Consider the following 113,486-nt stretch of genomic DNA (forward strand, 5'->3'; position numbering starts at 1 on the left):
GTTTAAAGGTCTTTTCTTTATAACTTCCGGTCTGATCACGTCATCCATTTTTTTTTCGCGCACAGGTCTTTTCTGCATTAAGTTCATCATGTATGTTAGGTTTAAAGCGATTACCGCAAATTTCGCCACATACATCAAGTGATAATGCGTTTTCAACGTTTTTTAAACTGCCGCTAGAGGGCGCTCTAACAGTTGATGACGTCACCTGTAATATGTTTGTACAGTACTGCCTAGGCAGTCACTCACATCGTTGAAAGCAAGTTCGCATCTTCTGCCAATTTCAAACAATAAGGCACTTCCGGTTTCGACCGGAAGGAAGGGTCACGTGATTTTGCACTTAATACCAAAACTGAAGACCCTGCAATATTGTATCGATTGCCATACAAAACAAAATCAAATCTGTAGCAGTTGATTTTATATTGATTTTCAAAGATTAAATCTAGAAATCTTTGATTGCTTGTAATACGATACTTGATGACGTCATTATGACGTCATTACCAGAAAGTTCAAGAGCTATTTTAACTGTGCTATATACAGCCAAATCTTGATTATATCTATCACGGTATATTTTCTAGCAATTTTTGAAGGTTTAAAAGTCTTTTTATTGTAACTTCCGGTGTGATGACGTAATCATTTTTTTTTCGCGCACAGGTGTTGTCTGCATTATGGTCATCATGTACATTAACTTTGAAGCGATTACCGCAAACTTCGCCACAGACATCAAGTGAAAATGCGTTTTTGATGTTTTTTAACCTGCCGCTAGAGGGCGCTCCAACACTTCATGGCGTCACCCATTTTTTTTTTGAAAGGTCAATCCAGGCAGACACTTCAGTCGTTAAAAGCAAGTTCATGTCTTTTTCCACTTTAAAATTATTAGGCACTTCCGGTTTCGACCGGAAGGAAGGGTCACGTGATTTTACGCGCTCAAAATAAAATGAAGATCATGTATTACCATGTCGATTCCCGCAAATTTCAGGTTCCGGTCTCTCACGGTTGATTTTATATGGAATTTCAAAGATTAAATTTATTAAACTTTGAAGTGACGTCACATGACCCATGATGACGTCATGATTACGTAATTGCAAAAAAGCACATCTGCGGTAGGTTGTGCATTCATGTATTGACAATTGAAGTTCATATATGTTTTCATTTTGACACACAGTTCTGGAGAAGGAATGTGTATAGAAGAAGAAAAAAAACTAAAAACCCTAGCAAAAACAATAGGTTTTGGGCTAAAGCCCAACACCTAACAATAGGTATTGGGCTCAAGGCCCAACACCTAACTAGAGGTTGTAGGAACAACCACACGGTGTTGGGCCATGGACTACCGCAAACTTTGCCACACACATCAACTCAAAATATGCATGTTTAAATCCATGTTTGACTTTTTCAACATGCCGCCAGAGGGCGCTCTAACATTTGATGACGTCACCTGTAAATTGTTGTACAGTACTGCCTAGGCAGACACTCACATCGTTGAAAGCAAGTTCGCATCTTCTGCCAATTTCAAATAATAAGGCATTTCCGTGAAAGACATCAAGTGAAAATGCGTTTTTTTGCGTTTTTTTAACCTGCCACTAGAGGGCGCTCCAACTCTTCATGGCGTCACCCATTATTTTTTTTGAAAGGTCAATCCAGGCAGACACCAACACCGTTGAAAGCAAGTTCACATCTTTTTCCAATTTCAAATTATTAGGCACTTCCGGTTTCGACCGGAAGAAAGGGTCACGTGATTTTACGCGCACAGGATAAAAGGAAGAGCATGTATTATCATGTCGATTCCCGCAAAATTCAAGTTCCGGTCTCTCACGGTTGATTTTATATCGAATTCCAAAGATTAAATTTATTATATTTTGAAGTGACGTCACGTGACCCATGATGACGTCATGATGACGTAATTACAAAAAAACACATCTTCAGTGGGTTGTGCATTCGTGTATTGACAATTGAAGTTCATATATGTTTTTATTTTGACAAACAGTTCCGGAAACGAATTTGCTGAGGAGAACTAAAAATAAATAAAATAGTAAATTCTTACAATAACAATAGGTTTTGGGCTCAAGGCCCAACACCTAATAATGCAAACCCACCCCCACCCCAATGCATGCTCTAACCCCCCCCCCCCCCCCTCCCCAAAAAAAAAAATTAGACTGGTAATAACGTCCGCTTGTGCACAAAATACGTACAGAGCCAGCTTGGGTCGAGGGTATTTGTACACTACACTGTGATATAGTGTTAATCCGATCATCGTCAGACTTGAACAGCGCCCCATTTAAAGTACGGCACGAGCTTCCACCCCTCTTGATTTTACGGAGGCCAAGTGTCTGGACAAAAAAAAGCTGTCTATATTTCAGCAATGATAAACTGATGACCCCCCCCCCCCCCGCCCCCGCCAAAAATCCTTGATCTTCACCTGGAGTTGTACGACATTTCCCTCTTATGACTCTGTTTTATTTTGAAGAGAACGTTTTTAATTAGGCCTGCGGACCCATGTTGCTCAGAAACGCACAGCGAGCCTTATCAATGCCGGGGGCTTTGTCATTCTTCAAGCAGGAGATGACATCACATCTCCGGCTAATATAAATAAAGAGAACATATTGCTGTTAAAAATGTACAACCTATCCAGTTGAATTGCTTGAAAGTTGCATTCATGGAAAACATTTCGTGAGTTTTGTGACCCATATAAAAAGTCCCCCCCCCCCCCCCCACTGATTATTTGGCATCCGGAGAAAAGCACAGCCATATGAGTTACCATGATTAGCTGGAAGAATATAAAGTCCCTTTTTCCGCGATTTTGTTACACAAACCTTTTTTTCGCGAGTGGGTGATGGTTGTAACGTCCCTTGGTAAGCGAAGCGGTAGTTATTGTCTAATATAGCCATGATATATCGCCCAATGGGAAAACAAGGGGAGGGCCCTTGTTTTCACGTAGGGCGGATGTCCGATGAAAAATCCTGTCTACCCTTCAGCACATTTGAAATTTTTGGGCACCCTCCATTGAAACATCAAGCCCCCCCCCCCCCCCCCCCCCACGGTTGAGTCGAGTCGAGCCGAGCCGAGTTGAGTCGAGTCACAGTGTGTAGTCGAGTCACAGTGTGTAGTCAAATCGAGTCGAGTCAAATATTTAGCTCGGGTCAATTCGAGTCACAAATATTTGAACACTATATAATAAAGAAAAGAGAGAAAGTTATTTGTATCACTAACAGTTAACAGGAAGTGAAACTTCGGTCTTATATATCTGGTTTGACTTCGGGTCTAGAATGTTTTTTTTTCTCTGATCACTGCCAACATCAAACAAAAATGTTTTGTTTAAACGGATGGATATTAAAATGGATTTGTAGACATCAATATCTTAAAATGATCGAATTTATTCATTATACTTCTTACATTGAAGTTGGCAAATGAAAAATCACCTGCACTTTGGTTGTGGATGATGCCATATATTAATTCTAAATACAAAACTGTTTCTGATTATTTAAAAGTGGGCATGTATCTATTTAACTTTTAAAGGAGAGCAAAAATGTAGCCGGCGTTCGAATCCAAGAGCTTAATAAGAAATCGCCCAAAGCCAATGATGAAACCACAAATTGAAAAATGTGTTTAAAGTCAGGTTCCTTGATATAATTTGTGCGTGCCAGAACCACAAGGTGAGGGTCTGTGACACGCATGTTTGTGTACACGACAAGCAGCCGCTGTACTGTACTATATTCGCAAGGTGCCATGTTTATAAACATACACTTTGCACGGTAAGTCATTACAAATATTTCTCGTAAAGTTTTGCTTTTATTTTTAGGACTCAAGTCCTATTAGCCTTCGCTCGAGTCGAGTAGAGTCTTCTGATGAGGGACTCAAGTCGAGTTGAGTCATGTGCTCGCAGTGACTCGAGTTAAGTCGAGTCATTTACCCATAGGGACTCGAGTCCAGTCAACAAAAATTGTGATTCGAGTCGAGTCATGGACTCGAGTCGTTACAACTCTGATGCATTCTTGCATCCTTCCTAGCTCTCTCACTCGTTCTGTTACCGTTGACGGGGTACTTGAGTACACCGTCCATGTACACAATGCTCTGTTCAAGAGGCCAATCAGCAGCTTTGGGCCCTGTCTCAAATGTTTAGGGTAATTCTGATCTCTTCAAGCTGTACAATCGTTCAGTGGCAACTTTTTCTCACTGATGAGATACTGCAAATGTCTATCATCACAAAAGTGAACACAATTGATATCACATTTAAATTTTCAGTTTTAAAGCTGCTAATTGCCCTTTCGTCAAATTCATGACTCATCAGTTGAACTTGCATTGAACTTAATTTCTTTCTTACATCATACATTTAAATTAAGTAATAAAAGTTAGAAGTATGAATGAATGAAGATTATGCTTTTTTAAAAAGTCTTTAAAAAGGCTTTTCATATGCGTAAATGGGGAAAAAGGTTTTAAAATCAGTTTCTCATTCATGCTATAAGAATGGTGAAGACGTAGTAATGGAAGATAACTGTACATCTTCTGGCTCTGTATCATGTTTACCCCGGGTCATAGTGTTGCCAGTGGCGGCGCCAGACTCTAAATGTGGAGGGGGGGGGAGAATTGGGGAGCAAGGAAATATTTTTAGGGGGCAATCAAAATCACATCCTACACTTGCAAACGCACTCGTGCCCATTGTCAATAGTTTTGAAATAAGCCACTAGAGCATCTTAGAAGTGAAGTCTGTTTATGAACAAGAAATGTGTCAAACCGCAGAATGGTGTATAACAAATGTATTTGTAACAAATGTACAATGACGTTGGATGCACACGAGGCATACGTAATACGTCATTACTAGGTTGTAATAATGCCCCAAAAGGAGAGGTTATAGCGAAAGCGGGATGAGGAGTTGAAACAGCAAGCCGCCAAGTGCCAGAATATCGCGACATTTTTTAAGTAAGTAATTTAAAGAATAAAAAAAAATGATGTATATCCTCTATAGCTTTAATAATATAATGTCATTCATGCTGGTGGCCTTAGTGTGCCCTCACTGGAAATTGTAGTGCCCCCTGTGCCCCAATTGAAAAATATAAGTGCCCCCTGTGCCCTACTGAACTATGTTTGTGCCCCCTGTGCCCTAATGTTAGTGCCTCCAATGCCTTCACTGAAAAATATTAGTGCCCTCACTGGAAATATTAGTGCCCCCTGTGCCCCCACTGAAAAATATTGGTGCCCCCTGAAAACTTGTAGTGCCCCCTGTGCCCCCATTGAAAAATATTAGTGCCCCCGTGCCCTCACTGAAAAATGTTGGTGCCCCCTGGAAACTTGTAGTGCCCCCTGTGCCCCCAATTGAAAAATATGTGTGCCCCCTGTGCCCTCACTGAAAAATGTTGGACTATGTTTGTGCCCCCTGTGCCCTAATGTTAGTGCCCCCAGTTCCCTAACTGAAAAATATTGGTGCCCCTGTGCCCCAACTGAAACAAAATGTTAGTGCCTCCTGTGCCTTCACAAAACAGTCTGTGCCCTCACTTGTCCCTTTTAAAAATGTCGGTGCCCCTTGGCCCCAGACAGCTGTGAATGCTGGTGCCCCGGGTCTTTACTCAAACACCAATAGTCGGAGTTCCACAGAACTGCTGTTGCTATGTTCGAGACAGTAAAATCAACAAGCGATGTAGGTGAACAGCTGTCGGCGCTACATCTAGATGAAAAGGAGCAAAGAAGGAACGCTCTCCTGATGATTCTATCAACCGTTCGATTTCTTGCACGGTAGGACTTAACGCTACGTGGACATGACAATGATGCACAGTCTAATTTCATTCAGCTCCTCAAATTGAGGTCAAGCGATGTTGTAGAGATTGTAGATTGGCTGGATGGAAAGAATGAGAAATACACATCTCCTCAAATACAAAACGAAATGATTGATCTACTAGCGAAGCAAGTTCTCAGAGAAGTTGCTTAAAAAGTACAACAGGCGAACTTTTATGCGATTATGGCAGATGAGACAACAGATTCATCTAGTCGTGAGCAATTGGTAATTTGCCTGCGTTGCGTGGATGACAATTTGATTACCCATGAGAAGTTTATTGGATTGTATCAGATTGACAGAACAGACGCCAAGATCATCACAACTATGATCAAGGATGTCTTAACCCGGTTGAATTTATCACTAGCTAGGTGCAGAGGCCAGTGCTATGATGGGTACGATGACTGGAGCTAGAACTGGTGTTGCAACATCGATTAAGTCAATCAAATCCAGAGCTCTCTTTACGCACTGCCACGGACATGCCCTCAATCTAGCATGCGCTGACACGATCAAACAATCAAAGCCGATAAGGGAGGCCCTGGAAACCACTCACGAAATCACAAAACTTGTAAAGTTGTCGCCAAAGCGTGATGTCCAGCTTGAAAAGATTCGGAATGCTATGGGCGGGGACACAAGCAAAATACGCCTTCTCTGTCCAACGAGATGGACCGTGCGTTCCTCGGCAATTCAAAGTATTCTACAGAACTATCAGGAGCTACTTAAATTGTGGATATGGTGCCTTGAGGAGTATAAGGACACAGAAACCAACGCGAGAGTTCAGGGCGTCGCCTCCCAGATGCCGAAATTTGAATTCTTCTTTGGGCTGTCATTGGGAGCTGTCGTACTAGCAAATGCAGACAGTCTTAGCACGACACTTCAGAAGAGAGAGCTATCAGCCTGTGAATCACAACGAATCGCTTCAATGATCGTAAATGCTCTCGGAAGCATTCGATCCGATGACTCCTTTAAAATGTTCTGGGCAAAGGTGATTCGAGAGTCCAAACAAAATGATGTTGGGGCGCCTGTACTTCCACGGCGTCGTAGTGCCCCAAAGAAACTTGAAGAGTGCTACGGTGGTGTAGCAGCCCCAGAGTATTCATCGACGCCACATGCATACTTCAGGCAGATTTACTACAATGTACCAATCTCTTGACCTAGCAGTCACATCGATAACAGACAGATTTGAGCAACCGGATTTCAAGATATACTCGCAGTGTGAGCAGCTCTTGCTTTTGGCAATGTCAGGAGCAGATTACCAGACCGAGTTAACCACTGTCGTCCAGTTTTTCAAGGAAGACTTCACAGAAGAGATGCTCAAAGCCCATCTTCAGCTCCTAAAGGGTAGTGTCAGCTCCTGCCAAACGATAAGCGAACTTGTCAAGGAATGCCAGCAACCTCACCCTGGCCAAAGGGACTTGATGAGTGTAATAAAACTCATCAAATTGCTACTGACAGCACCTGCGACTAACGCTACCAGTGAAAGGTCCTTCAGCACTCTCAGACGGATAAAAAGTACCTGCGATCAACGATGAAGCAAGCACGTCTAACCCATTTGATGATCGCAGACGTGTACAAGAAGAAAATGGATGCTATCGACCTCCAAAAGGTGGCCAATGAATTCGTACAAGGACATCACAACCGAATGGCCCTCTTTGCTTTGTTCAAATAAATTCACGTAAGTGAAAAAAACAAAACAGTGTAAAACCAACATAAATAATCATGTTATGACAATGTTCTGCCATGAAGAGCTTCACCTATTATTTCATGATAGTGAACATGGTTATTTATGTGCGCCCAATTTGAAGAGTACGAAAATTATATCCCCGCTCCCTTTTGATCTGTAAAAAAAAATAACTCTGTCTTCCTCTCAGCACAGATATAGCGAGTGCCCTTTTTCACGTCTACCCCCCAATAAAAATGACCTTGCTACGCCTATGAAAGATATGTCTTTGTTGTTTTTTCACACAGACTCTACATGTATGACCCAGCCCCAACCTGGTAGCTGAGACTGCATGATGTCATTTTTAAACAACAGGATGACTACTCACAAGCCGCAAACCCATCTACATCTAGAAACTCGTCTCCTATCATGGACAATTCTACTTTCTTTAATGCTGCTGGATGTCACTACAACATGCTGCCCAGTGACCTGTTACCTACTGCCAATCAACATTGGATCTGATGAGCTACATGCACCTAGTTTCAGTCACAGTAAATGTGAGAAATGTGACATTACAGCAACTGATTCCTGAAACCAAACAAGGAAGCAGTCTGGGATGCATTGGACATCCCTCATGTCCAAATGTTGCAGGATGCCGTTCAACCACAATGATATCACTTCAAAGGTGCTCCCTGGCATTGACTGGATGGAATGTGTGAGCTACAGGTAGACCAGCACCAGCAAGAGTCATTCAGGAATTGCTCCAGAATGACTTCCTCCTCAACAAATCTCTCCCGCTGGACACAAAACTGATTCTAAGGATACATGTGGCTCACATCCAGCCATATATGAATGGACCTCGCAAATCACACAAACTGTTTGAAGAACTGTTGAAATATGATGGGAGAGATATATGCATGCTGATTTATGTTTACCGCTGGAAGCCTGATGTAAATAATAATGGCTTATATTGGCCAGTGATTTCTTACCCCAGCTAGGCCATTCAACCGCTAAGGTCCATGGTGTAATGTTATATGCTGTGGAACAACAGACTGTACAGTAAAAGGACTGACCATGGAGTGTGGTATTGGAAGGGTATCATGGTTCAGCTATTATGCCTTCTAACACTTATTCATTCTGAACTGATAATGAATTACTTTGTCAACATACATGTACTCTGCAACATAATTTATTCGCCAATTTATGTTTTTTATTAATAAATAAGGACAAATGTGTGAGTGGGACAAATCATCTCAAAACAAAACAAGTGCACTGAAGCAAATGTAAAGAGTTTGGTTAAGGGCCATGGCATACTAGCTGTCCCCTAGTTTTCAACGTGCCATTAAGTAGAAGCACTTCAAATGCTCGCTTCTTTCCTCAACCTCGCAGATTCAATCCTTGGGCAAATTGGTTCTACAGGAGGTTGGGTGCTGTTCTCCGTATACATTCGTCAATGCTGTTTCCTCCATTGGTACCCAAGAACGACACCTGCTAATACATGAAAGATGGATATAAGTATTACCAGCAACATAATTGCGTACACATCCTTGGAGATTGCACTTTCCCTACATCGACATCAGTCAACTGTGTGAACACTCTTTTAGATTTGAGCAACTACTTGCAAGGGATGTAGTTCCTTCTTTGCAATTCGCATGGATTTTAATACTCACCAGTTGCTCATTGAAGGTGTCTAAGTCTGTTCAGAGTCCGTTTTCGATCTCGTTGCCTTCCTCGATCGACTGCAGTGGCAGACTGCCTATTGCACTACTGCAAAAAAGTTATCATTATCACTGTCTGTTAAACCTTCAACGACGGCCACGATGCCCTCGTAACCTATCACAGCCATCATCAATTATATCAATTACAGGTACGCTGGCAGGTGTCTGCTCTATGTTATCACACCCCTATGTGTGTTCTAAAGACGACAAATGTGCGTCGCGTCGTGCTGTCGCTTCGCCTGTGCCCTCGTCCGTCGCATCGTGCCGTCGCCCTCCGTCGCCCGTCGTGTCGTCCGTCACCTGCCTCGTCTTGCCGTCACCTGTCGCGTCGCCCCTCGAGTCACCTGACGCGTCGCCGCCCGCATCATCGCCCGTCACGTCAGCCCTCGCAATGCCACTTGCATCGTCTAGGTGGCGCTTTAGTGCCTCTGGATGGCGCTGTTCAGTTGTGCCTCTTCTGAAGATGGAAGATATTTTAGCTTCTCTTGAATAGCATCATTTAGTTGACACTTTTCTGTTGGCAATCAGGGGAGGAGGAGTTCATAAACTCGACCTACCCCGGGACGCATCTTTTTGAGATTGTCAAAGATAGCTCCTGTGAAGCATTTTTCCCGAAATGCGTGGTGGCGGCCAAACTCCATTCTATTTAACTTAACATGTAGTGGCGACATGTTTATGTATGATTACGCCCTTTCCTATTAAACACATTGATTTCCCTCCCCCGACCACCCGGTCAGCAGTCGAAGGGGCACGCATTTGTATCTTTGGAATCGAACCTAGACTCCAAATATTCCATGTCAGCCTACAAACACACTACGTCATTAAGTCACATGTGGAGTAGGAGGTCAATCAAATTATCATACGGCTGTGCATCCCATGCAAGATTATCAACAAACCGGGCTTAATCTCCTGCCTATTGCAGTTTGTATACTAAACCTCAAAATAAGTCAGGGGTTGAGACATACAACAAGAACGGTATAAAAGCGATAGTTTGAGAATTTTAGCCTCATATCTCAAGACAAGCTCCAAATGTAAGATGGACAATCTACTAGAACTCGTCTGCCCTCCCACCCCCGGCTCAAGAAACGATGAGGCCAATCAAGATTTGCTGATGTTCATCGACACCGACGACGATGAAATACTGTGTGGACAACGCCAGCCGCCCCCTCCGCCTCCGCCTCCACCTCTTCACCCCAAGATCCAGACCGTACGGAGTGGTGGAGAGCACACCAAGTCTTCCACATCATCGCAGAGTCCGCGGGGCAGAAGGAGGGCCTGTTTCCAGCTTCACAGGGTGGGCGACGCAGATAGTCCATCTATCAAACTTACAAACCAAACGGCTCTCTTCAGAGCCACCTAAACTTCACAGAAGAGATTAGAGCTTTCTTGTCTGAACCAGAAAACCCCTCTGTTTTATATAACCCTCTTACTTTCTTTCCACTGCTCCAAATTTCTTACTATTACTTTTCCTCTCCTATGCATTCTACAAACATATTGAATAGCCTATTCTAATCTGTTTGAAGAGTCTAAAAAGTGCGATAGAACAATCCACTTTCTGAAGACGATCAGAGCATACTGACCAAAACGTCAAGTTTATAACTCTGGTTCTTTTCAGAACCATTCTCTTAGTTGAGAAATTATTCGCACATGGTGTTTCCGCAAACCTTTCATTATTTAGTATATCCACCATGCAAAGCCTAAAATCTTACTTAACAATTCACTTATCTACTTGCGAGCATTCTTTGAATCATTCATTTTGTTAAATTCCTTTCATGTAATAAATAATGCGAGTCTGGACTAGCCCTTTTCCACATACAAAAATAAATAAAGATAAGGTAGAAATTACAGAAGGTGGATTTGTTGATGATATGGATACCACTGAAAGTTCAGAAGCTGGCCTTGAAGATGCAGATGAATTTGAAGAAATTGCCGGTTCGGAAGATAGCATCACTGACGGGAAGTCCGAGTTGACTGGAGAGACTGGTCCTGAAGATGCAGAAGAATTTGAAGAAATTGCCGGTTCTTAAGATAGCATCACTGACGGGAAGTCCGAGTTGACTGCAGAGACTGGTCCTGAAGCTGTCTCAATGCATATACAACGTATATGAATTTGAAGAAATTGCCGGTTCGGAAGATAGCATCACTGACGGGAAGTCCGAGTTGACTGGAGAGACTGGTCCTGAAGATGCAGAAGAATTTGAAGAAATTGCCGGTTCTTAAGATAGCATCACTGACGGGAAGTCGGAGTTGACTGCAGAGACTGGTCCTGAAGCTGTCTCAATGCATATACAACGTATATGAATTTGAAGAAATTGCCGGTTCGGAAGATAGCATCACTGACGGGAAGTCCAAGTTGACTGGAGCGACTGGTTCTGATGCTACATAGATGACCGAGCTGCAATCGCCTTGTCGAGAATACGTTGTATATGCAAGACAGCTGATGACACCCTCAATTAAGTCATCGAAAGATCCGGCCATAGTGGATCTCACCATCGATGGGCCAGAGGAATTTCAGTCGGCTCCTGCTCATTGGATGAAAGTTAGAGACACCTATTGGTGGATAGGTAGATGGTGTCACAAGTATGCAAAATCTGAAATGACGTCACCATGACGTCATCGGTTGATTTTTTTAATGATTTTTTAAATATAGGTTTTCCCGGCCAATTTCACCAAGTTTTTATTCAATTTAACGCTTGGCTCATTCGATTTAGATTGAAATTGAAAGATCACGCAGATCGGCATTCGACAATCAAAAAGAATCATTCAATTTCACTATCCGGGCATGCTATCGCCTTTTAGCTTCACTCGTCCCTATCAAAGATGCATTCATATTAAAAGTATTGCGTTGGTCATTCAATTTCGTCTAAACCATTAGTAAGGGGTTGATCGGGCATTCGTTTTCATTAATGGGCAAACATGTTTCACATTTTGTCAAACATCTTTTAAGACTTCATACGTGTCCGTATTCCTTAGCGTAAATCATATATTTGATGACTTCAAACCGTAGATTGACTTTCTTTCTTAAAGGGTATGTGCAATGAATTTTTCTCAGGAATTCTTTTTGCGCAACTCTGTGAAATGTAAGAAAACTACACATTTGACAACACTTGTTGGGTTAATCTTATTGCAAATGTGCACTTCTTTAAGCATTTAAAAGTTTCCATGTTTTTCCGGACTAACGCTGTTACTGTGATGTCATTTCAGGAAGACACTGTTCAGTTTAGGGTTTTTTCTTTCAAATTATTCATCCAAAATTTGCTAATTGAAAACATTTGTGGGAAAGGGTTGATCATTGGCTTACTGCCATGTACTGACACATCAAATAATCACGAAATAAAAGACATTTATGACAGCAAAATATCCAAAATTCTAGCAACTTTTTTTGCTGAATTAGCCGTGTATATAGGTTTTCTCGGTCAATTTCGGCAAATGAGCAGCCAATTTAATTTTCGTGCGTTCGAATTGAAGCTATTTTGCCTCTCCAGTTGTTACTGCGTTTCAAATTCAGAATTCGGCCATTCAATTTCGTTTTGAGGCATTCAAATTCCTTTAGCACTGTGTTCAATTTAGCATATCGTCATTCTTTTTCGTGACACACAATCATCATTCAATTTAGCAAAGCTGGTTCGACTGGAGATTTTACTGATTTAATTTTTTTCAATTTCGTAAAGAGGCAATCAATTTCGCTTAAAGAGAATTCAAATAAGTACGACTAAAGAAATACGAATAAACAGATAAACTGTACTAGGCAACTGTTTCGTATCTTCACTTTATTTCAGGTAAACCTTGTTTTCTTTATTTATGCTTCCAGTAGACTTTACATGGGGCCAATGAGGTTTTTTCTTCTTCTTTGTTTTCTTCTTCATTCTTTTTTTTTTGGGGGGGGGTGGATCTTTATTGGTTAACTGACCAAGACCTAATTTTTTATTGTGTTGAATGGGGTGTTTCTTTATGTTTTTCCTGGTGTTTTATTGTTTATGTTGTTTCTTCCTCAACCATCAATCTGTTGGCGTGCCAGACATCTTGGCATATATGTTTGGGTATGGTTGTACCACTGCATGCACTTCACTTGGGTGATGACATCAACGCTCTGGATGGCTGCTTGTTGAAGGAGATCGCACCTCCACTGCTGCATGTTCATTCCTGCTTGCTGGGCAGCCTGTCTGTCTCCGACACGTTGTTGCCACTCAGGTAACCCAAGGATGCGTTTAACTGCAGCCTTGAATGCAGAGTGTGCCATCTCCGTGCTGTTCAGGAATGGGGAGTAGGGAGGGAGGCGCTTCAGCTGGATCATTGGGTTGGCACCTTCAGGGAGTTGGGCTCGCACGTGAGGCCTCGCATTGTCGTATATGAGGTAAATGGGTTCGTCGTCTGGGAAAACTGCATCACACTCTTGAATTGTGTCCGCAAGAAACTCCTCGAATCTCTCTCGCGTCACAGTTTCGAATGCGATTCGGTGGGGCACCAAGCCTACTTCACTAGAAACAGCGAAGGTGACATTGCAATTTCTCCCTCGTTGTCTGTCGACGACTCGTCTTGCAGCGATCCCTCGTAGAGCTCTACCCTGGGAGCGTCGAGTTCAGACGTTATAACCTGTCTCGTCAATGAAGACTAGATGCGCCAGAACACCATGCTGCAGGAACCACTCACCATACTGGACGCGTTGATCAAGAACTTCAGGGGGATTTCTTGCATCAGGGACGTCCTCCACTAGTTTCAGTGTAATCATCATCCCATCCAAGGCCCTGGCTATGGTGGCAGTAGAAACATGGGGCTTCTCTGGCAGATGCTCACTCAAACTAGCCTTCATTTGTTGAAGTGTCAAGACGGGATTAGCGTCTCTCGCCTTCCAGTCCTCAAATATGTTGCAACAATTGGTCTGGCTGTGGACTTGTTGATGTTCAAATTGACCGCAAGCTCAAGGTAGTCTTGCTCGTTTCCCTCGAAGGCCTCAATCAACCTTTCTCGATCTACCTGGGCCACTCTAGCGTAGCGACCACGATCTGCCATTTCTAGAAATATGCGTGTAAAACTGTAGCGAAAGCTCGTCTTCGAAGTACATCGGCAAAGTGACTCAAGTGCCAAAAAGTGAACCGTATTTATGCCTTCAACATTCTTAAGGAAACAAAAATTTACCAAAGCGTTTTTTAGATTGCACAAATTCCAGAAATGACTGCCCAAAAATGAATTTGAATGACTAAACACACGCCTCAAAAAGCTCCTGCGAATTTGAATGCTGCTTTGTTGAATTGTTAAATTGCATGATTATTTTGTTAAATCGAATGACGCAACAGTACATTTGACTGGTCATAAAACGAAATCGAATGACCCTTTTCAGTAGCATTTGATTTCGCGCGAAATAGAATAGCGTAGTGGTTAAATTGGCTGCTCATTTGCCGAAATTGACCGAGAAAACCTATATTAACATAAATTATGCTCGGAATGCCATCACAGGTTTTCTAATGAATATGAAACTTTGCATTAGCATAAAAACGGAGAAGGCACCAAAAACGCCCCTCAAAATGGAAAATAAAACTTGCAAAAAAGGTTAAATGTGACACAAAGATGTATTGCATTGAAAACTTTGCATGGGCCCTATGAATATGGTAAGTGTTCGGTCAGACATACGCAAGAAAACATTCAACGTAACAAAACCCCTTGATCAAACGTTTCAACAAGTAGACAAGATCAACAGTGAAAAAGAAATTATATTAGTCCCTTTCAATTAATTATTTCGTTGCATCTTGTTTCCCTCATATCAGTTGATTTGTAACATTGTAAAATATACAGTCATCAAGATTGTTTTTTTTGGGGGGGGGGGGAATGAACCTCGGAGAAAAATAGAAAAAAAAATCGATTAAAAATTCTTATTAATTTAAATGACCAAACGATGAAAGCGATTGCCAATAAACGAATAAGAAACGAAAAGCATGGTTATACGTTATAAGCGCGCAGATGTTCGCTTATTTGAATGCGTCAACCGTCAAAAGGTTGCAAAGACTTAATTTAAGACTGCTACAAGCTAAGTCTTGAATGCACCAAAGCGAAATAGGCTGCCCCAAAACGAAAACGAACATTCACAGCAAAATCTTGGCTGCCTAAAAATGAAATTGAATGAACCCCAAATAAAAAAGAAACCCCAATTGGACCACGTGTGCAAAACTCGCGCGAAATTGAATGGCTGATAATGAAACTGATTAGAAAAATTCGGAAATTCGCTGGGAAAACCTATATTTAAAATGTTATTGCATTTACAAAATTTTACACTTTGTTTCATTGAATTAACGTCAAACTTGGTGCACATCAAGGGCGGATCCAGAACACAATTTAGGGGGGGGGGCCCAAAAAAATTGGTCCCCCCAAAAAATGGGTCAAAAAATTACGGCGTGGGGCTCGGGGCCCGCTTAAGGGTCCCGAAAATTTTTTGGATTCTAGATGCTCTGTTGGGCGATCTGAGGCAATTTCTGACCACTTTAACCAATGTTTTTTTGAGGAAAAGATGGTGGTGTACTCATTGCCTGCCTTTATTGGGGGGGGGGCATGGCCCCCTTTGGCCCCCCCCCCTGGATCCGCCCTTGGTGCACATCAAGACTACAATAAAAAAATACGTGCACTGACAGGTATTGTTATGATGACGTCATCATGGGACACATGGCGTCATCACAAACGTGCATATTTGGAAGGCCTATATCTACAGAACTGTAAGTCCGATTGGGTTGAAACTCGGTGTGTCGGTAGACTGCGTTATGTTATAGATAAAAATGAGGTGACGTCATGATGACGTAATCGTGCGATTTTATATGAATTTTTGGACTTTAAGCCGTATCTTACGAACGCAACATGCAAAATTCGAAATTCTTTTTTTTATTTGGTTCGTTAGGCAATAGGTATTGCACAAACTTCAAAAAAAGTGTGACGTCATCATGATGTCATCAAACATCCGATTTTTTAAAACACATATAAGGAAAGGTCCGATTTATATATTTATAATTTTATTCTGCTTCCAAAATCGCCCACTTCCCTTCTATCGGATTGACTTTAAACTTGGTTCAAACCAAGACCACGATGACAAAATGTGCATTGACAAATGTTGTCAAGATGACGTCATTGCAGGGCATTTGGCGTCATGTGATGAAATTATATTTTAGGAATTATTCTAAGCATTTTGAACAACCTTTAACTGCATGAAGCACTCTAAAGAGTACATGCAAAGTGACCAACACAACATAAACATTTGTTAACTGCGAAAAAGCCCTGTGTTCTGTTTTCAAACAGACATACAGCTCTAGTTTTTCTTTGTTTTTGTTTGTAAAGCGCATTGATCATTAATTTGGAACTGCGCTATATAAGCACCGGTACTATTATTTATTTTATTATTATTTAAAAAAAATAAGTAATATCCTGAGTTGGAAAGAAATAGAGTCGGCCTTTTCCATGGACCAGCCCCAGGTCCCCGCCAATGGCCAACAACGCCACTTTGAAGTGCGCTCGGTCGAGTGGTGGCGCTATAAAAGTTATATGTAAACAAAATTAGTTGTAAATAGGCCTAACTCGGCAAAATTCTGTTCTGTTAGTGTTACTGTTACAGTTTTATTTCTCCATGGTTGAGCATAGTGACCCCGAAACCTTTCTCGAATTGAGCTGGAAAACATGCAATCGTAAGTTTTTCTTTTAAAATATATTCTTATAGATATTTCTGTCCAAATAATTGGTAGTGTCACTTTCGCAAAGTTTGACAAAACAAGGTTTACATAAATTACACACGGACATTCTCACTTGGTGTTGACACATCACACACTTGTACGTAGGCTAGCCCAGGTTGGACGAAGTCTTCATTGCAATACGACTAACGTCAAGGGCAAGAATTCTCTACATGAAACCACCCAACATTTTTACCAGAGTTTTGTTATGTTTTACCTAGTTATAGAAGCTTATTTCACGCCTACATACTCTATGTATCCTTATCTAGTATTAGGCCGCTGGGTTCAGGAATTCCATATGCGATGCTGACTGACGTCAATCAGGAAAATAAACTCCAAAGCAGCGTTAAACTTGTACGTGTTTGTAGTCTCTTTTCATCAGTTTATTCCCCGAGTCGTGCACGCACGCTAGCGCTCTCATTTGTTTAGTTTTGGTTGGAACCGTGACGTCACTCCAGCCAACCGATGTCACGAAAACGCTCAACCAATGACCAAAGCTGAAACGTGTTTCTGGTAACTGGCGCGAAAACACGCTCGGTCATTGGATTAGCGACAGCGCCTTCAAGTAAGTGCGCGTGCGTATGAGGGTGGTTACTAAGCAAATCGCGCGTGCGACTGCATATTCATGCTGCATAGTCTGGCCCCCGGACCAGACGTGATATGAGCGTCGAGAATAATTGTCCGGTCTAGGGAACCAGACTACACGCTGCACAGACGTATATCATGTACGACTAGAATAGACTCGGCGGTGAGAAACTAATGAAAAGAGACTACAAACACGTACAAGTTTAACGTTGCTTTGGAGTTTATTTTCCTGATTGACGTCAGTCAGCATCGCATATGGAATTCCTGAACCCATAAGCCCAACAGATAAGGACACATAGAATACTACGACGTAAAAATTAGCTTCTCCAACAAGGTAAAAATATTGAAATTATTGGTCAGAAATGTTTTCGTTCGGTTTTGAGCACTTTTTACCCAGGACTCCCTCCGTTACGTAGGGAGGAAAGCTAAAGGGAGTCCACCTGGGCTAGTACGTAGGCCTATGTACATGTACATGTACATATCATGTACATGTACTATAGCCCAGGTTGGACGAAGTCTTCATTGCATTACGACTAACGTCCAGGATGAGAATTCTCTACATAAGACCACCCAAAATTTTGACCAGATTTTTGTTACGTACGTTTTACCATGTAGGGTATTTTTGGTTATACTCAGTACGAAAGCTGTTGTCAACTCACCAAGAGATTTGTCCGAGAATTGGGCACGAGTCCACACGCTCGGTCTTCTCGCCGCGGGACGAATATTGACTCTGTCGATCGCGATATTTCTCCTGGCGCGGATGCACGAACCACTGTTCGTATAGAGTTTTTATCCACGAGGATTGTTCAGGACACAAACAGACGATTACTGACTTGACGAAAAACACACGAAGACGATGATAAACGCTGATAAAATACTGCTGAAGATTGGTGCTCAAAAATGTCAAAACGCGATAACTCGTAACTTTTCACCAAAGACAGAACACATGGAAAAACCCACACAGAGCACATGTGGACGCACCAGCGAATATATACATGTATGTACAATACAGGGTACCAGTCAAAGATGTTCGCTGGCGTTGATTGGCGAGTTCTTTACATGTGACGCCAATGTTGTTATTTACATTAAGCCGCGTAATGGTTAAAGGGGCAGTCACTACAGTAGCTCCCCCCTAGATCGGAGCAGATAAGAAACGATCGATACAAACGACCAAATCAAAATGTTTCAAGTGCCTGAAGTGCAAAACTGGACATAACGAGCAGGCCAATGTACATGGCGTCCAGATCTAGTGGTCTTGACCTCTGGAACTGGAGGAGGCGGCGTGGGTCGAGGAGGGGGCATGGCAGGAGGAAGTTTCTGTGGGATCGCAGGTGCCCTGAGGCCGACGGGTATGGCATCCTCAAGGTATGCGACTTTGAGACGGTCAATGCTGACGGTGTCGTGCTTACCCTTCCTGTCCAAAACGAAAAACTTGTTCGTCCGTTTGAGTACCAGAAACGGGCCATCATAGGGGGGTTGAAGTGGTGTTCTCACTGCGTCGTGTCGAACGTATACATGCGTGCACGTGAGGAGATCAGGGTGCACCTGAGAGTTGCTCTGCTGGGACCGAGGTGGCGGAGGGTGAATGGTTTGCATGTGTCGTCTAAGACGATGGATGTAGTCACTGGGGTCCAGATCCCCATCTGTGGGACTAGGTGCAACAAATTCACCGGGCAATCGGAGTGTAGTACCGAGAACCATCTCTGCAGAGGAGCAACCGAGAGTTGATTTAACAGCGGTCCTGACACCAAGCAACACAAACGGAAGGGATTCGGTCCACTTCGGATTAGTGTGAGCTTTGAGGGATGCCTTCAACTGTCTATGTAGGCGTTCTACGAGTCCATTCGCGGAAGGGTGATAGGATGTCGTGCGGATTCGCGTGCAGCCGAGCATGTCTGTGAGAGCTCGGAAAAGTGAGGACTCAAATTGTCGTCCCCTGTCGGTAGTGATGGTGGAAGGTGCACCGAAACGGGCCACCCAATGGGTGATGAAAGCTCGAGCAACCGTCTCTGCCGTGATGTCAGGGATGGGTATGGCCTCCGGCCATCGGGTGAAGCGGTCAACGCAAGTTAGCAAGTATGACTGTCCATTGGAAGGCGGAAGCGGGCCAACGAGGTCAATGTGGACATGGGCAAACCTAGCGTCGGGCGTGGAAAATGTTCCCAAAGGTGATTTGGTGTGTCTATGAATCTTGCAACGTTGACACTGGTGACACCTTTTAGCCCAGGTCCTGACGTCTTTGTTGATACCGGGCCACACAAAACGTGCAGAGACTAAGTGCTGCGTCGCTCTGATACCAGGGTGAGACAAGCCATGTAATGCATTGAAAATGGGCCATCGGAACTTGTGAGGAACATAAGGCCTAGGATTGTCCGTAGTCGTGTCACAGATGATGGTGCCAGGCGATGTGGGGAGAGGCACTGTGATGAGTCGTAACGAAGTGTTGGTCAGGTTGAGTAATTCCGCATCGGTCTGTTGGGCAGCGGCTATGGCCTCAAAATCGATGACATCGGAAACCTCCAAAGCATTGATTAGTGCCATGCGTGAAAGTGCATCTGCTGCCGTGTTAGATTTCCCACTGATGTGACGGATGTCAGACGTAAACTGTGAGATGTAATCAAGATGACGAACTTCACGTGGTGAATGGCGATCTGGCTTGGAATGCATAGCGTAGGTGAGTGGTTTGTGATCTGTGTAAATGCAGAACGAGCGACCTTCGAGCATATGACGGAAGTATTTCACGCTGAGGTAAATTGCGAGGAGTTCTCTGCCAAATGTACTATAGCGTGTTTCGGCCGGTTGGAGACGCTTCGAGAAGAAGGAGAGAGGTTGCCATGTTCCATCTACACATTGTTGTAGAACACCCCCGACTCCCACATCTGATGCATCGGTGAGAAGGCACAATGGTGCCTCAGCCTTTGGGTGGACCAACAGCGTTGCATCTGCTAATTTTGCCTTGACGCGCTCGAATGCTGACCGGGCACGCTCGTCCAACTCGATGGGCTGGTTTTTCTTCTTACAGTTCTTGAGCATGTCAGTGAGAGGTTGAACGGTGTCTGCACAATTGGGGATAAACCGTCTGTAGAAGTTGATCAACCCAAGAAATTCTCGTAACTTGCTAAGTGACTCCGGCACTGGGAATTCCTGGATGCTCTTCACCTTGTCTGCCAACGGGCGGATACCAAACTGATCAACGTGATGGCCGAGAAAAGTGAGGTTGGGAACTCCAAACTGACATTTGCCTGGATTAATGACCACGCCATACTCAGCTAGACGATCAAACAGCCGTCGGAGATGATCCAAGTGCTCCGCCTCGGAAGTGCTTGCCACCAATAGGTCATCGAGATAGACGTAGACAAAAGGCAAGCCTCGGGTTACTTCGTCGATGAACCGCTGGAAAGTTTGCGCTGCATTCCGCAGCCCAAAGGGCATGCGCACAAACTCGTAAAGTCCAAAGGGCGTAGTTATGGCGGTCTTATGGACATCAGCAGGCTCGACTGGTAGTTGGTGATATGCCCGGATCAAGTCTATTTTGGAGAAAACCGTGCAACCGTGCAGGGATGATGAGAAATCCTGTAGGTGTGGGATCGGGTAGCAGTCGGGTACGGTGCATTTGTTGAGTGCCCTATAGTCTCCGCAAGGGCGCCAGTCACCAGGCGTCTTTTTTGGCACCATGTGCAGAGGCGAGGACCAATTGCTGCAGGATGGCTGTATGATGCCCAACTCCAGCATGTGATCGAACTCGGCTTTCGCAACGTGCAGACGATCAGGTGCGAGTCGTCGGGGACGAGCACCGACCGGGGGTCCCGTAGTCTCAATATGATGGGTGATGTTGTGTCTCACTTCTGTATGCGTATACACCGGACGAGAAATCCTGGGGTATTCTTGAAGTAGAGTGTCATAGCATGAAGCTGATGCAACCACAAACATAGGACTGACGGAAGCTGTATGCGATGAAATCCCTTGTACAGAAAGATTCGTGTTGGTATCGATGAGTCGATTGTGTCGTACATCAACCAATAAATCAAAGTGGCGGAGAAAATCTGCACCAATGATTGGTGTTGGTAAGTCAGCAATGATGAATACCCAACGAAATACACGCCTCAACCCAAAATCTAATGTTACAGATTTTTCTCCGTAGGTCTTGATAGGCGAAGCATTGACTGCCTGTAAGTTAACGGAAGTAGATTGCATCTTAAGTTTAGGGTTATGTGGAAGGACACTTACTTCTGCCCCGGTGTCGACCAGGAAACGTGTTCCCATCTGCTTATCCGTGATGTAAAAGAGGCGACTGGGTATGGTGTTGCCAGGCTGACTTGTCGCCGCTAGCCGCTGGCTTGGGGGTTTTCCGAGACTGGTGGAGTACGGCGGGAACACGGGCTGGTGCACTTGGTTGCCTTGCTACCAAACTTCCAGTGATACCAGCACTGTCGGTCTCCAGACCGACCGGCGGGGGCGCTGGGACTGCGGTCAGCAGGGTAGGTGCGGGATTTTGGACGACCACGGCTACGGCTTCGGGCCTGTCCACGCTGTAATTGTGTCGTCAAGGCTTGGACTTGACGCGTGAGTGAGGCCATTTGGTCTTGCAGTACCAGGATATCCGGATGAGCTTGCGGCAGTTGGGTCTGTGGTGGAGAATAGGGAGCGGGGGCTGCAATTCCAACAGCTGACGCGGTTGAAGGGGGAGAAACTTCCACGATCTTGTCAGCTAAATCAGCCAACTGTTCAATACCTACGGAATCAGCCATGGAGGCAAGAATAGACTGCGTACTGGTCGACAAACGTTGCAGGAAGAGCTGTTTCAAGATCTTATCCTCCAGTGAACTGTCTCCGAGGAGCTGCCGCATCCGGCGTAGTAGCTGGGACGGTTTGCGATCTCCGAGCTCTTCTGAGATGAGTAGTTGGTGGAGGCGTTTCTGCTCCGACAGGGAGGTCCGGCGAATCAGCTCTGATTTAAGACGGTCATACTGGTCAGTAGTGGGTGGTGTGATCAGAAGATCCCTGACCTCCTGAGCTATCTCTGGCTGCAGAGAGGCAATGACATATGCGAAACGGGTGGCCTGTGTTGTGATGTTGCGAGTGAGGAACTGGGCCTCAACTTGCGCGAACCACAGAGTAGGGTCATTTGGCCAGAATGGTGGCAGTTTGAGACTGACCGCGGCGACTGGGTGCAGAACTGGCTTAGGTGGTAGGGCGCCCTCAGGGGCGGCAACGTCGGCGGGGGCTGGGTCCGGCATGGCCGAGTTGAAATATAAAACAACGTGTGATGTGTACCCACGGGCGAGACACGAATGATGATGAGGGAGACCAGAGAATTTGCGAACCTTTTCCAGGTGTGCAGGGTCACCAATGTAGGGTATTTTTGGTTATACTCAGTACGAAAGCTGTTGTCAACTCACCAAGAGATTTGTCCGAGAATTGGGCACGAGTCCACACGCTCGGTCTTCTCGCCGCGGGACGAATATTGACTCTGTCGATCGCGATATTTCTCCTGGCGCGGATGCACGAACCACTGTTCGTATAGAGTTTTTATCCACGAGGATTGTTCAGGACACAAACAGACGATTACTGACTTGACGAAAAACACACGAAGACGATGATAAACGCTGATAAAATACTGCTGAAGATTGGTGCTCAAAAATGTCAAAACGCGATAACTCGTAACTTTTCACCAAAGACAGAACACATGGAAAAACCCACACAGAGCACATGTGGACGCACCAGCGAATATATACATGTATGTACAATACAGGGTACCAGTCAAAGATGTTCGCTGGCGTTGATTGGCGAGTTCTTTACATGTGACGCCAATGTTGTTATTTACATTAAGCCGCGTAATGGTTAAAGGGGCAGTCACTACAACCTCGTTACAGAAGCTTATTTCACGCCTACATTTTCTCTGTGTCCTTCTCTATTGATCCAGGGGTTCAGGAATTCCATATATGATGCTGACCGACATTAATCAGGAAAATAAACTCTAAAGCAACGTCAAACTTGTACGTGTTTGTCAGCCTTAGTTGTCACCCACACTGAATGCCCCCGCTGCGCTCATCTCCCATATTAAAGTTTGATGGACGAGTGGGTGTGCATTTCCCTGCGTGTTTGTGATCCCCCGTTCCATCAATGTCACATTTTTTGCACAGATTGTTCTCCTGGTGGTACATGACAACATACTTGCTGGCTGAAACATTTTCAACAACAACATCTCTTGCCTGGGTGGCTGCGATGATGTTTTTTTTTCTTGCGACAATTTCAAAGGGATTGCTATATTGTCTGTCAGTTTCCACTTCAGTTGCATAGTGTCTCTCGTAACCCTGCAGTTCATGAATGTCTTTCACGATTTTTCTTTTGTTGCACATGTCCATTTCATTTTCTGTGGTGATAATTTCTCCACATTTGTTTGATGTATTTTGCAGGGAACTTGTTGAGGGAACAGATGTGTCCATTGCAGAACAGTTTTGTCTTGTCAATGCAGAACCCACACTTTTGGCAGGACATTACCTTGGACACAGCCAAACCTCGGCCCTCCTCAGCATCTGGCATCAATGTGGGCCGGCCGCTGCAATCAGGATGTGTGCGTTGGTGATCTAGGATAGCCTGCGCACCCAAGTCGACTGCAGATTTGATGTCGACGAACCGGTAGGCTGCTCGCATCCCTCCAAAGGACTGATCAGCTGGGCTCTGGTGCTGGAGTTCTCTTCTACATTGGGGCTGTGGTACTGCTTCCTTTTGTCAAGGGGAGTAGTCTGAGCAACTTTTGGTCGAAGCAGCATGACTTTCCTTGTTGGCACTGCAATTGGGGGTGGTACAGATGAACCCATGCTCATCTCTTTCAACAGTAAGTTCCATCTGCTGTTGTGTGGGATTGTGTTGACTGCTGGTGAGTTCATCTGAAAATGACAGATTGGGGATTTACACTTTGCAGTGAATAGTTTATGGCCATTCTGGAACCAGCAATTTCTTCCTTTTGTACACTGCTCGTCCCGATCGACCCATGCTGCTGCAGAAATAGCTGGCTCTTCAAATTTGAGATTTGTTTTTCCCCTGTGTGAGCATGTGACAGAATGCATGTGGTCACACTCACAGTCAACGCCAGAGTGATGACTACAGCACAAGTTTGGTAAAAAAAATTCCAGAAGCCAGTACATAAAGATTATTTCTTTTGTTATTTCATGGGAGGGGGATGGGGTTGGAAGATTTACAGTGGAATCTTTGGAGACAGTTATTAACCCAGCTGGTGCTAAAGTGGCCGGACTGTGATGAGGACATGCCGGGGAGCCATTAAAAGGGTCATATTTTAAAAACATGCACACTGTGTGTCAGTGATATAAAAAATTATAAAGGTGTCGTCAAAGTATGCCTATTAAGCTGACATGCTCATCAGGAAATGTGAATTCCTGATGAGCATGTCAGCTGGAGTTACTCAAGCTAGGCTAAAGCAAACTTCTCAATATAAATATGACACTTTTTCTGTATTTTTTGGAAAATTAATTAGAAAAAAATGTTGCACCCTGACGCCACTTTAGCGGTTGTGTGAAAAGTCTATGGAGAGTCAAGAAAATTTCCAAGTATTTCCTTGCAAAATTAGAAATGTTTCTGAGTCCTAGATTCATGTCTTATCAGTTTTGCAATGACTGACCTTCATTGAGATGATATATGAAGAAAACAGCCAGGTTGCAACATTTTTTACAATTAACTTTAACAAAGAGACAAATTTCATTAATTTTGGGCAAAATTGAGCAGTTAGGGTAAGTGAAACCTATCTGTCTGAATGATTTCCATGAATTGTTATATATTTTTTCAAATTACCAACCCAAAATCTACAATTCAGCACTGATAAAAATTAAAAAGAAAAACCACCACCACCCCCCCCCTTGCAAAGATTCATGGATCCACCACTGGAATGAATTGAAGCCCAAAGTCCAAGTCAAAGGTGCATTGCCGTACATCCCTTCAATTCCCAAACTTAACCATGTGTACGGTACTTTGAAGCATATAGCACGAATGGAACCGGAAGTTAACGCAACTTGAGTGTTTAGCCAATGGGCGCTAGTAATCAGTGGTGTACGTGCGTGTATGACGTATTTACTAACAAACTGGATTCCATGGTTCTAAGAACTCTCTAATAATTGAGTGTATACTTTTATTCATGAGTTCGGCGGAGGGAATAGTTTACCTTTTTACTTGGTTGTACCCTTTAGACTGATAAAGGTAGCTATTGGCGAGCCGGGCGCGGACATCCAGGAGTTTTTACATTGGCGTGTCTAGCTCCCAGACCTACCGGTATGTTCTTGAAACTCGATGGTTCTTGAGTCAGGAGTACAAGCTAAATGGTAACACATACATGTAGCAACCGGTGAAGGTGTGCAAATGAATTCAATGAACACAACTGTTTTCATCGAATGGCTTCACTCTGCCCCAACCAATATACCGGTAGATTTCCTTTAGCCATGCTCTGTTTATATCTCGCGAGCTTTGAAAAAAATTCTACAGTAGTCGTTCATAGGGCTCCAATTTCCCTCTAATTTCTTTGGAATGGCAGATGCTGATTCCTATGCCACTGGAAATGCTGGAAGTTCTTGGATTACATGTACAAAATGTATCTCTTATGTTAAGAATGCAGATTGTGCAAGTTAGATGAACCAATCTTCCTGCCCGTGAAACATCAAATGCCAGGAATTGTGACGTTGCTTAAATGTGCGCATGCATGTTAAATGTATACATGTTTTTATTATTTGATAATTACTGTTATTGTATTAATTTCTGTTGTGTTGCAGACCGTGTTGGAAGTACATGTACAGTGTATATTGCTGCATACACAAGTGCCTGTGTCCGTCCAGTTCCTGTTCTGATGTAGCAGCCGTCCCAGCCCATGACTCTGTTCAGGTTTGGTGCATGACTCAGCCCTATCCCCTGTTTCCTTTCCTTGCTTGCTTCAAGGCAGGTAAGTCTTGTTTTGAATTTTTATGGAAAGGGTTATTGTTCAGGTTTTGGACATGTACAAGCTTTCCACTTCAAAGACAAGCATCGTACGTGTGCCCCATCATTATGTAGTTAAAAGGCAGAAAATAGTGTAACATCTCTCTTGGGTGGAGTCGTTATAAAATAAGAGTCAAAGATACGGCATCTTACACACTAGGCCTGTACATTCACGGGTTATTGTGGATCCAGGTACCCAAACTCCGCAATGACAGGTTTGGCTCTCTGGTACCCGAAAGTGGACCGTTCAGAAAAAAAACACAAACAAAACACCTTGTATGCTGTCAAGATGTAGTAACATTAATATCCTGTCAAAATGGGTTTTTAAAAAACAAACAGGTAAATATAGTTGTGCGGCCGCTAAAGAAAGAAATTTTTACTTTTTATACGTACGTGTAGCAAGTTGGATGTAGATCTGACTTGATTTCACTGTTTCCACGTGAATTGACTTCCGAGAAAATTGGAATTAAAATGCAGTATTAAAGTGGCCGTCGTTTACGGAAAAAAATCCTTAACTTGACAATTGTAAAGTTGCAATTGTAATGCTTGTTTTTAATTCACGAGGTAATGACCCTGCAGTGTTTAGACGACGAGGCCTACAAGTTTAAGAGTTACGGATGTGAGATTGCGCAACAGCAATGGTATTTCAAAGGACCCCTGATATTAATTAAGCCCCACATGTGCACTGCACAGAGTGTGTTATACTGTGCTGATTGGACGGCATGTGTGCGAGGTGGAATCACTGTCTTTGTTGCGTGATTGGTCTACTACGACTTAATTCTTGGCCACTTTTATGTGTTCTTTTTGGTTGTTCAGGAATCGGGGCGGGCCCACTGCTCTCTATGCACTGGATCATCAGTGCAGCAGGGATTGTCAATATGCGTGATTTGAATTCACCGCGCAGTCATCTTGGTAGAGGCCCATTCACAAACTGCATTCATGTAATGCAGAGGCTTCAATCGCAGTCATTCATTGGCGGAGCCGCGCCAGTGTATAGATATCAGTGGGCGAGCCGCATGCATGTCACAACGTCTGTAACAGCCTGTGATTGGTCAACTGCATGGAATGGGCCACAATCAATTTGTAAAGTCAAGCCTCGTCCAAAGCTATGTATTGCGGCAGTTCTTAAAAAAATCTCTAGTCTATGTCAAAAATATCTAGCACAATGGATAAAAGGGGTCATATAGTGTAACAGGCCATCTTAGACAAGGTTACGATCTTGGCTTTGTGCTTGTTACTGATTCCAATTATTTCAGGGACGCTAGGATCTTTGATGTCTGTTTCTGCTCTAAAGCACTTTTGTTGCTGTGGTGCTTCGTCTGAAGTGGCCCACAAGTTGACTTGCCCCCTATATTGCAGTCTGAATTTGGCGTGACACATCAAGTCCCTTGTTGATGGAGAGTTGTAACTTATGCATAGCACGGCCAACATCAAGGGTGTTGTTCTGTTGCCCCATGTCCTTGACATTGCAGCATTATCGTGCACATCGGCCGACACTTTCCCTGTCAGCTCCCAGTGCGTAATAACTGTGCAAGACGGGCCAATAGGTCTCTAGTGTCTTCAGTTGGACTTGAAGTGGGTATAAGGACGGGTGATGTAAGTTACTCTGTACATTTTCTGATTCTAGTATCAAATTTGGCAATGCGCTCTGCGCTGTCATTTTAATCTTCTTGGTGGTTGCTTGAGCATCTGATTGCTCTATTTCCTGGGTGCATATGTGTTTACAGAGATCCTCTTTAGCGTGATACCTGTAACAGTTTTGAATGGGAAAATAATCGTAAGGATTTACATCATATGGCCAGTAAACAACAGTCCTGATTCCTTTACCTTCTTGTAGAACAGAACATACATGTTGTATATGTTGTGTTATGGTACTGAACCTGAATAAGTTGATGCCATGTTAATGGATCTAATTTTGAAGACAAGCGGTACTCTTTAAAAAAGAAGGAAATTTTAAGTCATTGCCGGCCCATGGCCGGACCAACACGATCCATATCATGCGATAACATCTGTCGTGCGTGGACTGCCATGTTCAGGCCTTGAATTAGGGAATTTTTAGGGCAAGGCCACTTTGGCCTTGAATGAAGCAAAATTATAGAGGGCACCAAGGCCAGTAGGAAGGGCACCAAGGCCAAACTAATGTGCAAAAGGGGGCACAGAGGCCAGCTAAAAAATTGCGAATTTATATCAGCAATCATGTAGTTTAGGGCCCCTCTTAGTTTCGATCAACTTTGAGTCAAAGGTGTTTTTATTATTCAAAAAATTACCTTTTTAACCTAAAGCAGACTTCTCTCAGCTTAAATGACACCTATTTTGTTATTTTGAACACTTTTTGGGGATAGAAATTACGTATTTTGTAAGCGGTTTGGTTAGTGACGTGCGATCGCCATCTCTATTTTCGTGTTGCATTTTTTCATGTCGTTGTCATCGTCATTTTACACCCGAATTCCCCTCAAAAATTCCAAACCCTTCCCTCTATCTATGACCTACCTGCATGTTCTTAATGTGGATTATAAATTGATTTTGTTATCTTAGGGAATTGGGCCCATAATTAATACCCGATCGCCATATGCATCCGCTTTTGACAATCGGAACGCCATGTGCTAGCGTGTTTTGACTACTGCCCCGAGCTGGTTTGCCTCGTACAGGACATGCACGAACATCTATGCGTTCTGTACCGCGCATGCAGGCACTGAGAAAATACAGGAACTGGAGGTTCATTTGTCAGTGTACGTACGTACGTATGTGTGCATGTGTACAATGGGGAATCGCCGGTGTTTGGCCGCGGCCGGCTGGTCGTACTGCGCATGTGATTGATTCAGCGAGATTTTACGACAACTGATTGGGCTGGCATGGCATCGAAATAAATTGTCAATGTGTGAAAAAACAACTGAAATCAAGGATTGTAGTGGTTTTAATAGGCTGACCGATGTTTTTGCAAAAAGGGCACGACGGCCAGGTAAATATGGGGCAAGGCAAAAGTGGCCGTGAAGACGGGCATTTTTTGTGGGCCACCTCGGCCAGTAAGAAGGCAATGACGGCACTGGCACGTGGTGACGTTCACACAGAAAATTGTGCTTCATAAAATCACCACAAACAAAAGCATTGCTTTAATAAAAGCAGAAAATGCACTAGTGCTAATGTGCTTCCCGAAGCACGGATATCAGCCTAAATAGCCGCTTTAACGGTTCGTCTGCACATCTGTTCCTTACTCTATGGTCTGAACTGACTCGCGTGCACTGTCAAAATTGCTTGGTCTAAACCATTAACTGACAACATTTGACATTACACCCACCGAGAAAATACATGAAACATTGGTAATCTCTGTAGATGAATCCTCCTTAAACATCAAAAATTGATCACAGCGATAGTGTTGTTTATTGGCCTTCGTACTTTTGAATATACAGTGTAGTCATGCCGATCACAAAACCTGCCATATCTGTGTTTCACACATTGCATGCAGTGTATGCTAACCCTGCAAGTTTATAAAACAAAACTTGCCGTAACTCGGTTTCTGCGAATACACTGCCCCCCCCCCCCCCAAGCTGATAACAAAACTTGTCATATGTGTGTTTCCCGCAATGCACGAAGTGTATGCTAACTAAGCAAGTTTATACAAAACTTGTCATAACTCAGGTTCCTCGAATACACATAATGCATGCGAACTGGCCCGGTACCGAGCTGATAACAAAACTTGCCATATCTGTGTTTCCCGCAATGCACGTCGTGTATGCTAACCAAGTTTGTACAAAACTTGCCATAACTCCATTTCCTCGAATACACAGAGATTCCAACATTGAATTTCTAAAAAGAGTAGCAAGTAAATTTTTTTTATTTGCGAGTGCGAAGCCTAAGTGTTTTCTAAGTAAATGCTTCGTTTTTGTCAATGCTAAATTTGACTTTTTAGGACTTGTTATTGCATTTCATGGCTGCCATTGAAAATAGAAAAACACTGTACAAAGTCTTGAAAAGATTTTAGTTTCCTCTTTTTTTGTGACTTCCCAGTTGCATGCCTGAAACCATAATCGTTACTCTATGTTATGCTACCTAGCTCATTTTCAGGCAATGTTGTGATGAACAAACAGACAGTTTTTGTATTAGCATCAACAGAACTAGACTGTTTTAATGTAAAGTCTCATCCACCCTCCTTTCCACAAATTACAATCACCAGTTAGTACATGTACACTGTAGTTGTGTTGGCACTGTTACTTGCAATCTTGTAATGTGATGTTATCTAGCTAATTTTCAGGCACTGTTGTGATGAATAAACAGATAATGCATCAACAGAACAACTAGACTTGTTTATGTAGAAAGTCTTATTCAGCTTCCTTTCCAAAAATTACAAAACAGTACTCACATGAATTCTGTTAGACAGTTGAAAGAATCAAAATGGACATGTTTACTTGGATCCAGACAGCTGGGCATATGTTGCCGACTTAGCCTTCTGCAGAGTGGCTAGGCTGTAGGTTTGGCGGTGGCACACTGTACCCTTTGCAACTATAAATTGTTTGTGGGTGATCAGACTACTCAGGGTCTCCGTCTTCATATTGGGGCGAAACTCCGTCCTGTTTTTCGTGACCAGACTAAAGATTCTCTCACAGTCTGCGTTGGAATGAAATATACAAAGAATGGCTAGCATCACCTTGGACAAGAGGCTGTATATCAGTTGACCATTGCCATCTTTTTGCCGGCTCATTAGATGCCACTGAGTGTCAGCTCTGTCGCAACTTGTGATGCTTTCCGGCAAGTCCCTTGTTTGATAAACCATGAACTCCCTTTCAAGCTTGTCATTGTCGTTAGAATTAAGTTGGATGCAGAGAAAATGTTGGACGAAGAATTCAACAGAGGCAAATTCCATGTCTTCTCCAACAGTCACGTCAACAACTGCAGCATGAGAAAGTACGGGATCATCATATGGGAATTTCTTCAGCATGTACTCCACAGCCTTGGAGAAGAAGCGACGTACAGAAGCATAAAATTTGGGGAGATCCAGCTCCTTGCTATTGGTGTTTGCTGCAATGAAGTCATTTGTTTTCTTTCCCACAAACAGGCTTTGATCACTCTTCTGATTCTGGATGTTTTGGTGCTGCACTTGAGTGATTTTCTTAGATGCATTGACAACACTTGGCTTGACAAAGCAGTTTAGCAGATCCTTCAGTTGTTGGAGTAGAGTTCTGAGTAGAATGTGGATGCATGGCTTGTCCAGTTGCAGCAAGGTATTTGCCTGATCAAAGATTAGCAGTACAGCATCTAAGAAGTAGCAGAAGAGTTGGAAGTTCAAGTCCTGCATATTCTTGCGTACTCTCTCCACTCTCTGTTGTGGCAATGATCTGGAACTTGGCTGTGGTCTTTGCTGGCCATCTGTCTTCTGCCGTGTTGACGTAGATTTCGAGCTCTTGTCCAGATCGGCAGTTTTTTTCTGAGCCTGCTTTGACCCAGCCAGACTCCCCTGCTGGAAGAGACATCCTGACAGGTCAAACTCTCCATCAACCCTCTGTTGAGAGTTTTCACTGCCACTGTTGCTGCTGGTGGCCTGTGTGCTTTTGCTGCTGGGTTGGGTGCCCTTGCTGGTGGCCTGGGTGCTTTTGCTGCTGGGTTGGGTGCTCTTGCTGGTGGCCTGGGTAATCTTGCTGCTGTGTTGGGTGCTCTTGCTGGTGGCGTGGGTAATCTTGTAGCTGGATTTGGTGCTCTTGCTGGTGGCCTGGGTAATCTTGCTGCTGTGTTGGGTGCTCTTGCTGGTGGCCTGGGTAATCTTGCTGCTGTGTTGGGTGCTCTTGCTGGTGGCCTGGGTAATCTTGCTGCTGGGTTTGGTGCTCTTGCTGGTGACCTGGGTAATCTTGCTGCTGTGTTGGGTGCTCTTGCTGGTGGCCTGGGTAATCTTGCTGCTGTGTTGGGTGCTCTTGCTGGTGGCGTGGGTAATCTTGCTGCTGGGTTTGGTGCTCTTGCTGGTGGCCTGGGTAATCTTGCGGCTGGATTGGGTGCTCTTGCTCTCAATCAACTTGAACTGTTTGTTGTGAGACGCTGTGATCGTTGTAGAGCGCCATATAAATGCTTGGTATTATTATTATTAACTGGTCTTTGAAATACCTCAGCAAAGCAGGCCATTGCTCGAGCAACCTACTTATGCATTGGGAGAGGGAGAGCCAGCGTGTGCTGACATACTTCACAATTTTCTTTATCTGAACACCACACGGTTTTTGAAACTGCACAAGTTCTTGCTTTCTCTTGCTGGACTTCTGAAAGTAAAAGTAAATGTCCACAAGCCCATCTTCAACAGACACTGGAAATTGAGCATTAGCTTTCTCAGCTGCGAGATGCATTAGATGACATGGGCATCCAAGCATATAGATGGCATCGTTGGTCCTCTTGATGTAGCCTGCCAAACCACGCTGCATTCCTAGCATGACATTGGCGTTGGACATTGGTTAAATTGAAACTTCAAGTCTACATTTTGGTGGGACAATTTCACTGTCATCAGTTGAACTACTGGAACCTTCGTCACTTGATGAGTCTTCTGTATCTTCAACATCAGGGAGAGCTGGGGCAGCTGGTGGAGGTGGGCAAGTGATATTGCGTGTCTGAGGGGTGCAGTACTCGCGTATACTATGGAACAGGTACTCCAAACGCTTCGCAGACAGACCTGGGGGAGGAGTTGGCGCAGGAAGTTTCTTGGCAGGCATGGCAATGGGACTGAGTAAGAGCTGAACTCTTGTCTCTGGAGAGTCAGCGTAGGCTTTCACGAAGGCTGCCCTGGATCATCTTTGCAGAACCTTTAATAAAGCAAATGGAAATAATTCTATTTGAATATTATTACTTAATATTAAGTTTTAATATTGGGAGCACAAGTAGAATGGTTTGTATGATGGTGGTGGTGCTAGGAAGGGGTTACAGAGCTTATAAAGGAACAACCACATGAAGCATAAACAATAAGTCCAAAACAAATTCTGCTGTCGAGGGTAGGTAGTTGGGAAATTTAGTTTTTGCACTTTTGTTCAATGCAGATTAGATTGACATCATAGCGCAAAACACAGACTTTTCCGGGTTTCATTTAACCTCATGTGGTGGTAGCCTTTGATACCTGGTAGAACTCGGAAGAAGGGTTTCAGGAATGCCTGCCAGTTGTACATCACGGTGCTGGTACCATCCTCGGTGCCAACAAGCTGTGGAATGTTCACACCACTGGTTGTACTTGTGCAAACAACCTCCTCAAGATCGCCTGGGCAGCTTACGACGCACTTCCTATACCTCTGTTTAAGCAGGCCAAAGCACCAATCCGGTGAAAATTTTGTGTGGCCGGCAATGAGGAAATTTACGGTTATGCTATCATGAAAACCATGAATTGTTGGCCAGATAAAATACCACATGACAAAATTGTTCTTGTTCTGCCCAGAACAATTGTCACAGTGGAGTTCAACGTCCTTCTCACCCTGGCCATAGTGCAGAAAAAAATGATGTAAATAACTCAACACTGCGTTAGATCCCTTGGATGCTGACATGCCCTCGTCCACTAGGTAATTTACTTGTTGAGGTATTCCTTCGCAGCAAACTTCAAATATGCCGCACTTACTGTACGAAGGCAAAGGAAATACAAGGGTCCTGGTTGGTTCGGATTGAGGGGATAGTGGACTTGCTGCGCAAAGTTGAAGCTGTAATGCACTGTTCCCCGTCGAGAAGCTGGCTGATGATGACCAAGGTGTTCGTCCCAGACAGCCTGCTGGCAATTTTCAACCATGGACCAGTAGAGTTCACGATCCAGGTTCACAACCCGTAGGTGCTCTTCCTGCCGTCTCAGCTGTTCCAGCTTTTCTCCCTCCAGCTGGTTGGCGCTCTGGTAAACAAGGCTATTGTTGTGTTGACATACCCAGCATAGATCTGTCTTCAGTCTGGTGGGCAACACAGCTTTGAGAATGTCCATCGCTTCACAATGCAAAACTCTGGATCGCCTGGCATCAGACATGAAAAAAATAAATATAAAATTAATTCTACAATCCACCATAACGTGGGCTTACTGGCATTATTGTGGTGTACAATAATAACAATGACCCTCTTTTCCTATCATTTAACAAATTGATAATTGTTTTTATTAATGAATATACCTGCAAGTCTCCGTGTCGAGTTCCTATCTTCCAAGTAAGTCTTGTATTTCCTCCATACTGATGATTTCGTCTCAGATGAAGGAAGTAGACGTACCCTTGGGTCCTGGCACTTCACCCCACTGACATGACCAGGTATCACCAATGCATGCTCCTCGGCATAGGAGCTGATGAACTGGACCACCCGCTCAATGTCCTTTACCTTCAGAGCTTTTCTGTTAAGCCTCCTTCCTCCTGACTTGGTGTTATGGGGGCAGCTCCTTCTTGTCTATGGGTCATTCCGCCAGGTTGGGTCAATAAGTGTGACACACATAACAAAATTTCAAAGTGCAGCTTTTCAAATTTTAAGCAAATATTAAAAGTCCACAAATATTCACCATTCATAATTTCTTAAACTTTTTATTGCAGCATGTGCATGGAAAATGCAGTAATCTATTACAATAACAGTGTGCACTTTCCAAATACCCATGTAACAAGGACACCATTCTAACACCAATATAGTTATAGCAAGGTATAGGTCACAGATAAAGTTTCCCAATGGCTCATTTTATTTGTTGTTTTGGTAATCAATAACATTTCATGCATAAACATTGCAGCCAAGATAGAAATTCTTACATTTTAATTATATAAATTCAGTGGGAAAACAATCTACTGTATATGGTGAAGTTAAATGATATGCAAAAAATTCCCTCTCCTTAGCAATATTCCTGTTTTCTCAAGACTCACTCCATGACAGCACTTATTTTGGCTTCTGCAGAGAAGAGCAGAAATGAGCAACACAACTATGAACAATTGTAATGCTGCACGATCAGGAAATGGATTAAATTTGTTGCTCATATAGATGTTACCCACGTAACAAGGACACCGTATCTCTGTTACATCTTTCATTGCAAGGCTTTAAAGTTTGAGTCAAGAAACTAAATGTTAATATGTTGGATATTCAAATAAAACTTGACCACTCAACATGGTGGTTGAAGTATACTTTGCATTCAGTTCTGAATCACTCAGTCTGTGACTTGTCAGGTGTCGACTGCCTTCATCATCGTTTGTAAAGGTAAGATGGTTCACACACAGCGGTTATTTACATGTATGTTTTCCCCAATTTTAAGCACTTGTGACAGCTCATTTACATATTTATCCTGCACAGCGCCCTCGCTTGACCCTTAAGGTAAAGCTCACACTTGTCCTTTGTCTTGAGTGAGTCATTCCACCACTAGCTCTGTCACTGTTAACACCGCACAGCTAGTGTCCTGCTTCCTTCTACACATGTTCTTAGTTAATGCCTCAAGATTTTGTGGATGACTCGACTGGGGTAAGAATTCATTTATATTGTTTTAATAGTTGTTCTTATTGCTGAAGTTCCTAAGTTTCTTTTTATTGAGACTTTGTGGACACTTTTTGATTAATTCTGAAGTTAGCTTGAGTATTCTTAAACTTTACTCTGATTACTGAAATTTAAAGTGGATTCATTCATTGATGGTCTTTAGGAAGCCCAGATTCACTGTGTTGTTGTATTTATTATTGCATATTTAGGAAAGATCATCCTTTTGATGACTTTCTGTGTTTAGAGATATAATCTATTTCCATGGATTTGAAGGATTTAGATTTCCCTAACTTTGATTACATGTACATGTATATCCACCTTATTTCTTGTTCACATTTAGTTATTTTCTTGAGTACACAAAGTTCAAGAATAGATTTCCTTATTTTACAATATATTCCTCATCATCTATTTTCCACTTTTTTATGAACATATTCTTAGATTTATACTTAAGTGTATAAATTCATAGTTCCTTTGTCCTGTGTAGATGCCCATAGTGCAGTGTAGTATAGCCACTGTTTAGACCCTTAATCCCCTAAGTTGCTGCATATATAATGAGGTGCACTCAGTTTCTTGGAAGACACCATACCTTAGTACAGGGAGGCAGGAAGTCTGCCAAGTATGTTTATTACCCTGCAGAGATTTCTTTTGTCCAGTGTTTATTGGAGCGTGTGACCTAAGATACCAGTAGTGTCTTATTAGACTGGCACACTAGTCCTTAAGTTTATGTGATGCAGCATATATTACTCATATTTCTCTTTTTACACTTAATTAAGCATGCCATCTGCATATTTGTTTAGCATTTATTTAGTTATGTTATTTCTCCATAGTCCTTTCTTATGATATTAATTCATTTTTCCTAAGTTAGTTTCTTTATGGATCCTTAGGTTATAATGATGAGTGGACTGATTTAAGTCTATGGTTTGCTGAGTCCATAGTCATATATTTAGAGGTCACTGCACATGTGCTTTAGTTATTTCCTATTTTGTCTTTGCAAGTTAAAGCATTCACATGCCTTGTATTAATTCATTTTGGAATTTAACTTGACTTTACGGTTAGAAGCAAATTGTGTTATCGAGTTCGATTTATCTCTTTTGATTGCATTAGATTCTCTGAGGATTATTATTGTTCTTTTTATAATTATCTTTGCTGGATTGGTATTTCCTAAAGCATTGTATTTATATGGAATTTCTATTTTGTATCTTTTCAGGGTTTGTTTTGTTTGTGTAAGATGCAGTTCACCATTAAATGAACCAGTCACAGTAAATGTACACCATCCTTGTCGTGTCACATTTCCCAGTGTCACACACTCTTGTTACAAGTCTAGAAACAATACAATTTCAACTTCTCAAATATTCACCATTCATAATTTCTATAATTTTGTATTGCAGCATGTGCATGGAAAATGCAGTAATCTATTACAATAACAGTGTGCAATTTCCTAATACCCATGTAACAAGGACACCATTTTAACACTGTAGTTATAGCAAGGTCTAGGTCACAGATAAAGTTTCCCAATGGCTCTTTTCATTTGTTATTTCGGAAATCAATAACATCTCACCCATATACATTGCAGCCAAGATGGAAATTCTTACATTTTAATTATATAAATTCAGTGGGAAAACAATCTACTGTATATGGTGAAGTTAAATGATATGCCAAAAATTCCCTCTCTTTAGCAATATTCCTGTTTTCTCAAGACTCACTCCATGACATCACTTATTTTGGCTTCTGCAGAGAAGAGCAGAAATGAGCAACACAACTATGAACAATTGTAATGCTGCACGATCAGGAAATGGATTAAATTTGTTGCTCATATAGATGTTACCCACGTAACAAGGACACCGTATCTCTGTTACATCTTTCATTGCAAGGCCTCAAAGTTTGAGTCAAGAAACTAAATGTTAATATGTTGGATATCCAAATAAAACATAACCACTCATAATCGTGTGATTTGTAATATTTTTGTGTTCATGTTGTTCACTTCTTAAAATTAAAAACCATTCTGGAGCCTATCAACACCGGTTCAGGAGCACTGAGCTTCTGTTTGACGTCACAGAGCGGATGATGATAAATATGCTCTTCGCCCAGGGGCCAAGTGTAAAAAGCGCCTTGACGCCGCATGTAGGTGAGACGAACACCACAATCTGTCAGGTCAACAATCTGAAATATTTAAAATAAAATAAAAAATATTTAAAATGATGTACATGGTGAATAAAACATGTCACAAAAACATCACAAAAACAAGATTCTAAAAAAAAAAGAGGCAACACATACCTTGGCTACAAACAGCTCCTCCCTTGTTGTCTTTCCCTTTACTTCAACCGACACCTGAACAAAGTCTCCCACTGCAAGATGTTCCACTGAAATGTAAAATGCACTTCAGAATAAGAAACTCACATACAGTTTGCAACCACATACATGTTTCCAACAATTGGACAATTGAGATTGTTTTACCTCCACAAGCATCAGAAGCAGACAGACTTTCTACAGATTTCTACCTCTCCTGTGAGTTCTTGGTCAATGAAGTTAATGTGAACAAACAGTGAATAAACTGTACCACAAAAGCGGTAAACAAAATGTACAGTTAAAAACTTCTTACCTCCCTGAGCATCAGCAGATGACCCATGGGCACCCTTTGGCTTCGTGACATCCTGTGATGTGTTCCCCACTGAAAAAAAGTGTAAAGTAAGAAATGCATGAACAAGTTTTAATTTCAACTTGAGTAGTTAAGGTAGAGTAACAAAAAAATGTTTTCTTACCTCCATTAGCGTCAGCATCAGATCCACGGACAGACTTTTGCTTCTTCACAGCACGTTGGAATTTTTTGGCCACTGGGAAAAACAAAACACAAAATGTAACACAAGTTTTACATTTCAACCTGCGTAGTTAAGGTACACCTATTGCAAAACAAAACAAAAAACAAAAAATCTCACCTCTAGGAGTATCAGCAACGGATCCATGGGAAGCCTTTGCTTTTGCAACATCCTGAGATTTCTTCCCCACTGAAAAACAACAACAGGTTAACTTGATGAATAGGGAAAACATGTACATATATGTAAGTTGCATTTCACTGAGCATTTTTCCAAGTCTACTAGATTCAAAAAAGTAAATTAAAATTTTACCTCCACTGGTGTGATTAGTTCCTAGTGTCACCTTCTTCCACTTTGTCACATACTCAAAGTTTGCACATTCACCTGATGAGCAACCCATGCAATTATTACAAAAGCAGGAAAGCTGCCTTGTGCCAAGCACCCCTGGGCTCATTTTTTTCACACAGTGAAGTTTTCTTGTTCCTCTGACTGCTTTCTTGGGAACTTCTCTGCCATGATTAATTTGATCTTTTGGAACCCAAAATACATCCCTCTTAAACTTATGGCAGTCATCATTCTGACCTTTCTTCAGATGCTCAGCGCAATACTTGAAGAGAGAATATGCGTCAGGGATGTATGCTGCATTATTTGTCACTGCCATCGATACATGCCTTTTTATGACAGCACTCTCACCATCTGAAAAAAAAAAGTGGTGCTCAAGCTCGGAGCCGGAATTCGCAACGTCTTGGAATGGGCCCTTTGACTTGTATTGTGAGCCACACCCATCCGAGAAACGTATAACCTTCGAAATTTGGATGCTTTTGCTCAGAAACTTAACAGATTCTGTGTAGAACTGGTGCACAGCATTGTGGTCGTGTTTTCTATCATCTGAAATGAATATGAGGGAGTGCAGAATGGTATGAACACTTTCTCCTGTGCACTTGGGACACTGATACGATGCAACCACAGGATGAATTGTTTCTTGATCATGTGTCCAATGGCTGGACTGCACTTCATCTTGTTGCATACAAGTATAATTTTCAGCAAAGTCGAGGATCATCACTACATGCCCTTCCGGTGGATTGTTGAAAATCATGTTGTACTGATCATGCTGCCATGCCCAGTTAAAGAGGTGCATAGAAAAGCTTTGCAATTCATCAATCAGTTCATTGATGAGAACGTTAACTGCTCCCTCTTGTGCGACATTCAGTACTTTAGTAACTTCCTTTTCTTTACCTGCTTTTGTGATTGTTTCTTTCATTCTTTGCCATTTGCTCCACTTCACTACTTTGCCCTCAGCAGCCTCCAACAGCGGATGCAGATGTTGCGATACAGCCTGCACACCACACTTATTGCATCTCCTGTCTATGCACTTCAGCTCATGGAATCTTTTGCCAGGTTGTTTTGGGCACAGTGTCATGTCACTGGCGGTGAACATGTCATGGATACGACATGCTTGCTTACTGTAAGCAGTGCAGAGGTTGTTAACTGCTTGAAGTTTCAGGTTGAAGTTGGTGCAGTACTCACACAAGCAACCTCGAAGCTTGTTTGTTGTGGATGACTTGATGTGTTTTGGTCTCAGTTTAAAGAATGATGACTTGCCAATCTGTATGTCTGGAAAGGTCTTCTTGAATTCATTGAACAACGTCGCGATTGGTCTTTGAAGGATGCGTGTCTTCAGAAGCTTCTTTTTACTCACTGCCTTTTTGTCAGCCACTTCAGCTGAATTCTCCTGGTAGAACTTGTGAACAATTTTTACTGTGTCTGTACAGAGTTCTTTTCCATTTCGGTAGTTTTCAGGTCTGTTCATCCTCATCATTTTCCGAGAGATCCCGAACCGTCTGACTGCATATTCTTGTTTTTTATACTTCTTTAAAACTGCCAAAGTTGATGCCAGTAGTTGCCTTGAAGCTCTTATTTCTTTGGATCGTTTTTTGTTGTCTGTCTTCAACTTTTTCGCGAGATTTGTCACCACTATGCTGTCAATGTTACTGGGTGTGAAGGTAACACCCATTTGCTTCAGAGCTTGCTGCTTTCGTGGTGATGCACCTTTCAATAAGTCATAAACAGTTGCTGCAAACTGCGACGGTGACTTGGATACAGCCTTTCTTGCCCTGTGAGCAGATTGCCGTCTTGCTGTTCGTGACCTTCGTGTTGATTCGGAAGCAAGGTATTCTGCCTCATCATCTTCATCCATGTGTTTTTCTTGTTCTTTTAGTTCGTTTTCTGCTGCTTTTTCCTGTTTTTCTTTTTCTTTTTGCAGCTTTTCATTTGCAGCCTTTTGCATCCTATCCTGTAGCATATTCCTTCTGTACTGCAGTAACTCTTCCCTTTCCTGTCTTCTTATATTTCTTCGCTGCTCATTAACCTTGCTTCGTTTTTCTTCTGGCCACAGAGCTCGCTGAATGCGTTTTGCGTTTCTCCAATGCTCCTGCTGCTTGCTTTCGTTTATCTGTGCTTCTTGCGTGTTTAGCCCCGTCTTCTTTTTATCCCTGCATCTTTGGCGGTAAATCCTCATTCTTTCTCTGGATGCATTTTTTTCTTTCTTTCTTCGCTCATCATCCCAACTTTCTCTCCTTTCTACAGCTTTATGTGCTTCATAATTTCTAATTTTTTTTAATTTCTTGGGATTGGTAGCTGCCATTTTTTTTCGCCAATGTTCTGGGGGGTCTGAGGCATTTCCTGGTTTTAGAAGGGTTGCATGGTTAGGTGAAGTGCTAAGACGAGCATGTGATCGGAGATTGATACGTAAATTGAGCTGCGGGGGCCCCATGCTGTCAGTATCTGTAAGGTTCAAATATCGAATATAAGCCAAGGTATCATTGAATTGAACCCCCCCCCCCAAAAAAAGAAAATTTCATAAATAAAAAATCTTCAAACTAAACAAAAAATTACCAGATTTTACTTAAATACCCCCATTAACAAACCATGCGGTCATGTGATGTGGATGTCCTTTAAAAAAAAATCTAGCTAAGTTTATCCTAAGAAATTTTGAAAAAGTGTCCATGCTAAAATCGTGATTTCTCATCAGAATTTCACTTTTTGGTGGTTGATTAGCTGTAATAAGGAAAATATAGTGGGGGTATTCAAGTAAAATATTTCATTGCTCGCGTCGGTGATGTCGTTTTCGTCCCCAGTGCGTGCTGGTGTGAACGAATGCAGTGCGGTCAATGTGCGTCCGTGATGTTTATATGTGTCTTAGATCCTGACTCTCCACTATTGTTCGAACTGCACTAAACAAGAACCTGCCTATAATTATATGTGTTAACCGGTTCCCGCCTGTACACGGGGAAACTAAACCCATCATTAAGGAACCAGTGTACGTGCATACATCACGTGACACCGAGTCGCCGCTCTCCACTCGTACTCGATGTCGACACGATCAAATTACATACATGTCTGTACATGTACGTTCACACCAGCGTGCACTGGGGACGACATCACCGCATTGCCTTCCCAAACTAGTAAACAGACATCCACAAACTCAAGAAAAGCTCTCGAAAAAGAACGGCAAATATTACTTTTATCTCCGAATCATAACTTAACCTCAGTACCATCATTAATTCTCGATGTGAACTGGATCCCTATAGGGTCATGTTGGGCAATGTGGGGTTTGTTTTGGGGGTAAAATCTGGCGATTTTCACGGCAAAGGTTGTCTGATGAATTAATTTACAGTCGAACACTGACGTTACTGTCGCCCGAAAAAGGCCACATGAAATGTAAAGAAAAGACGATTTTTAGAGTCCTACTAGTTCCTTGGAGTAGTAATTACTGTAAAACTTAGATGAAACTCAAACAGAACAATATGATACGCTGATATTTTCTGCTAGAAACCAGTTATTTACTCACCAATCCACAATCCAAAAGCGGCCAATAAATTTCCGCAACACGTCGGCGTTGCAATTTGGCGAAGCGCGCGAAACCGACGCAACAGGACAGCAGTCACATTTCACCCTACACACGTAGCATGCTAGCCCGTAATAGTATCCATGTGACCTACTCAACGTCATATGGAAAGGGTAAACATTTTGGGCCAGAACCATTTTCCAAAGCGGGGGATAGGAAAAACTAGGCGGTCACATCTGACCCACGCAACGCAAATCACGCAGGACACCGGACTTGCGTTGAACTTTTTAAATCAAGTATCTTCGTAAACTCGCTGCATATTTCATGGCTTTTATCACTTGTTTTTAAAAATGTATCCCAGCATTTCTACCTGTTAAAAATTGAAAACTAGTAACATTATCGGAATGTTAGTAAATAAAAGCAAACTACCCATGCAACACGAGCGGCATAGGAAGACACCACGCGTTACGTCGGTACGTACAAATTTAACTTCTTGTGTTTTACCAATGCAATGGTTCTGCACAAAATCAATAATTTTGTGGGAAAGCTTCACTCTAGTTGAATAAGCACCGGTAGCATGTTCATCAAAATGAGAAAATTATATCTGTTTTTAAAGGTATATTCAAATCGTTTATACAATATAACGCTGGGGGGTGGTAAAAGTACTGAGGACACCACAGAAAAATGGTACAAATCATCAACATTCACAAAGAATTTTGTTGAATAATTGCTGGGAGTTTATTATTGACTTTTCAATTCAAATATATTTTACAAATGAAAACATTAGTGCCACACTACATAAGCAAAAATTAACTTTGAACACATTCATATGTGCAAATTACTCAAATGACCCAACCTGGTGGAATGACCCCTATAGTGCTTGGCAAGGCTCATTAGCAAGTTGTTTGAAATACTGAAATACAATTTAAGAAAATTTTTATAACCAAAAATAATAATAATGTTATCAAATAAAATCATCAAGCCACCACGTCTTGCATGTACAAGTATCCTGTGTAGAGTATTAATTCGCGTAATATAATTAATGCAATAATTGTTATAGTTGCGATAATTGTAAATCTTTGTTCTAGACATATTAAGTGCAGATGCCGCAAATTGGCCGCGATAAAACTGATAGGTCCTAGTCCTAGCTTGTCCAGGGACACGTCCACGTGATATGATTATCGCAACTATAATTATTATTACATGATTATGACTACCATTACGTTAAATAAAGAACCCAAACATTTCCACGATTTGAGACCAAGTGACTCCCATACTGCCTCCACACCTCAACACATCCTTCCTTCTGTGTGTAGAGAAATGATAGTCACATGGAGGACTGAGGGGTTATGTATATTTTCCAAGAATCTGATAGCAAAGAGAGGGCATGTCAAATTCGCCTTTTATGCTCATTAATCCTGTTCTACTGTACATCTTACATTTTTGTGAGCAATTTAATTTTACATTTTATTTACACAAGTAACCATTGTTCGCTCATGAAAGCCACAATTATCATGGCCACTAATAAAAGCATGAATCCTATGTCTAATACATTACAATACTTTTTTCGTGTATCCTTTTTTTTTTTTTGGATACACCATGTATACTCATCTGCTACACCTTATACATACCGGTAGCAAGTAATTTTGCAAATGTTTCTATTGAACCCCGTGCCATTCTGAAAGACAAACACAGTACAGTTAACCAATTGACCTGAGCAAATTCGTTATAAAGAGATCGAGAAAGAATACATGTAGATACATGTTTGTACCTTGGCTTGCTTCCAGGGACAGCTGTTCATTGGGAGTTTCTTCATCTTCATGAGCACTATCATCATCTGAGCAGGGCTCTGGATTTGCAACAAATGAAATAGCGCATTATGTTAACATATGCAACAGAATTAGGATAACACCAAGTAAAACTGTTATAACAATGGTTACTCACAGTTTTGAGAAACAAAAACAAAAAAATTGATTAATGCTTTTAATTTTTCAACATCTTTCGTCGAGTGGCTTCTGACTAGAGCAATTTGCTTCAAATTACAAAAGTGGTATTTGGATCAAGTTTGTATGAAGTAAGTTTTCATATGAATCTAGTAATTTTTATCCACACACGTTAAAGATATACCACACCATTTCCCTATGTGGTGTGGCTTCATCCATACTGACCCGTCTCGCCTTACTAAATAAATGTCATTTTAAATCAAGCTACGTACATTGTATATTCTGATGATTTAGGGGCTGGTCATTCACTTCAATTAATTTAAGCAACAACACCATACCAGGAATATCGGATTATAACAATTAGCAGCATACACTGGGCAAGTTGGAGGCAGGCCATTGCTGCAAAGACTGGGGTGGTATTCTTGGATTATTTGACATTTTGCAAAAGCACAGACAGTCAGGATTGGTTGATGACCATCGGTATTTAGGAAGGGGAATAAATTTGTGATTAACTGGTCTTAAACATATGTTTGACACTGGCTTAGGAGGATGGACGCTGAAATATCAAGTGTCCATTCTCCCGATCCAGTATCCAACTAACGTTTAACACCAGATATTTTGCAGTTTACGCACAGGTTCAGTTACTAACCCAAACAGTACAGATGTAACCCAGGTAAGCAATCACTCTACATGTAGGCCTTACCATCAAGATCAAGGTTGATGTCATCCAGAGACTTTCCTGCAGCGTTCTGTATACCTCCTTTCTCCAGCAGCATCAGAAGTTTTGCAACCTTTGCTATTTGTAGTGTGTTCTCAGGAAGCCGGTAGTAGTCTCTGTGGATCTGAATGTCATGTCCTAGAAATCCAGCCATAGCCAAGATGTCAAGTTCATTGTCTTTCAGGCAAATCAGCTGCGACATGGTGGCTACATGCTTTCTCAACTTTGTAGAGGTGACATTCTCTGGATGAGTAGCACCCCAGGCCAAGGCAAACCTCTTCAAGCAATCTGCTGCTCTGAATGGTGTGTTACATCCTGGCCTTGCAAACAAGAACTGGTTGCTGTCGAGAACTCCTACTTCCCTTCTTGCAGAAATGAGAAGATCAAGGACGTGGATCATGTCTGCTGTGAGAAGAATGGGGGCTTTTCTTCCCCTCTTTCCCCTAATCTCTACACGTTCAAGTTTGTTGCAAAGTTTTCTCTCCCACGCTGAGAGGGCTACCTCAACATCCTTGTTCATCTGTTTGGTGTGGCATCTGTATGTGGACACTGTGATTCTTTCCACCTCTCCAGCTCTTCTCCTGTTGAACAGCACAAGTTGACACAGCAAGCACTTTGCAATGACAGTCCAGTCTTTCCTCGTGGGGCACTCTCTGAGCGACTCCTGTTTGTCTTGAACTATTCTCTGAATGTGGCTGTGAACCTTGCACACATCTTCAGAGACTGGTAGAACACTTGGTTTGTTAAATTTCCGTGTGTACAGGGTTGTCAGGGCACCTTTAGACACCTTCTCTGACCACAGGATAGAACACAGCTCTGAAAATTTCTCTGCCTTCTTCTGGAGATCGTCATTGCTGCATTTTATGGCTTCATCTTTCACTATCTGACTACACTTATTCAGGGAGTGTCCTAGTTTCAAGGCCAGTGATGGGGTAGCATACTTTCCAGTTGACACCAAATCCTGAGACTTGCTTCACTGCATCAACAACATCTTCAAACACCTGGGGATCGATGCAATCTATGAGAGAGTTAATTCTCTCATTCTGCTGTCTGACAGCCAACAGCAATCTTCCCATTTCCCTCATCTTTTGACTGACATGCTGGAATTGATGTACATGGTCCGCTGTGCCTAAGAACTTCATACCAAGCCGTACGATTAGGTCATTGTTTCGAGCTGCCAGGGAAATTGCATCAGGCATCATTTGCGCAATGACTTTCTCCCTCAAGAGAGTGGACACTTCCTTTGATACTGGCAACAATAGAGGACACTGAGCCTGGAGTGACCTTTCCTGAGACTTTGCCACCTCCTTCACTGGACAGCTTTTTTGATGCTTCCACATATCACTTCGTATGAAATAGCCAAAACATCGGTTGCAAGATAGGTATAGACTTGCATCAATTTCAAATTTTGGTCGTTTGTACGGAATTAAGAAGCCACTCTTTTTTCTCAGAACCTCTACATTGTGGGCATGATTTCCTCTGTTCCGTAATAGATCGAGCAGACCTTTACGTTCTTTCGATTTCAGTGGAAGACTTTGCACATGCTTCACTTCATATTCTTTTGGATGGTCATGTATAAGGTGCCTTGGCATTTTGGCTGTTGACTTCATACAATAGGGACAATACTGTTTGCATTGTTGTTTGTTGTTAGTACCTTCACACCAGTCGATGAGGACACCGCATTACTGTTCAAGTCGGACGCGAGTTTTTCTTGTTGGGAGCTTTGCCCTGCCCTATCTGTGAGAACTTCCACTGATGCAGTAACAGTTGCATCTTGACATCTCTGAGATGTTTCCATGCTGGAATAGGCTTGATTATTTCGTCTCACAAGTGGCAGTACATAGGACCCATCATCGGAAGCATCAGCTGACTCTGGAACATAAGATGAGTCATCACTTGAGCATTCTTGTGATGAAGCTGCAGAAAATTGATCTTCAGCTAATCCACTCGACGTCACTTCAGGAAAATGCCTGCAGCGCTGTACATGCTGCAACATGCATACCTGAAAAAAGCGAAATGTAGTACAATGCTATATTAGAGTCTTGTAATAATTAACGTACAACAAGAAAAATAAAGCAGCTGAAACTTTAATACTATATAAGAAAAAAGGTACTTAAGTTGTTTTTTATCCTTGCTGAAACGTAGCACTATTCAATGTCGCTGTACTTCAAGTTCCTTGGGTAGAAATGTTTTTCCAGTTAAACAAAATATTTCAACATCGTTTTCCAATCTGGGTAGTTCTTTTCAGGCTGATTCAGTAGGGGGGGATTGGGGGGTACGAGACCAAACCCAATAATCTCACCCCTAGTCCCACCCCTTGGCCACGCCCCCAACTGCCCCCTCCCAATGATCTCCCTCTCCCTTCCAAATGATCCCCCTCCCAATATCTCAGTCTCAGCCCCAGGCCAAAACCGGGGCTCAATATCTCTCATCTTGAAGATCTCTCTCACCAGCCGGTGAGTCTGATTGCTTATAAATCCAAAAGTCTAACCTCTTAAAAAAATTTAAAAAAATTATATTGATATATATAAATGATGAATATGATCAAACCAATCGTTAAGGGATTTTCTAGATGGAATAAAGCGACGCTGCGCGATTACGTCCAGCGATATAATGTACCGTACAATCAAAATGTTGTTTTTATGCGTAAAGTCTACATCAACGGGATAAAAAACTATGAAGCTCGATTTAAAAACTTGAGGAAAAACACGCTACATGAGCTCAAACAGATTGTAGACGATAACGATCTAGAATATAGCCCGTCGGGTTATAAAGGTCGATTTTGAAAAAAGATTTACTCTCGGCGATTCAAAACTCTAGGCAACCTGAGGATTTTCAAGAGGCTGAGTTTAGAGCGACGAGGAGATTTAGAAACAACTTTAGAAACTGAGAACTGATTCCTAGACTTTTTAACGACAATTTAGTCAAGTTTTTTGATACGCACAAAGATCAAATTGTAAATAAAATCAAGTCAGAATTGAGAGAGCTAAGAGGTTTAAAAATGGAGCTCACAATCAAAATAAAATACGAAAAAACCAAACCGGATGGTACGATCGAAATGATCGAAGCTACACATTTTACCGATCAGAGAGTCATTTTAAATCAAAGTCAAATAAAACAGGTTTTAAAAGAAGACATCGACCAGCTATTTAAAAAGGATGAAAGGTATACGAATCAAGGATCAGGTTGGGTTTTAAAAAAGATAATGGCGTTGTATATCAACATCAACAGGTTTAACCCCGTGAGGGGTAGTTCTTATATTGACCTACCAAAATGTATCAAACAGAAAATGGCGATGATTAACATTGAAAACAAAGACGACGAGTGTTTTAGATGGTGTTTGAGAGCTGCTCTTGGGTTGTATACAGATAAAGTAAAAAATAACATAAAAAACGATCCTAAATATAAAATTCATAAAGAAGAACCCCTGTTGTATACACCAAAGATGACGGACTCAAATTTAAAGGCGTAGACTTTCCAACACCGATCGACCAGATACCAAAGATAGAAAGACAAAATAATTTAACAATAAATGTATACGGTTATGAGGGGGAAATATATCCATTATACGTGTCTAAAAACTACAAAGCAGAGTCACGACCTATCGATCTGTTTTTGTTTTCTGAGGGCGACAAGCATCACTACTGCTGGATAAATAATTTTTCGAGATTGATTTACAACGTTACAAAACATAAAAGTAAGAAATATTTTTGTCGAAGGTGTCTGTGTCATTATAGAACGCAAGTAAAATTAGATAGACACATGACCGATTGTAACGGTATAGATACACATCCGTCAAAGATTGTATTTCCTACCGCTAAGCGAAAATATGTAAATAACGAGTGGATAGTCGACGAAAACGATGTGCCAATATTAGAATTTAAAAACTACAGGTTTAAACAAAAAGCACCGTTTGTAGTTTACGCCGACTTTGAATCGATATTAGAAAAAATTTCGGACGCTAAAAAGAACAACACGCAAAAGACAAACATTCACAAAGCTAGCGGTTACTCGTTGGTAGTAGTTAGATGCGACGGCACCAATGCGTATCAAAGATGCCGTATCAAAGTTTGTAAATAAAATGTTAAAAATACAAAGCGACATAAATTGCATATTTAAAAAACCCCAACCCATGAAATTTAACGAGCGAGCTAAAGAACATCGTGATACTACAAACACGTGTTGGATTTGCGAGAAACCAATTTATCCCAACTACTCGAGCAACTGTCAGTGCCAGAAACCCAAAAAACCAAAAACAGAAAAACAAATAAAAGGAACTTCAGTTCGAAAACAAAAATGGATTTACCGAGTCTAAATGCCTCGAATGCAAAAAGAAAATCAACAAATTTAGAAAGGTGAGAGATCACTGCCATGTCACGGGTAGATATAGAGGTGCTGCGCACGCCTACTGCAATCTAAAATTACAAGTTAAACCAGGTTTTACCCCCATACCGGTCGTCTTTCACAATCTGCAAAATTACGACGTTCACTTGATCATGCAGAGTATTTCAGAGTACGATGACGAAAAGGAAATACAAGTTATCGCTAGAAATTGGGAAAAGTATATTTCGTTTTCGATCGGAAATATGCGATCTATAGACTCGTTTAATTTTATCTAAAGCTTGTCCAATTTTATCTAAAGCTTGTCCAAGAGAGTCGTTTAAACTACTCAGAGAACATTTTAATCGTCAAAATATCGACTCGTTGTTACAAAAAGGAGTTTATCCGTATGAATACATGGACTCGTTTGACAGATTTCAAGAGACCAGCCTACCCCCCATCGAACAATTTTACAGCAGCCTAAAAGACGAAAATATATCGCGAGAGGACTACGACAGAGCTAAACTGACGTGGAACGAGTTTAAAGTTAAAAACATGGGGGAATATCACGATTTGTACGTCACTACCGATACGTTATTACTGGCTTGCGTATTTGAAAACTTTAGGCAAACGTGTATTACAAACTACGCGTTAGATCCGGCTAATTACTACACAGCACCAGGATTGTCGTGGGATGCCTTGTTAAAACACTCGGAAGTTAAACTCGAACTATTGCAAGACGTAGACAAACATTTATTTTTTGAAAAGGCAAAAAGAGTGGTATCTCGAGCGTGGGTGGTATGAGATACCACAAAGCCAATAACAAATACCTACCCGACCATAATCCAAACGAGCCGTCGAGTTACATCACCTACCTCAATGCAAACAATCTGTACGGCTGGGCCATGAGTCAATACCTGCCGTACAAAGACTTTAAATGGGCGTCTACAAAAACGTTTACTGAGTCTACGATATTATCTCTCAGGAAAACGTCAAACACCAGTTACTGCTTTGAAGTAGACCTCGATTACCTGGACAATCTCCACGACCTGCACAACGATTACCCCCTAGCGCCAGAAAATATCATCATACCAAAAGAATGGATGTCTGATTATCAAAATGAGTTATTGGATACCGAACCTAGTAGCAACGTGCAAAAATTAACGTGTACCCTTAATCCTAAACAAAAATATGTTTTGCACTACGTCACGTTGCAGTTGTATCTCAAACTCGGCTTGAAACTTAAAAAGGTGCATCGAGTGCTGCAATTTAAACAAGCGCCTTGGATGGCATCTAACATAGACAAAAACACGCAACTTAGAACAAAGGCGACCTCTGATTTTGAGAAAGACTTTTTTAAACTGATGAATAACAGCGTGTTTGGTAAGACGATGGAAAACGTCAGAAACCGGATTGACGGTTACCTACTCAGAGACAGTAACGATGACGATCGAGATAAATACGAAAAAATTATACAGAAACCGAGCTACAAAACGATGACGTCATTTTCAGAATGCAAATTGTCATTTGTCGAAATGTACAAGACTAAAACCGTGTTAAACAAACCGATCTATTGCGGAGTGAGTATCTTGGATCTCTCAAAGACGCTGATGTACGATTTTTATTACAACCATTTGAAAGACAAGTACAAAGATAAAATCAGGTTGATGTACACAGATAGTTTGGTACTCGTAGTGCACACTGACGACGTATACAAAGATATGCAGCAAAACGGGCAACAATACGACCTTTCGAATTATCCGACGGATCATCCTTTGTACGATCCAACCAATAAGAAAGTGATCGGTAAATTTAAAGACGAGTTTGGAGGTAATATAGTCAAAGAAGTCGTTTGCATAAGACCTAAAATGTACTCGATTTTAACCGCTGACATCAACCTGAAAAAAGCCAAGGGTGTCACAAAATCGGTCACCTCCAAGAAATTAAAACACCGACACTACTACGACTGCATCTTAAACAAGAAATCTCACTACGAAACAATGACTCACATTAGGTCGGAAAATCACATCCTTTACACCGTATCTCAAAATAAACTATCGTTGAGTCCGTTGGACACAAAGAGGTACATTTTACCGGACGGTATAAACACGCTGGCTTTTGGTCACTACGGCGGTAATTGCGTATCCTCGGGTACGACTTGAAGCTCTTGTCTCACAAAACTCCTTTTTGGGCCGTTTTGAAGGTAATAAAGAGTAGGACCCGTCGTGACTTTTTTACCGTTAAGCATTTTAAATTGACTCTTTCTTTTTTCTACGTTGAAGATGTCTACGCTCAAAATGGGATCCATGGCTCTTCTCGAGGTTCCACCCTCTTGCTCACCCGGGTAATATAAATATCTAACCATAGCGTCTTGCGGTAAATTCTCCTCTCTTGTTTTAACGGGGTTAGCCGGCGATTGTCGGACCTGTTCTAGTTTAACCGCCTCTGACGGCGCTTTAGCTATTAATCTTGTCGGTTCGTCGTTTATAGCTTTGATCACGCTGGGTAATCGCTCGACCCATTGCGTGTTTCTACTCTCGGGATTTAACATTTCTTGAGCGTACTGATGACCAAACAGTCTCTCGGCTAGCGTTCGATTAAATCTTTCTATGGTACCCTGCGATCGGTGGTTTCCGGGTTCGCCTACGATAATCTCGACGTTTTTTGAGGTCATCCATTTTTTAAAAGCCCCTTTAAATTCGGCATCGGCCTCTACTCTCAACGTTTTAGGGTAACTCAAAGGCGATCTCGCGTAAATCTTGACGATAGCATCCTGGGTAGAATCAGCCGTTTTAGAAACCAAAGGTTCTGCTTCGTGGTATCGACTCGCAACATCGACAACCGTCAAAGCGTATTTATAAGTCTTGCGTTTTACTTTATCCCAGGGTAGGTATAGCACATCCATTTGGTGAAAGTCGTTTGGTTTTTCAAACTCTTGCGATGTACTCGTAGGCCTGGGTACATACGCAGGAGCCGGCAGATAAATTTGCCAAATCGCTTGTTTTTTAAGCCAATCTCTGATTACCTTTTTATTGATTTTGGTTTTATCGTGTAAATGGTCGACGGCACTTTCACCTCTCCAATATCCGCTCGGGCTATAATACAGTTTAGATAATGTTTGCATATTATTTAATATAAAAGACGTTTATAATAATATGGCTAGCCTTGCTATGATGTTAGGAGGTGCGATCGTCAACGCCTTAGCTTTTACGGGTTCAAACTTTATATTTTCAAATCTGAAACAGAGCGACGAGGAGTGTAAGAGACACGATTTAGCGATAGAACAACTCTCGGCCGCCAGAGATAAGTGGCAACGAGAACGAACGAAATATCTAGATTTTCTCAACGAACGTATCAGAAAACAAAATGCCTCTAAAGAAACATTTTCCAACGTAGACTGAGCGTTGCGTTACTACAACGAGGTGAGTGGACAATCTACCGAACTACCCGTAGATTTTTACTCGAAGATTTTTACGAGCCTAGCGACCAACAAATAGAAAAAGAACTGGTGTTTATCGCGGGAGGAACGCTATTGGTGGGCTTCTTGGCTTACAGATACCTTTAAATTTAAAACTCGTATAAATAAAATGAATGCGTATGGAAAAAAGCTCAATCCCAGCAGGCTATTAAAAATACCCAGATCTATCAAGGGTGAGAGAAAAGAGGTGGTCATTACCCACAATCCTAGTAGTATATCGGCGGGGCAAACGCTGAGGGTCAAGTTTTCTCAATTGGGTGTAGACGACGTGATCGTACCCGGCACTTCTAAACTAGCTTTCAGTTTAGAACTCGACGGTGGAAGCGACAACAATAGAACCATTTTTGAAAATTTGGGCAGAAATTTAGTCAGCGAAATCAGCGTCAGGCTTCAAGGTCAAGAAATTGTGAGTTATCGTCACGCCGACATGTATCACAACTTTAAAGACATTTGGCTCAACAGCTCGACAACTCGAAACATGGTGGGCATAGAAAAAGAAAACGTGTCTAAACTAAGAACTGGGGCTGAAGATGCTAAAGCGGGCACCAACAACGGTAAGGATCAAGCTATCGCGGATGCCTATGGTAACAGAATATATTCCCCTAGACATTGACATACTGACTTCGCATCACCCTGTTTACCCCAGCGGTTTAAAACAACCTCTGACGTACGAGATAAAGTTTAACGATCACGAAAAAGCAGTCAACAGTTCAGATACGGCGGCGATGTATTCTATCTCAGACTTGTCTCTCGAATACGAAGTGGTGACCAACAGAGACCTAGCTATCACCATCAGGAATAAACACAAGGGGTTAATGCAATATCTGTTTGATAAAATCCACTCGCTAGAAGTTAGATCCGTCAACAAATCGGACACGCTTTGGAACGTCAGCGTCAATCAACCCATCAGGAGTCTCAAGGGTATTTTCTTTTTGTTTAAAGATCCAGCGGTCAAAAATCCACAGCGATTTTACAATCCAAAACTAACCAAAACATTGGTGACCGTAGAAGGTAAACCCAATCAACTCTACAGTCAAGGCATGTTTCAGTATCAACACTGGAATGAAATTAGCAAGTTCTTTGGAGACAGCGATACCGAAAGCGGGCGCGGAGTAGCTAAAGACTTCAATTTGACGGGTTTTGACTTCGGAGACTATCTAAAAGACAAGTACGGTCTGTGGCTCGATTTTAGAAGCAACGACGACAATTCCGCTCACGGATCCGGTAGGAAACTCGGAGACGGAGGAGGCATCAACATTCAATTTAACAGAGAAGCCGAAAGTCAAGGTGACCTCACGATGTACGTATTTTTAGTCATGGATGCTCAATTGAACTTGGAAGACGGAAATTTTAAATCTCTGTTAAGTTAAAATGACACAACCGCATTGCGCTTTAATCGTCGGCAAAACAAATTCGGGTAAAACCAAATGGATTTTGGATCTGTTAGAGTTAGACTATAAAAATACATTTGAAGCGATAGTCATCATTTGCCCTACAGTATTTAAAAATAAAACGTACATCGAAAGAAAGTGGGTTCACGCAGACCCCGAGATATCTTTGCGATCCGGAATTGTACAAGATGACGCTCAACGAAGCGATCGATTTTTACAGGAAAGAATTCGAAGGTCTTCCCACGTTGTTTATCGTGGACGATTGCTCTTCGAGATCAAGAGATTAAATATCGTAAAAAGACGTGCGCGCTAAGCAAGATGGCGTTTAGCGGAAGACACGTAAATCACAGCTGTTGGTTACTGACCCAAAAGTACAACAGCGTTTTAAAAGATTATAGAGAAAACACGGCTTGGTTGGCGTTATTTTACTGCAAAGATAAAACATCGTTTGATCAAGCGTTAGACGAAAATGACATCGTACCGATTGAAGAACGAGATTATATAAAACGACGTTTGAGAGATGTGAAATATAGTAAATTGGTCGTATACACCGAACCTCCAGTTAGTTATGAGCTACTTGAGTAGGTTAATAACCTAACTACTGAGGTCTATACAACTAACTACTGAGTTGTTTACAACTAACTACTGAGTTGTTTACAACTAACTACTGAGTTGTTTACAACTAACTACTGAGTTGTTTACAACTAACTACTGAGGTCTTTACAACTAACTACTGAGGTCTTTACAACTAACTACTGAGTTGTTTACAACTAACTACTCAGCTGATTACAGCTAGCTTTATAACTAGCTTTATAGTAAATGATAGCAATATTCAAGTATTTGCAGTTTTTGGCTATTATCGTCATATCGATTAATTTATCGTTTTACACCTACGAATACCTTCGCTTTTGCAACAAAATTAAATTCGTTTCTAATTAAATGGAGGACCTAAAACTTACTTTAACGAACGAACAAGATCACAACGCAGAACATAAAGATCGTTTGTGCGGTGTCGTAGCAGCCGGAAACTCTAGAAAGTACTTGGGAAAGGAATACACTGTTAAACATATCGAAGCTCTTGACGGTAAAGAACTCAAAAAGCTGTATCATCTGTATGAAACTAAATTTGGAAATGAAATCGTTAAAACCGTTGGTAAATACACTTTAAGTCTATTTTCGAGAGTGTTAGCTGTTGTTACACCTGTACAAGTTTTAGGATATAACGTCACTATAGATTCTGAAGAAGAACTCACCAACGACTTGAGTTCTGATCCTATTATAAGCGCGAGTATGGCTGGTTTGTTGAGCGACGTTTGTTACAAGTACGGAACTTTAATATCACCCCTAGTTGCTACGATTATCGCAACGCCTGCAGCTCAACCAGCAGAGACAGAGACGCCCCAACCGATAAAAACAACGCCATCACCGAAGGTAACGAGAGTGACCAAGACTAAAAATCCTAAACGAATTCAGCAGGGTAAAGCTTTAGCCGAGCACAATAGACAGATGAAATTAAAATTAGCAAAAATGAACGTAACATCGGACGAAGCTACTAGCTCACCAGACTACAACTCTTGGGCGATGTGGGGGGGCTATAGCGTCTATAATAGGAGTGGGGTTGCTGGTACTAAAAAGTAAGGCAACTGCGCTGGTAGTACAGCCAGTGCCGGTAGTCACGCAACCCACTACACCCAGCGCCCCCAAGACGCTAGACATGGAATAAACCAGCAATTTAAAAATTGTTATATTAAAAACGATGAGTAACTTTGACACCAACGGAATAGCTAATACGATTTATCACGGAGCCGTCATATCGGGTCTCTTGATGGGATACGCCATGGTAGGAAATAAACTACTCAAAATGAAAGCGCCGGATTTAAGCAAACTAAGCGTAGAAGATGCGGGTAAATTGACGGGTATTATAAGTGGAGCTCTGGCCACGCAAAATTGGTTGGTGGTCCAGGGTATACTACCGGGCAGTATAATGAAAACGGTATAATTTAAATAGGTTTATTAAATAAATGGCTGAAGGAGGATTTGACTTTGACCCCGTTGATGATTACGATTACGATGAAGATGATAACGACGATGATGTAGCAGAGACCAATCTGGACGACAACTTTGATACTCCTGCGAGTATCCCCCATGACAGAACTACCCAGAGTCACCGATGAGGTAATCGAGATTATAGACGATTTAGAACAAGACACCGGCGCTCAAACGGAAGGATTGAATCACAGAGAACTCCCGGGTGGAACTCCGGGGTTAAGATAAAACTCTTCAGACGTTGAGAGGTAACCTAGAACTTAATTTATCACGTCTCACAGAACTAGACCGAGAGATTGCAGCCACGAGACAAGAACTCGACGAATCTCACAGCGAAGAGGGTCGACGAGAGTTAAACGAAAAATTGAGAGACTTGAACGTTGAAAGATCCGCCAGATTAGAAGCCGCAAAAGCCAACGAACAAGGACTCAAAAGTCAGATCGCTAGAATCAAAGAAACGATTAATAAAATATTAGGCGACGACACGACTCTGGCGGAAAAGATTAGAACTCTGTTTAGAGAACAAGGTGTGACCGTAGAGTGAGTATTTTAGCCGCTTTCAGTTTAGCCATCAGCACAATAGTGAGTAGCATTGTCGCTAGCGTGAGAGGTGCAGGCGCCCCACCCGCGCCATCGCCAACACCAACACCAACACCAAAAGGTGTTATCAAAGAGTGGATTTCAAAACAACTCGCTAATTTTGCATCTGCTCTTCAAAAACTCGGAGTGAGCGCGTTGGGTGCTCTGCCTGGTATCATTGGCAGCGTAATTAGTTGGATATTTAATGCGCTGAGTAAGTCCGTATCGTGGTTGGCCGAACACGTGTGGGCTTTGTTTTTGGGTGTGGGGGCCTTGGTGTTTGCGTACCTGCAAAAACGATGGTAGTAATAGTTGTAATCAAGTTTACAAACAAAACACACAAAAAATAAGCCTTACCAGCACAAAGTTGGTAAGGCTTATTTTTTTTTTGTGATTAGAGTGTGACTTATCGCGTTGCCTCGTAAGCCAAAATACCCATACCAACGATAGCCAACATTCCTACCGTCAACGATAATTTTTCGTCTTGGTGAGTTTGTAGTTTCGTGGGTTCTTGGGTTAAAACTGTAGGCGAGGGTGTTGGTGTTGGTGCTGGTGTTGGTGATGGTGTTGGTGATACAATATCGTTCGTCATAGGCTCTGGGGGTTTTGGTGGCGCGACGTCATCGGTGTCATCAAAAGAGTCGTCCGGTTGAGGTTGTGAGTTTAAATCTGGCACCAAACCAGTTTTCATAATCTGGGTAGCGATTTGAAGATTGTTGTTATAGCCGTCGTGCGTTCCAACCCTCAAGTTCATATCCGATGGAATTAAATACAACCCCAGTTTCACGACAAAATTTAAAGGCGTTCTGGCATACTGCAAAGAGTCTTGAAATTGATCGATACTCATTTCAATGTCGTCTACTGCATTGATGATATCTTCAACGATGACGTTAAATTGTCTCTGAGCGTCTAATCCGGTGCCCGGTGATAATACTCTCGTTTTTGTTTGAGCCTGTGCACCGAGTAAAGCGTACACGTAAGATCTGATCGATTCGTTGATCTTTATTTACCCGCGGGGGTAAACGAACTCGTGTCGGGTATAAAATCTAACCAAGCCTTTTGTACTGATTCATTTTGTTCGATGTAAATAACCGTCCAAGGAACGTAACTGCTTCCACTCTTTTTAGGACTATCTAGACCGTGGTAGCCGCCGTAAATAACGTTGGGGTTGTTGGGTAATGCTCTATCGTATTCACCAACCGCCACAAACTTACCCTTATTAAAGCTATACGAGGTACCCAAACCGTTAGATTTTGTGTCTCTTGTCTGTTTAAAAGACTTGTTTTGATCTATGCCAAACAACAAACAGGTATCGGTAAATGCTCTGTGATTATAACTGTTGTCTAGAGCGTTAAATGCGTCATCTCCCGGTAAAGGAGCGGCAAAGTCGTACAGGATCTTTCTAACCGTAAAATATAAATGAAAGTTAAAGATGGCCCAAACGTAACGGTTGCCCGCGTTTAAAAGATCGAATCCAATACCGCAGCCCGTAGTAGCGCAGTAGATCGCAAATTTAACTGATTTTGATAAAACGACATGGGGTGTGATTTCCAACGATTTACATCCTCGTCTGTCTCAACGTGAGGCAATTTATAGTCCGAGGTTAAGTCAGGAAACATGGTTAAAAATCCGTTGGTATTATTAACTATGACCTCCAGTTCACTGGTTTTAGTGCTGTTTAAAAACTTTGCTTGGGATGCAACTTGATGCTTTAACTCGTTTGCCTTGGCTACATTTTGATTTACTTGTTTCGTTACCTGATCAGCTATACCTAGTATCTTCTTTTTTAACGACTCCAAATCACTCATTATTTTAGTTTCAGTTTGAATATAACAAGACTTTTAAATAAATGCATTCGTTTCACTTGTTTCAAAATGAGCAGACGTTTAAATTAGAAGACGTCGTAGATAATTTAAACGGTCAAAAATCTGTACGCGTAAAAAGGGTGTTGTTTAACGCGGGATATTTTAATATTTCCAGCGCCACAGAGATTGATTGGTTTACGCAAATAGATGGGAGACCCGCGTTTACCACAGATAAACCTCCCCTCATACCCCCGGAGTTTCTTTCAGATGTACACATAAGAACGCCGGATAGAGATTTTATAGAGCGATTGTTACCCGATATACCATACCACTTTTTATTTAACGATGAAAATGTTTTACAAAAAACTATAAACGATCTTATAAAAGCGTACGAAGACGATAAACTAGAATCCGTTTTAGAATCAAACAAAAGAAAAAGAGCTATTATAACTGAACGGCGAGGGTTGATTTTAGCCGCCATGTCTTCAGAAATACCAAAAACTGAATTAGAACTTAATACGCTTCAATCTTTAGTAAGAATATTATATGTTAGAGAAAGAAAAATCTTTGAAGGTGAGGAATTGGCTTTAAAGTTTATTGAAGGAGAAATGGGTGCGAGCGAGTTGAGAGATAGTAGAGAAGCAGGGGTGATTATAAGAGGAAGTCTTATCGTGACGGGTGATGATTTAGATTTTATTCCTCCGAGTCATTTAGCGCCGTTACCACTCGGAAGTATCGGTTCGGTCATAATAGCACCGGGGTGGTACGACGTCAATTGGTTCGATTTCATTTTAAATTCTAAACCCGGGGTATGTTTTCGAATATTTAGAGAATCTAAAAAGGTGACGTTGGTGATAACCGACGTAAATCTCAAATTGCGCTTGAACAGAGAAGTATCTCTATTACTCAATTTACCCAAAGGAAGACTGGTACCCAAAGTGGTGTATACGGGGTCTTACGACGTTAATCCGTTTAAATTTTGTTTATTCGCTCCCGCAATTAAGTACGAGTAAAAACTTTTTTAATGGTCGTCCTTCTGACATCTTAAAAATCGTACCCGTGGCTACGTGCAAACCCGATATTGATAGAGCCGAGGGATTCAAAAATCTTAAAAACGGTATAATCGACAAACTGGCATTTTCTATCAGCGGTGAAAAAGGACAGGTATTCAACAATAAGGGTAAGGGTATCATTATCGAGTTGGAGATCTTTTAATTTTAAAATCTTTTTATATTAAAAACATGAGTGTAGATGGTAAGGCGTTATACCTCGATATTTCTGGCTGGAGATGTACTCCAATTACATAGTAACGAAGAAACAAAAGTGTACAGACTTAAAAAGATTGAAGAGATTCGATCTTTAATCTTGAAAGAGAGAGACCACCGAGAGCGCACTTATAAAAAAATAAAGAGAATGATCGACACTATTAATTACGTAGAGATAGGATTAGAAGGATTGAGGGCTATAGCGGGGGCTGTCAGTATTCCCGCTCTCTTGGGTGTTATATCAGCCCCCGTTGGATTGGTGCTAGAAGGAACGTTTATAGGCGCTTTTGGTGTAGATATTCTGCTTAGAATCGCGTCTAAGCGATTATCCGCCAAGCTGAAAAAGCACGACCAGATTAAAATATTAGCAGACTCCAAACTTAACACGATTGAAGAAAACGTGTCTCAAGCCATCAATGACGGAGATATATCGCACGAAGAGTTTATATTGATTACGAGAGAGCTCGCAAAATTTAACGAGCTTAAACAAAAAATTAGAACAAAGACCAGCACAAAGCTTCAAAAAATTAAAAACGATACAGACTTTGAAAAAGAAGTTAAAAAACGGGTAGACGAACGGCTGGCAAAAGAAAAAAAATCTCTTATCGAAAAACTTACAAGTTCAAATTCTCGGTAAATAAACATTATGAAAGCGATCCACCGAGTTATACCTCTATTTCACCTCTTAGGGTGTTACCCTCGGCCCCGCCTTTGTTGTAGTGGTCATCATATCTTTTTAGTGCCTTATCAAATTGATTTTGAGTCACTTTAAATAAATCTCTAACTCGTTCTTTGTCTAATCCAACTACATTATGGAAACTCGCGGCTATTAACGAGCGTTTGACACATCCGTTTCCCCTCAATGTTTTGTAATTAACGAGCTCGTTATATTTATTGATTGTTTCTTGGACATCTTCTGAGTCTTGCTCTGGACACACCTACAAAATAAGTTTTTCCGCAGTTTTTCTTTTATTTCTTTTTAAAATTGACCAATTGATACGATCTTCTTGCGCATTTTCTGCCGAAAAATCAAAATAACGTGTGACTACTTCACCACACGTTTCACAAACTAAAAAACATTCTCGATGATTATATGGTGATCGCACTTATCCCCAAGTTGTGGCGTCCCAAAGTATTCCATCTATTTAATAAACTTTAAATAAAAATGATAGCATTTTTAAATAAATAAATATCGCCCTCTCTTTTTTTTTTATTGAACAGCACCTTTCTTTATATAATTGAAATCAGACCTCTTAGCGCTTATAAATAGCGCCCTCTGTTTTTATCGGTACATTAACCCCTTATCATAAAAATTAAATGCCGCCCTCTGTTTATAATCCCTCACCACCAATGAATGTCGCCCTCTGTAGGATAAACAATACTCAGACACAAACAAAAAAAACCTTGAAGAAACAAATTATATTTACACAAATTTTACTAAGATTTACAAACAATAATAAACTTTAAAACAACAATATCAAAGTCTTTTTAAAAAGCATTCACGTTGCTAGGCACCACACTTAATAAATCATACACAAATAGACTTGGTCATACTCGGACCGAATACAATAGAAATCACTTGTCATGTAAACAACTTTGATGATTCATATAACGATCAGCCTTGTACCGAATACAATAAAACCACACTCTATTGTTAAATGGTCATACTCGGACCGAATACAATAGAAATCACCTGTCATGTAAACAACTTTGATGATTCATATAACGATCAGCCTTGTACCGAATACAATAAAACCACACTCTATTGTTAAATGGTCATACTCGGACCAAATACAATAGAAATCACTTGTCATATAAACAACTTTGATGATTCATATAACGATCAGCCTTGTACCGAATACAATAAAACCACACTCTATTGTTAAATGGTCATACTCGGACCAAATACAATAGAAATCACTTGTCATATAAACAACTTTGATGATTCATATAACGATCAGCCTTGTACCGAATACAATAAAACCACACTCTATTGTTAAATGGTCATACTCGGACCGAATACAATAAAATACTTGTCATGTAAACAACTTTGATGATTCATATAACGATCAGCCTTGTCTAGTTATCGTGACAAGCAGTGCCTTTGTACACATTTTGTACCCGATGGGTTATATACAAAAACATATCGACTAACGTCATGACAAAGCAATGTATAATCAGGTAGTCCTATATGTACTTTGTTTCCAAATATTGGCGATATGTGAGACTTGCAACATAAGTTTAATTTCTTTTCTTATGCTGTAAAGTTTGTAAAATGGTAGTCCTAATAGCCTAAACAAGGGATAGTCACATAATAAATGTGAAATCACGCGTAGCTTATTCGCGTAAGACCGCTGGATACCTACGTTGTCTTTTAACCAGTCTTCCCAGGATTGTAATGGTTGCTCATAAGCATGAATCGCATGAGCAATATGAAGTACTCTTCCGTAGTCTAGATAAAAACGGATAGTGAGGGCCTCATGTCGCGTAACTCTATCATAGGCAGCTACAAGATAATTATGGGCTGCCTCCAGGTTTTTTACTTCACATAATTCAACTAAAGGACAGCGGCTTTCCTGAGAGAAGTCTTCTTTTAATTTACCAATTAAATATAGATGCAGATCATTTCCAGTAAGCTTAGATGTTGTTTGTTTATCTAATAGAGATCGAATATTCCCTTTTGGTTTTTTGGGTATTGATAAATATACGCTAGGGCCTTGTTCTTCTAACTCACCAAGAAATGTTATCATCTCTTGGTGATACTTTCTATGTGCCCTTATTTTTTTTATCTTGTGCTTGCTCCATTGGTGGGTGTATTGCGTTTCTTCATGGGTGTATTGCCTTTTTTTCGTGGGTGTATTGTAGTTGTACGTCCATCTGGGGTTTTGTATCGTCGCTTACCGGTGTGCTTAAAGGTGGTGTGTGGAGGGTGTTGGTTGTTAGATGTTTTGTAGTCCTCTCTGCCAGAATTCCTCTTGTCAGAGTTCTTCTTTTTCTTCAGTTCTGCAAAATATATTTAAAAAAATAATAAGTTTAAGAGTAAAAACCTACTGTAGAGTTTATCACTCTCTTACTTTAAACTAAAAATATAGTCAAAAATCAGTTTACCATTCAACAGTGAAGTAACTTAATTTCTTGGGTCTGCTTCAAAAGCTTGAGCACGTTCTGTCGATTCCCCAAATAGATTCTAAAAAGGGGTAAACCAAATCAAGAATTAAGTTAAAAAAATGACCAGAGTTCTCCCTACGGGTAGTAAACCCAATCAAACAATTTGCATGAATAAGGATATTTATCGTATACCTTATTCATAAACAAACTGCTTTTAAAACCATTCAATGCAAGCAAGTCTATCTAAACATAAACTATCTATCTTCATACGACTTCCAAATATAATCTAAACTTATGTTTTCACGTCGGCGCCAGGCGCCAGTTTTATTCTTAAATCATAATTCACGTGCACACACTGAATGTTAAAAAAAAATACACAGCGATCTAAACGTACCTTTTAGCAAAGATAGAGTTGGTCCCGTATTTGAAAATAAAGCCAGACACAGCAAAGTAGCTTGGGCTAACATTTTGTCATCTTTTTTTATCGTTCGTGACTGCAATTAAAACGCCAATCACTTAGACTACGTTTGTTTATTCCGCCATCTGTGGTGCACTACGAGAAACTTATTAAAAACATGATGGGTCAACTTTCGTGCTTCTGGAGACACATCAATTCAAACTTCAAAGATAGTCAACAAAACTGAATACAAACTAAAAACCGCAAGATGGAGTTTTCAGTGAATGATCGGTAATTCACTTTCAACTTTGTAAATCTTAGGTTACGGACTTGTTATGGGTACTACCCGCCATCTGCGGCGCATCAAAGAATATGATTTCCTGGCTAGCGGCTACAAGAAGCTTTATTACAAACACAAACAATAGGTTGATACTATCGTGTTTCGCCACTTTCGGGCTTCTGGAGACGCATCAAAGATAAAATAAAACCTAAATAAAACTGAAAACAAAATATAAACTGCAAAATGGAGTTTTGGAATCGTCGGTAAACTCACTCTGAACTTTGTAAATCTTCTGTTGGCGATATTTGAATGCACGTACTTGTGGGTTTTTTTGTCTCGGACGTTGCGTCGAAATTTATAAATTCGGTTACAGGTACCCGACCCGATAAAATGGAGCCGGTTCTTGGCCTCCGCGGGCGGGTACCCGCAACAGGCTAATTGCCATCATCCTGTCTTTCTTTGTTCCTGGAGTTCCCTCACTTGGATGCCTTTACACAGGCAGAGGCAACATGAAGCACCAGCATATTATGACCAAATTGTTCAACTGTTTGGTTGTCACAGGCCCCTCCAGCACCCCTCTGATTCAGTTTCTCAGTGAGTAGGAAGCTAGAATCTAGCAAGCCCTTTGCCAACTCGACGAAGGAGTTAAGTATAATAACAAAGAGAGTAAAATAGAGTTTGTTAAAAACGTGAACAATTAACATGTCTCCTGAAGTACGCAGATGTTCCTGGCAGTGGCAGGAATGCAGTACACTTTCACAAAGGAGTGATTGCACATGGCAAAAACAACAATTACCTCTTATCTGGAGACCGTCCAAAGTTTCAATGCTGAGGCACATCTTCTTACGCGCCGTGCTGTCCACATCTGGCAGAGCTTGGACTTCATCCTCCCACTCCCACAAGAAGCCCAAGAAATCCTTCGTAAAATAAAATATTAGTTGAATGTTACTGTTGCCGCGGTTAATTTGAGCATGGATGTACATGTATAAACCAGTTCAGGCTGGGTTTATTTTGACAGTTGCTAGACCCAGGCACAGGATTATTTTTCACAAACCTCACTGCCAGACGAGTTCAGGTGACATCTGTTAGTACATGTAGCACACCCTGATATTTACTGCTTGGGTTGCTGACAGATGTTTCGGGCCTAACTTCTTGCGTGTATATACATCAACCCACGCAAACTGGTTAATATATTTTTGTGGTTATCTGAACTCCAAGTGACTCACCTCAAACCGCCAATCATCTACACTTGTGTTTGGTGCCAAAGCCGGTTTTCTTGTGCGTGCTCACTGGCACATATTCGAGACATTCAAACAGTCGAAAAACTTATCAAACATCTTGATGAACTTGACAGTTGAGGTCGTTCCAACCTGCCCATAGGACTCCAGCGCATTTGCAACTGTGCTGCTCAGGACCTGCCAATTCATAAAGTACTGGTATCTGTTAAAATCAAGTCACGATAGGATACTTACTGAAAGAGATGTTGGGGGGGGGGGGGGGTTGCAACCTTACTACCTACTTTAGAATCCAGAATTTCTGTTTTTTCCCCCCTAATTGAAAGATTAGTTCATTCAATTGATTATCTAATTTCTCTGGCTGTGACAACAATTTCTGACGTTTCATTTTCTGTTTTTACCCAAGGACTTCTATTTTTGTTGGAAAAGTGCATCATATTAAAACCTTTTGTTCACCTGTGCTGCCAAGTACACGTGCATTCTCAGAGAAGGTGACAAAGTACAGGTGCTTGTATGTCAGCTTGTGAAGCTTCCTCAGTCCTGGGGAACTCCTCTTCATGCCGACGTCCCAGTCCTAGAGCTGCAGCAGATGTGACCACTTGATCTCCTCCTTGTTATACTGTTGAAAGCAAATGATACAGTTTGTTGGAGTTGTGTAAAAAACATCCAATTGTGACCCGTCACCACAAAATGAAAACTAAAAAAAAAAGGAAATTTAAAAAAATGAGCTATTGGTATTTCTAAATTCTGTAGATCAAGAGTAGTCCGTGGAACGAGAGCCCGAAAACGCTTTAGTTTTCGAGATACGCGATCTGGTCCACCAAATTTTATAAAACTTTCCAGACATGTCGTTTATGATGTACCATATCGAAAAAACTTTGTTCCCCGACCCACAGTTTGTTTTAGAATGAGAAAATCTGGGATAAAAACGCCGAAAATTCTGCATGAGGAAAAAAGTAAGAAACAGCGCCCTCTATTGACAGTCAGAAACCTTTTTGCACGCAATGAGTGCTTGCCAGGCAATATAGGTTTTCCCCAGCTATTTTAAACATTTATCGTTTATTTCTAATATTCAAATTTGTCCATGAATATCGATTTAGGGCACTTCATATGCTTCATTTTGTCTGTTGTCAGACAATTTCAAATGCAGTTCAAGCAAATTCAAACGATGAACACACGTTTTTGTCACAGAGTATTCAATTTCGTCTCGTCTACGCCAAACCTTGTCATTGAGAAATTAAATTCGTCAAATTGATTTACATGAACATAGACGAATTAAATGACTGAATGCTGCCATTCGGCAACAGCTTAGACAAATTTGATCTGTAATGACGAATATTCTCGACCCGGTGACTGAAGAGGTTGACCAAACTTTGAAATTGAATCATTAGAATGGAACATGACTAATTAGTTTTGTTAAAAGCGTGTGAAATTTTTCTCTGGCAAATCTTCAACGTTTTTATCCCATATTTTCTCATTCCCAAACAAGTTGTGAATCAGGGAACAAAGTTTTTTCGATATGGTACACCATAATTATGATGTCTGTGAAGTTTTATAAAATTCGGCGAACAAGACTGCGTGGCGAGCGAAAAAAAGGCCTCATCCCACGGACTAGAGCTTTCCAATGGTATCTAACACTTAGGGTAACATTAATCCTCCAAACCGACAGAGCTTGTGAAATCGAGAGAGTTCACACTAATCTATTGAGAAAGATTGATAGAAAACCGCGCGTAAAGTTCTGCATGAGTAAACCACAAAAAAATAATTCAACACACAAGAAGGTAGATTTGTTCTTTCATAGCAACATGCATGTTCCAATCATTATTTTCTCACAAAATTTTCACAGATCATAAAATACACTATAATCAATCTACCACTAAAAAAAGTGCTTATGATTAAGTGTACTGTCTTATTTGCGTATTTAATTAGCGTACTTTTCTTGAAAACAAAAAATTCCAGGAAAGAAAAAAAAGAGCGACTTGTGCACTGCTAAATTGAACTACATGCAATCTGGCTTCAGTGATGAACATTTAAAAATAATAAATCCTTTTCAATAACTTATTGTCATCTAATAAAGTAGGTATAAGATAAACATCATAAATTAATGTAACTTAAAAGGGAAGTTAGAATACTTTTGTTGATTAATACTGTTTTTCAGAGAAGAAATCATGTACAATGTTCTGCTAAATAAAACTAAACTTGCTTTGGTTTAAAATTGACCATTTCCAAACCTCTTTTTCACTAACTTATTGTCATCTAATTACTTGGGTATAAGATAAACATCAAACATTAATGTAGCTTAAAGGAGCAGTTACATCTATTATAGAAATGTATCACTGGGTTTGTTAACGATGGAATTTTCAGTTTTAAATGCTGATCATCAGATCATCATTGTTTTTTTCATCAACAATTAAAACAAATTGAAATAAATTATGCACGTTTTACTCAAGTTTGTTTTGTTTTGTTTTTGTGATGGTCGAATAAATAATAATAATAATAATATAAACATCTTCTTCTTGGACTTGGAGAGTTCGCATCACTCATCTGACATCAAAGCTTGAGGACGAAACTGTTGTCAAACTTTTCCAAGCATTGTTGACTGCGGCATCTGCATTTGTCGAAGTTTCGACTTTTCTGTAACTCCTTCAACGATGTTAGCATCTTCATTATCCTCTAATTGTACGAAAAGTTCGATGTCATCGTTGCTATCAGTGTCAATGTCCATAGACTCTTCGGGTTCGATGTCGATTTCATTTTCTCCACCGCCATCTGAATCAGACGACTCATTCTCAGAGTCCGACGATTTGGGATTATCGTTGGAAAAGAATTCCGTGAACAGCTCACCAAGTGCATCATTATCCGCAGTAGTGAGCCCCAGAATCCCAGCATCATGAAGTGCACTCTTTATTCTGTCCTTGTTGGCCATTTTTCACGAAGAAAACACTATAAATATCGAAATAAATGTCACAACAATCTTTCCATTTTCACACAGTTACACATTGCAAAACATGGTCGATGGCTTTCTTTGTACGTACGTGTACGTGTACTAGCACTCCAACAACACAATAACGTGCGTACGCACCTGTACACGTGGTAGCATTAAGCGAATCACAGCGCTTACATCTACGAGCCTTAGTAACAAGGCTCGTTGTTTACATCAATGACAACCTCACAAATTGTCTTAAGTATATGTTTATTGCATGAACAGTCAAGGGTCATGCCAGTCAAAAATGAAAAGGCCACGTCTTCAGCTTTCGGGTCATACCATAGAACAATATTTACACATTCCAATTATTGCAACAACAAAAAATAGACCTCTCCTTGGATTTTTGACTTAAACCTGCTGCACTGGGAATGGCACAGTGCAACTTAACGCTTATTTTGTCATGACAGGTCACATATGTCTATCGTGGCTGATGACAAGTACGCAGACTTTGATCCCTCTCAAAGCCGCAAAAGACAATGAAAGATAGGTAGCTCGAAAGCAAACACAAATTGAAATGAATCTACTCTAACTTAATAATAAAAAATAATAACTAGCCTTCAATGTGTCACCGCTGATGCTGTTGCTTTAATTTTCTGCCCTCGGCATCTACAGAGACACAAAATCTCCTCCACAAGTCTTTCTTGTTTGACTGCACAGCACGAAAGAAGTTGTGTTGTGCGATGGCCATACGTTCAGGGTCAAGCTGGAGCACTGGCCTGCCCTGTCCCTGGTTCCTGCCCCTAATTCTACCCTGGCACATTTTTGCTGGATTGAAAAGCGTATGGACCAAGTTAACAGCAAAATTAACCTTGCTTCGGCTGTTTTTTATCTTCCTCGGTGAAGTATGAATAGGCAAAATCCCTTCCCACCCCGTCAATTACATCATCATCATCCCCTCATTCCAATCATCATCTTCATCATCATCTTGAGAATCATCTTCAGCAACGTCTTGAGAATCATCTTCAGCATCCCCATCGTTATCCTTGTCTTCGTTCACTTCGCCCTGTCCCCTATTTTGGATTATGACCCTTTCTAACCAATCCGGGACAGGATACTAGCCTCAAATGCAGCTGTTGAGGCTGGGATTCTGCCCTCCATCGCTCCCTGCCCTTCCTCCTCCTGCTGTTCACTTCCTCTCCCAGGTTGTGCTTCATCTAGTCCCTCCCCTTTATCCCTGTCATCCCCGTTCCCATGTTCCAAGTCATGCCTTTCCCTAGTTTCCATCTCTCCCTTCCCTTCATCCCAATCATCTCCATCCCTAACTCTACTTCCTGTGCACTCCCATCATCCCTCTTGTTAACTTCCTCAACTGGCTCCCCCTTGTACTTCCCAATTCATAACCTGTGCCTCCAGAAAAAATTCAAATCCAAATTGAACAATATGTGCTAAGCCCCAACCCCACATGTGGCACCTCCACACATCACCAGCATTCACTGTCATTAATTTCCCTCGGAGAACCTCCCGATCTTGTTCCATACCTTCCAGGAGGACAGAGACAGAAGCCCTGTTGTTTTCATCGCCTATTGCCACAATAAGCGGCCGAGTGATGAAGGCGGTTTCGTCACATCCTATTGTTGCCATTCTTTTGTGAGGACACCATGGTCATCATCAGAATCAAGTCCTGCCTTCTCAAGCCCATTAAAATCTCTGCATCCAATTCCTCCAGAGTCTTGGCAAGGGCATGGATTATGACCAAGCCACGCCTTTCATGTTGGGGAAGGGTTTTTTTTAATCCTGGGTAGTCCTCGCTATTGAGATCCTTGGGCTCAGATGACAGCTCCCCATATTCCACTGTTCTACCTTAACTAGGGTGTGATGGATAACATCTGCCCCTCCCTTCAACCTTAACCTAACACTTCCTGGCATGATATCCTTCTCCAACTCTGTGAGAAAATGTGGCGGCTTCAGAATGTTGGTGCCCTTCGCTTTTAATTTTCTGTACTGGGTCTCGTAGTGTGTCTTTGATGTTTTTGTTGGCAAGACAATCTTCTGCAGTAAGTTCTATACTTCCCTTACTCCAGGATGCCAAAACCTAAATAAAAAATAGAATATGCATTTAATTATAAGTTATTTGTAGAGGTAGGGTAGCAGTCAAGTGGCATTATGGAAGGAGCCTGACTGACTGATCCAAAGCACCTAACATGACAAATAGATTATTATAAAATGTATACATGTAGCTCTAGAGAAAACTAGTAAGAAGAGGTGGCACCTGAAAATCTTTTGGGAAGGGTGTCCAACTTGCACAAGTCTGATGTATATTATAATAACAGCTTCGAACAGTGGCTTCACAACCTTTGTAATGTCCCAGCTTTGCACCCTGGCAATGTCACAAATGATAAGTTTTTGGAAGTAGTTTCCAATATTGATGTCTGCATGGGTGGCATCGATGAGTTTGTCCTTTGGATCCGATTTCAGAATTGGGTGGGACTTCACCCCCTTGCCACTTCCCTAGTTCTGATGCTGAAAGATTGTCCAGGTTTAATTGGATGTACTGTGCAGTCGAGTTTGTTTCCTCATGTGCTTGCGATGTGGAAAAGCTGCCCAATTCAGTCTTTGCGGACTCCTTCGTTGCATGGCACAAAGTGAACACAAAGTGTGATCCGCTCCTCTGCAAACCACCATTTGCCCTGTCTAGTTTCTCATCAATCATGCTGTTGAAGAGTTTAAGTTTATGTCAGCTCTGCTCGGAACAACATTTACTGCCTTCTCTTTGTCTCGGAGCACCTGCCGATCACGCTCCATGCCTTCAAGGAGGACGGTGGCCGACGTTCTGTTATTTTTGTCGCCTATAGCTTTAATCAGTGGTTGTGTGACGAAAGTGGAGTCTGGGGCATCCTGTTCGTAAACCATCACCTTCGCCCCGGCCCTGTCTATCTCATATTTGATAACGGCAAATGCTGCCCGGAAAGCGTTGTCTTCCAGGAAACGATCTCTTGCAGCTGTTGTCACCAAGATGTCTCCCATCCCATCGGCACCATCTTTGATAGTTTTCAGAATGCAGAGATCATCATCAGGATCAAGTCCTGTCTTCTCCAAGCCCATTAAAAACGCTGAATCCAACTCCTCCAGAGTCTTGGCAAGGGCATGTGAATCTGGCCAAGCCACACCTTTTATGTTCAGGAAGGGGTTTCTAACCCTGGGTTGTCCTCTCTATGAGGTTTTGGGACTCCCCATATTCCACATGGGACTGCCTTGCCTTGGGGTGTGATGTACCTGTATGACATCTGCCCCTCCCTCCCAACCTAACCCTCACACTACCTGACATGAACTTGATGAAGGCATTCTCCAACCCATTCAGGACATGTGGCGGCTTTAGAATGTTGACAAATCTTCATCTTCTTGCTGTGCATCACAATGGCCACATTGATGCGGTGCAAATGAGGGCACTTGTATATTTATTTGCTGTTTCTTTCTTTGCTTGGTAGCACTCCACCATTTATAGGTTTTATTAAGTAGGTGTGACGTACAAAAGGTGGATGCGCAGCGACGTCATCCTGACTTACATCAACATCAAGGGCCCTCAAAATTATCTCTCGATATTTTTTCTTTACATGAGGATGTCTCCTGTCAACCCCTGCAGTACCTTCTCCCCACACAATCTCCACACATCCTGCAGCTGGGATGCAGCAATTGTGGGATGGACAAACTACCCCAGCATCACAAAACCAGGAAGCATAAAACTAAAGAGTGAAAACATGTGCATTATTTTTCACAAACTTGAAAAACGAGTTGTACCGGTGCCAGTGTTGTAACAAGGCAGTCCAAGACCAATTCCGAGACCAAGAACAGGCCCACAGAAGCAATCCGAGTCCAAGACCAAGACCGGACTTATAACAGGGGGTGAAATATTACAGCTTTAAAGCTTTTTTCAGCTTTTTTTCTTATGGATTTCAGCTTTTTCCCTCACTTGCTGTGTACAAAAGTATAGGAGATTTCTAAAGTTCAGCTTTTTTATACCTTTTTCAGGTGTTTTCAGCTATTTTTATCAGTGGTCACTCACTCCCCTGTTATAAATAAAGACATGTGAATCATCTTTGAACAATGTATGTTTGTATGGGGTATGTGCAAAAGGGATGTCAACCAGTTTTCATACACTTAAAAGAGGATTAGAGTAGCACAGAATAAGTTCCTAATGTAGGTGGAGGTTACAAGGGGTTGGGTGAGGGGGGTTTTGCGGCTGGTTAGTCGGGGGAATACATGGTCCGGTGGGTTGCCAGAATGGTGGTGGTGGTGCTGCTGAGGGTTGCTGGAGTCCGTTAAGCTTCTCCAACACTTGTTTCATTTGCAGTTCCAGTCTACCAACTCGGTCTTTGTCCTTCAACTAGAGCGTGGAGAGAGTTCCTTGCTGGCCAGCCATCTTGCGACGGGCAAGTTCGCGTTCTGCTTGTTGTATTGTCCAGTTCTTGAGTCTTGCGAATGACATGTCAGGTCTACGGTCCAAAAGGTCATGGCAAGAATGACGCAGCCCCTCTGCGTCCAACCTATCAAGAATTGTTCCCGTAGAAGCAGGTCTGACTGTTGGAACAGCTTCTTGTCCTTCTTCTGAAGGTGCAGGAAGAGGCACTGTAGATCAACAGAGAAGTCACGAACGGTCTCGTTGGGGGCGCTGTCTCTGCTCCAACAATCGGCGCTGTAGCTCTCTTGCAGTCAAACTCTCTCCTTAGGATTCAGCAAGGTAGTGCAAGACATCACCAATTGAATTTCCCTTGGTTAGGAGGGCCTTGGCCTCCACACTGGGGCTCTCCTTCAGTGCATCGAGTAGGAACTGTTCTCGTTGGTCAGGTGGGATGGAAAATCCGCATAAGCTTGCTTGATGACTGTGACAATTTATCCACTGGCACACTATGCCCAGTTGTGTCCTCCTTCCCCTTAAAAACTGGCACCTTCATGGGCCTTGCCCCTTTACCCTGGAGCAAATTTGTTGTCAGTCACACATGTTTCAGACGCTGATGATTCACAGTCAATTATCACAGTGGCATCTTCGTTGGGTTCTCTTCACTGAATGACCCAGTTCTAGACTTAGGGGAAGGCTTTTGGGTGATGCTTGTCAACTGCAATAACCAATTCTGCATGAAAAGAAACATGTACCGGTACAACTTATAAGGTTTAACGATTAATCACATATTACATCATTTCAGTTTCCCCTGCTTATTTTCAATTTTATTTTCCATTTTTGTCCTTGTTTGTTACCACTTGACAGCGTCCTTTTTTGTCTTTTTGACAAAATGCTACACTTTGTAATCATGATACACTCCATACAAATACTTTCCCTTCAGCATATCTTTCAGTTCTTCTTTCATAGCCTCAGCGTCTTTCTCTATGTGGACATCAGCATTGACCCAATGGAGCATGCACTGTGGATCCAGAACTGCTGCTACCAGAAAGCACTTTCATCAATTTTAAGCTCATCAAGACTTCCAGCAGTCGGCTGAATCCTTTGGCATCAATTGAATATCCATCAGAAACATCTCTGAAGACTCTCAGTTACAACAAGTTTCCTTATCTTGTATATTGCATCTTGAGATTGCCCCAGAGATGCTGTGATCATTTCAACGCAATGAACCTAAAAACCTCTCTTGTCCGAAAAGGCGATTTCAAGATCAACAGCGATAAAATCTCGGTTTAAACGTTACACATTTTCTTATTTAAACAGTGGATTTCCCACACACAAAAAAACTCTCATAAAAACGGGATTGTAAAAATCATATTGTTTTCCTAAACAGAGTTGTTACTAAATATATTTGGAACTACTATTGTTGAAACAAGTATTCTGTCAGTAAAAACACACAAGAAATTGCTTCTTCTTGTTTTTTAAAGGGGCAGATTTTAGGGTCATTGATTTAAATGGTGATACTCTCTGAACAGATTGAGCAATATCAGTATTTTAGTCATTTTAGTCATTTTTTTCCAGTAATTTTTTGCCTCTAAAAGTGTCTTCTGAAATTGGCTTTCCAGAATGGTCAGTGCTTAAAATCGCCCTCTAAAAGTGAAAAAGAAGTCTTATACACCAGATACATGTATTACACTTAAATGTTTTAACAACGTACAAAATTCATTGGATGATTATCTCCTTGTTATGATCATTGATGGTCAATATGTGTTGGTTTTCAGAAACAGATTCTTATGATTCACAGTTTGAGGTACTTTTTGTCATGATGGCTTCCTTTAAATTCTACATCAATGAAGTTCTTGTTCTTTATTCTCTAGACAAGTTTTTATCTTTCTTCATCCAGATCTTGCACTAGGAAAAATATAGCTTTCAAAAGAAATTGGTCAAAAGTGGACAGTTGCCATTGCAAAATACTCGATGCACTTTGGTGCATAAGAATACAATATTTTTATTCAATTTTGGTGAATACAATTAAACAACTGGGGGTGTACTTATAGGTCTTCCTGTCACAGCAAAAGTATCTGAGGACTTTGGAACTTCAAATTATGGGTAACCTGTATACAAATTTAAATGGGAATTTGAATTTGAGTTGTGCTTTTTTTTTAACATGTCATGTTGCATTTTGTAAAGTACTAGTATTCAGTCTCACTTTCTGTTCTACAATCTGTTACATGTGATGTACGTATGCATTGCTTCATACTGCAGCTTTATTTAGAAGTGATTGTCGTGGTTTTCTATGCATAAGTTCAATTAGATTCAAATACCTGATAAGGATGACTCCATTTTTGGCATCAATTTCATTTCCATATTGTATTTGTTTGACTCAATTTCAAATTGACCCAGGAAGAATTTTTTTTCAAAATTTTACTTACATTTCTTATGAGTTGACTTACTAAATGAAAAGAAAATGAAATTTCATAATTTAATCTGTCGTTTAAAAGGATCATGTAGATGATGACATTGCTTTGAAGTGTCTGGAATGTTCTCTTTCGAGAACTTTGGCTTCTGTAAGAAATTGGTTCCAATCTGGAGTCATCCAGGCTTACTTTCAAAAAGAAAGTTATGTCAAACTTAATCATACACAAATCTAGCCCCATAAATGTGGCCAATTTACTGGACTACCTCCGTAAATAAAGGCCACACTTTCACCATGTACAAAAACATGTCGAACTTTGTCAAATTTTGATTTTTACATTTAGGCTTAGTTTGTAGTTTGTTTTTGCTTTAGAAGCATAGTCACCCTATTTATAAGCTAATCAGAAAGTGCTGCCTTTTTCAGATGTCTATTTTTCATTAAAATTTCCAGATTCGTTTGCACACGTTTGCGTATCAAAATGTCAACATGAAATTTCACGAAAAATAGACATCTGAAAAAGGCAGCACTTTCTGATTAGCCTATAAAAGGGTGAGTATGCTTCTAAAGCAAAAATAAACTACAAACTAAGCCTAAATGTGGAAATCAAAATTTGACAAAGTGCGACATGTTTTTGTACATGGTGGAAGTGTGGCCTTTATTTACGGAGGTAGTCCAGTAAATTGGCCACATTTATGGGGCTAACACAAATCCACCTCAGGCATTAAGCATCACCCTCTTCGAAGGGGGCGTCTGAATTTCCAGTCTGCTTGTATCAAGTATGGGTCACATTTCCAAGGAAAAAGGGGTTTTTTTGGGGGGGGGGTGGGGGATACGTGGGATTGTACCATGAGGCCTTGTTTGGGGAAGAAAATAAAACAGAGGCTTAAGTTTCAAACATCATGAATCTAACAGTGAAAGCCTATCAGGGAAACCCCTCAAATGCTATTGCTCGTAGGAGCACATTTTTCAGTAGCAAATTTTAATTTAATACCACTATGTACATGTATATATGGGTCATTCTATACATTTGGGGTCCAATTTTTGTTGGTGTCCCTGTTACATCTGGCATAATATTTTGTTAATTTAAAAGTGAATCAAAACATGATCTTTAATGCCTTCTACCCCCAAGAGTGATTATGTGATAAACAGTACCTGCTAAGCAATTGAGTTTCAAGTAAATTTTAATGAAATTTCCAAGTCAAATTACACAATTATCAGGTGTTACAGGGACACCAACAATCCCACGTTTGGACCCCTAATTTATAGAATGACCCATATGAATGTGTTCATAATCAGCACCTTTAACACATTTAAGAGCCTTTGAAAGAAACCATACTTTTCCGCAGTCTAATTTATTAGAGGAAATGTTCATGTATGCATGCTTTTGGTGTTTGCTGTGTACATACATCTTAACAATGTGAGCATCCACTTTCTTCAACTTGCCAATCTCTGCTTGTTCATTATTGATAACAAAAGCCTTGAGTAGCCGGTATGCCTTTTTCGCAGTGCAGTTGGAACTGCATAAGATGGCCCACAAGAAGTTCCTACACCCAAGTAATTGCTGACCTGTGATAGTTTCTCCTAATTGCATCTCTCGGTCTCCATCCAGTCCCAAGTGGATACATGTGGCAGTAATCACAATATCTCTACCAGATATCCTGTGCAAGTTTAACACAGCAACATGTGGAAATCTGTGATACCAGGGTATTTATCACAGTGACTGTTCACCAAGCATTCCTGTAACAGTTTAATAATCTATGTGACTTAGCCCCCACCACGTTGGAAATGGAGAGCTGTGACAGTTCATCAAAAAGATGTCTGAACTTCAAGGATACCATACTTCGGAGAGTTTACATGTATTATAGTGACAACAATCCACCCAGCTGGAAAAGATGACCTGTAAATTCCATCATTATGATCTCTTTGTCCAGTATTCTTGTGACTGACCATTATACAGGTAGCAGCAAAGGCAGATTAGTGATACTTTATCACAGTGATGTACCTTCACCCTGTGCATTGGATAGTTCATAACAGTGATAATTCTTAACCCTGTTGGAAATGGAGACCTGTGACATTCCATCACTAGAAGTCCCTCTACCAGGTACATAGGGTGCCTGTGATGGTTCATCCCAGTGAAGACTCTCATCACATTTTGAATTCATAATAAAGTCCCTCAACTTTGACCAAATGGAGATTTGGAGGACATCTCTCCTCCCAGTAACTTTTGGACACCCAACATTTACTGCAAATGAGCTTGCTGCATCTCACGGCAGGATTTACCTGTGGACCTATTTGAGGGCCTAGTGTATCTCTCTACAGGAAAGGAAATTTTGTGACCATTGCATGTCACAATGTCATTAATCCATTGAGCAATGTACCCACACGGATGACACCCGTATTCCCAAGATCCCTTTGTGTTGTCAGCCTGAAAAAGGCCATCACACAAGGCAGACCATTCAAGAGTACAAGGACACGTCGAAGGCCGATCTCAAGATCTGCAACATAACATTACTGGGCACTGGTAGCTCTAAGGGGGGTTCTGGAAGCAGATCTGTGCTAAGGGCATAAGAGGTATTTTATCAGAAGGGAGCAGCAGCAACTGTAATGGGAGAGAGGGCACAACATTTGGAGAGTCTTTGCCATGTACATGTAGCATCTGTGGTAGAGACAATGTGCCTCATGCATCAGACTTCTCTCACACATAAAGACTCGTCATCTACCTGCCTATTCATCTGTCAATTTGATGGAAGACTCCACCCCATCAGCACCACCACCACCACCACTACTAATTAGAGATTGTTGGTATTATTGAGTCTCTGCCCAGTAGCAACAGAAGTCCATTGACAGATCAACAATGTCATCTTATCCATCAAGCTTCAGTTGTGGAGTTATGGCATCTACATGCATGTATCATGTCGCTCTACCCAACAGTAAATGGAAAAAGTGTTCTTGTGGACTCAAGTTTCTGCACAAGTGTCCCATCAACAGTGACAGTACGATGAGACCACTGCAAGGATGCCCATGCGGGTTTGTACACATTTTTTAAACAAAAAAGAAGTTGTGCATACTTGGCGCTGTAACGGTACATGCGCAATCCAGTATTTATATGTGATGTGTCCACACACAAGCTCTCAAATTTGGTCACAAAGCAATGTATTCTGTTCATGCATGGATTCCATTGGAAGCTATGCATATTGCATCCACGTTTGTTGGCATTAATTACCACAAAACACATTTTTTAAAAGTCCTAAAAATTCTTGGACTCGGAAAATGAGGAAAATTATGGTTTCTTTTACAGCCACCAAAAGTTAGATATTACATTATGTGGTTTAGCATGGGAGGATTTAGGTGTGGATGTGCACTAGCTCCCTGGAATGGCCTCACGTCAGGGTGTTGGTAGGGGATTATCCCTAACTGACGGAGACAGTGTAACCCACAGGTTAACTCTTGACTTACTGCTTAAGGTGCATTTACTTGTTTAGGGGTCCAGATTGTCAGGAATGGGATCTGAGTAGGATCACGGAAGTGTATAAAGTGTACATTGGCTCCCTGGGCCTCGCCTCAGGGTGTTATTAGGTGGGTATAATAACCCAATTTACCACAATAATATTTATGTCTAACCAATGTTTAGGACTCACTTATTCGTACATAAGCAGGGGAATCGATGGAGATTAGATTGATGGGATTAGTATAGAGGGAGGTTTTTGGATAACTTGGGAAAAAGTGTACGCTGTGCAAGTAATGGCTCCCTGGGATGGCCTTATATTGTCAGGGTGTTAGTTGGGACCAATCCTTGACTGGCAGCTAGACAGTATTACTATACCTCATAAATATTCATCAGGCAACCACGGCATTTCATTGGTCCATTCCAGCAACTTAACCATGTGAAAGTTTTTACTATTCCCTGAGTCTTCGTACGCGCGTGTGACGCGCAAAAACCAGGCAGGTACTATCACACACCTGGGTCGCCACCTTAGATTTGTTCCAGTAGTGTGTGATCTCTTTACTAACAACGCATGCGCTTTACATGAGAACCGTGGAGATCTCCAGTGAAGACAGTTTATGGCATTCATCATCAAAAAGGGGGTACTCACTTTGCGATTGTAACTGAGGAGGAACTGGGTAAAATATTACACAATAATGATAAATCCAGTGTTTTGTGTGAATTTAAAAGTTATTAAATGACAAAAATTAACTTTCTATTCTGTTTGTCTCCTAAAATTGAAATAATGTTTCACTTTGTTGCACGATCGAAAACATGGACCAATGCAATATGACAGCTGCCTGAAAAATATTTATGAGGTATAGTAAAACAAATACAACATGTTTTTGCAGGGAAATAGAGAAAACAATAATCCCTTGGTATTGGATGATTGGGACTATCTCCCTCAGCTTTGCCTGGAGAGATAGTCCCAATCATTCAACACCTCAGGGTCATTAGTTTTCACTATTTCCCCACAATCCATGTTGTATTATATTGCTACATGATCCAATAACAAAGAAGGTATGGTTTAATTCCTTCTTTAGTTACTAGTGGGATCGTACTGGTACATAAGTGTGTTTTGGGTGTTTTTTGGCATATGAAAGATCCTTCAGGGAAATGTAACATAAGTGTAGATATAGTGATGAATTCGCATTGCACGCATTATGTAGTTAAACAAATATGACATCAAGCAGCTATAGGCTTGGGTGAATCCATGCAGGAATCATGATTCCACTTTCCTAAGGAATTGATTCTCTGATGTAGCTGAATCCAGTCGATTCCATTTTGTTGTGTCTCCTGCCAAAAATGTGTCTCTTATATTTACTAACAACTGAGCATCTATAAGAAAGCAATTACAACCCATGATGACCTCGGGTTTTTTGTTGTTGCAAAAATCATGGAATCGATTAAAAGAATACTGGATTCACCCAAGCCTACAAGCAGCTAAGTGACCAAAACAGACAGTCAGACTGAATTTACTATTCCTCATGTAACAAGACAAAAACCACGAAACAATAGTTAAACCAAATTACCGCTCATTGGGTTAGTATTTTGTTTGTTTGAATGAAGACATGATTGTTTTTAACTTTTACATGGGGATATATTACTGAATGTTCTTGCTTTGGGATTTCCGATATATCGATGATTGAAAATTCTGATACTGACGGTGCTTAATCTGTTTTACCTTTGGTGCTCATAGAACTAGTGAAAAACCAAGATAAGTGTTGTTGGGCAGATCTTAACTTTAGTCCACTGATCTTCGTACGCATGGCCTGTCTGAGGGTTACCGCAGTGGCCGTCTTGTCATTGGTGTTTTTCAATGTGAAATCTGTCAAAGGTATTTATTAAGATTAATTTTAAAACGTTAGGATTGAGTGAGTTGGGAGATAAACCAGTCCTGTAATACTAATGACAGCACTAATTCATTCAGAAAACATGCCAGAAGCACAGTTAATGTATGATCACCATGCATGCACACACCAGCGCAAATTTGCATTCAACTTTTGAAGAGCGTGCCACTCAGTTAAAGGGAATATACAACATTTGCAAACATCGAAAAATAAAACTACCAAGTTTTTGCGAAATACCTTGATAGGATGTTGGTAAATGACAGTCTAAAGCATCTTGTAAAATTATGGCACCTGGTATACTGTCATTTTCAAGAAAAGTGGTATTTTTGTATCAATTTCCAACGCTGATCGGCCGATCAGCGTTGGAAACAACTGGCTTTTTTTCTCAAATACTGGCCCCAATTGACCATCGCACTTGTTTGCAATCGATTACAAACCTATGAACGGGTACGAGCCAGCTAGACTGGTTCCCTGACTTTACAATTCCCCAATGTATGTAAACTGCTCTGTTTCTTCTAATATGGAGTCAGGGAACCAGACTACAGGAAAATGATCGTTTTTCTTGGTTTTTATAGCATTTTCGAACCCAAAACCTCAAAAAAGTCAGTGTAGCTATATTTGCTATATATTTCCAACCCCCCAATTCCATCCATTTCTGAAAATTACAGCAAAAGCAAATGATGTATATTCCCTTTAAGGTGTGCATGATAATTCAAGTGTTTGAATCTTATCCCTATATATTTGAAAAACTGACAGCCTTTACAAATAATTATCTGGTACTTACAAATAATTGCCTCCATAAGAGCCTTTGAAACATTCTTCACGGTCTTCAACCTTGTCAGCTCATGTGAGCATGCCATCTTGGTGCCCGACTTCGTCCTCATGGCAGTCTTTATATTCAGAGGGTATACAAAACCCTTGAACCCGGACTTACCCCGGTAGTTCAGTCTTCTGAACGGAAAAGGAGATACAATAATGCATTCAAAGTTGAAAATCTTATTTTCTTTTCTGCATCATGAAAATATCTTCACGTTGTTGTTTCATCATTTGAAGCGCTTATTTTTAAATTGTTTTTCATTTACATGTGAAGCGGTCATTTGTTTAAAAAAGTAATTTTCATTTCAGGAGGATACATACCGGTAGTTCAAGATCTTAGAAACTTAGAGTTGCAAAAATGTTCTTGTATTACGTTTTATTTTCCTCCACCGGCCACAGTTGTCTAGAGATGCATCTAAAGTAATTGAGAAGTAAGGTGTATGTGACGGCCCGGATGGTTGCCTATAGCAACACGCATGTGAAGATCAGCATGTTGTGCCAAAATATTAGACCTATGAAATGACACATTATTACTGCAATCGCGTCATATGTTCTATCATGCATTGTTCTAGTTGATTGTATATTGATATTTCCCTTACAAGGTGTAGACTTGAGGAATCACTTGGATATATTGAGGAAATATCTCCTGACTCGCGACACTTGGATAGGATTCTCTTCACAGTCTAAATGTGTCGTTCAATGAAACCATGGCCTCTTGGGTAGTGGGGTGACGATGTCTGGATCCGAAAACCATAATGCTGTGCGAAGGCTCGGAACTGCGAAGAGGTGAATTGGGTTCCATTGTCGCAAATGATGACATCTGGGACACCTTGTTCAGCAAACAGAACTTGCAACACTCTGGTGATTGTGCTGGCTGCTAGGTTCTCTAGTTTGCGAATGAAGGGGAATTTGGAATAGTGATCTGCAATGATTAAGTACCAGGTCTTGTCATGGAAGAAGAGGTCTGCTCTAAGGGTGTGCCAAGGACGTGGTGGTACTTCTATTACCATCATGGGCTCACGCTGTTGTGATCGCTGGTACTTCTGGCATGGCTGGCAAGCTGTTACAATTAGACAGTGGGCCGTGAGGTTTGTAGCCCTTTAGTTTTTAAGTTCCGTAATGACAACTATCTGGGGTGGGGGTGAAAAGTTGATAAAACGGGGCCCAATACCCTTCTGAGCAACATACTTTTTTTCAAAGTCGCAAATGTTGCACATTAGCAAGAACCGCTGCCCTAAAGTATCAGTTGACACCAAGTGTATGTTATAAAAAAAGCCCTACAGTATCCGGTAACATCAAGTGTATGTTATAATTCAAAAATGTTTTTAGACCATTAACAATAACAAAGTATTTTATATTTCAGTTGAAATTTCATTCTGGAAACAATTTTATTGTTTTTGATGGAAAAAATCCACATACAAAATGAAATAAAGAAGAAAACAAACAATATAGTTTCCTGTAATAAACAGGATGTACATTTGTATTTACACTATTATTTTTATAGATCAAAACATTTCCCCAAGGTGTTCAGGAAAAGTGAGCCTAGTATTTTCTGAGACCGTTGCTTGAAGGAAATAGATGATGTAGTAGGTCTATGTTATCCAGAACAGTTTGAGGGAAATGGTTTGCACCATGTCCTAAATATAAGGCGATTATACTTTGTTATACAATGTATATCTTCAAGCAAACTTGATGTGCAGTAAAGATGGATTGTGCATGCTGTACAAGATCTTTCAGCGATTATCCTTGTGTTGTAAGGAATGGCACATGCATCTTAGAATAACCCAATACGCGAAGTGGGTATGACCCATGGCTACATGGTTATTTGAAGCACAGCTTGTTGCCACGGATTGGCTAAATATGTGCAGTATGGACCACGGCTTGTTGCCATGGATCGACCAGTCAGGATCCAGGATTCAAGTTTACTTCAAGATAAAATGAGATGCACTTCTTTAATCCTAACAACATATTCAAATGTGTAGAGCATGAACATATTTAGATGATTGATTAAAACCCCGAAGCTAATAGAAACTGTTTATGTGGTATTTTTTCCTTTAGTAATGTGTTGCTCTACAATTATTGAATGTTTATGAGTAAAATGGTAAGAATATTATCATGAGGTGAAATAAAGACTCTAAATTTAAATGACAATATTGTTTCCATTGTACAAATGAAGACATTTAATATAAATAATGAAAGGTTTGTGGAAACACCATGTGCGAATAATTTCTCAACTAAGAGAATGGTTCTGATGTGCGAATAATTTCTCAACTAAGAGAATGGTTCTGAAAAGAACCAGAGGTATAAACTCGACGTTCCGGTCAGTATGCTCTGACCGTCTTCAGGACGGTCAGAGCATAGTTTATACCTCTGGTTCTTTTCAGAACCATTCTCTTAGTTGAGAAATTATTCGCACATGGTGTTTCCGCAAACCTTTCATTATTTAGTATCTTCACCATGCAAAGCCTCAAATCTTACTTACATTTAATATAATTGTTTTACATGTACATGTATATAACTCATATAGGCATATAGATGCACTTCTCTTCAACTCGATGATATAAATTACATTCACCAGGATAAAAAAGATGTAAGAAATATTTAGCATGCGTTTCTTTTAGAAACGTTTCCCTGTCTGTAATTGGCATAATTCATGTGGCGAATCCATGTGTCACTGTGTTATACACATAGACCCATCATGATTCAGTCTTACTCAAGCCCTGATGCTGCTATGTATGAATGGTTGAATGCAGTGCATTATGTACTCAAAAAGTGCACAGTGCAATGAAAAGTTGTGGTTGTGCAATAAAACTTTTCTGAGCTGACGCTAAAAAAAAAAGGATAAACTAGAACTATGTGGTTGTGAGTGAACAACCACAGAGCTGTTCCCAACATGTTTTTGATTGTCTATTGCAGAGTACAAAATGATTCAATGATTTGTTCTAAACAAATTTTACTATTAAATTGAAATTATAATATGAATCGGTGATGGTCTTGTTCGGGACACATTTTCCGAAGAGAAGCTGGTTGGGTTCTGAAAACATAAAATTGAAAATATATCTTTGGGAACAGGTCTGTTTGTACGAGATATAGACATATAAGTAGACATCTATGTCTGTTTGCAACAGAAGATAGGGCTTTCCCATATTATGATATGTTTTCATCAATAATACGTCCCTGACTATGCATGAACATAAAATCTGTCAAAGCTAGCCGGAAATCGGCTAAAACGGTCACTGTAGACAGGATTTGACCTCAGCAACACGTGCGCTGCGCGGGCTGACTGACATACGATATGTACAACGTACGTACAACGTACGTGTATGTACATGTACATGTACATTGTGGACGTCCTGTGCATGTTTTCAAGCAGAGGTATTGTCAACCTGAAGTTTTAAGCGTGCGCAGGGCATGTCTGAGTTTGCTTATTGCCTCGAAGCTTTGAAATGTTTTAGACCTACCCTTCAATAGACAATTAAAGTAAAAACTAATATAAAAACTGCCATGGTTGATTTTTCAGGAAGTTTCTAAGGAAAAAGGGTCTTTTCATTATAACTTCCGGTCTGATGACGTCATACACCTAAAACTTCGCACACGTCTTAAGTGGGTCAAGGCCATTATATACACCAATATTTAGGCAATTCCGACAAACTTCGCCACAGACATCTATTCAAAATACATTTTTGAAAATTTTCAACCTGTCGCTAGAGGGCGCTCGAAGATTGCATGACGTCAACGGTAAATGATTTGAAGAATACTATCGGCCAAGAGACTAACACCGTTAAAAGCAAGTTCATATCTATTACCACTTTCAAATAATAAGCCACTTCCGGTTTTGGCCTTTTTCGACCGGAAGCAAGGGTCACGTGATTTCACGCACACTGAATGAAATAAAAACCTCAACCTACTCTACCACTTGCCGGCAACAAAATGCTGCGGACGCGTACGGTTGATTTCTTATGAATTTTTAAATATTAAAAGTGTCACAATTTAATTGCCTATAAAATAAACACTGGATGACGTCATCATGACGTCATCATTACACAATGTTATTTGATAGGGGGTCTTTGCTTGGACAAAGATTGGTGTAAATGAATTACTGGCAAAGAGTCGAAAATGCCCTCTGAAAATTGACATTTTTTAAAAAAAATCTGTGTACAAAGTCTATGGGAAAAATTAAATATTCAAAATTCTATAATAAATCACGTGATGACGTCAGCTTGACGAAAAGTTTCGGCACACATCCTCAGATGATGATTAATAACTATGCTGAGTTTAAAGTTGATCGGATTTAAAATAATTGCCGAAGTGGCTTGTAGAATAAAAACGTGTACAAAACCTATGGGAAAAGTGGAAAAAGAAAAAAAACTAGAGGTCTATGTCTGTTTGCAACAGAACATAGGGCTTTTCCGCATTATGATTTTTTTTAATCAATAATATGCCCTGAATATTCATGAACATAAAATCTGTCAAAAGAATTTTGCATTTTGCATGTTGCGTTCGGGAGATATGGCTAAAAGGTCAAAACAAATAAATATTCATATAAAATCTCAGGATGACGTCATGATGACGACACCTCATTTTTAATCTATAACACATCCTGGTATAGCCACATACCAAGATTCAACCCAATCGGACTTACATTTCTGTAGATATAAGACTTCACAATATGTACGTAAATTTTCAAAAATCAATAAAAAATTAGGTGATGACGTCATCGTGACGTCATAGTCTAGGCAGAATTTTTGTATGAGGGTTTTCCTTGGCTGTAACTTTGATGACGATTCCAGATCGCCAAGTTATAAAAATGGTGGCTTGAAAACGTGTACAAATTTAAAAATCCAACAGCAGAAAAACTGCACCTTTAAATACGTGATTTGCCTTTAAACTGAAAGATTTTATCAAATATTACTTGATATTCTGACTCTTGGGAATATTTTCAATCAAATGACAGGCTTAAAAAAATACGATTTCTTTTTCCTTCTCATAGTAATTCTCAGCCGAAGTTCAGAACTACTCAGTAAGATATATCAGTGTTGTATAGGAAAAGACTTGTGGAGAAAGCTGTGTACAAAGTCTATGAGCAAAATTAATTATTCATGAATCCATAATAAATCATTTGATGATGACGTCATCATGATGTCATAGTCTTGGCATAATTTTTGTATGAGGGTCTTTCTTGGCTGTATTTTTGATGACGATTCCAGATCGCCAAGTTATGAAAATGGTGGCTTGAAAACGTGTACAAAGTCAATAGGTTAAAAATCCCACAGCAGAAAAACTGCACCTTTAAATTAGTGATTTTCCTTTAAACTGAAACATTTTTATAAAATATTACTTGCTATTCTAACTCTTGGGAATATTTTCAATCAAATGACAGGCGTAAAAAATACGATTTCTTTTTCCTTCTCATAGTAATTCTCAGCCGAAGTTCAGAACTACTCAGTAAGATATATCAGTGTTGTATAGGGAAAGACTTGTGGAGAAAGCTGGGTACAAAGTCTATGAGAAAAATTAATTATTCATAAATCCATAATAAATCACTTGATGACGTCATCATGACGTCACTCTTCGGGACACATCTTGGCTATAGGGACTATGCTTATGCCAACTTTCAATGATGTCTGACAAAGATTAATGCCAAAAGTGATATAATACGTCCCTGTCTATGCGCATGCATGAACATAAAATCTGTCAAAGTTAGCCGAAAATCGGCTAAAACGGTCACTGTGGACAGGATTTGACCTCAGCAACACGTGCGCTGCAGGCTGACTGACATACGATGTATGTGCCTATGTACAACGTACGTGCATGTACAAGTACATGTACATTGTGGACGTCCTGTCCTGTGCATGTTTTGAAGCAGAGGTATTGTCAACGTGAAGTTTTAAGCGTGCGCAGGGTATGTTCGAGTTCGCTTATCGCCTCGAAACTTTCAAATGTTTTAGACCTACCCTTCAATCGACAATTAAAGTAAAAACAAATATAAAAACTGCCATGGTTGATTTTTCAGGAATTTTCAAATGAAAAAGACTCTTTTTATTATAACTTCCGGTCTGATGACGTCATTTGCCTAAAACTTCGCAAACGTCTTAAGTGGGTCAAGGTCATTATATACACCAATATTTAGGCGATTCCGACAAACTTCGCCACAGACATCTATTCAAAATACATTTTTGCTAATTTTCAACCTGTCGCTAGAGGGCGCTCGAAGATTGCATGACGTCATCGGTAGATGATTTGAAGAATTCTATCGGCCAAGAGACTAACACCGTTAAAAGCAAGTTCATTTCTATTACCATTTTCAAATAATAAGCCACTTCCGGTTTGGGCCTTTTTCGACCGGAAGCAAGGGTCACGTGATTGCACGCACACTGAATAAAATGAAGACCTTAACCTGCTCTACCACTTGCCGGCAACAGAATGCTGCGGACGCGTACGGTTGATTTCTTATGCATTTTTAAATATTAAAAGTGTCACAATTTAATTGCCTATAAATAAACACAGGATGACGTCATCATGACGTCATCATTCCACAATGTTGTTTGAATTAGGGTCTTTGCTTGGACAAAGAGTGGTGTAAATGAATTACTGGCAAAGAGTCAAAAATGCCCTTTGAAAATCGACAATTATTTTTTAATTTCTGTGTACAAAGTCTATGGGAAAAATTAAATATTCAAAAATCTATAATAAATTAGTCGATGACGTCACCATGACGTCAATCTTCGGGACACATCTTTGCTATAGGGGCTATGCTTATGCTAACTTAGAATGATGTATGACAAAGATTAATGCCAAAAGTGGCGTGTAGAATAAACGTGTACAAAGTCTATGGGGTTTTGGGAAAAAAAGAAGAAGAAGAAGAAGAAGAAGAAGAAAGAAAAAAAATCAGAACAAAAAGAAAGGCTTTTCCGCAACAATGCGGAAAAGCCAACTAGAGATCTATGTCTGTTTGCAACAGAACATAGGGCTTTTCCGCATTATGATTTTTTTTAATCAATAATACGTCTCTGACTATGCATGAACATAAAGTCTGTCAAAGTTAGCCGAAAATCTGCTAAAACGGTCACTGTGGTCAGGATTTGACCTCAGCAACACGTGCCCTGCGGGCTGACTGACATACGATGTATGTGCGTATGAACAACGTACGTGCATGTACATGTGCATTGTGGACGTCCTGTGCATGTTTTGTCAAAGTTAGCCGAAAATCGGCTAAAACGGTCACTATGGTCAGGATTTGACCTCAGCAACACGTGCGCGAGCGCTGCGGGCTGACTGACATACGATGTATGTGTGTATGTACAACGTACGTGCATGTACATGTACATTGTGAAATTCCTGTGCATGTTTTAAAGCAGAGGTATATTGTCAACCTAAAGTTTTGAGCGTGCGCAGGCCATGTTTGAGTTCGCTTATTGCCTCGAAGCTTTGAAATGTTTTAGACCTACCCTTAAGTCGACAGTTAAAGTAAAAACAAATATAAAAACTGCCATGGTTGATTTTCAGGAATTTTCAAAGGAAAAAAGGTCTTTTCATTATAACTTCCGGTCTAATGACGTCATACGCCTAAAACTTCGCACACGTCTTAAGGGGGTCAAGGTCATCATATACACCAATATTTAGGCGATTCCGACAAACTTCGCCACAGAAATCTATTCAAAACACATTTTTGCAAATTTTCAAACTGTCGCTAGAGGGCGCTCGAAGATTGCATGACGTCATTGATAGATGATTTGAAGAATACTATTGGCCAATAAACTAACACCATTGAAAGCAAGTTCATATCTATTAGCACTTTCAAATGATAAGCCACTTCCGGTTTTGGCCTTTTTCGACCGGAAGCAAGGGTCACGTGATTTCACGCACACTGAATGAAATAAAGACCTCAACCTACTCTACCACTTGCCGGCAACAGAATGCTGCGGACGGGTACGGTTGATTTCTTATACATTTTTAAATATTAAAAGTGTCACAATTTAATTGCCTATAAATCAACACAGGATGACGTCATCATGACGTCATCATTCCACAATGTTGTTTGAATTAGGGTCTTTGCTTGGACAAAGATTGGTGTAAATGAATTACTGGCAAAGAGTCGAAAATGCCCTTTGAAAAGCGACAATGTTTATTTTAAATTTCTGTGTACAAAGTCTATGGGAGAAATTTAATATTCAAAAATCTATAATAAATTAGTCAATGACGTCACCATGACGTCAATCTTCGGGACACATCTTTGCTATAGGGACTATGCTTATGCAAACTTTGAATGATGTATGACAAAGATTACTGCCAAAAGTGGCACTGAGAAAAAACGTGCACAAAGTCTATGGGGTTTGGCGACAAAAAGAAGAAGGAAAAAAAAAAAAAAAAAAAAAAATGAGAACAAAAACAAAGGCTTTTCCGCACTATGCGGAAAAGCCAACTAGAGCTGTATGTCTGTTTGCAAACAGAACACAGGGCTTTTTCGCATTTTACAAATATTTGTTTCGTTTGTCCTTTTGCAGTCACTTTTCAGAATACTTCATGCAGTGAAAGGTTGTTCAAAACGCTTAGAATAATTCCTAAAGTATAATTTTATCAAATGATGTCACTTGCCCTGCAATGACGTCATCCTTAAGACCCTTCTCAATGCACATTTTGTCATTGTGATTTTGGTTTGAACCAAGTTTAATGTCAATCCGATGAAAGAAAGTGCAATTTGTGGAAGTAGAATAAAATTATAAATATCTAAAAATTATAAAAACCTAACGATGACGTCATCGTGACGTCACTTTAAACTTTGTATACTAGTACCATTATTTACCTACCCACTAAGTTTCATGACAGCCAGACCTTTCCTTATATGTATTTTGAAAAATCGCATTTTTATGACGTCATAATGATGTCAGATATTGTTTTCAAAATTTTGTGCAAATACCTTTTACCAAATACTTTTTTTTTTTTTTACCTATAACACATCCCGGTCTAGCCACATACCAAGTTTCAACCCAATCAGACTTACAGTTCTGTAGATATAGGACTTCATAATATGCACGTAAATTTTAAAAAATCAATTAAAAAAAATAAGGTGATGACGTCATCATGACGTCATAGTCTAGGCATAATTTTTGTATGAGGGTCTTCCTTGGCTGTAACATTGATGACGATTCCAGATTGCCAAGTTAAAGAAATGGTGGCTTGAAAACGTGTACAAAGTCAATGGGCTAACACGTGTACAACGTTAACGGGCTAAAAAAAATCCCATGCAGAGAAATTGCACCTTTAAATTTGTAATTTGCCTTTGAACTGAAACATTTTTATGAAATATTACTTAATATTCTGACCCTTAGGAATATGTTCAATTGAATGACAGCCCGAAAAAAAAACACGATTTCTCTTTCCTTCTCATAGTAATTCTCGGCTGAAGTTCAGAACTACTCAGTAAGATATCAGTGTTGTATAGAAAAACTGCACCTTTAAATACGTAACGTAGGGCTTTTCGGCATGATGATTTTTTATTATACGTCCCTGACTATGCGCATGCATGAACATAAAATCTGTCAAAGTTAGCTGAAAATCGGCTAAAACGGTCACTGTGATGTGGACAGGATTTGACCTCGGCAACACGTGCTCTGCAGGCTGACTGACATACGATGTACATGTATGTGCGTAACGTACGTGTATGTACATATAGGCGTTCTGTGCATGTTTTAGAGCAGAGGTATTGTCAACCTGATCAAAGTTTTAAGCGTGCGCAGGGCATGTTCGAGTTCGCTTATTGCCTCGAAGCCTTGAAATGTTTTAGACCTACCCTTAAATCGACAATTAAAGTAAAAACTAACATAAAAACTGCCATGGTTGATTTTTCAGGAATTTTCAAGTGAAAAAGGGTCTTTTTATTATAACTTCCGGTCTGATGACGTCATTCGCCTAAAACTTCGCACACACCTTTAGTGGGTCAAGGTCATCATATACACTAATATTTAGGCGATTCCAACAAACTTCGCCACAGACATCTATTCAAAATACATTTTTGCTAATTTTCAACCTGTCGCTAGAGGGCACTCGAAGATTGCATGACGTCAACGGTAAATGATTTGAAGAAAACTTTTAGCCAAGAGACTCACACCGTTAAAAGCAAGTTCATATCTATTACCATTTTTAAATAAAAGGCCACTTCCGGTTTTGGCCTTTTTCGACCGGAAGCAAGGGTCACGTGATTTCACGCACACTGAATGAAATAAAGACCTTAACCTACTCTAACACTTGCCGGTAACAGAATGCTGCGGACGCGTACGGTTGATTTCTTATGCATTTTTAAATATTAAAAGTGTCACAATTTAATTGCCTATAAATAGACACCGGATGACGTAATCATGACGTCATCATTACACAATATTGTTTGAATTAGGGTCTTTGCTTGGACAAAGATTGGTGCAAATGAATTACTGGCAAGGAGTCAAAAATGCCCTTTGAAAATCGACAATTTTTTCTAAATTTCTGTGTACAAAGTCTATGGGAGAAATTAAATATTCAAAAATCTATAATAAATTAGTCGATGACGTCACCATGACGTCAATCTTCGGGACACATCTTTGCTATTGTGACTATGCTTATGCAAACTTAGAATGATGTATGACAAAGATTAATGCCAAAAGTGGAGGCCAGAAAAAACGTACACAAAGTCTATGGGGTTTAGGCGACAAAAAGAAGAAAGAAGATGATGAAAAAAAAAAAAAAAAAAAATGAGAACAAAAAGAAAGGCTTTTTCGCAAATTTTGCGAAAAAGCCAAAAAAAAAAGGAAACTAGAAATTGTGGTTGTGAACAACCACAGAGCTGTTCCCAATATTGATTATCTGTTGGACCCATAGACATATAATTAGAGATCTATGTCTGTTTGCAACAGAAGATAGGGCTTTCCGCATTATGATTTGTTTTTATCAACGTCCCTGACTATCACTATGCATGAACATAAAATCTGTCAAAGTTAGCCGGAAATCGGCTAAAACGGTCACTGTGGACAGCATTTGACCTCAGCAACACGTGCGCTGCGCGCGGGCTGACTGACATACGATATACTTATGTACAACGTACAATGTACGTGCATGTACATGTACATTGTGGACGTCCTGTGCATGTTTTAAAGCAGAGGTATTGTCAACCTGAAGTTTTAAGCGTGCGCAGGGCATGTCCGAGTTTGCTTATTGCCTGGAAGCTTTGAAATGTTTTAGACCTACCCTTAAATAGACAATTAAAGTAAAAACTAATATAAAAAATGCCATGGTTGATTTTTCAGGAGTTTTCAAAGGAAAAAGGGTCTTTTTATTATAACTTCCGATCTGATGACGTCATACACCTTCAACTTCGCACACGTCTTAAGTGGGTCAAGGTCATCATATACACCAATAATTAGCCGATTCCGACAAACTTCGCCACAGACATCTAATCAAAATACATTTTTGAAAGTTTTCAACCTGTCGCTAGAGGGCGCTCGAAGATTGCATGACGTCATCGGTAGATGATTTGAAGAATACTGTCAGCCAAGAGACTAACACCGTTAAAAGCAAGTTCATATCTATTACCACTTTTAAATAATAAGCCACTTCCGGTTTTGGCCTTTTTCGACCAGAAGCAAGGGTCACGTGATATCACGCACACTGAATGAAATAAAGACCTCAACCTACTCTACCACTTGCCGGCAACAGAATGCTGCGGACGCGTATGGTTGATTTCTTATGCATTTTTAAATATTAAAAGTGTCACAATTTAATTGCCTATAAATAAACACCGGATGACGTCATCATAACGTCATCATTACACAATGTTGTTTGAATTAGGGTCTTTGCTTGGACAGAGATTGGTGTAAATGAATTACTGGCAAAGAGTTGAAAATGCCCTCTGAAAATCGACATTTTAAAAAAAAATGTGTGTACAAAGTCAATGGGAAAAATTAAATATTCAAAATTCTATAATAAATCACGTGATGACGTCAGCATGACGAAAAGTTTCGGCACACATCCTCAGATGATGGTTAATAACTATGCTGAGTTTAAAGTTGATCGGATTTAAAATAATTGCCAAAGTGGCTTGTACTATAAAACCGTGTACAAAACCTATGGGGAAAAGTGGAAAAAGAAAAAGAAGAAAAAAAAAAAAAAGGAAAAAAAAAAACTTTAACGAAAACAAGAGCTGTTCCCAATTGAAATTGGGAACAGCTAAAAAAAAAACTTTAACGAAAACAATAGCTGTTCCCAATTGAAATTGGGAACAGCTAATAATGCACATCATTGAACAAATGACAAGAGTCTTTCTATAAGTTTTATATGAATTTTATAATCAAATTGGGTGTTTCATAGATGAATTGACATCACAGTACCAGTTTATGCATGCAGAGATCAAAGTTGGTTTTATGTCACACCGGCTTGTTCTGCGTTTTCTATTTACAGGTACCGTCCATCTGCTATACTGGTTTATAGCAGCAAGAATCTTGGCACATATAATATTCATTATTAGTATTGTAACATTGGGTGTCAAGTCATTTATAAATCTCACAAACATGAAATTGCTCATATTGTTTACATCATTTCCAATTTCATCAGCAAATGAAATTAAAATTTTGGATGATGTAATAAAGAATGAACGGTCAGTAAGTCATCTGTTTGCATCAGCATAACTTTACATTTGGTTTTGTTAAACTGTATTTTCTCTTGAGGATTCAACTTTTTAACACAATCAATGGCACAGCCTATCTGAAGTATATTTTATTTCTTTGGGGCAGCGACATAGCTAATTGATGCATGTCTTTGTACACACATCAGTTATGAAAAGCAGCAGTTGAGTCCATCTGCGCGATCTAGTACTACTGCAGACAAGAGAAATTATGTCTGACACCACTGCCCCAAAGAAACAAAATACATGTACATGTATACTTACTGTAGGTTTTAAGCAAAGGTCCCAGTCTCTCAACTATGATCGGGGCAACCAAAGAACTGCCCTAATCTTCTTCGGGATCAGATAACTCATCATCTTCTTTATCATCATCTTCGAGGTGAACATGTCCAGTTATATTGCTACAGTTCTCTCTGGCACACTTACATAGATCTATACATGGAATGCTATTCTGCAAACACGTACACATGTTGCTATTGCTACATTTGTTCTTCTTGCAAGTCCCAGAACAGTATGTTAACTCCATGACGCTATCTGGTGCCGGTGGAAGGGTCATCCAATCGATGAGCAGGTTGTCATTCTCCATCTTCCATCCGTGGTGAGAAGGTTGTGGGATCTCTGGAGTAGCTTGTAGGCTCTTCTTGTATATACCTGGAAATTCAAATCAATTAATTAGTAATAATGTGTAAACAGGTATTGTATGGTACCCCAAGTATTAAACCAATAACAGGTCAAATGCAGATTGGTCAACTCGTATCTATGTACATGTACATGTACATGTACATTGTAAATGATGCACAACAAACTTGTACACAAACCAACTCGTACATGGACCTTTTTGTACGCAGGCAAACTCGTATCGTGTGCGACCCAACAAGAACCAATTCGTACTCTGGCCGAAATATGCCAATTTAAATAAATTATACCACACCGTTTCTAGACACAGTGGAAAAAAACTGCACTTTTCAGGGCCACTTATTTTCAAAACAAGAGATCAGTTTGCATTTTTCACTCAAAATCAAAATCGTTCCTTTTCAGGGCCATACATTTTCCATGTATTAAAAAAATACCCCCCCCCCCCCAATTAAAAAGGCATGCAAATTTTACTCCGTTAATCTTTTTAGATCAGCTGATTTCCTCATTTTTAATTCTCATAAATGCCAAGTGCTACAAATAGAAAAACACTGTGCAAGGTCTTGTGGGGTTTGGAATTTCCTCGTTTTTTCTTAATTCACAATTGCATGCCTGATTAAAGTAATGCAGTTTCGATGATAATCAATATGTTACCGGTATATTATAAATGAAAAAAAAATTGTGACTGATGTGTCAGAGTTTCACGTCAATCCATCATCGGGAAGAATTTCAAAAATGGACATCACTAGACACTTCTTATTTTCCCCTTGTGACTACATGTCAGCCATCAGAAAGCAATAGCAATTAGCATGTCCCAAAAAGTCATATTTAGAAGGGAAAATATTTAAGTATTTACAAAGAAAAGATTTGGATTCTGTTTATACCATTATGAAAACTAAAAAAGCCATTTTGGAATGATAAAAAATCACTCAAAGAATTTACAAGAAAAAGGTGTCCTATTAAAACATGACGTTTATAATCATGATAGCCTAATACTATAGTATAGCTATTTGACAAAAAAAATGAAGTTTAAAAAACCCCAGTAAATTTAGTATCACTGGAAAGCCCTTTACAATACCTTTCCAATGATACCAAGAACTTCCTTCTAGGACCCTTAAAAACAAAGTTACGGCATTTTTAGTGTCGTCTAATTTGGCATTTTAGCGGCCACTGTCTAATATGGTAAACTATATAGGGCATAGAATTTGAATTGTGACCGCTTTGACCCAAAATTGTGACCGCGTTGACCCATTTTCATGCCGAAGTCTGAAAACCGTAACTTTCTTATTTCTGGGTCATTTTTAAAAAACTTGGTATCATTGTAAAGCTTACAACATGCTTAATAAGTTCAAGACACTGTTGTTTTAAGTGTGGGTAAGTGTAGGTGAGTTTATATCTGTAAATAATTGAAGAAAAGTGGCGGTTATCATGTGGACAAATCAATATTTGTTTCACAAGTTTTCTCATTTATAATCTTCTATGAGTGCCGATGCTGGCAAACAAGGACATAAAGACCATTCAAGTTTATATGACATCATCAGTTGGTTGGTTGATCTCCCTCCTATAATTAAGAACACCAGGATAAAACATCTTGTGGTCGTCCTGAAAATGGTTTTCAAAATTCAGTACTAATATAAAGTCGCAAATTGGCAGGACAAAATTTGTGGTCAAAGTTGGAAGACATAATTCATAAGACAACATTTATAGTAGCAGAGTCCCATTGGGTAGTCACAAATTGGCAGGACAAAATTGGTGGTCAAAGTTGGCAGACATAATTGGTAAGACAAAATTTATAGTAGCAGAGTCCCATTGGGTAGTCACAAATTGGCAGGACAAAATTGGTGGTCAAAGTTGGCAGACATAATTGGTAAGACAACATTATTTTATAGTGGCAGAGTCCCATTGGTAGTCCCATTGGTAGTAATAGTTTCTGAGCAGACAATCAGGTCCTCACAAATGAGGTCTGCTGCCAGAGCCAATTTTGGAATGTCGTAGTCTGTTGCATCCTCATAGGTTTCATCTCCAGACCAATATCCAATTTTATAACAAAATATATTTCCTTTTCTCATTTTCAGCTTCTCAACTTTTCCATAGTAGAGGGTCTTTGAAGTGGTATCCTCGTCGTACCATGAGTGGCAAATCTTACGACCTACGATGGTGCCTGTAAGAATGTCAGTGAGAAGAGAATGCATGTCAGCTGATAAGTCTGGGAACACAGCTTTCAAGTTGCTTGTGTCAATTTCTTTCAGCCGCTTTTCAATGTCCTTCCTTTCTTTTTGAGATTTCTTTTGTCTCTTATTCGCAGCTCTCCTTGACATCTCTTTTTTCAATTCGCTATCCTTCATCCGATTTACTCTTCTCCGTTTCCTGGCTCTTCCAACAGCCCATGTCACGATACTGGCCCTTTTTTCTTGGTACCTATCATCAAGCCATGGAACAACATTGTTTTTCCTGGCCCGCATTCTAGCCGTTATAAAGTCAACGTTGGCATTTTTAGCCCTTTCTTTGTTTGCGCTGAAGGTGCCCATTATTTCCTTTGCATCAATGTTATGCATCCTTGCCGACATGGTCTCTCTCTGCAACTCCTCTGTTATTTCAGCAAGACATCATTTTTTCAAAGGCGTCTTTGTCTGCTGGCTGTGCTTGTAATGCTTCTACGAGCTGTCTTCCGAAGAAATCAGTCGTCCGCACCAAAGTATCTCTAGGGCTTGTTGCCGCCTGCTTTAGGGTTGACAAAACCCCTCTCACCATTTCAATGCCATCAATATGGCTCATGCTATCTTGTGAAGAGGTGTAAAATAGTTGCATCCGGCCTGTGAGTAACTTCCCAAGAAGCCCCAGTACATGCATTTCCAGCATTCCAGTTTCACTTTGGAAGTCTTTCACTATACCTGCCACCAAGCCACCACATGAGCAGGCTCCAGAGGAGAAGAAATTGAGAAACAATTTGTGGTGCTCTACAAGTTTACCACATATGTGGAAAATAACATGAAACCGGTTTCCTCTATACCTTGGAATTATGCCCATAGGCATGTCATTGTCTTTCAGAAATATTTTGAATCCCTTAGGGTCGCCCTTGCCATCCTTGTATCTTAGTTTATTGATCTGCAACACAGTCTTTTCCAAATAGATCACCTCTAGTTGTTTCTAAGGATTTCAATGAAGATCTACATGAGCTTGCGATGGTGTCTAGCGGGTGTAAATGACAATTTAACTCATTAAGAGTCTTACCCCAACACTCATCCATCTGCTTTATTGTTGCATGGTATTGCTACTCTGTCATTCATAGTGTTTGTAATGTTTGAAATAATTTTAGAACGACAGTATTGATAGTCCTCTTGGTGAAAATCAGAATATGTCTCGGCTAAATAGTTTACGGAAGAGGTGATGTGATTGAAGTAGTCTTCAGCAGTTCCCCCTGGCAATTCATCTACCGCAATAACATTGCAGTCATGTTTTGTAGTCACATGTATACTGTTGATATGAACACCTTGTGTGGTGGCATCAAAGCCTATTGTAAGATTTTCTGTTTTCATCACCAACTCGGCACTTTGCAAGTCTGTGATGCTTGCAAGCTCCCTTGCCATTTGTTCTACAGTTGTTTTATGAGGTATAGAGGTCAACGTTTCGCCTCGTCGTTTCGCAGAACTCTGAATCAATGTTGGGACATTTTGCATAGGCACTTGGTTTATAATATGATCAAATACTTCCATGCGTGTTCCAGTGCTGTACGTTTTGCCATCTGATTTTGTTTTTTTCTCTTTTTCATTTTTATCCTTCTCAATCTCGGCTAATTTTTCTTGAAGTTCACAAACTTGGTTTTCATATTGCGTGTTCATTTCATCTTTCGCTTCGAGTTCGTTCTTCACCTTCATGTACTGTTTCTTTGATACAAATTCAGTTGTAAGTTTCTTATGTTTGGTCTTGTTTGATTGTTTCAGACGCTTGTGGCTACGGTTCAGGTTTGTAATTGTTTCTTCACTCTGATTAGGCTTCTGCTGCCGTGCAGCTTTTTGCTGTAATTTGTCTAGTTCCTTGACCCGTTTCAATAGCAGAACTATGTGTGCATCTTTTTGCTTCATGGAGTTTTGTTTCCTTTTGATATCTTGAATGAGATACTTAATCCGATTTACTTTTGGAGTATTCACTTTTCCTTGCAACTTCTTGATCCGTTTCTGATATCTCTTTTTTTCCGTGCTTGATCGGTGTGAGACGAAGTCAATTCTTCTTTTTAACTTCAATTTGCGAGGGGTGAGATTACCACCTCTAAGTCTTGATGAAGATCCTCGAACAGAGTCTGGTGAAAGTCCTGGAACACTTGAAGGTCCTGTTGTCTGTTGGGGGAGGACATGGTTCAATGGTTTCAACTTGCACTTCCACAAAATCTGATGAAGGTCCTGGAACAGAGTCACAAAGTCCTGGAACACTTGAAGGTCCTTGTGTCTGTTGGGGGAAAGGATCTGGTTCAATGGTTTCATGTTGCACTGCCACAAAATCCTGATGTTCTGAGGTTCTTTCCTCAGGTTATTGCTGCTTAGGTGTTACAAATGCTGTGAATGGTTCATTACAGAATTTCACAAATTTCAGTTTGACAATCTCTTTACGTATACTCCTGCATGATTTAAATCTTTTAATGATTGGTTTCATAAGATTGGCAGTAGTGCATGTTGCTGGAAGTAGTTCACAGAGAGCGTGGTTGGTCTTGGCAACTGATATAAGCTCACAAAACAAAAGGAGCACATGTCCTATCTTCAAGTCTTCTCTTTCAGGAGGGGCAGAACTATACACTTCCTTCAGATGTTGAAGCGCAAGTCCGGGCTTTGCAGGGGTTGGGGCTCTCCGTTTTGGCATGGTATCAGCAAAGAAACCCTATGGATGAAAATGGCAATTGATAATAAATTAAAAGGAAAAAGAAATCAATAGATTACAGGGCTGTATATAAATTATCACTCAAGTAATTTAAGAACACAAAAAATTAACAAGCGAACAAACGAAAAAACAAATAAACGGAATGCATCCACACTTTGCGACATTAACAAACAATGAACGAACAAACAAACGAACAACGAACAATTAAACAAATGACTTATCATGCTCACAAAACAAAAGGAGCACATGTCCTATCTTTAAGTCTTCTCTTTCAGGAGGGGCAGAACTATACACTTCCTTCAGATGTTGAAGCGCAAGTCCGGGCTTTGCAGGGGTTGGGGCTCTCCGTTTTGGCATGGTATCAGCAAAGAAACCCTATGGATGAAAATGGCAATTGATAATCAATTAAAAGGAAAAAGAAATCAATAGATTATGGGGCTGTACATAAATTATCACTCAAGTAATTTAAGAACACAAAAAATAACAAGCGAACAAACGAAAAAACAAATAAACGGAATGCATCCACACTTTGCGACATTAACGAACAACGAATGAACAAACAAACGAACAACGAACGAACGAACAAACCAACAAACAGAACAAAAACAAACAAACGAATGACCGAAAAGAAAAACAGAACAACGAACGAAAAAGCGAACAAATGAACGAAAAAACAAACAACGAACAAACAACGAAACGAACAAAACAAAAAAAAAGCAAACGAATGAACAAACAAATAAACAAGCGAACGTCGCCGAACTAATGAACGGAAAAACAAAAACAGAACGAACGAACGCACGAACAAACAAAGATAAATATAGAAATAAAGAAAGATAAATAAAGCCTAAAGAAAAGATAAAGAACTTAGTAAGATATATAAAGAAACAAAGACATTTTAAATGTCAACAACTTGTGACAACTTGACAGACATGAATGGGCAACGATGGTCAGGTCCACCATCAGTGTATAAGAGCAGAATTGGTGGGACATCTGAAAAAGGTAGAATTTACCATAATGTAATATGTTGTTGATTTATAATGTTTATAATGAAATGTATAGTTAGTTACTGTTGTAAATGTAATTCATATTTTAATATAAATTCTTGCAAATATTGCAAATTCTTTTTATTTTGGTAATACTGTTCAGTTGTACAGTAGGCTAAATGAAACATATATTTGTATTGTAATAAAGCCTTGTGTGACAGCTCTGTGTTTTTGTATAGAAATACTAAAAAATACATGTTTAAATATATTTTCTATCATTTTAATGCTGGGTACTCAAATATGTTTGATTATTACCTCCACGTGATTGTAGGATTTCCTTCAGTTCAGTGGCATGTCTCAAGGCAGAAGAAGGTTGTAGAATGGAGTCTTTGAAGCTAATATGGACATCCCCTCTGTAGAAGCTTCCATCGATGCTGGTTGGAATATCAATCTAAAAGTGTAAATTGTTAATACACTATATAAATATTTGTATCAATAAAAAAAATTTACATTAGATATTATCATTATGGGTACTGTGAAATTGTACTTACCAGAAAGTTGACGGATGGTGTGAGTGTACACTTGGTGAAATCGTGATCACCAACAGCCATCACCTGGTTCGGGCCTACAATAACTTGTTTCCCTCTCTCAGCAGCTGCCAGTGGGTAATTAGATGGTTCACCTACTTTGACTTTGTGTTTATCATCCATGCTCACCATTGTTGCTAGATCTCTGTGCAGGATTGCAAACTCGCGCAAGTATCGCCATGCTGCAGCACAATAATGACTGTCTACATGATTCGCCCGGACCTGAAAGAAGTGTTCATCATAATCAACTTTTTTTTGTATTGAAATGGAAATGAAATATATTAAAATTATTTGTAAGGGAAACAATGATTTTTCATGACACAAGTCTTATCTGTCTTTTCTGCACCATCATCTTAATCTCCATAGATCCCTTGTAATATTTGGCTGTGTTGGCATGAGGATTAATTGGTTGAAATTGATAACGCAGCCACTTCACACTAGAAATGTTTGTTCCAGGAGGGACTCTCTCTGTTACTCTGCGATGAAGGTCATTTAGACTGACGGTCTTGGCTAAGTACAGCTGTTCTCCATGCCGCCGCTCTTGAACAGCAACACCAATATTCTCGGCTAAGTACCGTTCTGTTTCTGCAAAGAACACTTGAAATTGGTCCTTCTTCTTGTCTGGTGGAAGATGCCGCAAGTCGACCACAATATCAGCATCTTCACTGAGCATCGCATGTGTGAATCGTCTATCAATTTCACATTCATTTATGTTAGCCGGCGCCGACTTATCTCCAGTCGGTTCTCTGAATATAGCTCGGAGGGCTACAGGCTCTCCAATGAAGCCAAAGGCATTCATGAAATGCTTTTTCGTGATGCGCCTTTCATATTTTGGGACATCTTCTTCAATAGCACGTATCACCTCATTGCACTTTTGGATGAGCTCCCCTTCCGTGTCTTTCTTGTCTACCTTCCAGATGAAGTGCAGACTGGCTTTGTTTCCTCCAATATGGTTCACATAATGTACGCACTTTGTGCTCAGGCCATCATGCATCAGGTCTAGAATGACATCATGAACCCTGCGTCTGTCAAACGTAGTCAGGAACTCACGGACGGCAACTGGAACATAGGGTTCTGAATTCAAGAGCTCTCTGTCAGCGGCAGAGAGCATGTACTTTACAGAACCCACCTTGGCCTTGATGACAGTGACAGTAGTCGCAATTTCCAGCTGACTCCTTTGGGTTTCACGTACTACCTTTGACCTCGTCCTCTGGTTCCTTAGATGCATGCAGTAAAGCTCTACTGCAACAACAAGGTCAATAATCTGTGCCTTAACCTCTGCCCCTTGCAGTACTTCTCGCATCTGGATACTGTAGCTCTCTAGTTTCTGTTCTGATTATTGCTTAGAGTTCTCTTCCTGTGCTTTGTCAGCTCAGGGCGGTTGAAACCAGATAACTTTTCTTTGAATACTGGAGGAACAATCTTCTCCTTCGAAATTACAGTCTCTAATTTGCTATATTGACCATCCATATAAAATATCAGGTTACAGAGCCTCGATACAAATGTAAACGCTCCTTTCCCTGCATTTTGGGGGAAGCTGCAACCCTTCTCTTTGAAGTGGGCGAGAACCTTGTTTCTTAGCCTGTCGAAGTTGCTCTTAGGTTCCTGTACAGGCTCAGGAATGGCTCTGTTGGCTGTTGCATCCCTGAGAGATGCTTCCATTAAGACATTGAAATCATTTGGGAGTGCCCGCTCTGGAGTGGGGAGGCATGTGGCACACGGTGTCGAGTGCTGAATGATTATAGAGAAGAAACGCATTCCAAAAATGTTGACCACCTCTATAAGATCGGTCTCTGCATTCCCTGTGATCTTATTAGTTGATTCCAAGGCGAGAGTGGCAGTTGCTTCCTTGAACAAAACATTTTTGCAAGGAAGGTCCAATTTGAACGTAGTTGCCAACGGACCATCGAGTATGTCATGCCAGAGTTGACCATAGGTGTAACTGATATGAGACAACCTTACAAACTTCCAAGGGCAAACAATTTTCCTGTCTTGAAGACTTATCAGCCATTCCATGGTGACTCGCGTGACATTTGAACAAAATGTAAAGTTTTAATGCATTACTGTTGTTAACCTGGCATTTATTCAACTCAAATCAGCATGTATTTGAGTCAGGGCATTGTGAATTTATGGTTTAGTCTTTATATGATTACTTTAAAATCGCTATTTTTTCATGTATCACAGTTTCTTTGATGTGACTCGCATGACAGGATAGAAAAAGGGATTTTTGACATCCCTTGATTCAAATAGCTTTTCCTATGGATCTACCAGTGTCCTAAAAATTATTCTTACAGAACTTAGAACTTAATACCCTCACCCAATACATGCATAAGTTGTATTGTGCCAAATATCCCTTGTTGTAAGAAATGGCCTGAAGAAAATGTGACTCGCGTGACACAAATGCGTGACTCGCGTGACACAGTAGCTTTTCACTTTCACATTATAACTGTAATTTTAGTATAACGAATCAAATCATAATATTATATTAATAAAAATGATTTACCTGTGAATACCTTATGAAAGAGTGTGAAAACTGCTATTTATCCCTTTACTTTGGCAAATGTTGGGGGTGGAAATCTGGTTTAAACACAATATCCTTAACAATGACATAGAGAGAAAAAAATGTTTTGGAATTTTAGTTACGAAGTGATGTCATCAATCCACGGGTGATTATTTCAGGAAAACATAACTAATGCTTTTAAAGACTTAATTCGAATTCTATAATTTAATAGGGCCTATGGCATTGTTTCTTTGTATTACATGTAAATGAAACATTCCTGGCTTGTGACCAGGCGCGGATCCAGAGGTTTTTTTGGGGGGTCAACCCCCCCCCCCCAGCTCGGTCAAAAAAAGGGGGTCAAACCCCCCCCCCCCCCCCCCCCCCGCGTGACACCCCCAAAAACATTATACTGGTCTAATGTCCGCCTGTTCAAAATACGGTACACCATTCTGTAATGTGTTAATAATCGTCGAATTTGAACAGCGCCCCCCGATTGAAATTGGTACCAGCCCCCCCCCCACCCCCCGTCCCCCGCCCCCCCCCCCCTCCCCAGTTTTTTATTTTACGGAAGCGAGTGTCCAGAGAAAAAAACGTGTGTACATTTTCAAATTTTTTGGCTGATGAAACCCTCCCCCCCCCCTGCGAAAATTCCTGGATCCACCCCTGGTGACTCGCGTGACATACATCATGTGTGACTCGCGTGACATTCTTGAGATAGTTTTTTCTACAAGGAATGTAGAGCAAATAAGAATATTCATACTTTTATTGATAGACCACCACTATTTCATTTACAAATATCAAACACTAGCTGAATCCCTCTCTAGTTATTAAGTAATCTGAAAAAAGTCCTTTTTTTGTGACTCGCGTGACATATTTTTGAGGGTGTTTTCACGATGAAATAGTGGGAAAATACTGAAGACATTTCGAAAAATTCTCAATGTTTTATCAAATAGACTGGAATAGCTACCAAATGTATGCAGATAAAGCACAATCTTATGAATGAGCTTCAATTACTTCCTCAGTTTGTGATTTATACCCCTGACCCTCCGTTTCGCCCACAAAATTCATCCATGTTCCGGAGGCTGAAATTTTAATTCAAATGATTTATTTTAAAAAATCTTTTGAGATTTAGATGGTTTCAATATTCCTCTTATCAAATATAACTGACAAAAATTTATTCCTTTCACTTCAATTTTTGAGTTTGGTGATGACCCTTACATGGAATGGCTGTGATGCATATAGCAACCTGTCCTGCCATCTGTAAAATGTGAAATATTACATGGGTGTTCAATTACTGTACATCCAGTAGATAATATTTTCTTATGGCAATAATTGCTGATTTTATTTTAAGATAAAAAATAATTGTGGATTTGTTTATATTTATTGAAAAGGATGGATGATCAAAATAAATTATTTTTAATAAAAATAATTTATTTTGATCATCCATCCTTTTTAATACCAAAAGCGATGAGAAGTCATTTGCAAAAGGAAACAAAAAATAAATAAAGGGAGGATACAGCTAGGGGTGTCACGATACCACTTTCTTGCGATACGATACGTATCGCGATACTTGTTTACGATACGATACGTATCGCGATACGTATCATGACGACAAATTTCCACACCTTTCCTAATAGTGGGCCGGGGCAAAAAATTCATGCACAACAACCAACGCTTTAAAATCGCTGCTTTTTAATCACAGTAAGGAGAATAAAACCCTGGCTTTGAAACACAACTGCGCATGCGGGGCTTTCTACCTAGCCTTTTTCGAGACGCTGTGTATGTACATCGTGATTTCAATGGCTATGATATTTATACGCTTCTTGTAATACCGTCCATCAGACCAACACGGAGTCTAGTTTTAACAAAATGATGTGTACATGTACTGTATGACAGCGCGACCGCGTGGTCGGTTGTACATGTATCCTCGAGAGACCAGTTTTCGCGGGTATAGGGCTTTTTCTTTGTTTTGAAAAAAATTAACAAGTGCAAGATACCAATGGATGTCCTATTTACCTTCCTTAGTTCATGGGCAATATGCAAACAACAATAAAAACTGGACGACCTTCGCAGTTTTCACACAACGGAACGATCTCCGACGTCCTCGCGAAGCGCCTCCACGCGTCGAGCGTGACCTATTTCCGTGGGTTGCGGGGGGTACGGTGTTCCGGTAAAGTCATACATGGAATAAATGTATGTCATGACTCGGCGTGTCTCCATCAGGCTCCATTGTCGGTAGCTATCTTATATTTTCCAAAAATCAACCTTCTATACTTCGAAAATATATCATATGGTATTAAAGCTATAAATTTCAAATGAAAAATAAATAAATGACATTTTACATATTTTTCTTTGCTTTTCTACTTTCAGGTTTTCTTGAGTGGTCGTGTTTTATTTTTAATTGTAGCCTATTTCTTATTAAACCTAAACCTCTGTAAATCATAGCTGACCTCATTTGACCTTCGACCTTTGACATGAAATATATCCTACATCATCTGTGGTACTTAATTAGGTCAATTTTTCATGTAAATTCATACGAATAGGCCTACTTAGGTAACGAGAGTAATTAAAAAAACATTAAATAAACTTTAACATACGAACACAACGGTCACAGGAAGTGTTAGGACTGGTGTCTCCCGAAACATTCGTTTGGGCAACACAAAACTTCAATCGGCAAACTTGTAAATGTAATTTATAAATGGGCAATTGAAATGTATCGTTTCGAGTTTCCTGCCTGGAATATGATCGACTTAACGTACATTCAGTGATCTTGCCTTTGGGGGGGGGATTTGCCGGGGAAAAAAAACGATTGCTGAAATGGGAAGTTTCCTATTTTTACTAAAAAGTTGGAAATGAAAGCAGTTATCCCTAATGGGCCCCTACACATATCCTCACTTTTGAAATATTAAAAAGGTTTCCAGCTGGGGTCTTTATTTGTTTTCTTTTTTATGACGATAATTTCTCCTCTGAAAATGATTAAGAATGAATGAAACTGAATAGCATTTACTGATCTGCAGGCTGCAGACAAGGGAGACCATGACAGGGACAATAAAATGTATCCTTTGCTCGTAGACGGGTTACACTACAACAGTACTTGATGTGTGTCCAGTGCATGCAGTTCTCGAACATGCATTGGCCCCACGAGGTGAAGTAGATGGACTCAGCGAGTTCAATGGGGCGGACTCGGCGACAAACACAGCACTTGTCAGCAGTGTCATCGATATCCGAGGCGCTGTCGTTATCAGATGATGGCGGTGCTCTTGTTGAAGCGATGATGTGTTGCAGTGCGGGAGGACTGCTTGGGCAAGGTTGAGACTGTTGAGAAGATATGGTGTGAACCTTCTTTGCTTTTGTTTCGAGTGGTCTGGATGTTGGGGTTTTCTTGCTCTCGGCCTGATATGCAGCGATCTTGTTCCTGCATACCTCTTCTGTGATGGGCTTTCCTGATACCACAGAGCTAAGGCATCGCCTCTTTTTTGGAACCTTTCAATAGAGGAAACATAGGCAGCAAATAAAACAATTATTTCCTCACGGAAAAATAGACATAAAACAAGGTAATTGAAGCCGGGAAAATTCCTGAATTTAAATAGTATTATAAAAACTTAAATTTTATAAAATGATCGCAAAGAGAGCGACATGTACCTTTTTCTTTGTCCGATCGAGTCTTCTCTCTCCTTAAACAGATCTGGTCTGACATCATGGAGGCCACCATCTGCAGATGAATGGTCACCTTGCGGGCCAACCTCCGATACTTGGGGGAAATCCCCTTCTTTTGTTGCTGGGTTAGAGGTGCACTTGTTTAGAGCTCTAGCCGGAGCGTACATGGCACGATCAACGACACCACTATTCAAAGGGTAAATCCCTCCTTTCTTGAAAGAGCTCCTTAAGTTCTCTGGAGAGAGGGCCTTTGTATATGCATTGCATGCAATCTCACAGACTGAATATCTATCAATCCCTGTCGTTGAGTTGGCTCGCATTTGTCGGTGGCAGAGGGAATTATATATCTTCTCAAATGGCCCAAAGCATGCTAGATCAAGTGGCTGTAGGACGTGACTTGTATGTGCAGGCAAGACAAAGAGCAAGATGTGTTGATCTCTTGCCCAGTCAATCAGTGGTAGGTTGATGTGAGATCGATGACCATCATAGAGAAGGAGTATTGGCTCATCTTCCGTTCGGCTCGCAGTGACATATTTCAAGAAGTGTGTTGAAAGGTATGTCATGAAGACAGCAGTATTCGACCAACCACTTTCGCTGACGGTCCCATCTGTTCCAGGTAAGCAGCCATTGAGTAGCTCCTGCCTCATACGTTGTCCTGGGAATACAAAGTATGGAGGTACTTGCTGACCCAGAGCATTCCCAGCACCGATGATGGTAACGGTCATCCCTCTGCCGCTTGTCACAGCAAGTGGGGTGGATGAGGAGGACGAACCAACGATGAAAGGTGGGGAATGGTTTTGTTTCAGACCCTTTTCGTCAACATTGAAGATGCGTTCAGGTGCATCCTTCAATTTGTATTTTGTCAGCATCTCATCGAGCTTGGCGAAGTATGCCATCACTACTTCTTCAGAGGTTGCCTTCGCTCTGTACAGATCCAGGCTGCGTGGCTTCTTGACACTCAGCTCAGGCCATCTGGTCATAAAGTTGCGAAACCATTTGAGGCTGAGTGGATGATCTTCGTCCCTTTTGTTGAGACTGACAGCATATATTGTGGCTGTATCGATAACGTCGGCCCTGCTATATCCATTACCCAGTAGCGCCATCTTCTTCAGGTGGTCCACCAAGTTGTTATCCTCTTCGAGGCTGAACACAGGAGCTGGTCCCGATCTTGTTGCTTCGGGGTCAACCTTCCCCAGAACACGATCCCGTAATGTGGACTCAGGGACCCCGTACCTCCTCGCAGCACCCCCAACTGACCCATTCTCATCAATCACGAGACAAAATGCTTTTGACAAAGCTGTTGGTGAGTAGTTTCTGTAAGAAGTTGTTCTGGATTGCAACAGAGGGCTTGTGCACATGTTCTATAGGATAAGAACATTTATATAGATTTTGCTATTGGTGTCACATAATCAGTTGCTCATAAAACTAGTTAATATAATATTTTAATATAATATAATATTTTATTAATAATCTTCTTTTTATCAGATATAAATCAACCTTTGTTGTGCATTATTGTTGAGTTTGATGTAATTATTTAAGTATTTATTTAAGTAGGCCTATATCATTCATTTTACTCTGATAATGTATAGTCTTATTAAAGAAAGCACAACACACGCTCTTTTCATGAACAAATGTATATTTTTAATATCTCACATGCACATTAATAACCGTCTTATACAAAATAAGCCTTTGCTGTATGTTAATTCATTCCTTCAATTTGAGGAAAATGCCGATTTTTCTAGACAGTGAGAAAAATTGATATAAGCCACATGTCTTTTATAGGCCTCTGTACTTTTTTCCCAGCATGCTCGGCACTCAAACCAGTCATGTGATTTTGATCATTACGAATTTTTTTTCGAAACCTTGTAAGCTGAAACTGTCAATGATTATCCAATAATTATTTATGGCTCTAGCAATATAAACATGTTTTATACCTTGCGAATTAGGCCTAAATAACCCAAATTTTGATATTTACAAGTACAACTTACCGGTAGAGCCTTTACTTTCCACATTTTTGGGTCAGCGGAGAGGAAAGAAGATTGTCAGCAACTAGAAAAGTTTATTTCGTCACGGGGAGTTGTTTACAGCGCGCCGCGTAACGCAGAAGGTAAGGACGCGGAAATAGGGCACCGCGAAAACAGGTCCTCCCACGATACATGTACTTCGTGGTCCTGATTCCGACGCGGCATCGTTTTGGCAGATTTTCCCCGCATTTTCGCGTGGTTTTTCGAAGTTTTTGCCTCTATTTCTAATCAATAAAGTATCGTGATACACAATTTTGTATCGCGATGCCGTATCGTGGCATTTCAGAATCGCGATTATCAATGCATCGGTGAATCGTGAAGGCCTTAACGTTAGATCCCCTGCAACCACCACCACTGGATGGTGACAGGCTACAGCATTTTAGCAACCTATTTAGGCAGTACTAGTACTATGCTAGCTGGATGGGGATGCATAGAATTTATAAAAATGTTAAAATAGAACCGGGCTCCTGTCTGCAACATGATGTACACAGTGACAATGCTACATGACTTGGTCACTACAGTGCATTGACCTGGAACAGTCTGACTACGTACGTACGTACGTACGTACGTACGTAGGCTAGGCCTAGATCGACTGCTTGTTATCCTATGCTTTAGCATTGCAATGGAGACGATCAAAAACACTGCCGAACATCGACCAGTGAATCGTAAAATTTCACATTCTGATCATGCCATCCATCAATATTTGTATATCGTATGCAATGTCAATAAACTTTGTTATAGTTTAGCCCTTTTATTTCAACAATTCGAGTCTTGAAACTATAGGTAAGTATAAAAGATTGAAATACTTACGTTTCGTTCCACGAGAACAATGTATGGTATCAACGCACGCGCACGCGTGCGCATGGAGCCATTGCGAGAATCCGATGTGCCCGGCCCATTGGTCGGTACGGTGCGGTTGGAGCGATTTGACCTGTGACCCCGACGACGCTGCGGCACTGGCAAAGCGATGATACTGTTTTCATAGCTGCATTTACGTGATAAATAGATCGTCTTTCCGCTGTGCGCGATTTGGAAAGTTTTTTTTTGTTTTTATAATGAAATTTTTTGTAATAATGAAATGTTTTGAAATAATGAACATTTTCGTGCGGTAGCTTTTCAGGCATGCGGGCAGTGGACGCAAATCTATAACTTTCATTCTCGTGGCCCAAGTGTCACCGTCAGACTAGACCAGGGCAGACTAAATAATTGTCTTTGCCTTTGAAGACTGTAAACGTTACATCATACATGTATGAGTGACTTACGTGTCCGGAAATAATGGTTTACTTTTTCTTCTGTAATTGGTGGAAGATTTGCGGATGTACCTTCCCAGCCATCGAGAGTGAGGGGGTGAGGCAACTTAAATTGTTCTTCAAAGCGAAGCTTTCTCTCCCGGCTTTCACGTCTGCTCAGTTCTTCGTTACTGGCCGTGGGCACTATGGGGAGTCCAAGCTTCACTGCATAGAACAGCCGCTTTTGCAGACAGTCTATAGAACCACTTTTCGGAACGTCCACTTTTGACAGAAATTCCTGCAATGTTTTCACGTCGAACTGCCTGACACATCCCCAAAGTTCTTCATCAGTGACTTCAAGGTTCATGCTGAACAAATTACTCAACTTCTTAAAACGATAAAAATAAAATGATAATTATGGTTACACTTTCAAACTAGGCGCTCTTTGTACGTACGGGTACGGGTACGACGCGACGTGACGAAAAAGTATTAACAAATTTCCTTACCAACAATTTTTCCCACTGTCCTTTGCGCGCGCATGCGCAGTGGCAAAATCGAGCTATCTGTTATAAGGTCCAGGTAACAGCAGTCAACTGCGCCTACAACCCCTGAGAAAGACAAAAAACTACAATATTGCAATTAACCTTGCATTCACTAGTAAGTTGTATTTTGTATGGACTTGCTATTAAAGCTGCACATATAATGTGTGGTGAGGATACACAATGTTAAGATAGATAACATAGTAATAACTGAGCAAAAGAAAAATACTGTGGTACCTGGGTCAAACTGAATGAATATTATCCTGTGTTTTGAATTTGACTGAAACAAAGTTGTAGAGGATTTTACCTGGGAAACCTGCCCTCGCAAAGAAATCATGCTTTGCTTGTGTTATCTCTCTTGCAGTGACAGGAAATGTTATATAATATGATTTGAGGCTTTTTGAAGAAATGTTATGTTTTCATTCATCGTGTTGGCAAGTGCCCCTGACACATGGTGGAGAATTCTACAAACTGATGGCACTGATACATCGTGTAGATATCTAGGGCACGGTCAAATGGGAAATCCTTGATGTCGATGTTTGTGTACGACAGGCGAATGAGCTGGTCCAGTCTTGAGATTGATAGCCTCGTCTGGAGTTTTGTCTTTATTCTGTTTTGCACACTGAATGCCCTCTCAGCTTCTGCATTTGAGGGCATTATTACCAGTGACAAAACCATCAACCTGTGCATCTCTGTGGGGATAAAGAGAGTATTCTGTCAATAAGCATAAGATACCATTCATTATACAATTGCAAATATTGCTTCATATTCAAAGGATGACGTTGCAGGCTAATGTCAGGATTCATGCAAACAAATAGTTCTATATTCAAAAACATCAAAGTACAGTATTGCCTTAGAATATTTTGCGATTTTGCATATTGGCTCCACTAAATATCTTAGTGTACAGTTCCTCGGCTGTGTAGAACTGAGTGTCAGGGTCAGAATCCGCTTGCTTGTTGTGCTCAACCAGACGCTTGAGCATCAAGAATTCTCCTCTGGCTCCATCGGCATCAACTAGAGGGCTGACCATTCCGGTTGTTGTTTCCCTCCGCTGTCCATAATGGCCCAGTTGCACTTCCAGTTTATCAAGTCCCCACACATTCAGAGGTCCTTCTGGGTAAGCTGCTGGCTCAAATATCTACCAAAAGAAACCATACATATCTTATTTTAAAAAACTTTGTTTTCTTATCTTGAGTTTTGTTTTGCTTTATATTTTATATAGCAAGTCCATTTGCAGAAACTGTCCTTTGATGTGTCTGACTATTTCTGAGATAATCAGTTCCCTGTCCTCAGCAAATTGTTGCCTTTTATTCAGGCCTTGGCGTCCAGAAGCATCTACTTTCAGTGGTATGAAGTAACAGTCGCTATCCTTAGTCTTTTCCAAGAAAGGCCCAAGGAACTGCCCATCCACACGACAGTACTCGTCTATAGCTGTCCACGATACCTTGGATCTGAATTTAAACAAACCAAGTAGAAAAATGTAACCATTTTTATTTCAGCTTGTACTTTACGAGGAAAAGATGTGCACATAATTAGTTGTACATGTACTTGTAATGATGACTGAAATCAAATTTACAAATACCTGATACTTGATGCTGTGGAACGATATGTTGCGCTGCTGAAAGGTCATGTTAAGATGGTTGGTTACTGTCAAGACGTCACCCATCAGATGTAGCAGAGCAACAAATCGGTAGTCCGTCAGCTGTGAAAGCAGCCCAATTGAAACTGGGTTGCTTTCAGGCTCAGCAGCCTCCTCTTCTAGCAACAGCACCAACAAGGGGTAGTAATTATGTATTACCGCTCTCACAGCCTCTCCCATTGATAACCATCGAATTTCGTACAGCTAAAAGGAAAACGTAAAATGATCTTACTTGTTGCAAAAATGTAAAACACGATTTGAAATTTAAACACAAAGCATCATTTTGAAGATTTGTGGAAGAAACAATAATCACCAGACATCACAGAATGATGAATAAAACAAATCAACAAACCCTCTTGAACTTCAAGGTTGAATATGATGGGAGGGCACCCTCATCATTATCAGCACCATCAACTCCTTCAGCATCAGCTAAGATGGCTGCCATGTTCTTAAACTTTGCAAGCCTGTTTGGGGAGTTGTTTACATGCTGATATACAGTTGAGATCATCTTCATCCCTTAAAAATTCGTTAAAGAGCCATTTTTCCTTGAAATTACAGTTAACTTAATTTTCACGGATTTTTCAACATATCAAGCCAGATTAGGAGTCCGTGAAAACACCCTTAAGATAATCCTTTGTTTACCCATGGAGATAGACCCAGTGTACCGTTATGTATGACCAATGATAACCCTCAGTGGCCAGGGTCATTAAACAAACGTGAAAATACCCTTAAAGGATTAGTCCTATGTAAGCCCCATGTAAATGTCCGTGAAACATCTCTTAAAGATTATTTTCACGGAGAAATGGACTTTTAATGTATTTTTAAGGGATGAAGATGTTCATAGTTGAAGTTGTTTTCCAATGGTCACTTCCTTTACTGCCTGGCTCACAGCAAGGTTTAGCCTATGGCAAACGCAATGGACCACAACACAGAAAGGATTAGTGCGTTGCAGTAACCCAGCTACACCATTTTGCTTGCTCAGCATGACGCTTGCCCCATCCACGCCTAATCCTTGGATCTGAGATAAATATATAAAAAAAATACCATTATTGTCAAAACATAAGGTAAGGTATGTGCATTAAATTACAATTAAATAAAATCTAGTTTGTCAGATTTACCTTATCTGTTGATATGCCATAGCTTTTGAAGACAGCACGTAGGGTCTCGCACACTGTCTGTACTTTCCCATCGGGAATGGCATCTGCCCTGAGGTATGTGGTTTTTATTTTTTCTCCAGAATCGTATCGGACAATGAA

The 113,486-nt window shown here is 40.6% G+C and overlaps 5 protein-coding genes, 3 long non-coding RNA genes and 3 pseudogenes across 9 annotated transcripts; 1 reads left to right on the top strand and 10 right to left on the bottom strand.

The window, feature by feature from the left end:
- Nucleotides 1-21,746: 21,746 nt before the first annotated feature.
- LOC119727388 lies at nucleotides 21,747-22,658 on the bottom strand. The gene has a single exon (XM_038199258.1). It carries the CDS (start codon nucleotides 22,656-22,658, stop codon nucleotides 21,747-21,749), a length of 912 nt encoding a protein of 303 aa, XP_038055186.1.
- Nucleotides 22,659-30,778: 8,120 nt separating this feature from the next.
- Nucleotides 30,779-31,690, bottom strand: LOC119727389. Its single transcript, XM_038199259.1, has one exon. It carries the CDS (start codon nucleotides 31,688-31,690, stop codon nucleotides 30,800-30,802), a length of 891 nt encoding a protein of 296 aa, XP_038055187.1. The 3' UTR covers nucleotides 30,779-30,799.
- Nucleotides 31,691-31,850: 160 nt separating this feature from the next.
- On the bottom strand, nucleotides 31,851-33,080 carry LOC119727390 (putative cyclin-dependent serine/threonine-protein kinase DDB_G0272797/DDB_G0274007). Its single transcript, XM_038199260.1, has 2 exons — nucleotides 32,870-33,080; nucleotides 31,851-32,392 (listed from the first exon to the last, which is right to left on the bottom strand). Exons 1-2 carry the CDS (start codon nucleotides 33,078-33,080, stop codon nucleotides 31,908-31,910), a joined length of 696 nt encoding a protein of 231 aa, XP_038055188.1. The 3' UTR covers nucleotides 31,851-31,907.
- LOC119727392 lies at nucleotides 32,390-34,315 on the bottom strand (annotated as a pseudogene).
- Nucleotides 34,316-35,606: 1,291 nt separating this feature from the next.
- LOC119728383 lies at nucleotides 35,607-37,085 on the top strand. The gene is made up of 2 exons (XR_005271052.1): nucleotides 35,607-35,805; nucleotides 37,025-37,085. It is a non-coding gene; the product is annotated as an uncharacterized LOC119728383 (long non-coding RNA).
- Nucleotides 36,409-39,208, bottom strand: LOC119728381. 2 transcript variants are annotated; one of them, XM_038200600.1, is made up of 6 exons: nucleotides 38,940-39,208; nucleotides 38,751-38,819; nucleotides 38,577-38,648; nucleotides 38,417-38,485; nucleotides 38,092-38,177; nucleotides 36,409-37,977 (listed from the first exon to the last, which is right to left on the bottom strand). In XM_038200600.1, exons 1-6 carry the CDS (start codon nucleotides 39,079-39,081, stop codon nucleotides 37,795-37,797), a joined length of 621 nt encoding a protein of 206 aa, XP_038056528.1. In that variant the 5' UTR covers nucleotides 39,082-39,208; the 3' UTR covers nucleotides 36,409-37,794. The 2 variants fall into 2 exon arrangements, with proteins under 2 accessions (XP_038056528.1, XP_038056527.1); XM_038200599.1 differs by having other exon boundaries at nucleotides 38,751-39,208.
- LOC119727393 lies at nucleotides 39,087-41,145 on the bottom strand. The gene is made up of 2 exons (XM_038199261.1): nucleotides 39,321-41,145; nucleotides 39,087-39,136 (listed from the first exon to the last, which is right to left on the bottom strand). The coding sequence occupies exons 1-2, from the start codon at nucleotides 41,143-41,145 to the stop codon at nucleotides 39,087-39,089; spliced, it is 1,875 nt and encodes a 624-aa protein (XP_038055189.1).
- A 21,776-nt stretch (nucleotides 41,146-62,921) lies between these two features.
- On the bottom strand, nucleotides 62,922-63,567 carry LOC119729362. The gene is made up of 3 exons (XR_005271235.1): nucleotides 63,522-63,567; nucleotides 63,128-63,206; nucleotides 62,922-63,022 (listed from the first exon to the last, which is right to left on the bottom strand). It is a non-coding gene; the product is annotated as an uncharacterized LOC119729362 (long non-coding RNA).
- A 1,061-nt stretch (nucleotides 63,568-64,628) lies between these two features.
- On the bottom strand, nucleotides 64,629-65,595 carry LOC119729363. Its single transcript, XR_005271236.1, has 3 exons — nucleotides 65,496-65,595; nucleotides 65,031-65,219; nucleotides 64,629-64,721 (listed from the first exon to the last, which is right to left on the bottom strand). It is a non-coding gene; the product is annotated as an uncharacterized LOC119729363 (long non-coding RNA).
- Nucleotides 65,596-68,902: 3,307 nt separating this feature from the next.
- Nucleotides 68,903-70,675, bottom strand: LOC119727395 (annotated as a pseudogene).
- LOC119727396 lies at nucleotides 70,672-71,518 on the bottom strand (annotated as a pseudogene).
- Between the last annotated feature and the right edge of the window lie 41,968 nt (nucleotides 71,519-113,486).

The sequence above is a fragment of the Patiria miniata genome, unplaced genomic scaffold, assembly GCF_015706575.1.
Source record: "Patiria miniata isolate m_02_andy unplaced genomic scaffold, ASM1570657v1 HiC_scaffold_20, whole genome shotgun sequence".
Classification (NCBI taxonomy): domain Eukaryota; kingdom Metazoa; phylum Echinodermata; class Asteroidea; order Valvatida; family Asterinidae; genus Patiria; species Patiria miniata.

Coding starts and splice junctions, on each gene's coding strand:
- LOC119727389 (XM_038199259.1), bottom strand. CDS start 31,690: ATGCAGGACTTGAACTTCCAACTCTTCTGCTACTTCTTAGATGCTGTA.
- LOC119727393 (XM_038199261.1), bottom strand. CDS start 41,145: ATGAGGATTTACCGCCAAAGATGCAGGGATAAAAAGAAGACGGGGCTA. Junction 39,137..39,320: donor CCACTTTTTTTTTTCAGATG/GTGAGAGTGCTG, acceptor TAATCATGGCAG/AGAAGTTCCCAAGAAAGCAG.
- LOC119728381 (XM_038200599.1), bottom strand. CDS start 39,081: ATGAGCCCAGGGGTGCTTGGCACAAGGCAGCTTTCCTGCTTTTGTAAT. Junction 38,486..38,576: donor TGATGCTGACGCTAATGGAG/GTAAGAAAACAT, acceptor ACTTTTTTTCAG/TGGGGAACACATCACAGGAT. Junction 37,978..38,091: donor AGGAGCTGTTTGTAGCCAAG/GTATGTGTTGCC, acceptor TAAATATTTCAG/ATTGTTGACCTGACAGATTG.
- LOC119727390 (XM_038199260.1), bottom strand. CDS start 33,080: ATGCCTGCCAAGAAACTTCCTGCGCCAACTCCTCCCCCAGGTCTGTCT. Junction 32,393..32,869: donor CAGTAGTTCAACTGATGACA/GTGAAATTGTCC, acceptor TTCAAGTTGATT/GAGAGCAAGAGCACCCAATC.
- LOC119727388 (XM_038199258.1), bottom strand. CDS start 22,658: ATGCCGGACCCAGCCCCCGCCGACGTTGCCGCCCCTGAGGGCGCCCTA.